Source organism: Ceratotherium simum, unplaced genomic scaffold (assembly GCF_057802395.1).
Source record: "Ceratotherium simum simum isolate JZ-2026a unplaced genomic scaffold, ASM5780239v1 HiC_scaffold_48, whole genome shotgun sequence".
Classification (NCBI taxonomy): domain Eukaryota; kingdom Metazoa; phylum Chordata; class Mammalia; order Perissodactyla; family Rhinocerotidae; genus Ceratotherium; species Ceratotherium simum.
The window spans coordinates 176,062-320,240 of NW_028261264.1; the positions used below are offsets into that span (position 1 = coordinate 176,062).

Here is a 144,179-nt window from a genome sequence, read left to right on the forward strand (position 1 = left end):
AGAAAGGACAGCTATTACCTGAAATGGCTCAAAACTTCACTGTGTAGAGGTGTATGTATTTGCCTTTGTGTGTGTATGTTGGTGGTAAGAGTGGGGTCACGAATTATCAGAAGAAATCTTACTCTACAATAGCTACTGCAGTCCACTGTACATTTACTCAGTAACATTAAATTCCTTGCTTATCCACTGCTCATTTTATTTGCAAACTCCTAGTTTAGGCAGTGATGCTATATGCTATTTATACCACAATAAGAATATTAAAACTAGTGTTAACGTTATTGGTAGATGGGTTAGATATTTTTCCATGTGATGCAATTTGTAGATTCCTTTTTTCAAACATATTTGCACCACTGCCTATCATAGTGCTTAGACTTCTGCTGATAGAAAAATGCAAGTATGTGCAGTGTTTTTAGCACATGGGATTGCAATGCTGATCAATATTATATTGAAAGTGATTGACGTGAGATTGCTTTTCACATACTGAAATGGTCAGGGGCCCTCCAACTAGCAGTATTCAAGTCAGTACATTTTGGCTTATTAAGTCTGCTGACTGCCTACTTATTCTCGTATATTTAAAAACAAAACCCAGGAGTCAGAAGCTTCTTAGTATGTTTGTAATTGTTACACATAAACCTTTGGACTAAACTAGCCACTAGACCCTCTTTATGGAACAGAGGATCAGGAAAAAATCAAGCCATAAGACATTACAGAAGACATGACTTTTAGGCTAAAACTTGGAAAATACAGCTGTTGGTCCTTTGGTTTTTCTATAGTGCCTAGATTTGAGTTTCATGTGTTTTCTTCTTTCTGCTTATGTCAGACTGCCTAACCAACATAGAAATATCATCTTTACTTATTATACTGATGTTTCAGTGTGCCTAATTCTCAAAGACTATGCAGTGTGTGTGATGGATAGATTTAGAAATTCATTGGTCCCATCAGCCTGGGTGAACACTCTTTGGGGCCCTGTCTCCACAGAGAAGGCCCGTGAGTAGTTGCCTTGACAACCCTTGTTCACTGTTTAAAACTCTCCATCTGACTACCTCTCTTCCCTCTCCCCCTTCTCTTTCTCCTCTTCCTCCTCCTTCTCCCCTTCTTCTTCTTCTTTCCACCTCCCCCCACCGCACCCCAGGCTTCAGTGACAGTGGGAAGAAAGAAAAGAGAAGAGATAAAAGATAAACCATATAGCTTTCTGGATTCCATTCTTGATGTAATTGTTTAAAAAAATGTTCTAGTGAAGAACGGGTTTGAGGAAAACTTTAGCTTTCAATGTTTAAGCCTTCGGTTTGCATTAATCTCTAGTAGGAAAGAGCCCTTATAACATTGTGCTGTGTTGTTTTTTTAAATCAGTACCTCAGTATTAAACAACCAGTGAGTAATGTGATCTGCTTGACTCTGAGGAAAGCAAAATTTATCTTTAAATCATAATTTATGGAGGCAAATTTACTCACAATAAAATGTACAAATTTTAAGTGTACAGTTTAATGCAGTTTGACAAATGTGCAAAACCACGTGATCACAATTCCAGTTTTCAAGGCTACTATGCAGCTGGGGAGAGGGCGTGGGAATAGGACAAGTAAAAACTGCCAAGAAGCTCACTCTTTTTAGCAAGATTCTGTCATTTTTCCAGACTAAACACTTCTAAGATTCTGCCAGCCCTTGATTGATTTCCAGCATTCTGAAAAAGTTGTTTTAGATAACTTTTGCTTGTGTTCTCCTTGCTTTCATAGAGGAGCGGGTTTTGAGAGGTCACCATGAAGCCCAGTGCCTGAGGATTACTGTAGATAGTAAACCAATTTGCTGTTTTCCTGTTTAACTTGAGGGGTGACTCAGGGGTCTTGAGGATTTGTGAGCTGGTTTTGCAGAAGAAATAGAATGCCTTTGGGAACGTTGAGATCACTAGATAGCTGGATGGGCACCCTCAGCAGCCATTGAAGCCCAGAAGTCAGACTGCCCAGGGGCTTAGAGGGAGTGACCCCCTTGTTTCTCTGAAGCTTCTCCTGCTGAGCCCCTTAGCTCTATAAAAACCTCCTACTTTCTGTTCTTGGAGAGGCGGATTTGAGTGAACACAGGCTCCTGCCTTCTTATTTTGGCCAATGTGAATAGATCTTTTTCCTTCTCCAAGTACCAATGTCTCTGTGTTTGTCTTGCTGTGCATCGGGCACAGGAGTTTGAGATTAAGAGGTTTGGTATCAATCACTCTACCATTCAGAAAGTTGGGTCCCATCTCCATATAATGTTTTTGAGATTCATTTAAGGTGTGTGAGTAGGTTGTTCATTTTTATTTCTACATAGTAGTCCATTATATGCATGTATCAAAGTTTGTTTATCTATGAATCTGCTAATATACATTTGAGTTTCTTTGTGGATATATGTCCTCTTTTCTCTAGGTTAAATACTTGAAAGTGGATTTATTGGGTCATAAATTTTTAAGAAATTGTAACTTTTTAAGAAAAAGAATGCCAGTTTTCAAAGTAGTTGAATTATTTTACATTCCATCAAGTAGTGTATTATGAGGGTTCCAGTTGCCTCATACTATCACTGTCAATCATTTTAATTCTTACCATTGATGAGATTGTGAAGTAGTATCCCATTTTAGTTAAAATATGCATTTCCTTGACAATTATAGGTACTGAAGTTCTTTTCGTGTGATTATTGGATATTCTTATATCCTCTTTTGTGAAGTGTCTGTTCACATCTTTGATTTTTTAAAATTTAATTGGCCGGCTAAATCAGTGAATTGTGGAGGATCTTTATGTATTCTGAATACAAGTTCTTGTTAGAATTACTTAATGGGAATGTTTTTCCTAGTCTGTGGCTTGCCTTTTCATTATCTTAACATTATTTTTGAAGAGTGCACATTTTGAAACTTGATGACTCAAAAAATATGTATTTATTGTTTCATAATTAATGCCTTTTTGTCCTTCCTAAGAAATCTTTGGTTACCTCAAGATCACGAAGACAGTCTTCTATTTTCTTTTCCCTAGAGGACTTGTAGATTTAGTATTTACATTTAGTTCCATGATCCACATCAAATTAATATTGGAGTATTGGAGTATGATGCGATGTAGGAATTAACGTTAAATTTTGCTATACAGATATTCAATTGTTCCATTGACATTCCCCATTGAAATACCTTTGTACCTTTGTTCAAAAATCCACTGACTATACCTGTGTGGATATATTTCTGGATTCTCTATTTTGTGCCATTAATCTATTTGTTACCCTTAGATCCACACATTGTTTTGAGTACTATAAATTCTTATTAACTCTTGAAATTAGGTAGTGTAGATCATTCAATAATTTTTCTTTTCTCTCAAAATGATGTTGGCTAATCTAAGTCTTTTTTATATGTGTATATATTCTATAATCAGTTTATTGATTTTTGAAAAAATAAGCTTGCTGAAATGTTGACAGGACTGGCATTAAAACTATTGATCAATTTAGGAAGAATTGACAACTTAGTATTGAATTGATAACTAAATAAAAAGCAATGGGATATATTAGAGTATACGAGGCAACCATTTGGTTTAAAACTAATTAGGCCTGTCCTTGTTTTTCTAAAAAGGACTGATGTGGCCTGTTGGGCATGTATTATACATCTGATTTAAACATTTACAATGTCCCAAAGGAAAGAATGATGCCCTTAAAGACAAGGATGTAATTTCCCCCCATATTGGTTTTTCTTTAAAGATAAGCACCTCCTCCCAGAAACTAAGAACTAATTATGGATCTGCTGAGTTCACCTTATGACCACTGACCTGCTGTGCCAGCAAAGAAATCTCATAACTACTGTGAAAGAGATATTCCTGTCATATGTGAAGCATGCTCTTTGTTCCAAGACAGTATATAACCACTCTGTACACCTCACTTCTTTGGAGTTCTACCTTCCTTCATGAAGGTACTCTCCCGGGCTACATGGTCCTTAGGTCTGGCTCATAATGAAGTCATCTCAATTTTTACTTATAGATTAATTATGGATTATTTGCATCAACAGAACATTCCAATCTACAAATGAGATATATCTCTCCATTATTTAGGTCTTCTTTAATTTCTCTCTGCAGTGTTTTGTGATTTTCAGTATGTATCTCTTGCACAGTTTTTATTACATTCATTTCTAAGTAGTTTATGCTTTTGATGTTATTATAAGTGGTATTTTAAATATTTTATTTGCCAGTTGTGGTTGTTTTTTACATAATAATATAAATGATTTATGTGTATTGATCTTTTAATCATGTCACCTTCTGAAATACATTCTTACCTTTTCTTTTGCATCTATATTTTAGTTTATTTTCAGGTGTACAACTTAACGATTCAATATCAGTATCTATTGAGAAATGATCACCACAATAAGTCTAGTTAACATTTCTTTTCGTATTTTAAGAGGAGATTCTATGTAAACTATCATGTGATCTGTAAATAACACAATTTTATTTTTTTGCCAATCTGTATAATTTTATTACATAGATTAGAATTTCCAGTACAATGTTGAATCTACTATAACTTTAAAAAGATAGCCAATTGAATAATCACAAAAATACGAGTAAAAGGGACTGGCCGAGTGGGGCAGCAGTTAAGTGCGCATGCTCCGCTTCGGCAGCCCAGGGTTCGCAGGTTTGGATCCCAGGTGCACACCAACACACTGCTTGTCAAGCCATGCTGTGGCGGCGATCCATATAAAGTAGAGGAAGATGGGCAGGGATGTTAGCCCAGGGCCAATCTTCCTCAGCCAAAGAGGAGGATTGGCGTCGGATGTTAGCTCAGGTCTGATCTTCCTCACACACACAAAAGTGCAAGTAAGAAACTTACAGTGTCAGAAGGATGTTTCCAACTATCTGACTATTGTGACATTTGTGTAGCTAAGTCACTAGGTGTCCTTTTAGCAGACACATGTCAACTGGTAATTGCAATTGAAGCACAATGATATTAACTAAGGAATTCATGTCATCAAGTATAATTTACATAGTCTTCTGAAGGCTTTCTAGGAAAGTGAAACAAGAATGTGTCAAAGTCTTCTTTGAGTTAGTATTATACACTTAGGTAAAGTCTGGATCCTCTAATCTTATTCATTACTGTACAAATAAATGAACATCAACTTCTTATGTACGGACTTCTGATCAAGTGATCCCATATTGAAAAGGATGGGTACTTGCCCTTCCAAGTCTAAAAATGCTAATTCACTACGTTTTGCCTGCCCATTCAGTTACTACAGAGCTAGTCCTGTTTCTTGTTGAAGAACAGTTTTTGTAAATCTTATGATTATACCAATGTTATTATATATTAAAGGATATTAGAAAATACTTAAATGCATACATGCAGAATCACTTTAGGACAAATTTTCTTCAAACTAAAAACCGACATTCTGTTTAAAGAAAGGTCAAATCTTCCACTATTTTTATGTAAAACAAGAAATCTCCATATTAAGGCCTCAGGAAATGAGGGCTCTGCAATCCTAAGATTAGCTCTACAATCTTACAAGAAACTTTTATTTCAAGGGAATATTTAGCAGTAGATTTTATTCTTTAAATTTTATTATTTTATTTGTGCAGGAAATCAGGAGCAAATTGAGATAAAAATTGAAATAAAGAAATCTTTCCACTTCAATTTGAAAAAAAATATTGTAATGCTCAAATCTTCTCAAATGTGGTGAGTTGATAATTGTCTACATTTTGACATTGATATACAGCTTTATCTCATGACTGATTTCTTACAGTGTAACACATCATTTGGAGAACTAATAAAATCAGAGATGCTTCTCTTGGTCAGACTACACTTTGATTTCTTTGATTGTATTGACTTGGAACTATGAGTGCACTGGACAGACTAGTGAAAATATCTCTATATTTCTTTATTCTCTAACAAATGCAGCACCAAACAATGTTCAAATATTCTTTATTCTAATTTCAACCCTCCTCCTAAACTACCAATTTTAAGAATCATCAATTTCATGAATGATCCTGGCTCTCAGACTCATTTTTGCTTCCTAACATGTTGATGAAATTAACTCAATGGGGCAGATTGTTCCAGTATAAATCCATAATGTCCACACTCCAAAGTGTCCTCACCCCTGACCAGCGCTTCTACTTCCTTCCATTGATTATGTCACCCTTTTGCCCTCCACACTCCTTCTGCTCCTCAAATTTTCATTGACTTCATCATCCTTCTCCTCACTCTCATTAGATGACCTAACCTCAGTGTTTATAGAGAAACATTGAAGACTTCTGTTGAGAATCCTCTCATCTTTACTATACCAAAAATACAAAACTTATCTACCCATGTTTCCCTCCTTCCATATTATTAAAGATGATGACTAATTTCTCTATCTGTGCTAAAGATCTCACGCACTTGGTACCAAGCAGCGTACACAGATGTAAGGTAGAAATTTTGGCCTCAAAGGAGAATCTAGGATCTCAAAGCACCAAAATAAAGTTATACTCTTGAGGAAAAAAGACTCTTTTAATTGGATGTTTTAGAATTGTTTTTAAAATAGCCTAGGGAATGTAACCAAGAAATACATTATAAGTCTTCTCCCATCATTTTTACAACATATGGAAGTCAACTTTTACAGGTAGGTCATTTTATACATTTGTTCACTAAAAATATGCTTGTTCTTTTCTGTGAAGATTAATATCCCACCAATGTTGAAAAATTATTTTTATCAATTTTACTTGATTTTTCTATTCATATGTTAATATTTCATGACATCTCTAAAAATTAATTATTATATGCAATCTCTTCTGATGTCTACGTGAAAACTAGATAAAAGTATCCTTAGGGTGCAATTCTGAGGTACAATTTTTCCAGCTGTATCTTATTTTCACAAAGAATTGAGAGATAGTGGCTCCAGGTGGGAGCTAGGGACATATTTAAACATGATCTGTATTTCTCTAGACAAATATTTTCATATGTGTTAGTTGCACATAAAATGGGGACAGAAAAACCTCACATTCTTCTCCAGATACTTGTATTCCTTATTTACTGCACAAATTCTAGCTTCTCAGAAAGGTCTTTCTTTGAATGGCCATCTAAAAGCATCCCAGCCCCCATTTTTCCTCATAGTGTTTGCTTCTAACTGACATGTTATCCATCTTTATCTGTGTGTTTAACATCGGTACCTTTTCCTACAACATATGCTCCACGAGGATGGGGAATTCACTCACTGCTATAAACCCAGAAGCTGCAACAGTAAAAAAAATCAATCTTTGTAGTGTAGGTTAATAAAGGAGTGGGTGAATTTACAAAGCAGAGAGAGCAATTCTTCATTCTGTACCTTCTAAGCCATATGTCAAGAGATAAATTGACTAATTCAATGCCTTCTGAAGGAAATTAAGCCAAGCAATTATGAATTTCAAGTGAAAATGCTGTACTGAATATTTATTTTTGATTTTGCATCTGGAAAATAGGATATCTGATCTGGAGGGATGCTAGAAATCCAACTTGGTTCAGTTTTCCATTTGAATGATGCCAAGGACCTGTTGTTTTTTGTATCTGATTTTAATTCTTGTGCTTTTTTTCCCACAAAATTTGAAAAAAAAATACCAAATATGGAGTTTTCCATTATGACAGGTTTCAATGTGTGATGTATTTGTTGAAAAAAGAGTAACTTCCCAATAGATGAATAGATCAAAGACTAAATGTTGAAATGCATTTACTGGAAAAAATGGAATAAATGCAGAATCTGGATCAGAGAGAATTCTTCACTTTCAGTTTTCAAGAGATAAGAAAATGTCTTCTCAAAACCACACTGTAGTGAGGGAATTCATTCTCTTGGGACTCACAGACAATCCAGTGTTGGAGAAGATCCTGTTTGGAGTGTTTCTGGTGATCTACCTAATCACACTGGCAGGGAATCTGTGCATGATCCTTCTGATCAGGACCAATCCTCACCTCCAAACGCCCATGTATTTCTTCCTTAGCCACCTCTCCTTTGTAGACATTTGTTATTCCTCCAACATTACTCCAAATATGCTGCACAACTTCCTCTCAGACCAGAAGACCATCTCCTATGCTGGATGCTTCACGCAGTGTCTTCTCTTCATTGCCCTGGTGATCACTGGGTTTTATATCCTTGCTTCCATGGCATTGGATCGTTATGTAGCCATTCATAACCTTTACATTACAGCACCAGAATGTCCAGGAACATTTGTATCTCTCTAGTCGTGGTCCCTTATACTTTTGGCTTCCTCAATGGACTCTCTCAGGCACTACTGACTTTTCACTTATCTTTCTGTGGCTCCCTTGAAATCAATCATTTCTACTGTGCTGACCCTCCTCTTATAATGTTAGCCTGCTCTGATACCTATGTCAAGAAGACGGCAATGTTTGTAGTTGCTGGTTTTACTCTCTTAAGCTCCCTCTTCATCATTCTCCTGTCCTACCTTTTCATTATTGCCGCCATTTTGAAGATCCGTTCTGCTGAAGGCAGGCACAAAGCCTTTTCTACTTGTGGTTCCCACCTGACAACAGTCTCCATATTTTATGGAACCCTCTTGTGCATGCACTTAAGGCCCCCATCTGAGAAGTCTATAGAGGAGTCCAAAATAATTGCAGTCTTCTATACTTTTTTGAGCCCAATGCTGAACCCATTGATCTACAGTCTAAGGAACAAGGATGTGATCCATGCCATGCAGCAAACGATTAAGGGAAATTGTTCATGAAATTGCAGTTTAGCCATCTGTTCATTTGAAATGACTAAGTGTCTGTGATAAGATAGTGATTAGCACCTAGAAATGAGTAAGAGAGAGGTCCTAAATGTAATAGATTCCCTCGTTCCAATTTCTTTTTGAGTATCAGCATCATTTAGTCTGTGGAACATTTTCTTAGTTCATACGAAACTTCCCTTTTTGTTAAGCAAAGAGTTGTTAGCAACCATTCCTAGCAACCAGAATATGCTCATATCCAGATTTATAATCCTATTTGAAAAATATATTTTAGAATCAGTTTAAAAGTACTCCATATTTTGTCTAAATAATTGTATGCTTCCTTTTATTTTTTAGTCCTAAGAACCACTGTGGCTTTCAGGAGCCAAACTTAAACTTAGTCTTGGCAATTCTCTTAATCTAATGGTTGATCTCTTTGTAGTCTTTTTTCAAATATTCTATTTATTTATTTCTATTTGTGATTTAATGTTTTCGCTGTGTACGTTTTGGGGTGAAAGTCACCTCAGAATTTCTTTAGAGACAGGATAGAACATAAATCAACATGCATAAAAATAATCATAAGTGACACTCAATTATACTTTGGTTCTCATTTTTATATCACTATTTATTTTAATCCTTGCAACTGAACTAGTGAGAAAACTATGACCTCCATTTATAACATTTGGAGTCTTAGGCACAGAGAAGTTAAATGACTTACCCAAAGTCTCTCAGCCACTAAGTAGCACAAAGGCAAATCCCTCGATTCCATATTCTTTCTCTTTCCAACTCACACTGCAGTGGTTAAACTCCTCAGCACTGCAAATGCAGGACAGAATGCAGGGGATAATAAACCAATGAGGTTAGTGCTGTACACGAAACCATGGTGATTGTGATGAGAGTGATACAGCTGATAATAGCTAATGTGGATGTCTTCTGACATTTCAGGTAAAGATGGTAATTTGTGTGCAATATAATTTGAATTACCCCACTGTTCCATGTAAAGCAGGCAATTTTTATACGTGGTAGACTTATTTAGATAGTATTTTATAGATATATTTTCCAGATTATGAAAGCACACAGGTTCATTTTAAATAACTAGAAAATGCAGACAGAAATGAAGAAGCTACATTTATCAGTGATATGTCCTAAACCAATGGATAATTTCTGTTTATGTTTTTTATATTTCTTCTCAATAATTTTATGGATATATATTAATTAATAAAGCAAAATTGGAATAATTTGCCATATACAAGTATGAACATTGATTTTCACTTGATGGTATAATGTTTGCACTTCATGTGGACTAAATGTTTTTGGTGAACACCATTTTTAATGTAGTATAAAAATTAATTCACTTTGAACTTAATTACAAAAATAATACATATCAATTGTAGAAAAACAAGCTAAAAAATATAGGGAAAGATATAAGGAATGAAAGCAAAATTTGCTTGTAATCTCCTACTTAAAGAGAGCTGCTCTCAACATTTTGGTATATTTTTTTCCACTTGATTTATCTTGCAAACCATTATTCCAGCATATTGATGTACCCTATTTTTAAGATTGAGTCGTATCTCTATGTATGTATCTCTCTGAATGTTCCTAGAGGTGTAATTGCTGAATTAAATACTTTAAATGATTTTGAAGTTCATGCTAATTTTTTCTGTGGTAAATTTTTCTCCAGAAAGCTCCTAACAATTTATACTTATGACAAGTAATATATGAGATTAACCTTTTCACTATACCATTATTAATATTAGAAAATGTTATTTGAGATTTTTTGCTTCTTTGATTTTTCAACTGAAATTCTTAGGAAAGGATTCTGGGTTTTTTTGACAGAAAAATTTTTGAAATGTATTTTTAACAAAGAATATACATCAGTTTGATGATTGCCTTTCATGTTATTTCTGATGACTTCTCACTTGAAGAATATTTACAAGAATGTCTTGAATTATTCTAGAGACATTTTTCTTGTATGATATAATATTGCACATAATTTTTCCTTCACATTTTTAACTCATTCCCTCCCATTATTTGTTAAGGAACCCTTTTTCCCCACCGATTTGCAGTGTTACCTTTATCATACGCTAAGTGAATCCTTTTCTGACCTATTTCCTCTATTCCTTTGACCAATGTATACAAATATTTTAAACCAAATTATTATAATTAAGGTAGTGTGGGAGATCAAGATTTGGCCACCCTGAAATCTCTTTACCTGGGTTGTTTTCTCTGAGGACATTTGACCTCCCCCACTACCTGCCTAAAGAATTTGACATGGTAACTCCTTCCTGGAACAGATCTTCTATCTGATGGCTGTAATATAATGTAAAATAGATGTTACAATAGAAAAGACATCAACAAGCCCATCTTATGTCTCTCTGGCCACATTCTCTGGATGGCCCTGCAAGGAGTTGCCAGACAAACATTTACATTTATAAGGGAAATCTCCATTTGTAAAGGTATCTCCCTCTCTGTATTGGGAAAAGAGGGGATGGCCTCATTTCTAGAGACTTATCAATGTGGAAAGTGAGGCCTTAAATCTGCATAATAACCTTACTCTTGTTTACTGTGCTTTAGTGGTACTGTCCTGTAACTGACACCCCCCCAACATCCTCCTTTGTCATTGGCTGAACATGGTATTTAAGACGAGAATCTCTGCTATTGTGTTGAGAAACGCAGTGTCCCTGCTTTCTCCCATGTATATGTGTTATTAAACTTGGTATTATTTTCTCCTGCTAACCTGTCTAGTTAATTATTTGGCCAGCCATAAGAACCTTAAGGAAAAGGGCAGAGGGAGATTCTCTCTCTCTCCTGACAGTAGATTTAAAATGTGTTTTAATTTCTAGTAGAGAAATTCCATCTTTGTCATTTTTTCCTTTCAAATTTATCTTAGGAGAATGCAAATCAGATGCTTCTAAGCTATCCAATATTTTTAACTCAGAAATTATGAATGTTCAATCTTGAAAGTACATGCACACATTAATAAAGATCAATTATGGCTATACATACAATACACATCCATTGTAAATTATTTTAGAAATATGGAAAATATTTTAGTACTAACAGTATTGTTATAGCTTGGTCCCCAGATCTGACAGGGAGATATATGGCATGGAGGCCATAGAGAGGACTGCTTAGGGAAGAAAGGTTACAGATGAGTTAAGGGTTTTTTTGCCAGAAAGGCAGAGAGGTGCTGGTAAGCCATAAATGAGGAGAAAAGCATTTAACCTTTACACATTAAGGCTGTATATTTGTTAACATTTTTACACAAACACTTATTTTTTCATTATACCATTAATTGTCCATTATGCAACATTATTTTTCAACAAAGATAACTAAATACAGAATCTTATTCTTCACGAGGTTGTCCTTTGCCAGCAACTATCCTCCCAAAGAACTGACATGCCCACACATACTCAACTGTGAGTCATTTCAAACACTGAAAAAAATTTTATATTGATCCAAAGTAAAATAATTATTAAGTTTTTAAATAATTGGAAGAAATATTGCTATGCTTAATTGCAGTGGAGAAATTCACAGTGGAAAAGTTACTCGAATTTGACCATAAAGAGGCATCCAATACTTTGGCAAAGTTTTTGCCCCAGATATGGTAAAGTGTAAACTTATTAAGATATGATAAGTTCACAGAAATCATATGAAGTACTGAAACACTATCATATAGATAAATGTTGAAAGCTATATATGAAAAACTGATAAAAATATAAATATATTAAAATTAATGAGTACTAATGTTAGTAATCAAAAATATGAATTAAGAGACTGCTTTGTGTAGTGTTTCTATTTAAGAGAGTTCAAAAAAGACTGACACTTTCTACACTGATTGTGTTGTAGGGGAGGAAGACAATTCCTCTACTCTCTCTAAGTCCTTCTGGCTGGCCTAAGAATTAAATTGACGTGAGACAGAATAATGGGAGAAAATCAAACAAAGCTTTATAACATGTATATGTAGGAGAAACCTAGGAAAACTGAGCCACTTACCAGAACAGCTGAGGTTGACACCTTAAACAGCATTTTTAGCTAAAGACAAAGAAGAGTGTTGGGCTTAGTCCTTTGGGACTTCAGGAGGGAAGAATGCAATTTACATGGGGTTGGAAGTGCAAAAGGGCCAACTGCAGACAATGTGACCTGAGAGACACATTTTACGTTACATCACAGTTATCTTATGGTATTAGCACCTTCCTGGAACAGGCCCTTCTTTTTTAAATTCTTTTAGGCAGTTGCGGGGGACTTCGAAGTTTGTTTCAGAGTCATTTGTTCTTAAAAATAATCAAGCCACAGAGACACATTATGGGGGGGCCATCTATGACCCCCACAGTGTCAAGAAGAACAATATGATGCAGTTTTTCCGGAAATCAATTTAACGTTATGTTTTAAGGAATCTTAAAAATGTTTGCACACTTTTACTCAGTCCAATTTTAAGAATGTGCTGAAGGCATAATAAGAAATGGAAGGTTTTCATAGTGATGTCTGCTTTATTGTTGAGAAAAAGGAAAGAAGTTATATATTAAACACAGGCAGCCCTCACTTTACACAGTACCAGGTTAACGGAAACCTGTACAGACTGGGAACGTGTCCTTGCTTTGCATGGATCCCAGTTACCACAGTGCAGTGCAGAGTGAGGGCTGCCTGCATTTAATAACCGGTTAGGCGCAGGTGTATGGCAGATAGAGCAGAAGCTGCCTGTAACTAACTAGAACCCCGGAAGGGTGTGTTGGCTGTGATCATGAGGGGATTGGGACTATCGAGTGACAGATTTTTACACTAGAATGTTATACAGACATTAAAACGAAGAAGTTCCCAGTTAAGGAAAGGGCAAATCATTTTATATAGGTTTCATGAAAAAAGAAGTGTACAACAATATATACATTATAATAACCTTGTAAAATACTAAGATGAAGGAAAAGTAAAACTGACTTATTCTTTACATCTATGTACCAATTTTCCATGATAAACAATTATTGCTTTTATAAGCAAGAAACAAACAAAAAACTGCATGTTTTCAATATCATCCAGACTCTAGATATAAAATTAAAGGGTCTTTGCTGATTAATGTTAGAATTTAAATATGAAAGTAGGAGAAAGCAGAGGTTCAAAACCCCTTTTATAACAGTATTGAACTGGATGGTCATCTCGATTTTTCTAATTCAAGTTTCTATTACTTTTCCCCTTAAAAATATCATGTTTCTGAATATTTTGAGTGTCTTCAGTGATAAATAAAGTTATGCTTATGTTTGTTAAGAGTGGGTTATGGGGACAAGTCAACATCAATCTCTATCTACAATGTTTTAATCTGGAAAACAGAATTTTTCTTTCATTCAGAAGTTTTCTTCTCAAGAGACAATTCCTCCAAATAAAGGCTTTTTTCTTCTTCTTTTCAAGCTTAAACATGACCTTCAGGTATTGATCACACTATGACACTGAGAAGAAGTGAAACAAATTAAAGTTGAGTTTCAATAAATTGTATCTGGTGGATCAATGTTTTCTGCATTGATTTATATCTACTACATTCACACATACACACAATATAATGAACACTTTCAATGCATTTGAGGATGTAGAGAAACGTGGGTGCCATTTGCTGGTGGTGACTTTACACATCAGTACATCCAAAAAGTATGAAATATAAAAACATGCAAGAATAAAACTGTAGAAATATATCTTAAAACAATAACTCATCAGAAGCACTAACTTGTATTTATGAACATTTTCCTAAAGAGGGAAAAATATAAAAACTGCCTAAATATTTAAAGAAAGTAGTACTTTGTTCTTTTGAAAATTGGTGTTGCTGACTAAAGTGGACAATATATTGGACAAACATAATTTATTTTATGTTTCATATATATTTCATATTTATTCAATTTACCCCATACACTCAATATCACACTTTGTATTTAACTATCAGGAAATCTTGTCTGTTCTAATTTCTAAATATTATATATTGAATCTTAACACAGCTTGTCAGCATTTCCTCTGCTACCAATCTGGTCTAAGATGAAATCATTTTTTGCCCAAGCTACAATAACAATCATCCTCCTTCCACATTTGAAATCATCTGTTTCAATGCAAGCCAATGATCTTTCATAAGTATAATCACATCATGTTACTGATCTGGTGAAATAGTCCAAGATTTTCCAACACACTTGGGCTAAAATCTAAACTTCTTAAGAAACATCACAGAGCCTACAAGGACTGAGGTGATGCCTTCCTATCTACTTCTCCAAACTCTTTGACCACTTACTCTTCAGTACTTCTTCTGCCATATTGATCTTCCAGCTGTTTCTTTTTTTTTCCCCCCCAAATCCCCAGTAGATAGTTGTATGTCATAGATGCACATCCTTCTAGTTGCTGTACGTGGGACGTGGCCTCAGCATGGTCGGAGAAACGGTGCGTCGGTGCGCACCCGGGATCCGAACCCGGGCCGCCAGCAGCAGAGCGCACGCACTTAACCGCTAAGCCACGGGGCCGGCCCCTACCAGCTGTTTCTTGAACATGATGAGCACATTCCCACCTCAGGGCCTTTGCACATGCTATTCCCTCTGCTTAGAAAGTTCTTCCCTCAGACCTTTGAGTGACTCATTCCATCACTTCATTCAGATCTCTCGTCTAATAACACATCTTCTGAAAGGCATTGCCTGGCCACTAATCTAAGTTACTCCATAACAAATAGCTCTTTAATCATGAACCACGATCTATCTTTCCTTATATCATTTATCACTTCAGAAATGATTATTTATATATGTGACTCTATTTATGTGACATTTCCACTGCTAATGCTGAAATATCTGGGCAGTGGCATATGTCACTAGAGCCCAATGAGAGCTAGAACTGAGAAGAAAGTCCCTGGCCATCTTCTTCCCCAACACACACCTCCACGGTAGTTTTCCCCAGAAGGTTTCAGCCACTCTAGCACCTTCATTGTGAAGCTGGGAAAGAATGAGAAAGAAACTGAGCTACTTTTCTCTTCCTCCCACCTCTGACATCCTGCTGGTTTCTCCCATTGGCTAAACTGAGCTGGAAACTAGTTACCAAAGGAGCTCTATTGACGTGACGCCTGAGGGTGAAATTCCGGGTGGACAGAACAAGGCAGAGAAGAAAAGGCAACAGATCTGGGTGGGGTAGGGCGACAAAGGGAGAATCACCAGACAACTATATTATCCATGTTTCTACACTGTTCCCATAGCTATGTATTATTTTTCCTACTGAAAAATAAAGTGCAAGACTCAGATTAGTAAATAAATAACTAGTCCAAGTTCAACAAAAGCTAATTCATCTTCCAGTGGTTTTCCAAATGCCGAAAGTCTCTCCCTACACCACACACTATTCTATCTTACATATTGTAAACAGGAGAACTTAATATTTCCCCCGAGTCAAAAAATATTAAGACATTCAGGCATAAATTAAAATTAATAATGAATCCCATTGCTTCCTCATTCTCGGGAAATTTGATTCTCTGATGATATTGGGGAGTGGGCAAAAATCATGTTCTCAATAAGTTTATGATTTTTAAAAGAATAAAAAAGATAGTGGTTGTTCACAGTCTGAATGACTTTCTGCTGGAAATAATTAAAGCATGGGGATTTGGTCCCTTTATAACAATTCCATTATAAACTCTTCAGTTCTTCATATCCATGCTCTCGTCGGGAAAACACTCTTCTTTCATAGGTAGGATGAGGTATTGTAAAACATATTTTAGAAATGAAATATGTGCTGAAACATATTCTGATGAATCACTAAATACCCTGAAGGACATTCTACTACTCTCTCAGAGTACAAGTCTTTATGTGTTTACAATGGAGATGAATAGCTTGCCCAAGCCCTACAGCTAGGGTAGAGGATATGGGATTTCCAGCCAGGAAGTGTGGCTGCAGACCCCAGTAACTGTTACACTCTGCTGGCTCTCAGGAACTAACCCTGCTTACTTTCTCATTTCATGAAGAAAAACAAAGTGATATTAAATAAATTTGGTTCCTTCCTAGTTAACAAGGCTACTCTTTATAATTATCAGCATCATATCATGTAATGGTCTGCACCCCCTTCATGGAGAATTGGCCACGTTTAGGTTATAATCTATATAAATTATTTAAAATTAATTCAAAGTGCACTTCATGAAGATGTCTTCTCTAAATTTCTTTTTCCACTTCAAATTGAACCACAACCACATGCCAAGGAGACATCATCCTTGTTAAAGCTAAGGACAAACCTTCTAGACTCTTTGGGTCACTATGTAGTGGCAGCAAACATCTACACTAGAGAGCCTCGGGGTGAGGGTGAATGTCATGTGTGTAAAGCCATGGGTGTCCCCAGAGCCACATCTGTCCACATGCAAATACTTCTCTCTGAAGTTTTCTTGCTCAAATCATGTAGGACGTTGTGTTCTGTTTCTTTAAATGAAGGTTATTACCATAAAGTACTCAGTTCAATTATCTGGAATGTTCATTGCTTGCATTACAAGCATTCAAAAATGAATCGAGGTATTGATTATTTTGGCTCTTAGTTAATGTTTAAAAATAGAGACTTATTAAATATACCATCATCGCACCAAGGAATATTTGCCTATTATGACAATTACTATGACCTTATGAACTTAAAAAAGAAAAATGAAAAATGATTTTGATTCTATTGATTTATGATATTTTTCTTGCATTTTATTACCCTAGTCAATACGTCCAAAGTGCAGAATAGGATAATGCAATGGGAAAGAATGTTGGAGTGGTACATTTATAAAGTACCTTACAAAGTGATCTGTGTCCCTCCTTGGCACTGCAGCTATCAACAAGAGTCCGTATAATATTTACACACCTGGGTATGTGTTATTGAAAGAGAATGTAGATTTTTCCTCAGTGGTTTTCATGGCCACTTTCATCCTGCAAAAATGTTGGGAGATGCACTCCATGATATTTTATGTATTGTCTCAGTGTATAGGTAGTATTGTTATTATTTCAGTATGACCATTTACATGTTTTAAAGAACTTAAATTGATTCATGTTATAGGGTTTTTCTCATTTTGTGCAAGAGTTAAAATGAAGTAGAGTTATTACAAAATTGTTATGGTCTGGGGATATGTTTGTCAATCTTTTTTTCATGATTATCTTCCCCCCACCTGGCAGACTTTTAATACATTATTTTATCACTCCCCCATGAATATTTAATACCACCAATATATGTGTATGTGTATACCTACACACACACACACACACACACATATTATTTGTGTATGCTATATACATCTGTTTTTATACAAACACATTGATTTATTTTTGAGACCCATGAACCAATTTTTGCCTCCTTATATAATTGGCAATAATACAGAAAGCAAAGAAGATCCTTTGAGATGAGTCTTAAAATTTAAGTAAAATTTGGTGATATCAGGGCCACCTGAAATAGACTGGAGTGGGGAAAATGGACAGATGTGGCAAGGAGAGGGAAAGACTGAAAATAATCTTGAGTTTAGAGAGACAGGTAGACAGATCCTAGTTTTACAAGAACATTTGCCATACATCAGTTCCATTTCCCAAAGTCCATTCAGCTCTGAAAAACAGATGAATGTCAATGACAGATGCTTTAGATACCATATCAAAAGGTGTATTGAAAAACAAAGGATTACAAATTCAAAGACAGCAATGTTGAAGGAAATTGTCTAAGGAAATTATAATTGAACAAATATGATAAAGACTTGCAGAAAAAATAAAGGCTTTTCAAATATGAAAAGATTTGCAGAAAAGCATTTAAAAATAGGACTGCCTTTATACAAAGGGTTTCTATATTAATTTAGATATTTAAAACATCAGTCACTTGCTTACCTCTGCCACATGTATTTACAAGTTTGAGAGAAGATGAAGAAGTACCCCCATGATGAGTGTGATGGAGAAATGACAAAAGACAAATGCATTTTTATTTCCTTTACTTTAGACCTCACTTGAAGCCAAGCAAACACAATGTTAAAGAAAAACTGCACAACAGTGACTGAGTTTATTCTCCTGGGACTGACAGATCGAGCTGAGTTGCAGCCTGGCCTCTTTGTGGTTTTCCTAGTCGTCTATCTCATCATAGTGATTGGCAATGTGAGCATGATTTTGTTAATCAGAAGTGACCCAAAACTTCACACTCCAATGTACTTCTTCCTCAGTCACTTCTCCTTTGTAGATCTCTGTTATGCCACCAATGTCACTCCTCAGATGCTGGTTAACTTCTTATCCAAGAGAAAAACCATTTCCTTCATTGGTTGCTTTATACAATTCCACTTTTTCACTGCCCTGGGGATCACAGATTGTTATATGCTCACAGTGATGGCTTATGATGGCTACATGGCCATCTGTAAACCCTTGCTGTATGGTAGCAAAATGTCCAGATGCGTTTGCCTCTCTCTTGGTGCTACTCCTTACACTTATGGCTTTGCAAATGGTCTGGCACAGACCATCCTAACGCTTCTTCTCTCCTTCTGTGGACCCAACAAGATCAACCACTTTTACTGTGCGGACCCTCCTCTTTTGGTCCTTGCCTACTCAGATACTCATGTCAAAGAAACTGCCATGTTTGTGGGGGCTGGTTCCAACTTCACCTTTTCTCTCACCATCATTCTCATCTCCTACATGTTCATTTTCACAGCTATTCTGCGTATGCGCTCTGCTGAGGGGAGACGCAAGGCCTTCTCCACCTGTGGGTCCCATCTGACAGCTGTCACCACCCTTTACGGGACACTGTTCTGCATGTATCTGAGGCCCCCTTCTGAGGCAACTGTAGCACAGGGGAAAATCGTAGCTGTTTTTTGTATCTTTGTGAGTCCTATGTTAAACCCTTTTATCTATAGCTTGCGGAACAAAGATGTTACAACAGCAATCAGGAAAGTGATCCGAAAGAAATTGTTTGCTAAATAAAGTAGACATTTTGGTCACAGGTATGTAATAAGTCTGTATTATCTGACCAATTAATGAGCATTTTAAATTAACCAATCATGTTTTGTCATTGAGTATATTTTTGTCTTATGTAATTCACATGTGGGACTTGCAAGAATGTGTCCAATTATTTGCTAGTGGTTACAGGGTTGTCTCAGTGAATTAAAAATAATACCACAGAGAAGTTCAAGGTCAAGACCAGAAGGCATTGTTATTGCTCTATAAAATCAGTGAAGAATAAATGACTCTACCTGTAGTACTCATACTGGTTAAAGTTATGAAAGACAGAATTACCAAATGATGCTATGACAAATGATCATTTGTTGGATTTTTATAGTGCTTAGTAAATTCTAAACTATTTTCCAGAAACTCATCCACCATAATAAGGGAGTTTTTATTTATTTTCTCTTCATATATATTATATAGCAATGAAGATCTTTGGGCATCTCAGATTATTACTTTAAGATATAAATGTCAAATTTCCTTTAGAAGGATTTTTCTTTTTTTTTTTTTAACTAATATGCATCCTCATTATAAAACTGGTTTTGTGGTTTCACTTGCTAATTTTTTTATTATGGAATATTTCCAACACACAGCCCAAAATAGAAAATTATAATATAAAGACCACCTATGTAAGCACAACTAATCATCATTAAGTTTTCACATGATGCCACTTCTGTTTCAGATATTTCAGAAACTCAGATATTCTCAAATTGACCCCTCCTTGCCTCATTCTGTTTCTCTCCCCATTTCCTGAATTAAACTCTAGTTATGAATTTAATATTTCTTATCCCTATGTAGAGTTTTAGCATTTTCTGGGTGTTTATGTATCCACAGATTGATATAGTATTATTTTGCTTGATTTAAATCCTGATATAAATGAAATCAGTCCATGTTGCCTTCTGCAATTTATTTTACTTTTCACTAAACATTGTTAGATCTATCTATGCTAATTCATTTAGCAGCATTTATCACTGATAATTTTATGGCAATATATAAATATGCCACAATATACTTATTCATTCTACTATTGATGGACACTTACATTTTTCTAGTTTCTGAAAATATGAAAATCCAGCAATACATTTTCTTGTGGAATTCTGAATGTGTAGCAGTTCAAGAGTTCCTCTCACGTAGATACCCAGGATCGTAAATTCTGGGTCATGAGATGTGAACATCTTTAAATTGAGTAGATATCGCCAAATTGTTCCACCAATTTACACTCCTGCCAAGACGGTATGAGAGCACCCTTTACTCCACATTCTTGTCAACACAATGTACTGTCAGACCTTTAAAATGTTTTCAAATCTAATGGGTGCAAAATGGATTCTTGTTTCTTCTTTAAGTTTTTGAATTGTCATGATAAGTGAAGGGAAGTATTTTTAAATGCTTTGATGCCAAATGAAGATTTCTCTTGTTTTCAGTTGCATGTCCATAGTCTTTGTTCACCTTTCAGCTGGTTATTTCCTGCATTTGTAATAGCTCTTTATATATTCTGAGTCAGATACTAATCTTTTAATGATATATCAAATGCAAATATCTTCAACATGTTTGTAGCTTGTATTTCATCCTTGTGAGCGGTATATTTGGTGCTGCAGTTTTTCATTTTAACATAGTTCAAAGCTGCCAATCTTCTCTTTATCATTGTGGTTTGTAGGTCCTGTCTAAAATAATTTTTTCCTATTATACAGATATTCTCCTATCTTTTTTCTCAACGTTCTAAAGTTTTGCTTTTGCATATTTAAGTCTTTATTTTTCCTGGTATAGTAAATGCTGCAAAACAGACTCTAATCCTATCTTTTTTTTTGACGAGGAAGATTCGCCTAGAGTTAATATCTGTTGCCAATCTTCCTCTTTTTTTTACTTGAGGAAGATTAGCCTTAAGCTAACATCTGCACCAGCCTTCCTCTATTTTGTGTGTGGGTCACTGCCACAGCATGGCTGACGTGTGGTGTAGGTCTGCACCTGGGATCCAAACCTGGCAAAGCCAGGCTGCAGAAGCAGAGCTTGCTGAACTCAATCACTGCACCACGGGGCTGCCCCTCTCATCCTACACAAGCTGTGATTCATAACTTAAATACGAACTATGAAAACTTACTCCTTTTCTTTATCAATACATTACATCATTGCTGTAGATGGTCCTCAAAATGCTAAGTAAGATTTGATTCGATTTGGTGATTATTTGTTCAATCATTTGGCGTATGTTTATGGGACCACTGTGACAGTGCTTTTTTAAAGTGTGATTCTGGGAACATCTGCATCAGAATTTTCTGGATAATTGTTGCATATGATGATCCCAGTATCCCACATAAGACTTTATGAAATGAATGTTCTGCGACTTTTATTGAAAAACAAGCTTCCAAAGCAACTGCTTTGTACACTAAAGTTCAAAAGTACTAATTCTCCTAAGCATATTACATCATGAAAAGCTCCGTGGAGACAGACACGAGTAAAACATTCAAGTAATTCATTTTTCATGCTTACACTGTTTTTTCCTTTTCTTTGTAAAATCAGTGTATAAACATATGCTGAGAAGTCACAGTACAATAATGAACTGGACTTTGTCCCTCACCCTGAAGAACTAAAATATGAGTAGAAAGTAGATTCACTATGATGATGTAATGTCCCAGTGAACAAATTAGCAGTATATAGAGTGCGCTGGAAGCAGAAAGCCTAAAGGGATTAATTCCAGCTCACGCACGATGTGAGTGGAGTGAGGCATGCTTCACAAAGGACTGGGCTTTGAACTAGGTTTTATAGGATGTGTAGAGTTCGAGAGGCAAAAAATAGTGCAGGGATATAGGGAATACGTACCACAGTTGTATATGGAAATAGGAAAAGGTATAAGTATAGTTAGCTACAGGTATTCCTATAGGTATAACTGTAGGTGTACAGATAGAATACTTACAGTGGCAACTGAAATCACGGCTTAGTAGAAGTACAAAGTTGGGTTATGATAGTGTTCATTTAATGACATACGAAGGTTTAGAGAAAAGTTGTTTCAGTCGTCAGTAATGTGATTTGTACCTTCATGCTGCTTTCTTTTCATTTGTTTCCAATGCAGGCACCGACTCTCAGAAAATGTCCATCACAAATGAGAGTGCAATAACAGAATTCATTCTCCTGGGGCTCACAGATCGCCCCGAACTCCAGCCTCTCCTCTTTGTGCTGTTTCTGGTTGTGGACTTTGTCACCCTCATAGGAAACCTGGGCATGATGGTGATAATCAGACTCGACTCTCGCCTTCACGTGCCCGTGTACTTCTTCCTCACTAATTTAGCCTTTGTAGATTTGTGCTGTACCTCGAACGCAACCCCGCAGATGTTGACTAATTTCTTACCAGAAAAGAAGACCGTCACCTTCGCTGGCTGCTTTACACAGTGTTACATATTCATTGCACTTCTCCTGACTGAGATTCACATGCTGGCAGCAATGACCTATGACCGCTACTTGGCCGTATGCAACCCTCTGCGCTACGGTGCGAAAATGTCCAGGCGTGTCTCCACCTGCTTAGCCACATTTCCTTACGTCTGTGGCTTCTCAGATGGGCTATTCCAGGCCATCCTGACCTTCCACTTGACCTTCTGTAGATCTGGTGTCATCAACCACATCTGCTGTGCTGATTCGCCACTCAGGAAGCTTTCTTGCTCTGATACTTATGTCAAAGATCAGCCATGCTCATACCAGCTGGCTTCAACCTCTCCAACTCTCTCACCATCATCCTGGTGTCCTATGCCTTCATTATTGCTGCCATCCTCTGGATCAAATCAGCAGAGGGAAGGCACAAGGCATTCTCCACCTGTTGTTCCCAAGTGATGGCTGTTACTCTACCTTATGGAACTCTCTTCTGCATGTATGTAAGACCACCAACAGATAAGACTATCGAAGAATCAAAAATAATAGCTGTCTTCTATACTTTTCTAAGCCCAGTGCCTAATCCATTCACCTACAGTCTGCGGAAAAAAGATGTAAAGCAGGCCTTGAAGAATGTGCTCAGATGAAATATGGTCACTAGGATGGCAATGCCTCCAATTTCCAATAAACCATAACTGTAAATATTTGGCTCAAATGTCTTTGCATTTTCATGACGAGTGTTGGTGTTCTTTCTGGATATGACACAAGTGTCTCAGCTAAAAAGCTCATGTCTGGGAAGAAATGAGCTGCACTTATTAGTCTAGGCCCTTATTCCTCAATGTGTGGTCCATGGACCAGGAGCGAAAGTGTTAACCTTGGAGGTTGTTAGAAACGTAGCATTGCATTCTGTGCCTCAGGTCTACCATACACAGATCTCTGTTTTAACCAAATCCTGGGTGATTTGTAAACACTTTCAATTTTGAGGAGAACTGCTCTAAGTGAAAAGTCCTAGTTAATACTCCCTGAAATGCTGGTGTACTCTTGTTTACAATGGTAAACAGGACAAACATTCTCTCAGCTCAGTTCCTTGAATTTATTCCATTCTTATTACCATCTGTCTTTTGGGGCTAGGAGTCTTTAAGAAACACCCTTCTGCATACCTCTTTGACTTACTAAGTGAAGCCAGAACCTGTGGGTCACAATAGTAGTTTCCTGTTTCTCGTGAATGTGCTTGTGTAATGGCCCCTATGGGAATGGGAAGAGAGACGAATAGAGTGATCTTTCTTTTCCTAGACTTGAGTTTGTGGATCTAGTTTGTGGCCTCTGAGCTATTGGGGCCTACTTCTTCCCTGTGACTTGTAAGCCTTGGTCCACAAACTCAAGTCTAGGCAAAGAATGAATGCTCTCTGCTTTGAAAAATTTAGAATTTACTTGGGATTATCTTTTATCTTCTCATTTTTTAAAATAAAAGTTTGGATTAGTGATTGAGTCTTGCTTCTTTTCTCATATTTCACCAAAACACTGCTTAAGCTGAAACCCACTAAATTTGGTATTTTGTATCGTTCAGTTTTCAATACTTTTTAATATTCCCTGTGACTTTTTAACTTATGGGTTATTTAGAAGAGAGTGCTTAATTACCTTATATTTGGACTTTTAAATGATATATCATTGTTACATATTTGTAACTTAGTTTGTTGTCAGAGAACACAGCCTTATGATTTTAATCTTGAAATTTTATTGACTAGTTATTTTTTTCCAGGTTTGTTGAGATAGAATTGACATATAAAATTGTGTAGGCTTAAGTTGGACAACATGATGATTTCATAAAACTATATATTGTGAAATGATTATCACAATAAGGTTAGTTAGCACTCTATCATCTCACATGATTACAATTTTTTGTTGTTGTCTTAGAGGTGGCCAAATCATTTCAGATCCATTCTCTTAGCACTTACTAGTACAAAAAAACAGTATTTTTAACTATAGTCACCATGCTGTACATTAGATCTTATTCATCTTATAACTGGAAGTTTGTACCCTTTGACTGACATCTCCCCACTTTCCCCATCCCTGCCAACCACCATTCTAGTCTCTGGTTCAACGAGTTCAGTTTTTTTAGATTCCACGTAAAGGGGAGATCATACAGTATTTGTCTTTTTCTTCCTTCCTAAAGAAGGAAAAAAATAAAAACATCCTGATTATTAAAAGAATGTGGCATACTAAATATGTCATATTAACACGGTTATATTATACAATTAAAAAGAAGCCAAATTCAAAGAGCATCAACCAATTCGGAATATTCTTGCAATACTATTTAGTTTTAAAACACTAAAACCAAATTCATGCAGACTTGAGGAACTATTATGTAAAATTATTTATGGGTAGACAGGAACCAAAAGGTAATATGTAAAATTATATAACAATAGCTGTTAGTTACGTAGTAGGGAAAATTATATAAAAATTCTGTAAGAGAAGAATATACTAAATCAGAGGTGAGTATTCTTATTGAGAAAGGATTCTGTTTTGATTGAGGAAACTAATGAAACAAATCATAGAGTAATTAAAATATGTAAATCATTAAGTTCTTTCTTGAAAAAATAAAACACATATGGTTTTATATTCAAGAGAAGTAGACTCAAATATATACCAAAGTGCGGCGAGAAAAATCATTGAAATTAGAGATGTGAGTTTCTTTGAGAAGATAATCAGCTTTCATTAAAGGAAACTATGTAATATATGAAAGTAAATCATTTTCATATTCAAGAAATATATCATAAAGCACTTCCCTTGTTGGTAAGAGTAGCTCGGTGGTGTTCAATATTGATGCCCTAGGAAGTGAAATGAAGAACTTATCTGCTAAGTAATCAAGTGGAAATGAGTTCTTGAGGGAGACTAAAAATATGACTCTGTATTATTATAAACAGCTGACTTCTGCTTTTGTGTTTCTTATCAATCATCATTTCCAAACTACTTTTCCAATCATTGTTTCCATTAGACTTTCATTTGATCCCAAACTATGCATATATAAAAGATATTTTGTTATGCAAGAGAATTGCATTCAGGTACCACCAACAAGGGATATCTTTTTTATTGTTTTTGAGACTCATTATTTTATCATGGGGAGACTGTCAAAATAGAACTTTTCTCCATTGTACTAATGTTTCTCATAAACACTGTTCTCAAAGCCTGTTCCACATCCTTGTTCCTCAGGCTGTAGATAAATGGATTCAGGATGGAACCCACAAAAATACAAACACGCCCACAATTTTTCACTTGTTCAGCAGTCTGTTCATTTGCTGGTCTCATGCACATGCCACCGTAAAACACAATGACAGCTGTCAGGGGAGCTGCAGGTGGAGAAGTCTTTGTGCTGCCCTTCACTAGAATATGTCTTCATAATTGTGAGGAAAGTGAAAATGTAGCAGTTGAGGATGATGAGTAGGGACACTGTGAGTTGAATCTTTGTGGACACAAACAGGGCAGGTTGCTTTATGTAAGTGTCAGAACATGTCAACATTAAGAGGGGTGGGCCAGCACAGTAGAAATGATTGTTGGTATTAGGTCCACAAAAGGACAAGTGAGAGGTCAATATTACCTGCATTGTGCCCACCATGGAACCCCAGAGGGAGGGGAAAGTGAGCAGGTAGATGCAACGTGGCCTTGACATTCTGCTGTTGCAATGCGGGGGATTGCAGATTGCCATGTCCCTGTCATAGGCCAAGCCACTGAGCATGTAATACTCAGCAAGGAACAGACTCGTGAAGACTTGAGAAAGCTTTTACATATTTCATTGACCACTCCTATTTACTACTTAAAACTCTTCATCCAACTAATTCTCCTTCTTCTGCTGCTTCTCTCATTCATTTTCTTTTTATAATTTTATTTATTTATTTTTTCCCCCCAAACCCCCAGTAGATAGTTGTATGTCATAGCTGCACATACTTCTAGTTGCTGTATGTGGGACGCGGCCTCAGCATGGCCGGAGAAGCGGTGCGTCTGTGCACGCCCGGGATCAGAACCCGGGCCGCCAGCAGCGGAGTGTGCGCACTTAACCGCTAAGCCACGGGGCTGGCCCTCTCATTCATTTTCTTATTTTTTTTTTATCCCAGCTTCCTTGATACCAGAAACAAAGAGAAGAGAAGAGATAAGAGATAAACAGATTTCTTTCTGGATTCCATCCTTGATGTAATAGTTAAAAATTTTCCAGGTGAAGAAAGGGTTTGACAAATTAAGCTTCAATGGTTAGCTCTTGTCCTGTTTTAATTTAAGTATGGGAAGAGCCCCGATAATGTTGTGCCTCTGTTGTCGTTTTTATTCGTACCTCAGTATTAATAATCCAGTGAATAATTTGATCTGGTTGACTGTGAGGAAAGCGAAACTTACCTTTAAATCAAATTTATGCAGGTACATTTACTTACAATAAAATATAATAATTTTAGTGCAGTTTGACGAACGTGCTCAGCCATGAAATCATAATTCAAGTTGTCAAGGCTGCTGTGCAGGTAGGGAGAGGGGTGGGGATAGGGAATGTAAAAAGGACACGGGGCGGGCCCGGTGGCACAAGCGGTTAAGTGCGCGTGCTCCGCTGCAGCAGCCAGCGGTTCGCCAGTTCGGATCCGGACGCGCAGCGATGCACCGCTTGGCAAACTATGCTGTGGTGGCATCCCATATAAAGTGGAGGAAGATGGGCGTGGATGTTAGCCCAGGGCCAGTCTTCCTCAGCAAAAAAAAAGAGGAGGATTGGCAGATGTTAGCACAGGGCTGATCTCCTCACCAAAAAAAAAAAAGACACAAAGCTCACTCTTTTTAGCAACATTGTGACATGTTTACTTGAATAAATGGATTAATTTTCCTAGAACTGTTGCAAGCCTTTGGTAAATATCCAGAGTTCTCAAGAGTTGATTTTGACAACTTTTGCCAGTGTTCTCATTGCTTTTTTGGAGAAACAGGTTTTGGGAGGTCATCACTCTGCCCTTCAGGAAGTTAATCTCTCTATATATATGCAATGCTTTTGAGATTCATTTAACTTGTATTAGTAGTTTGTTCATTTTTTGCTGAGTGGTATTCCATTATATGGGTATATCACAATTTGTTTATCTATGCATTTGTCAACATATATCTGAGTTTCTTTGTGGGTATACGTCTTCTTTTCTCTTGTATAAATACATAATGCTTACTGGGCTATAGTTTTATATGGCACTTAACTTTACGAGACATTTTATAAGGAACAACCAGTTTTCCAAAGTCATTAAATTATTTTATACACCATCAAGTGACATATTATGAAATTTACAATTACTTCACGTTGTCATTGTCTATCTTTTTCTTGCTAATCTTTTTAATTCTTGCCATTGATGTGACTGTGAAGTGGTATCCAGTTGTAGTTAAAATTTGCATTTTCTTGGGCCGGCCCCGTGGCTTGGCGGTTAAGTTCGCGCACTGTGCTGCCGGCGGCCCGGGTTCGGATCCCGGGTGCGCACCGACGCACCGCTCCTCTGGCCATGCTGGGGCCGCGTCCCACATATGGCAACTAGAAGGATGTGCAGCTATGACAGACAACTGTCTGCTGGGGCTTTGGGGGAAAAATAAATAAATAAAAAGTCTTTAAAAAAAAAGAATTTGCATTTTCTTGACACTTATGGTTGCTGACATTCTTTTCACATGGTTATTCGCTATTCGCAAACCTTCTTTTATGAACTCTCTGTTCACCTCATAGACCTTTTCTTTTTTTGGTTAGGATGGTTATAATTTGAGCAGTTTATTGTGGAAAATCTTCATGTATTCTGAATACAAGTCCTTGTCAGAATAACTGAATGTGAATATTTTTCCTAGTCTGTGGCTTTCCTCGTCTTTCTGCTCCTCAAATCTCTCACCTGCTGTACCTTCCTACTCCTCACTATCATTAGATAACCTCATTTCAGTGTTTATAGAGAAAAATTTAAGCTTTCTGATTGGGATTCCCTGTTCTTTACTATATTAAAATTGCAAAACTTATCTGCATGTATTTTCCTCCTTCCACAGTATTAAAAAAGTGATGGTTAAATTCTTTACGTGTGCTGAAGATCTCACACACAGTACCAAGCAGTGTCTACCAGAGTTAGGTAGGGTTATTGGCCTCAAAGGAGAATCTAGTTCCCAAAGCATTAAATTAAGGTTATGCCCTTGACGAACAAAGAGTATTTTAATTGGTTTTTAAAATTTATTTAAAAAATACTCTATGGAATATACTTAGCAAATACATTATAAATCTTCCCACTGTGCTTTTACAAAATATGGTAAATCAGCTTTTACAGGTAGGTTATTTTCTACATTTGTTCGCAAAAATATGTTTTGTTGTTTTGTGTGGAGATTAGTATCCTCTAAATGTGGAAAAAATTGCATCTAAAGCATCCTGCCGTCATTTTCTTCATAATCCTTGCTTCTAACTGACATGATGTTATACGTTTTTATCTATGTGTTTAATATCTGTTCCTCCTCCTACAACATGTGCTCCATGAGGACGGGGAATTTGTTCACTGCTGCAACTACAGATCCTAGAACAGAAAAATATCAAATTTTGCAGTGTGCGTGAATAAATGAGTGGGTAAATTTATAAAGCAGAGAGAACAAGTCTTCATTCTGTACCTTCTGAGCCATATATCAAGAGTTAAATTTCACTAAATTCAGTGTCCTCTTTAAGAAATTAAGTCAGACGACTATAGGTTTCAAGAGAAAATGCTGTGCTGAACATTTATCTTCTATTTTATATCTGAAACAATAGGACATCACAGCGCAAGGGACCCTAGAAATCCAGCTTCCTTTGTCCATTTGAATGATGTTGATGATGTGCTGCTTTTCCTGTCTAATTTTCATTTTTTTGGCTTTTTTCCCCAAAACATTTGGAAAAAATATCAAATATGAAGTTCCCCAAGAAGACAGTTATAAATGTATACATATGTATATATAATATGTAATATTATAACACATTATCAATTAATATAAAATACAACTATATGTGAATACATTACATATACATGAGAGAGAGAGTGAATGTGTTTGCGTGTTTGAGATGCATATATATATAGAGAGAGAGAGAACAGAGATAGAGTGTGAAAATATTTACATAGAAATCTTGATGTGTGTGTTGAAAAGAGAAGAGTAATTTCCTCATAGATGAATAGATCAATAAGTAAGTGATAAAATGGATGGAATAAAATAATAAAAGCAGAATCTGGATCAGACAGAATTCCTCACTTTCTTTGTCACTGTCAGTTTTCAAGGGCTAAGAAAATGTCTTCTCAAAACCACACTCTACTGACGGAATTCATTCTCTTGGGACTCACAGAGGATCCAGTGCTAGAAAAGATTCTGTTTGGGGTGTTGCTGGTGATCTACCTAATCACACTGGCAGGGAATCTGTGCATGATCCTGCTGATCAAGACCAATTCCCACCTCCAAACGCCCATGTATTTCTTCCTTAGCCACCTCTCCTTTGTAGACATTTGTTATTCCTCCAACATTACTCCAAATATGCTGCATAATTTCCTCTCAGACCAGAAGACCATCTCCTATGCTGGATGCTTCATGCAGTGTCTTCTCTTCATTGCGCTGGTGATCACTGAGTTATATATCCTTGCTTCCATGGCAGTGGATCGCTATGTTGCCATTCGCAGCCCTTTGCATTACAGCACCAGAATGTCCAGGAACATTTGTATCTCTCTAGTCATGGTCCCTTATACTTTTGGCTTCCTCAGTGGACTCTCTCAGACACTGCTGACTTTTCACTTGTCCTTCTGTGGCTCCCTTGAAATCCATCATTTCTACCGTGCTGACCCTCCTCTTTTAATGTTGGCCTGCTCTGACACCTATGTCAAGAAGACGGCAATGTTTGTAGTCGCTGGTTTTACTCTCTCAAGCTCCCTCTTCATCATTCTCCTGTCCTACCTTTTCATTATTACAGCTGTCTGGAGGATCCGTTCTGCTAAAGGCAGGCACACAGCATTTTCTACCTGTGCTTCCCACCTTACAACAGTCACCATATTTTATGGAACCCTCTGCTGCATGTACTTAAGGCCCCCATCTGAGACGTCTGTAGAGGAGTCCAAAATAATTGCAGTCTTCTATACTTTTTTGAGCCCAATGCTGAACCCATTGATCTACAGTCTAAGGAACAAGGATGTGATCCATGCCATGCAGCAAATGATTAAGGGAAATCTCTTTCATAAAATTGCAGTTTAAGCATGTGTTCATTTGTCATTACTAAGTGTCTGTGATGACATGGTGACTCCCTTCAAAGAACAAACCTACTATTCTATAGTCATGATTTGTTTATCTTCATGAACTGTCAATGACATTAGCTAAATTCTCCGCAAAATTAATACCTTCAAGACAACTTGTTTTAATAAAAACTGTAATATTGAAATTAAACAATATTTTCTTTAGCAGAGAACCTCTAAAAATAAAATGGGCAGTATCCAATAATTCCATATAATACTTTAATATCTTTACTTACTTCAGAATAAATCTTGTAATTAACTCACTCTGATGGAAACGCTGGAAATCCATCTTCTCTGAGTTAGGTGGTCTACAGAGCCATAGTGACGTTCAAAGCAGGGGGATTAGTTTTGCACTTTTTTTTACTTATGAAATTATTTCTTCAAGTGTGGCGTAGAACAATGTCTCTGGTGCCTGACTAATTACTGGAATCACCTCAGGGAAATTTTAAATACATAGATCACACATAGGTTAAAACATTTTGTAAATTCTCCCACAACCCGAATCATACACATCCTAAAAACTTTTTGTCTATTTATAAATACTGGTTATGATTCTCAGTTTTGAAAATAAACTGTCAACACCTGTTTGTGAGTTTCCAGGAATATGGATTGAATTCAAGCACAGTATAGTATAAAGCATTCTAGGTATACTTTTTATGTAGTAGCACTGAGTTAGGTCTAATTTATTAAGAGTTAATACAGTCTGTGAAGTGGCTTCTGCAACCTGAGAGGGCCCTGAAACAGTATATAGATAAGTAGGTGTTTACAAATCTTTTGGGAGGAGAACACTTGATTCTTACTTTGGTTCATAAAACTGTCTGTGACATTATTCTCTAGATAAGTCTGTTCCAGTAGTTCTCAAAATTTCTATTGAGAAAATCTTCAGTAAAGAAGGTTATATAGGGCCGGCCGCGTGGCTTAGCGGTTAAGTGCGCGCGCTCCGCTGCTGGCGGCCTGGGTTCGGATCCCAGGCGCGCACCGATGTACCGCTTCTCCGGCCATGCTGAGGCCGCGTCCCACATACATCAACTAGAAGGATGTGCAGCTATGACATACAACTATCTACTGGGGCTTTGGGGGGGAAAAATAAATAAATAAAATCTTAAAAAAAAAAGATATATTCTAAAAAAAAAAAAGAAGGTTATATAAAGAGATACATAAATCATCTTCATTAATCTATGCACTATTATTCAACTAGATGGCTGCATATTGAGACGTATATTAAAATTTCTTTAAATTGTCTTAAATGTCTGGTATTCTAATATTGTGTGCCTTGATTTTAACTTAGACCGTGATACTAAATGTTCACATGAAATCAACTGCTATATTTACTCTGTGTTCAAATAATTTTCCAGAAAATCACTCAGATGACATGCAGTTTTAGAAAACTGAACTCTATTCTTAAGTCTCAGTTGATTGAATAAGGCTGATTCTATCAAACATGTTCACTATAAATAACCGAAAATACAGACAGTGGTGAGGAAGTAACATTTGTCAGTGATGTGTCCTAAACCAATGGACAGCTTCTGTTTGAATTTTCTTATATTTTTCTTAATAAATTGGTGTGTGTATATATTCTTCTAATTCCTAAAACGAAATTGGAATCATTTGCCATATGCAAGGTTTAACATTGATTTTCACTTGAGAGTATGTTTGTATTTTCATATAGGCTAAATATTTCTAGTGAACATTATTTTCAATGTGGTATAATACACAAAATTAAATCATACTTGAAGTTAATTACAAAAATAATACATAGTTGTAGAGAAGCAAATTGAAAAATACTAAAAGATTTTTAAATTTTGCAATAAAATTTAGTTTCAATTTTGGAATGAAAGTAAAATTTACTTGCAATCTCCTATTAAAAGAGAGTTGTTCTCTGCATTTGGTTAATTTTTTTCCACTTTATCTTGCAAACAATTATTCCATCATGTTGATATATCCTATTGTTGTTATGATAGACTCGTATATTTACTTCCATATCCCTCTTGTTATTTCTCTAGGATAGATTCCTAAATGTGGAATTGCTGACTTAAATGCTTTGAACACTTTTAAAGCCCTTGTTAAATTTTTCTATGGGTAAATTTTTCTTCAGAAAGCATCAACCATTTACATGTATGATTAGTAACGTTTGAAAGTAACCATTTCACTGTACTTATATTAATATTAAGAAATATTATTTAAGATAATTTGCTTCTTTATTGTCTCAACTGAAATTCTTAGGCAAGCTTTCTATTTTAATTTGAACAGAAAAAGAATTGAAATATATGTTTAACAAATGAAATATATACATCAGCTTGATGATTACAGTTCATGTTGTTTCCAATATTCTTCACATGAAGAATATTTACATTTTTATTTGGAAAATTTTTGTCTCTTTTTGTTTTGCTTTGTGGATTTTCTCCATCCTAAAATTAAATAAGCAAGTATCTATATTATGTTATTGATTTTTTGTGGCTATATATTATAGGAATACCTTGAGTTATTCTAGATACAATTTTGTTGTATGTTGTACTATTGTATATAACTTTTTCTCTCACATTTTAACCCATTTCCTTCTATTTATTAAGCAACGCTTTACTTTTCATTAATTTGTGATGTTATCTTCATTGTATACTGAATGAATCCATTTCTATTTTTTCTTTGACCAATCTATATACATATTTTAAACCAAATTCTTATAATTAATGTAGATTTAAAATGTTTCAATTTCTTTTTGTGTGTGAGGAAGATCAGCCCTGAGCTAACATCTGATGCCAATCCTCCTCTTTTTTGCCGAGGAAGATTGACCCTGGGCTAACATCCATGCCCATCTTCCTCTACTTTATATGGGACGCCACCACAGCATGGCTTGACAAGCGGTGCGTCGGTGCGTGCCCGGGATCAGAACCTACAAACTCCGGGCCGACGAAGCTATGCCACCGGGCAGGTCCCCTAAATGTTTCAATTTCTCGTAGAGAAATTCCATCTTTGTTATTTTTGCTTTTCAAATTTACATTAGGAGAATGAAAATCAGGTGCTTTTAGCTACCTGATATTTTTAACCCAGAAATTATGCATACAATAGTTCAATTTAGAAGAATATGCACACATATACAATATCATATGTGGCGACACATACAACACATACCCATAGTAAATTATGTGAAAAATGTGGAAAAATATTTTAGTATTAATTGTATTGTTATAGCTTGGTCCCCAGATCCGATGGGGAGATGTGTGGCACGGAGGCCACAGAGAGGACTGCTTAGGGCTGAAAGGTTACAGGTGAGTTAAGTATTTTTACTAGAAAGGTGGAGAGGTGATGGTGGCCTATAAATGAGGAGAAAAGCATACAACTTTGGCACATTAATGCTGTTTATTTATTAACAGTTGTACACATACATTTATTTTTGCACCATCCCAGTGTCCATGATGCAATATAGTTTCCACAAAGATATCTAAATAGAGAATCTTATCTGTATCTGGATTTGCTTTTTGCCAACAACTATCCCCCAAAAGAACTGTCATGTCCACACATAACTCCTCAACTGTGAGTCATTCAATCACTGAAAACAATCCGCAAAAACAATTTGATCAAAATTCAAATAAATATTAAACATTTCAATAATCAGAAGAAAATGTCTCTGAGCTTAATAGCAGACTGAGAAATTCCCAATAGAAAAGTTACTTCATTTTGACCATAAAATAATTTAAAATAAGCAGCTCTAACAATTTGACAAAGATTTTGTCACACATAAGATAAAGTGATAATAATACTAAGATACAGTAAGTTTATAGAAATCATTTGAAGCATTAAACACCAACATATAAATGCATTTCAAAGGCTATGAACTGAAAATTAATAAAAATACAAAAATGCTAAAATTAATGAATAAATTGTTAGTAATCAAAAATATGAATTGAAATATTATTCTGTCTAGTATCTACATTTAAGAGATTTCAAAAAACTGCACTTTTATACATTGATGTTAGAAAAATAAAATTATACAGTTTCTCTGGAAATTCATCTCTCCTTATGTTTTTAAGAGTCAAAAATGTTTGTACAGTTTTACTCAGGCATTCCAATTTTAAAAACGTGCTGAAGGTATAATAAGAAACTTGGGAGATTTTCCTAAGATTTTTTTTATAATTGAGGAAAGGGAAACAAATGATATATTAACACGAGCAGCCCTCATTTTGCGTGGTGCTGGTAAACTGGACCATCTACAGACTGGAAATGTGTCTTTGCTTTCATGGAACTCAGTTTCCATAGCACTGTGCAAAGTGAGGACTCCTGCATTTAATAACCGGTTAAGCATAGGCAGTATGATGGCTGTAAATAACTAGAACCCCTGGAAGGGTGTGTTGGTTGTGACTCTAAGGAGAGTATGACTATTGCGTGACAAATTTTTTTGCATTTGAATGTTATACACACATTAAAATGAAGAATTTCTCAGTTAAGACACAGGCAAATTATTTTATACTGCTTTTTATGAAAAAGAAACGGTACAACAATATATACACTATGCTAACTTTGTAAAATACTAGGATTAAGGAAAAGTGAAACTTTATATCTGTGTACCAATTCCCCATGACAAACAATTATTGCTTTTATAATCAAGAAACAAACAAACAACAAAGTGCATATTTCCAATATCATCCAGATCCCAGGATATAAAATTAAAAGATCTTTATTTATTAATGTTAGAATTGGAATATGAAAGTAGGAAAAAGTAGGGATTCAAAACCTGTTCTAGGGGCCGGCCTGGTTGTGTAAGCTGTTAAGTGTGCGCACTCGGCTTTGGTGGCGCGGTGTTGGCAGGCTCGGATCCCAGGTGCCCACCGACACACTGCTTGTCAAGCCATGCTGTGGCGGCGTCCAATTAAAGTAGAGGAAGATGGGCACGGATGTTAGCCCAGGGCCAATCTTCCTCAGCAAAAAGAGGAGGATTGGCAACAGATGTTAGCTCAGGGTTGATCTTCCCCACACACAAAAAAATCTGTTCTATAACAGTATTGAATAGGATGATCATCCAGTTTTCTTCTAATTACAACTTCTATTATTTGTCTCCCGAAAATTATTGTGCTTCTGAATAGGTTGAGATGTTCAATGGTAAACAAAGCTGTACTTAATTGTTTGTTAGGAATGAGGCATGGTGTACGTGAATATCTCTATCTACTGCTTTTAAATCTGGAAACCTAATTATTCCTTTACTCAGGAAGTTTCCATCTCAAAAGAAAGTTCCTTCAAATAAAAGCTTTTTTCTTTTTCTTCTCAAACTTAAACATTACCGGGGCCGGCCCCGTGGCTTAGCGGTTAAGTGCGCGCGCTCCGCTGCTGGCGGCCCGGGGTTCAGATCCCGGGCGCGCACCGACACACCGCTTCTCCGGCCACGCTGAGGCCGCGTCCCACATGCAGCAACTAGAAGGATGTGCAGCTGTGACATGCAGCTATCTGCTGGGGCTTTGGGGGGAGAATAAATAAATAAATAAAATCTTTAAAAAAAAAAAAACTTAAACATTACCATCATAGTAGCTAGCATACTATGAAATTGAGAAAAAGTAAAATAAATTAATGTTAAGTTCTAATAAATTATATCTGCTGCATAAATGTTTTCTGTACTGAATTTACATCTACTATATTCACACATACACACACTCAATTGAATGCTTCCAATGCCTTTGAGGATATAGGGAAACTAGGGTACTCTTTTGCTGGCGGTGATTTCACACATTGCTACATGCAAAAATAAAGAAATATAAAAATAAGTAAGAACAAATCTCTGGAAATCTATCTTAATACAATAACTGATCAGAAGTAATGACTTATGTGCATAAAGATTTTCCTAAAGAGGGAAAAATAAACACTCTCCTAAATATTAAGGTAGTGATGTACTAAAATGTTTCACATCAATGTTGTTATATCATGCTCTTAAATAAAGACCAGTTTCAAAGAGTATCAAACAATCTAGAATATGCTTATTCTACTATTTAGTTGTAAAACACTGAAAACAAATTCATTCATAGTAGAATAGTGGTTATTTTAAAACAGTTTGTGAGTAGACACAAAATGAAAGGTAACATATAATATTATAGAAAAAATAATTGTTAATATTGTAGGAACAAAATGATATAAACCTCTTATGTAAGACATGAAAATTCTAAATCAGGAATGGTTATCTCCCATTAATAAAGGTATCAGTTTTGATTAAAGGAAACTAATGAAACAAATCCTTGGGTTATTAAAATGTAAAATATCAGGTTCTTTGTTGAAAAAATTAAACACATGTTTTTATATTCAAGAGAAGTAGACATAAAAATATGCCAAAAATGTATTGAGACCAAACATCCAAAATTAGAGATATGAGATTTTTTGAGAAGATAATCAGCTTTCATTAAAGGAAACTCTGTAATATATTGTACAAAAGTAAGTCATTTTCATATCGAGGAAATATATTGTAAAGCACTTTCTTTGCTGACAAGATGGCTCAGGGATGCTCAACACTGATGACCTAGGAAGTGAAAGGAAGAATTTATCTGCTAAATAACCAAGTGGAAATGAGTTCTTGAATGAGACTGAAAACATGACCCTGCATTATTACAAACAACTGACTTCCACTCTTGTGTTTCCTATCAATCATCATTTCCAATTTCTTTTCCATTCATTTTTTCCATTAGACTCTCAATTGATGCCAAGCTATGCGTACATAAAGAACATCATTCTTATTCCAGAGAAGTGCATTCAGGCACCACCAACAAGGGATACTTTTTGATTGTTTTTGAGATTCTTTTTTTAGTATTCATTGGGAGAGTGTCAAAATGGAACTTTTCTCCATTATACCAAGGTTTCTCATAAACACTCTTCTCAAAGCCTGTTTCACATCCTTGTTCCTCAGGGTGTAGATAAATGGATTCAGCATGGGACTCACAAAAATGCAAAGCATGGCCACAATTTTCCCTTGTTCAACAGACTGCTGATTTGCTGGTCTCAGATACATGTAGAATAGGGACCCATAGAACATAGTGACAGCCGTCAGGTGGGAGCCACAGGTGGAGAAGGCTTTGCGCTGCCCTTCACTGGAATGGATCCTCATAATGGTGATGAAAATGAAAACATAAGAGACGACGATGATGAGTAGGGAACCTGTGAGGTTAATCCCTGCAGACACAAATAGGGATGTTTGCTTTATGTAAGTGTCAGAACATGTCAACATTAAGAGGGGAGGGTCAGCACAGTAGAAATGGTGGATAGTGTTGGGTCCACACAAGGACAAGCGAGAGGTCAATATCACCGGCATTGTGCCCACCATAGAACCCCAGAGGTAGGGGAAAGTGACCAGGCAGATGCAAAGTGGCCTGGACCTTCTGCTGCTGTAATACAGGGGACCGCAGATCGCCATGTACCTGTCATAGGCCATGGCACCAAGCATGTAATATTCAGTAAGGAGCAGAGTCACAAAAACAAAACATTGGATCAGACACCCCACGTAGGAAATAGTTTTCTTCTCAGATAGGAAATGAGCAAGCATCTGAGGAGAGACATTAGTGGAATAAAAAATATCCACTCATGCTAAATGGGTGAGGAAAAAGTACATGGGGGTTTGCAGCCCGGGAGTAATTCTGATTAATAAAATCAATCCAAAGTTCCCTGTCACGGTGACGAGATAAATCAGGAGAAACACCACAAAAAGGATGGGCTGCAGCTCTCGTCGGCTTGTCAGTCCCAGAAGAATGAAGTCAGTTGTCTCAGTGCCATTGCATTGGGGAACTTTTTCTATCTTCATATTCTCTAATAAAAGAAGATAATTGTTCAGGTATAAAGAGAGAAATAAATTGCATGCAATCCAAGAATAGACAAGATAAATGTACCCTAAAACATACTGGTTTTGAAAAGAGAGGTTTAAATAGGTTACTATTTCCCTCAGAGATGGAAGACTGTCAAGAGATGCCTTCAGGTGGCTGGTGGTGCTGATTCAAGTGGACACTGTAGTGGAAAACATATTTTGCAATTCATGCACCATGCTTTGCTGGCTGCTGTGCAACCCCCACCTTAACTTGGCTGGCACACACAGAATTTGTCTTAGCTCACTGGTGTCCCTAAATAGGCTATGGGGTCAGAACCCCTGATCCTCAAACATGGCTACCACTGCCGTGGATCACGGCATAAACTGTTGATCGGGGAACAGGGAGAATGGATGACTCTCTGTAGACTGGTTCCATCACTGTCAGCAGAGGCAAACCTTCTGTAACTGGAGCAGCATATAATTCTTGAGAGCCTATTGTGTGTTTATTCAGGTTCAGTTTCTACCTCATTTCTTACTTTCTGACAGCAGTGAACCTCTCCTGGTCCCTTGGAGTTCTGTCCGTCCCGTCTCCTTTGTTCTAAATCAACACCCGGTATCTGGATTGTTTCTTCACTTAATATGCCCTTTCCTCTTGGTAATCTCTGTTTATTGTACAGTGTCCCAATTTATTTTATATCTCATACATATTTAATATTACTATTTCAATTTATCTCATACCTTTGACTTCACATCCTTAATCTAAACTACCAGGAGGTCTTGTTTTCTCCACCTTCCAAATATTGCACGTTGCATCTTAAAAGAGCTTGTCAGCATTTCCTCTGCTACCAGTCGGATCTAAGACAAAATTATCTCTTGCCAAAGCTACTACAGTGATCTTCCTTCTTCCACACGTGAAATCCTCTATCTCCCAATGCAAGCCAGTGGTCTTTATAAACATAAATGACATCGTGTTACTGACTTGGTGAAATGGTCCAAGATTTTCCATCATACTTGGGCCGAAATCTAAACTTTCTAAGAAACATGGCAGAGCCTAAAGGACTTAGTGATTCCGTCCCATCTACCTCTCCAAACTCTTTGACCACTTTCTCTTCAGTACTTCTTCTCCTGCCACATTAACCTTATAACTGTTTCTTGAACATGCTGAGCATATTCCCACCTGAGGGCCTTTGCACAAACTGTTCCCTCTGCTTAGAATGTTCTTCCCTCAGATCTTTGAGTGACTCATTTCATTACTTCATTTAGATCTCTCTTGTAATGACACCTCCTCTGAAAAGCATTGCCCAGCCATTTGTCTAAGTTAGCTTCATTCCAAATAGCTTGTTAATCATGCACCATGATCTGTTTTTCTCGTATCATTTATCAATTCTAAAATTATTATTTACACAAATAATTTATATTTTCATATTTTTTGTCTGTTGCCTCCATCAGAATTTATACACATGAGAGCAGGAAATTTATTTGTGCCATATCCCCAGACCTTTGGAACTTGGACAGGTGCCTGAATCACAGGCGACACGCAGTATCCATTAGTTGAATAAATAAATCAATGAGGTAGATTTGCCAACTCACATCAGTTGATTTTTCATGGTATGTAGATTTCTTACCTCCTTAATGTTACTAGTGGAGATTGAGTTAGTACAAGACACTCCAGCTGCCATGTAAACAATGTACAGGAGGGAGCACCGTTGGGGGTTCATTTAATAACACAAGCTAGTGAAAATGGTGCCTGACCAAAACCTTGATAACTGACATTTATAACTTGCAGGTTAGACTGTTGGAAACAGGTGGAAATTTACTGGAGACTGAAAAAAATGAGTTACCTTTAATTACTACAGCAAATTTTGCAAGGCCAGGAGGACATAGAAAGTTCACACCTTTCAAAAATAACTGTGTTGCTTTATTAAATCATACATTCACAAATCTAACACAAATCTAAAACACTTAACAGGTTTTCAACTCTGGCTTAACATTAAGTTCAGGTGTGGGAGTTTTAAAAACACTGACATTTGGGTCCCAGGTGAGGCACACACATTGGTACATTTTAACAAGCTTTCTACATCATTTTAATGCACAGCCAGGATGAAGCACTGAATGAGATCATTGGAACAACGTGTTTAAACCAAAGAAAAGAGTTATTATCACATGGTTTTACCCTCTGATCATTTACACCTTCCCCTTATGGTGGATTCTGAGGTATTGCGACAAAGTACCCTTCAGTATAGAACTTCCTGTCATTAATGTACACAAAATTTTTCTCCATTAGTTTGAAGAAGGAAATACCCTAGCCCCTAACTTTAGCTCTTATAGTACTCTGTTGTTTTAGGAAGCTTGAAAAGAGAGAATCTTTCTGAGAATCTCCATGATCTTATCTCAAAGTCTTCTTGCACTCAAGAAATGGAAGGAAAAGGAAGTAAATTTTCTCATTAAGGATCATGTCATTCTATTATTTATTACACATAGTCCAGGGTTTAATTTCTGGGATTCATATGGAGAAACACCAGTTGTGAAAGTAGATTTAGTATAGTTATATTTCAAGTTATAAGCTGAAGTGTGGGAGTGGAGAACAACTTGTGTCTCATCGTTCTCACTAAAATATTCAGAGTTTTAAGAACACTGGTGCAGATCATTTGTGTTGAATGGTGTCTGAGAATGTTTCAGTCCCATCTCACATAGCATAGCCCACAATGCCATGGACTTCCACTAGACGGATACCTTCCAAATTGTTAAGATACCTTCTTCATTCAGTGCTTCTCTCTCATTCCAAGTGGAAAGTGAGTGAGAAAATGAAAGGAATAAGGATATTCCAAAAGAAGATGTTCATTAAATGTATAAGTCAAATAACAGAATTATTGAAAAGAGCTACAATTATGCTTACTGTAGGAAAGAACTAAAGATCTATCTTCAATGCAGGGGAAAGAAACCTAAAAATCTTTAAGCCCTATGCAATCTTTCCTGAGAACTTAGGCCAAATGGGATGGTTAAGTTGAAAGGTCAATAAAATCCATAAAAATGTTGGGAAAAGACACAAACATATTAGAGAAAACTGTATTCCCTTTGAACTAAGCATCGTAAACTTGTTTTGGTCATCCTGGATATAGCAACGCCATCACATTTCAGCACAAAAGTGAACTGGAAAAACCTGAGAGAAGCCCTTCAGTTGAAGAAGGAAAAGTATTCACATTTACTTTTTTTTTTCTTTTCACCTTTAAACTTACACTCATTTAGCAAAATCTCTTTAAACTTTTAATAATAAGTGTGGGAAATTATTCAAAGCATATGGAGTGGGAGTATATTTTCTTGTGTCAATCTCTAAGGCTCTAGAATTGGAGGAGAAATACGAGTAAAAAGGGAAGTATGATGTATGGACTTTCTGAATTCCAACAATTGGCTAAAGCTCACCGTAGAAGCCTACTCTAAATCTTTGCTGTATTGTGAAATGGATCTGTAACTAAGGCCAGGGATGCTATGGCGCAAGGCCTGCCTGACCTCCTAATATATCACAAGTCACCTGCTATCTTTGCCAGAAAGAGTCTGCAATCTGTCTGCCTATGATTTTGTCTTAATGTGGCAGTTCTTAGGGTCACTACTTATTCTATTTTTTGTTCAAAAGAGGAAATAATAAGAAATCAAACAATATTTCTTAGAATTATTGACTTTCAGAACTATCAGACTTACCTGTGGAGGGATAGTGATTTCTTAGCCTCCTCAAAGTTCCCCAAAGTAGAAGGATTTATAGCTGAATGGCTAACTTTGTGAGACTCATCCCTGAAGCATTCATCAAGAAGTCACCTTTGGGACATCATTGCAACTGACGCTGGAGGTGTTTTAATAGTCACATCTTAATGGATGGGATCCTAATTTATGGGTGAATCATTAGATGCACACAGTGTCTGTTGGTAAATGCAAAGACACATAGTAGTGGTTTTGATATAGGGATCAAGTCTAGGGCAGATATAAAGTATTCCATTCTTTATAATGAAAAGATCTTTGCCATGACTCTGCTCATCATATCCTCAGCTGGAATAGTCTTTCCCTCTTCTGAATGCCTGTGGGGGTTTTCTTTGCCTGTCTTGTGGTACTTGACTCCTTTTATAAATCTATTTCTTTTACAGGATGGTAAGTGCTCTTAGGGCAGAATAAGTGTCATTTCATTTGATACCCCCCTGTAGTCATCGGTATAAAATTTTGGATGCCCAGTTAATATTTAGTGAATAAAGAATTCAATGTTATTGAATGAATAACTAAACAGTGATGCTAGGCAGAGGGTTGTGAATTAGTGGTCTTTCATGTAAACAGTAATTTATCTCATTTTCACTAGTAATCTAAGATCACTTCTCATGAATTAAATTCCAAGTGGCAGGGAATCAGTTTTTAGACTCTCATATCTAATTGAAATGTTAGTTTAAATGAAATTATTTTAAATAGATTTATTAGCATGGACTGCTTATACAAAGCTATGTTTAGTTTATGGTTCTTGATGTACATTATCTACCTTAATATTTTCTCTTTGTTTCTTATCTACATTAGTATTTGAAATCAGAGTAAAATCCTAGTACTTTTGGGCCAGGTTCATAGTAACACTATTATTATAAATCACCACAAAGATCATATAGTACTGTTACACCTTTCTTATGATTAAGCCAATCTTCCTCTTCTGAACTCCATCCACCATTAATGCGTGACACACACAAAAAATGTAGATTATGACAGAGAGAGAGTAAAGAGCCCAAAGCCTCAACTTTTGGCCTACTAGTGAGTAGATAGAAAAAAGTAAAAGAAAATTTAAGGCCTTAGGAGATCTCTCTGAGATAGGCTGCCCCAATCTCCTTGCTGTAGGCTTTAGCTCTGAATCAGTTTGTTGGGTAGCCACAGTAAAGTCAACGTAAGCATTTAAGCATTTAATAAAGTTCATCTTACTTAAGCCTTCCCACTTGGACTTGAGTTAATACCCCCACAGTTTCTTTAGTGTCCTTGTGGCGTGGATCATACCCAAATTTCCAAATTTCCAGCATATCCCTAACGTGGAATTATGAAAATAGCTAAAATTTGATGACTGGGACGTGTTGCACCAGTGAAGCTGAGTACTGCACAGCAGACTTCCCAGGCCAATTGTGAATGAATGTGAGGGGCAGACATCAGGGGGTCTGTAGTTCCCACAAGAACCAAAGTGCAGCTGGGTCAGCAGGGAAGATGAGCAGGCTGTGTCCAGCCAAGAGCAAGTAATGACCCCAAGCTTCACTTGTCATGGTGGGCGACAGCAGAGCAAACACTACCATGCAGATCAGAGAGAAGCACAAAGATTATGCATGCAGATCAAAGCCCCCCTTCCCCAGTGATGGGAGGCCTCATTAAGTTATAAAAGGAGAAAAAGGATTACAACGTGAAGGACTGGGCGTTTGCCTAAAGAGAAAGATCAATCAAGAGAGTTATTTAAATTATTGACTGTTCTAAGTCCAAAGCCACTCTTTAAAAGAAAGCCACACGTCACAAATCCGTGTGATATGTAATTATATCTTGACATAAGGACCCAGGCCATAGGCTAATTAAAGGTATTTTGTCATTACATTTTTTTCTGAAAAGACAAAAGAGAAACAAGCACAATATTTATTACCAGTTGCCATGAACATGCAAAGAATAAATAAAAGCATTTGTCAGATGGGCAAAAATCTTGCTAGTTAAAAAAAAATAAAACAAACTTATATGCACTCTTTATTTTTCATTCTGAAAAAATGTCTTTCTGCCTAGTTGGTTAATTGAGATGGGTGAAGATTCTACTATGATAATTATCTCATATTTCATAACACTTAGTCCTAAAGTCATGCTACTGTCAAATCCTTCGTTGAGTATGTTGGTTAGAAGAAATACATTAAAAAATTGTTTTCTCACCTAAAGTGATACATTATGTTCATTATAAAAATTTGAATTTGCTCAACAAATCTATGATAATCGGTCCATTGTTGATGACCCTGCAAATATTTTTATAATCAACTTCAACATTATAAACTCTGTACACATGCCTTTAGTAGCTGAAATTATTTCTGGATTTTCCTCAATTCAGATTGGACGAATAGAATTAGTTGTTTGTATGGACGATTCACTGTAGAAAACATTCTTTGCAATCTTGTTTCCCCGCATCTCTGCTCAGCGGGATGGGGCTCCTGTGGAAGAGCAGAGCACGTACAGAGAATGGAAAAAGCCGCATTTCCACATGTTCTTCACATCAACTGCTTGTAGAGCGAACACATTTGCCACTCTCTCAGTATAACTGCTGTCACTTCTTGAGCATTTACTAGATACCAGCCACCACCGTGCTAAGCATTTTAAATGCATATCTGTATTCACTACCAAGGAAAAACAAAGTTTATGTAACTCATTATATCCTGGTGATAGAGATATTATAATTTATTTCTTACTGATAAAAATCCTCTAGCTTGGAGACATTAAAAATTTTTTTCAAGGACACAGACAGAGAGAGGTTTCAAATCAAATATTATTCTCTTAGATATTTCTGGGCTGGCTCTGAAAACACGCCAAACCATATGGGTTCATTAAGATGTTTAGCGAGTAATTATATTTATGGGTAGCCATGTTTCAGACAGTTTTGAAAATGTATGAATATATAGATTTCTTATGGAGAAGACAGGGGTGGCCACTAAAAGCTATTACAGTTTCATAGTTTCCAGGCAAAAAAGATTGCGTCTGGTACCAGGGTGATAGTGATGGAGGAGACAAAAAGTGGTGAGAGCCTATGAGTTTTTTCCTCACATCATGCACTTCCCATTTACAGCATTTCCCCAAAGTTGAAATGTTTATTAAAGAAAGTAATCAATAAAATTTTGTAAGATTTTAAGACAAATGACCTATCAATACTTTTGTGTGTGTCTGTGTGTGTGTGTGTGTGTGAGGAAGATTGTCCCTGGGCTACAATCCTCCTCTTTTTGCTGAGGAAGATTGGTCCTGGCCTAACATCCATGCCCATCTCCCTCTACTTTACATGGGATGCCGCCACAGCATGGCTTGATGAGCAATGCACCCGTCCGCGCCCAGGATCCAAACCTGCAAACTCAAGGCCGCCGAAGCAGAGTGCGGAAACTTAACCACTATGCCACCGGGCCGGCCCCTATCAATACTTGCAAAGCATCATTGCAAGCTTTTCTCAAGTTCCTCTCTATTGCTGTAATTCCTTTCTCCTTCTCCTCCTCCTTCTTCATGTGGGAAAATTTGACTTGAGTTATCTAAAAAGTCATGGAGATGATATAGTCTATGGGAGGGAGTGGGAATGAGAGCAGGAAATCTAGGAAGACTCAGGGATTTCTGGAATGCATAAGCAGATAAAAGAGGGTGCCAAATGTGATACAAAGGATGGAGGCGGAGGCTTCTAAATGACCTTGGAGGGGAAGGTCTTAGAGGAAACTTTGCATTCTTCTCGCTACGCTCCCCACTTATCTACCTCAGTAGGGTGAATGGAGATTGGTGAGATTATGAAAAGGATCATTGCAGCTGCCTGGTTTTTCAATACAAAGCATCTGCTTCTTCTTTATGGGATTGATACACAGGTGTCAATCAGACACGCTGACTGGTCATGGCTCTGGAAAGGGAAAGAGGGAACAAAAGTTTTCCCACTGCTCTGCTTGTGTAGGTGACTTCAGTTCAGAGGAAAGAAACAGAAAAGTATGTCTAAGCCAGATTTTCAAATCCAAGTTTACCTTTGATAATGCTAGGAATTTAAATATCTGACTCCTGTGTGTAGTCCTCAGTTAATTCAGGATCCAGATGATTCAATAGTCCCTTTAAGCTCCAACAATGGTGAACCCAGAAATATCCCAAAATTTTATCAAAATAAATAATCATTATTACAATAATTATGATTATAGCTATTACTTCCACTGCAACATTTATTTAAAAACTACTATGTGCTGCTCTGGCCTGAGTCAGGAACTTGGAATAAAACAAAATTCTATGCAAACAGTTTAACTGAAGAGAATTTGAGGAAATGACAGAGAATACAAGCGAAGTTAAAGAAATCAGTCAACGCAGTTGAAGCACCTGGAGGCTAATTGCAGAAAGCAATTTCCACCCCTAGTCCTGAAATGGCTGGGCAGTGGCATATGTCACCAGAGCCCAATGAGAGTTAGAACCAGGAAGAAAGTCCCTAGCCACCCCAACACACACCTCTGCAGGAGTTTTCCCTGGAAGGTTGCAGCCACTCTAGCACCTTCATTGTGAAGCTGAGAGAGAATGAGAAGGAAACTGAGCTACTTTGTTCTTTTCCTCCCACTTGTGACATCCTGGTGGTTTCTCCCATTGGTCAAACTCAGCTGAAAACTATACACCAAAGGAGCTCTATTGATGTGACCCCTAAGGGTAAAACTCCAGGTGGACAGAGCAAGGTAGAGAAAAAAGACAATAGGTCTGGCTGGGGTAGGGTGACCAAGGAAGAATCATTAGCACATCCATGTTATCCACATATGTACAATATTCCTGTAGTTATGTATTATTATTCCTATTGAAAAATAGGAATTGAAAATATTTATTGAAAAATAAAGCACGAGACTCGGAATCTGTAAATAACAACTCCAAATTCAACAAAAGTTTATTTATCTTCCAATAGTCCTCTGGACTCCAAAACTTACTCCCTATACCATGCATTATTCTATCTTATATGTTGTAAACATGAGAACTTAATGATTCCCCCAAGTCAAAAAATGTTAAGACATTCAGGCGTAAATTGAAATAAATAATGAATCCCATTGCTGTATCATTCTTCAGAGATTTGAGTCCCTGATGATACCCGGGAGTGGGCAAAAATCATGTTCTCAATGAGTTTAGAATTTTCAATAGAATAAAAAGAGAGTGGTTGCTCATAGTCTGACTTTCTGCTAGAAATAATTAAACCATAGGGATTTGGTCCCTATGTGACAATGACATTACAAGTCTTCAGGTTCTTTATACCCATGTTCTCACTGGGAAATCACTCTTCTTTCACAGGTAGGATTAGGTATTTTTAAAATATATTTTGGAATCTGAAATAAATATTTTAATCAATAAAAATAAAATTATGAGCTGAAACATATTCTGATGAATTAGCAAATATCTTGAATTAAATTCTACTATTCTCTCAGAGTACAAGTATTTACAAATGCACAGTGGAGCAGTACTTATCATGAAAGGGAACTAGACCAAAGAGAACATCATTCCATCAATAATTAGTGATTACCTCCACTTGGGAAAGCACTGTTCTAGGTGTCACTGAAGCTGTAGCTATAGATTAGATAAACTCCTTGTCCCCAAGGAGCTCACACTTTGATGTTGAGTCTTGTTTTAGACTAGACCTGCATTTTTCACCAAATTGTAATAGTAGCTACAACCTATTAAGTGCTCAATACATGTCAGACATATTTTAAAAGTTTTACTGGGATTAACTGCCACACGTGAAGGAAGTTGCTATTAATAACCAAATTTTACGCCTGAGGAAACTCAGGCACAGAGAGATGAATGGCTTGCCCAAGCCCCACAGCTAGGAATTAGAGGATGTGAGATTTCCAGCCAGGAAGTCTGGCTGCAGACCCCAGTAACTGTTACACTCTGCTGACTCGCAGGAACTAACCATGCTTACTCTCTCTCGCTTCATGAAGAAAAATAAGGGAGTGGTATTAAGTAATCTTTCTGGCTCTTTCCCAGTTAACAATGCTACTCTTTATAATTATACGCATCATATCATTTAGTGATCTGTACCCCCTTCATGGAGAACTGGTCACTTCTAGGTTTATAATCTTTATTAATTATTTAAAATTAATTCAAAATGCATTTCGTGAAGATGCCTTCTGGAAATTTCTTTTTCCACTGCCAATTGAACCACAACGATACGCCAAGGAGACGTGACACATGTTAAAGCTAAAGATCAATCTTCTAGACTCTTTGGGTGAATGGGTAGTGGCAGCAAACCTCTACATGAGAGATTCTCAAGGTGAGGTTGAATGTCATGACTGTAAGGCCTCGGGTTTCCCAGAGCTACTTCTGTCCACATGCAAATACTTCTCGCTGAGGTTTCCTTGCTCAAATCGTGTAGGGTGTTGTGTTCTTTTTCTTTAAAGGAAAATTATTACCGTATAATTCTCAGTTAAATTATATGGGATGTTCATTGCTCACATTGCCTCATTTCTCCACAGTAAAAAAATAAGTGCTGATATTAATTATTTCTTGATGACTGTTTCAATAGATACTTATTAAAAATACCATCCCAGCACCAAAGAGAATATGTCTGTTATGACAATGATCTTACAAACATAAAAAAAAGAACACAAAATGATTTTATTGATTTAGGTGACTTGTCTTACATTTTTTTACCCTAGTCGATAAGTCCAAATCTCATGCACGGAATAGGAAAATGCAATAACCAAGGAAGCTGGAGTGATGGATTTACAAAGTGCCTTACAAAGTAACCTGTTTCCATCCTTGGCATTGTAGCTATTGACGACAGTCAGTACAACGTTGTCCTACCTGGGTATGTGTTACTGAAGGAAAATATAGAATTTTCCATGAGGGTCTTTGTGGTCACTTTTATTCTGCCGAAACATTGGGGGATGCACTTCATGATGTCTTATGTACTGTCTCAGTTGTGTGGGTACTGTGATTATGATTTCAGTATGACCTTTTACATGTTTTAAAGAACTTGAATTCATTTTATAGAGTTTTTCTCAATTTTTGCAAGAATTAAAAAGAGGTAGAGTTACAACAAAATCATTATGATCTGGGGATATTTGTCAACCTGGTTTCCGTTATCCTCTCCCGCCACACCAGGGAGCCCTTTAATACATTATTTTTCCCCTAATCGCCCCCAGTCCCAAACAATAACGTTGAATACCATTGATATATGTATGCACATACAGCGGTCTATGTTTGTCCATCTCTCTCTCTCTCTTTCTATATATGGATAGATATATGGATATATAATTTATGTATTGTAAAAATTTCTGTTTTCATACAAAAACACTAAGATTTTCTTTTGTGCCCCGTGAACCAATTTTTTCTCTTCGGGTAATAATATACAAAACAAAGGAGATCCTGAGCTGAGTCCTAAGAGTTAAGGTAAAATTTGTTGATATCATGGCCACCTGAGGTAGATTAGAGTGGGGAAAATGGACACACGTTTCGGGGAGAGGGAAGAGCTTGAAAATGATCTTGAGTTTACAGGGGCGGGTAGACAGATCCTGGTTTTACAAGAATATACGCCATCCGTCAGTTCCACTGCCCTAAGTCCATTCAGCTCAGATTGGTCTCAATGACAGATGCTTTAGATGCCACATCAAAAGGTAGACTGAAAAACAAAAGATTACAATCTCAGAGGAAAACAACGTTTAAGGAAAGTGTTTGAGGAAATTATAATTGAATAAATATGATAAAGATGTGCAGAAAACATAAAGGCTTTTCAAATATGAAAACATTTGCAGAAAAGCATTTAAAAATATGACTGTCTTTACATAAAGGAACTCTATGTTAATTTAGATATTTAAAACATCAATCACATGCTTACTTATGTAACATGTATTTGCAAGTTTGAGAGAAGGGGAAGAAGTATTAGCTGACATGTTGAGGGTCATGGAGAAACGACAAAAGACAAATGCATTTTTATTTCCATTACTTTAGACCTCACTTGAAGCCAAGCAAACACAATGTTAAAGAAAAACTACACAATAGTGACTGAGTTTGTTCTCCTGGGACTGACAGATCGCGCTGAGTTGCAGCCTGGCCTCTTTGTGGTTTTCCTAGTCATCTATCTCATCACAGTCATCGGCAATGTGAGCATGATTTTGTTAATCAGAAGTGACCCAAAACTTCACACTCCAATGTACTTCTTCCTCAGTCACTTCTCCTTCGTAGATCTCTGTTATGCCACCAGTGTCACTCCTCAGATGCTGGTTAATTTTTTATCCAAAAGAAAAACCATTTCCTTCATTGGTTGCTTTATACAATTCCACTTTTTCATTGCCCTGGGGATCACAGATTGTTATATGCTCACAGTGATGGCTTATGATCGCTACATGGCCATCTGTAAACCCTTGCTGTATGGTAGCAAAATGTCCAGATGCGTTTGCCTCTCTCTTGTTGCTACTCCTTACACTTATGGCTTTGCAAATGGTCTGGCACAGACCATCCTGATGCTTCTTCTCTCCTTCTGTGGACCCAATGAAATCAACCACTTTTACTGTGCGGACCCTCCTCTCCTAGTCCTTGCCTGCTCAGATACTCATGTCAAAGAAACTGCCATGTTTGTAGTGGCTGGCTCCAACCTTACCTGTTCTCTCACCATCATCCTCATGTCCTACATGTTCATTTTCACAGCTATTCTGCATATGCGCTCTGCTGAGGGGAGACGCAAGGCCTGCTCCACCTATGGGTCCCATCTGACGGCTGTCATCATCTTTTACGGGACATTGTTCTGCATGTATCTGAGGCCCCCTTCTGAGGCATCTGTGGAACACGGGAAAATCGTAGCTGTTTTTTATATCTTTGTGAGTCCTATGTTAAACCCTTTTATCTATAGCTTGTGGAACAAAGATGTTAAAACAGCAATCATGAAAGTGATCCAAAAGACATTGTTTGCTAAATAAAGTAGGCGTTTTGTTCACAGATATGTAATAAACCTATATTATTTGACCAATTAATGAGCATTTTAAATTAACAAATCACTTTATTTTATGGAGTATTTTTGTCTTTTATAATTTGCATATGAGTCTTGGAAGAATGTGTCAAATTATTTACTAGTGTTTACAGCACCATCTCTTAGAATTAAAACAAAAATGCTGCATAGAAAGTGAAAGACCAGAAAGCATCATTATTGCCCTAAAGTCAATAAAGACCAGATGATCCATCCATAATACCCATACTGGTTAAAATGTGTAAAAGTCAGAATCACCAAATGATGCTATGACCAATATCATCCATTATATTTTTATAGTACTTAATGACTTCCAAATGATTTTCAATAAACTTGTCAACCATGTCAGGTGAATTCTTTTCCTTTTATGCAAACTGTATAGCAATGAAAAATCTATTGGTATCTCAGATTACTACTCTAAGAAATGTCTTTAGAATTCATAGGCTTTTCATGGAATGGCAAATTTCCTTTAGAAGATCTTTTTTTTTAACGATATGCATCCCCATCATAAAACTGGTTTTGTGGTTTCACCTGTTAATCTTTTATTATGGAGTGTTTCCAACATACAGCTAAAAATACAAACTTAAAGATCACTTATGTAAGCATAACTAATCATTATTAAGTTTTCACACAACACCAAGTCTGTTTCTGACATTTCAGATACGCAGATATTCTCAAATTGAGTCCTCCCTGCCTGATTCTGTTCATTTCTCCATTTCCTGCATTGAAGTCTCACATGAATTTTATGTTATTTATCCCTATGCAGAGTTTTACTGGTGTTTATGTATCCACAGAATTATATAACATTATTTTGCTAGATTTAAATCTTGATATAAATGAAATCACTCTACGTGTCCTTCTGCAATTTATTGTATTTTTCACTAAATATTGTTTGATTTATCCATGCTGATTCGTGTAGCAGCATTTTTCACTGATGTCTTCTATGCTGATATATAAATGTGCCACAATAGATCTTATCCACTCTGCTATTGATGGATGAATACATTTTTCCTTTTTCTTGATAATATGAAAATCCAGCAATACACTCTCTTGCAAACTTTTGAATATGTACCAGTTCAAGATTTCTTCTCGAATATATACCTAGGATGGTAAATTCTGGGTCATAAGCTATGAACATCTTTAAATTTAGTTGATATTGCTAAATCCCTCTACCAATTTGTTCTCCCGCCAACGGAGTGTGCGAGTGTCCTTGACTCTACAATCTTGTCAGCGTAGTATATTGTCAGACATTTAAAATGTTTTCCAATCTGTTGGGTGCAAAATGGATTCTTATTTCTTGTTGAAGTTTTTGGATCATCATTACAAATGAAGTGAAGTATTTTTAAATGCTTTGATGCTATTTGAAGATTCCTCTTTTTTTGTTCGGTTGTATGTCCATATTCATTGTCCACTTTTCAACTGAGTTATTTTATCTTTATTTCCTACATTTGTAATAGATCCTTATATATTCTGTACTAGGTACTAATATTTTAATGATATATGAAATGCATATGTCTTCAATCTGTTTGTAGCTTGTATTTCATTTTTGTGCATGATGTATTTATTTGGTGGTTGGTGCAGAAGTTTTTCATTTTAATGTAGTTCAAATTTATTAATCTTCTCTTTATCATTCTGCATTGTATGCCTCCTCTAAACAATTCTTTCCTATTATAAAGATATTGTCTTATATTTTCTTTCAGTACTTTGTTTTGCTTTTGCATATTTTCTTTATTTTTCTTGGTATTATAAATGTTGCAAAACAGACTAATCCTACTTTTTAATGAAAATAATCAATTTTTCATGGTTTGAATTCTCTCTACCTTTCTCATTAAATTTTTAGTATAAATTCTGTCATCTACCAAGTTTTCATCTGGAGTGAAAGAGAGTCAACAATTAGAGGTGTATTCTTATTTGGTTGGGATTGTCACCAATGTCACATTTTAATGACAGGATTTTAAGGTGCATGTAAGATTAAGACTGGTGGCTAGTACTTGTGAAGTCTCAATTTTATGATGCAATCTTTGCCATCATTATTTCCTTGACCTTTTCCCTCCCCTCACCTTTACCTCGACACAAACACATACACACACACACAACCACCACCACTAACATCAACAACAAGGGTGCATGGATGACATAGGATGGATAAAGCGATGCTGCGGCTTAGCAGACTAAAAGAAGATGGAGATTATAACAGTGATCTGAAGACAACTGTCTTTTAGGTTCAGCAGTTTATCTGCAGGCTTGAACTGCACGTTAGATCATTTTCTCCTTGGAGAGGGAATAAGCTGTTTAAGCCCTTACCCCAGAAAAGCAGCACTCCTCTTGTAGCCAGAGATTTGAGCGCTGTTTCCTGACAAAAGTCAGAGACACACCTGATCCCTTATTTCTCCCACCTGTTTCATTAGAATCTTCAGCGATTATGGTCTAGTCATGTAAAACAATACACAATTTTCCTTATTACCAAAATTGCATGATCATTTTAGTAGAAAATCAGGTAAACAAAGAGAGACAAAAATGAAAACTGAGTCAACTGTAAGTTCATCTTTCAAAGATATTCCCTATTAATATTTTGGTGCTTTGTCTTCCAGCCAATTTTCCTCTTATGTATATAAACATAAAAATTTCATTTCACAACGTTGGTATCCTATAATAGCTAAACTTAGTTTTTGCTCCAAAATAGACTCTGATTTGATTTTTAATGACTCGATTACTTAATTGAAATTTATTATAATATCTTTAACCAGCATCCTATCAATAGACACTTAAGAGTTTGGAAATTTTTCAATATTATAAATCAGCTTACATGGAAGTTCTTCTTTGGTTCATCATGAATTGGACAAGGTCCCATTGTTCTCAGACATCAGTGGGGAAGGACAAGTCGGACCTGATTCCAATCACCTTGTGACGGCCTTTTCCCCAGTTAAGGACTCTTGAATCACAAATATCTCCGTGATTTCCAGCCTAATAGTTAGGGCTCTGCATACCATTATCTCTGTCTCCTCAAACAGCCCAACAGCTTCACCAGCTCCTGTGGCCCCAGAAAAACCACAGTGACACCAGGGACCTCTGCTACAGCAACCAGTTTTTCTGGAAACCACTCCAACCTGGAAGGAAGAGAATAAATCCCCCTTTTTCTGCCTCTGTTTTATGTTTCCTGTGTGACATGAGCTCTGCCATTTATACTTGTATGACTTTCCAGGGCTGCTGTAACAAAATAGCACAAAGTGGGTGACTTAAAACAAAGGAAATTCATTCTCTCCCAGTTCTGAAGCCTAGAAATCTGATATCAAAGTATCAGCAGGCCCTTCCTTGACTCCCCCAGCTTGCGGTGGTGGCCGCTAATCATCCGTGTTCATTGGCTGCAGCTGAATCAGTCCAATCTCTGCCTCTGTCATCAAATGCTGTTTCCTCTCCAACCAGTCATATTGGATTAGAGTCCACACTAAGGACCTCATCTTAACTTGATCACATCTGCAAAGACCCTATTTCCAAATAAGGTCACATTCATAGGTTCCGGGGATTAGAACATCAACATATCTTTTGGGAGACACAATTCAACCCATAGCAATAGCCTTGCTCCAAGTCAGGAGAGGAGGGTTTGAGTGTGGGAGGCCATAAATTTATGAGGTGCTTGCAAAACCTAGAACCCCCTGCCTCAGCCAGAGTCTCGTGTGTGTGTGTGGTGGTGCATCTTGCAATTCCCAAGTCAGTAGCTATGTAAGCCTTTCATTTTTTTATCTTAATATATTTGATTTAACCCAACATCTCCAAAGAATTATTATCTCAACATGTAGTCAATATGTAATTATCATTGAGGTATTATACATTCATATTTTTATATAAAATCCTTGAAACCCATAGTGTATTTTACATTTACAGCGCATCTCAATTTAGACTAGCCACATTTCAAATTCTCAATGGTGACATGTAGCTAGAGGCTACCAGATAGGAAAATATGATTTAAAAAAATAGATTTTATTTCAAATAACGGTTTACAGTTATAGGTTTACAGAAAAATTAAGTGGAAATTATAGAGTTCCTATATATCCCCTCATCCCTCCCAGCATAGTTTTCCTATTATTAACATCTCATTAGTAATCTATATAACTTATATAACATTATTACTATAACACTATTAACTACAAATTACTAACTTTAGTGTGGTACATTTGTTATAATTCCTGAACCAGTCCAGATACATTATAATTAATGAAAGTCCATAGTTGGAATTAGGGTCACTCTTTGTGTTGTACATTCTATGGGTTTTGACAAATGCGTAGTAATATGTATCCGCCATTACAGAATCATATAGAACTATGGTTTCACTGCCCTAAAATCCCCTTTGCTCCAGGGCCATAGAGGTGTGTGTGACCTTTGTCATAGTCATAGATGTTTGGCATGATGGCGAATACAGGGGTTCCTTCCAGCTAGTATCCTCTGCTTTAGGGTGAGGAAAGGGAGGAAATTCTCACAACAGCATTAATAATGGAGGAAACCAATGTTGAGGGTGCAGAAGTGGATCATCACAACATATTGATCCCGGAATTAGCATGGTTAAAAGAACTGAGGAAAAGGAAAGGAGGTCAATTTTTAGAAAATCAAAAATGCAACTTTATTTCTGCATTGATCTTGAGTTACTGATTTGGAATCTTATAAATTCAGCATGACTTTTGCTTCCCCAGGCAGGGCCTCATGGGCTTGTGGTGTTTCTGCACTCATGATTGGTGTGCAGCCCTGCATGGGTCACACATAGAATGTCCTGTGGCTGCCCTGGGCCCTGGGTGTGTGAGGCTGTCCCTCCCTATCTTGCACTTTGGAGGCTGTGATGCTAGAATGTTCTTGTCTGAGCCCTGAGTGACATGGGCCCTTTCTGACACTTGCACCTTACACCTGACATTGCCTCCTCTGATGCAGTTCATTTGCATCACTGCAAATGATGTTCATGCAAATGACTTGTTGACTCAGGATTGGGACCCAATCTGGCCAAGAGCAGATGGTCCCTGGAACCTTGTTATCAATGGACATGGATGAAATCATAGTGCTTAGGGCTGCCAAATAAAGGAAATGTGCATACCTCACTAAGACTCTATACACTCGTCCTTGGAGATTACATCCAGTGAGAGATGCATAAACACAGTCTCCTCCTTTCTTCCTTTTCAGGCACCTGAGAATGGCATTAAAGTAGACATGATTTCATGTCTCCCCATACCACACAGCCTTACCTGTGGAAATTTGTACAGTTCCAGCAGTGTTCCAATCTGGGCAGAAATTGCACATGTTGTTTCAGTAAGGACTGCTAGAAACTTGCTCTCTCTCCTACAGGTGTAATTTGGGTTGTCTTTGCCCAGCCCTGAGACCCAAATGAGGGAACCCTCCAGTGCCTTCTGTTCATTGTGCAGGACATTATAGAGATCAACTCCCAGAGATACGTTGGGTAAAAGATTGGGGTTTCTGTTGATTTCCTCAATGGCAAAAACCAAGGCCAGAACATACTGATAGTTCTTGTACTGAAACCTGCTGAGAGGGATGGGGCTACTTAGGGAAAAGACTCAAACCACAATTATCTTCAAATCCAATGCAACCACTTAATGAAGGAAGAATGCCCAGCCAACTCACTCCATCTGTGGCAACAGCTCTCCTGAAGCCCTAGAATTTATAGCTAAATCAAGTAACATCACCTGGGCTCTGGAACATCCTTACTGAATTCCACACACATGGAGAAAAGTGATTAAGTTTATGAGAAAAGTTTAATGAATGGAAAAGCAGATCACATTCAGAGTGCGTTTTGTAAATGCTTCTTTGGTTCAGGATCCAAAATGCTTGTTCATTTGAACACATCACCAAATGCTTCAGAGAACAGCAATAATATCAACATGCGATTGGAGATAGCCCTGGGGAGGAAGAGTAATTACAGCTAACGGCTCTGGGACAAGCAGAGAAGCACTGTGTCTGTGGGTTGAGAATGGTGCAGCAGAAGGCTGGCAATCAAACTGCCTAAACTTCGGCCCCATGAAACTCGTGTATCTGCCACTGTCAACAACCAGGCAGCTAGGAAGAGCTTCAGAGCTCCCATGAAGAAGGAATCACCGTAAGGCAGGAACATCTGGGAGAAGTTTGAATGAGTTAAAACGGAAAACACTTAGGAGTCTAAGAGACACAGCCTTGCAAAGTTTACAAATTGAAAATGCGATTACCAAAACTGACTCAAATAGAAAATAAAGAGAGAATATTATACAAATGTTGCCATGTGGTGTCAAGAGAACATCTGAGAAAAAAATTTCCAAATATCCACCAGGCCTGGAAGAATTTACATGGGGCGTTGCCTGCACGCCAACTTGGCCAGGAACAAGGTCTCCTGAGCTGGTGTGAATGGAGAGCAGAGGGCGAAAAGAAAAGCATTCAGCCTCTCGTCCTGCAATGAGAACAAGCTCTCCCTCCACCATCCAGGTGCCTGAAGCTGCGGGGACACATGAGTTGAGCTTGACTTCTGCCCCCAGGAGATTCACCCCAGACCTTCCCTGACAACACACGTGTTATTATAAATAACATGTCAATACATTTGAACATTTAGATGAAATTCACAAATTGCCAGGAAAATGAAAGTTACCAAAACTGTCTCAAGAAGAAATGAGAAATCTGAATAGTCCCATATCTAAAGAAGAAACTGAATCCATAGTTTAAAACATTCCCACATTTCATCGTGGCTAACACCTCTGCTGGCAAATTCCACCAAACATTCAGGAGAGAAATAATACACATTGAGTCTAGCTCTTCCAGAGAACAGGAAAAATGGGAAAAACTTTTTGATTCATTTTGTGAGAATAGCTTAACTTTGCTACAAAAATCTTACAAGGTCATTACAGGAAAGGAAATTTACAAGCCTCTTTTTTTCTGGAACTAAACTCATGTATTCCTAAAAAAAATTAACCTTCCAAATCCAGCTATATTTTTGAAGGAGGCCACATCATGACCAAATTTGCTTTATGCATTGCCATTCAGTGTGCTACTTCCTGAAAAAGGAGAAATCATAATCTGGGTAACTGCGGTTATTATCTATTATATACATCATGTATAATCTACTATAAATAGAACTGGTCATGTTCTGTTTGTTGGCCTGGGTGTTGTTAATACATGTGTACACTTTTTGATAACTTATCAATCTTTACACTTGGATTTGTGCTCTATTCTGATTGTATGTCATATTTCAACAAATATGTTTATTAAAAAGAGAAAATGAAAGCACAACAACGAATGAAAAACATAACAGTTATCCAATTGAGAAGTGCCCAGAGGACTAACCAGAAAGTTTGGGGAAAACAAACCGAAACAGACCTAACAAGTTAAAAAGCAGAGATATTTAGAGTCAATACAAACCGGAAATTTACCTTATTGAAGGTGAAATTGTAGAGATATACACATGTGCATGTGAGTATTCTATCATGTATACATACATGTATATGATATACATAGGTACATGCATTATATATATGTATGAGTGTTTGTGGACACACATGCACATATGCTTCTCTCTATATATAACTTATAGGGTGTATATATATGTGTGTGTGTGTGTATCTATACATATACATACGGCTGCTCTGGAGAGGGAGGGAGGGACAGATGTTTACTGACCACCTACAAGGTTTCTCAAACTTAATTTTTCCAACATTTGAAATGTCATTTTTTTAAACTTAATGTATGTTTCAATAATACATTTGTATTTTAATGTGTTATACCAGTATAATCTCAGCATTTTTAATTTGTTCATTAATGGCAGAATTCTCCAGCTTGTATGCATTCTCTTGATGCTGTGATGTAATAGGCTGGGCGCTGACAGCCTCCCTTTTGTATTCCAGAGGTTGTGTGAAACCTCAAGTTTGTGGTCTCTCTCTGGCCTGTGGATTTGGACCAAGTTTCTGCACGTGCTCACTAGCTGTCCTCCAAAATTCACTCTAACCACCACTGTTGGGAGCATACACAAGGAAGAAGCCCTAGGGTGGAGGTGTGTGTATGTGAGGCACGCAGAGCACTGGGGGTGCCTAAGGGCCAGCTGGGGAGATCCATGGGTGAGGCATACCCCACAAGTCATGGGAGACTTCTTGATGGAGTGCTCAGTGCAGTTACAGGATCCACATCCTTTAAAGCCCTCTAAGAGTACCTATCTGCCAATGCCTCCAAACTCTTCAACCCATCCAGACTCATATTTTTGTGCTCCAACAGAGGGCTGGAACTTCTCTTCTTGAAACCTGGACTTCCACAAAGGCCCTCTCCTCTGTGTGTCATGATCTAAGACAGTGTTTTCAGGGGTTTCCATGCAGCAGCTGAAAGGAGCTTGAGCTGGTTCACGGGCCACTGCAGGGTCCAGAGCTGGGACCGAGGTCTGTCTGCCTATTACCAGATGCATGGGTGGGTGAGACTCCCTCTGTGTCCCTTGCCATATGGTGCTGGATCCCACTTCTCCCACAAAGGCACTTTTGTCTATGGATGGATGCCAAAGCATTGTTAGTGCAGGAGTAGAAAAACAGGAGGTGTCTTATTCCACCATGATGCTGATATCACTCTCCTTCTTTGAATTACAGAGATTCAAATTTGACTCAGTTTTTCAGGAGCCTGCTATTTGCCTACAATTCTCTACAACCTCAGACCCTCCCAGACCCACTCTATGAAGGACATAGAAATAATGTTCTCAGATCTACTTACAAGGGCCAGGCAAATAAAAGCCAACAAATTGGTTCTGGTTACTCTGCTGGGAACAGAGGGCAGTGGACGTCTCATACATTCTGGTTTGGAAGCAAGACTACTTGTTCTCTGTGGATGAATAAACAACAAGAAAAGAGAGCCTGTGGTAGGTAAATACATGATTGATTCATCTGAAAAGCTCATCTCCTCACCTTCACCTTGAAGGTTAGTGTAGGGCGAGAGCACGGGTAGTTTCCACTGTTCACCTTCTCACTTAATATTCAGAACAGAGAATCAGTTTTATTTTGGGTGGCAATTCAACAAACTAAAAGATAAAATTCCTAACCCCTCTTGCAGATAAGAGTGACCAGACCAAATTCAGGCCAATGATGTGTGACAAGAAGTATGGAGTGGGGGTTTGTGGAGGCTGCACAGATGGAACTGACATAGATGGGAGGTTCAGCATTAGACACATGTGACACCAATCCACAGGTGTTGTAGGTATTATCTCATATACACCTGACGATGTTCCTAGAAAGCTGTTTTTAGCACCATCCCCATTGTGCAGGTTGGGAGACTGGGGAGATCTTGAGAGGCACAGTGGCTTTTCCAGGACACAGAACTGGTAGGATAAAAGAGGTGTGACTTCAGCTCTGTCTCCTCAAAGCTGGCCACTGGTTCCACTCCCAAGGAGCTGTGGGGAGGGTGGTGATGGATATTTGTGTACAGTGATGGAGATGACATGGGCAAGGAGGGAGAGCAGCCAACAGCCTAGCGGGGGCTTTGGGTGGGTCTGATTGAAGGAAGGGGCCAAGTAATAGAACCTTGAAGAAGTGACCTCACTTCCTTGGTGACAGCCCCCAACAGAACTTAGAACTCTGGTTACCAGGCACCCACATTGTAACCACAGCCTCCTGTCCAGTTCATTTGAGTGGAGACACTCGACACAGCAGGATGTTCTCGTGTTGTCCCGTGACTTTCCGAGGCTCTGGCCCCCGGAAAGCCAAGAATGAGAGCATGTTAAGTCGCTTTAGACATTGGCTCAGCCCTCACCTCGAATGTCTGTGGCCTTTTGGCAGGAGGAACCATCAGGTAACAGCATAGCCCAGGGCAGGCCACTCTAGGTCAGGCCACAACTGTGATCCCAAATGGACAGCCCCACACCCCTTGACCCTCATTGTGTGTGTGTGTGTGTGTGTGTGTGTGTGTGTGTGTATGTATGTGGGAGGTGGAGTTAGAGAAGGTTGTATGAGGAGGAACCACCCTGAGCAGGAGCAGGTAGCTAAATGGTGGAGATCTGGTTGTGTGTCATGTTCATACTGAAGATCTTGGCTGCAGGAGAGGATGGTGAGTGCTGGGGACCAAGCTCTTCTACCCACATGTGAATCCCAGGCCATCGAGGTGTCATCACATTCCTTCCCTGATGGAGACTATGCAGATGCCCCTCTGTGCCTGAACTGTGGTGGGGTTTCCCTCTGTGGCAAAGTCCAGGCAGGCCCCTGATGCCTCCTGGCCTGACTTCTGGGCACTGTCACTGCAGAGCTGCACCCAAGTGATGGTTGAGGAGCTGGTAGATGGTTTCCAGTTCGCCATCTCCCTGGAGAGGACACAGGTGCACCAGTCCATCAATGAAGAGGGCTGGTCTGAGGTGAGTGTGGGTGCAGAGGGTCTTCATACCCAGGACTCTGAGATGACCAAGGCACTACTAGAATGCAGACTCAAATCTGAGTCTCCCCTGGAACCCCCCAGGGTTTTCTCATTAGAGTGCTCCACAGTCCCACTCCCAAAGGAATCTGGACCTCCACTCCTTCCCACCAGCTACACAGGAGGGTAGAAAGTCACCTCAATCCTCCCGCTGGTTCACCATGATGTCATTGAGTGTATGTACCTCCTCCTCTCCCTCAGTGTGAGGATGAGTCCACCGTGAATTTCAATGAGGCCTGCAGGATGCGGGCCCTCCAGACAGGCATGATGGAGAAGCTGACAGAGTCCATCGCACCAGCTTTCCTGAGGAGGAACATCTCTAGCTTCACCACCTTCATGGTCAACTACTCGGCCTTAGACACATCCCACCAGGTCCTGGACCAGCTGTTTACTAGGTGAGTGGCCACTCCCTCCTCAGCACAGTGGTGACTCTGCCCCCTGCCAGCTGTGTGTCCTGGGAGTGTCACCAAATCTCTCTGAGCCTCAGTTTGCTCCTCTGAAAAGTAGGGTGGGAGAGGATAAATTTCATGGGGATCTTGTAGGAACTAATGGGATCAGCCATGGCGGGTGCTTACCTGGTGCCTGGCTCTGCAGAGAGGGCTGTGGACGTGCTGTGGTTGTTCATGGAGTCTGCCTCACCCATCTCTGAGATGCGGCCTTTCTGAGTTTGGAAAAGCACATGGAAACCACCCTGTCAAGGAGTTGGAGATTCCATCCAGCTGGTCCTGGTCCTTTTCCTTGGGGTAGCCAGTCAAGGATCTCTGGGGCAGCAGAGAGGCCCTAGGCCCACTCAGGTGTCTGGGATGGTTCTGGGTGGACTACATTCATTCAACCATGTAGATTAAGCACCTACTGCATGCAGGACATTTGGAGACAGTAAACTCAGTGAATGAAGGAGACACAATGCGTGGCCTCAATTTCCGTCTGAGAGTCAGACATTGACATTCGACATCATTCGCAGGTCTTGTCATCCACCGTCCATCCCAAGGGATGCCCTCATAGCCTCCTTTACATCTGGAGGCATCTCCCCTTATTCCAGCCAGGAGGTCAGAGCGCAGGACCACCTAAAAAAGTGAGTGGTCTTTGGGTCCAGAAGGACGGCCTCCTGTCTCTAAAGAACAAGCTCTGTGGGGAGAGATGGAGGCTGTGGATGAGGGGAGCCTGTCAGAAGCCGCATCTCACGCATCTTTTGATTCCCATGGGAAGGCAGAGGTCCGGTGGCTTCCACTCCAGGAGGACAGGAGTCAAAGAGCTATGGATGGGTGCCAGGACCCCTGGGAACCAGAGGGGTGGCTGGGCTGAGTTCTCCCCTAGAAACCCATTCCCACCACAGACCCATTTTAATCTGCCATCCCTTCTCCACATCTACCTCTTCTGACCACCGCCTCCAGGCCCAGAACAGGAGGTGTGTGAGCAACCTGGTCACAAATCTGTCTCAGTGCTCAATCCAGTTGCACAAGTGCATGGAGGGCTGGGGTGGGCTGTGTCCCAGACCTTCAGGAGAAGAGTGTCAGTGGGAAGAGAGTCACAACAGACTCTGTGTCAACCTGCTGGATAAGCAGGCCTGCCACTGCCAGGACAGCCTCACAGGGGTCAGGGCTGCCATGTGGCTCTCACCTGGATGGAGAGGGGCAGGCATAGGGCCCAGTCCCAAGCCAGGGTGCCTTGGGTGAGAAGCGTGGAGGGAAAGGCCAGGCCTCTGACTCTGTTGCCCAATTGCCTCCCCCAGTGCCATCTCTTCTCTGGTGGGAACCTGCCTGGACCCAGGGCAGGATTTCTGGGAGCTCCTGCACTATCCCTGCTTCAGCATGAAGCTGGCCTCTCTGCATCTCAGCTTGCCTGGCTCGGGGCTGCAGGGCCACGCCTACCTTCTCCAGGTCCAGCTGGAGCATCCACGGCCCATTGAGGCAGAGCTGGAAGGTGAGGCGACTGCAGTCTGGGATGACAATTTGCAGAGTGTTCAGAGGCTTGGTTCACTTCAAGGCAGTGGGGTCTTTCCTGGCTTTGACAGGCACAGGGGAAGTCAGCTACTTGAGTGACACTGTTTCTTTCTCCTGCTGCAGTACCATCTCCAGAGCTCCCTCCAGCTCCAGCACCAGAGCAAGGGCCAGCTCCCTGGCTAGATCCAGCTCCAGCTCTAGTTCCACCACCTGTGCTAGAGCTGGAGCCAGTGTCACCTCCATCAGTCCCTCCAGGGCCAGAGCCACCACCAACATCAGCTCCAGCCCCAGTGCCAGCTCCTGAGCTGGAGCCAGCTGGACCATTGGCTCCAGGGAGAATCCTCCCTCCACCTGGAGAGATAACAGCAGAGCCAGATCCAGCCCCAGAGCCCGCCTGCCCCTGGGACGTGACCACCAAGAACCTGCTGAGGGAGGAGAAGCCTGACTTCTTGGAGTTCCCTCCCCGGCTGGTGGCAGAGCAGTTGACACTGATGGATGTGGTGAGCAGCGGGGCTCTCAGGGCAGGTGGGGCCGGCCTTCCCTGTGCCATCAGCTGCCCCAGACCTGCCATTTCCTGATCCAGAATCCCATGATCTCGGTCCAACCTCTTGCTTCCCCACTTACCCTCATGTGACCTGAGCAGCCTTCTTAACTCCCAAGCCTTTGCTGTCCTCATGTGGACAGTAGGGGTGGACACTGAGAGCAGCTGCCATGCAGAGTGGCTGTGCAGGTGGATGAGGGGGAGCAGAGAGGAAGTTGGGCAGAGTCTGCGCTTTGGTGGGGGAGGCGAGCACACTGAAGCGCTGTCTCGTCCTTGGGTAGTTCACTCATTTGCCCAGGAGGCCTCAACAGCCTCAGCACTAATTAGGCACCTCATGTGTACATGACTACAAGGCAGACAAACAAAGCCCCTGGTTGTTGCTGCCTTGGGGGAATGTGCATCTGAAAGAGGAGTCAGACCCCAGGATGGTCAGAATGGGTGGAAGATGCCCCTAGAGATGGTCAAGCAGGAGCCGAGTTCTGGTGCTTGGAGGAAGTGAGACTGGGCGGCGAGCAAATGCCACTTCCCTGCGCCACAGTATGGGTTCCTGGGTCATCCTGTGCTGGGTGCCCTCAGGGGACACAGGCAACACCCAGGGACTCCCACAAGCCTCAGGCCGCATTCTCAGCTTCCTGAGCTCCAGCTCTCACCACTGACCCAGCCTGGGACTGGGGGCTGCAGATGCTGAGCTGGGCTGTGGCAGGGCTGGGTGACACTCCCTGTCCTCCCCAGGAGCTCTTCAAGACAGTGAGGCCCCACGAATTCCTGGACTCCATCTGGTCCCAGGGTGACAACAGGGGCATTGAGCACGTGGGACCCACCATCCATGCCACCATGACCCACTTTAACAGAGTGGTCGAATGTATCATCACCACCTGCATTGGGGACCCGAGCATGACGGCCCAGGACAGGGCCAGGGTGGTGGAGCTCTGGATCCAGGTGGCCAAGGTAAGATGTGGGAGGCCCTGGGAGCCCCTCTCTGGAGTCAGGGGAACTGCCCCTTCTCCTTTCTCAGCTCTCACGTTTGAAGTCCGTGGTCTGAGCCTTTGCACAAACCTTAGGCCCCTCCTGCCAGGCCTCGATGACCTGACTCCTGGTCCCAGTGGTAGGAAGCTCACCCCTTCCTGGGCTCCTTTCTTGGCTTGAGCTAAAATCCTCCTCCCTGGAAGTATTCCTCATCAGGTTCCAGCTGTGCCTTTCCCGGGTTCCCTGAGCCGCTGTCTCATCCAGGACAGGAGACGTCAATGAGGCGACAGAAGCCAGAGGAAGCAGGGCTCCAGCTCCCCCTCACAGCTCATTCTCTTCCCTTCCCCAGGAATGCCAAGGCCTGAGGAACCTTTCCTCTCTCCATGCGATCTTCTGGGCTCTGGAGGGCCCCTCCATTCAACGTTTAAAAGAGACGTGGAGACAGGTGTCCAGGTGGGTAGGCCTCTCTCCATGCGAGCACCACCTGGGTGGACCAGACACCCCCCACAGGGCTGGCATTGCCCTTCAGTCAGTTGGGACCTCCTGGGAGACAGCAAACCCTGGGGATAGGGTCTGACCTGGTTGGCAGGCTTGAAGTCTTTCTGAAAACTTAGGCCAGTGGTTCTGCTTCAGGAATCAGTTTCCCTAAGTGACAGATCATGGCTTGAACCAAATTGAAGATTTTCAAGTGTTTGCAGCAACAGAACTCTCTGTCCACGTGAAATTAAGACTGTTTAAAACACATCTGCTGAGAAAATAAGAGAATGGAGGCCCCAGGTGACAATAGGAGAGCCCCTCCCCAGTCCCAGACACCTCAGGGCTCAGACGACACAGTGAAAATGCTCATCCAGGCTGTCTGGATCTTCTGGGTTTTCAAACAAAAGGGATTTACCCTCAAACCACTCCACAGTGTTTCTTTCCTTTTTTCCCTCCTCAGGAAGAACTGTCAAATAGTTAAAAAGATCTTCCAAACATGCCACCGGGAGAGCAGGAAGCTTCTCAAGGAGGTGAGTGGAGGCTGGAGATCTGGAAGGACGGGAGGTGAGGTGGGGAGGGACCAGGCAGGATGTGCTTTGGTAAGTTTTTCACTTAAGGTTCCCTGAGAAATAACGGTCTGTCTTGTCCAGCTGGACAGGAAGCGGGGGGTGTGAGCTGCAGGGGCAGGTGGGGACTGTTTGGGGCAGGAGGCCTTGGTCACGGGATACAGTGGTGTCGCCTGGACTGTTCCAAGAGGTGAGGAGCTGGCAGAATGAGCAGGTGTCTGGCTTCCATGCGGACCCATCAGCTGGCCCTCATCATCCTCCAGGCTGGCGGGTGGATGGAGTGGGTGGGGGTTCCTTTCTTCCTAAAGCAGCCCAGTCTGTCCTCAGGAAGCCAGGCCCCAGCTGCTCCTTCTGTCTTCATTGCACCTCACAGGGGAGGGCATTCTGCCTGTCCCAGGGATGGGCACTGTGAGGTCACACAGGCCTTGTGGACACAGGGGCTGAACAGCCTTGGGCCAAATGGTGGATCTGGGACAGAACTGTGTGCTCTCTGGGACTGTGCACTCTAGCCCGACAGTGGTCACTACTGACAAACCAGTGAGTCTCCCCTGGGGCGTTGTCGACAAGGATACGCCTCAGATGGCAATGAGAATTATCAGGGAACCTACAGATTCTTAATGGACCTTCCTGACAGATTCTTAATGGCCTCCATCGAGGCCCTGGCAGGAGGGGCCTAAGGATTGTACAAAGGCTCAGACCACAGACTTCAAACATGAGAGCTGAGAAAGGAGAAGGGACATTAGAAGTTTCCAAGTGAAAAACGATGCAAATGTCACCATTACACAGTGCCGTGGTCAACTCCTACACTGTCACTCAGATGTGGCACACGGGGGTCCCCTTCCTGAGTGAGTGAAGGAGGAGTTCTGTGCAGAACAATCCTGAGGGGATCCTAGGGAGCTGAGGACTTTGGCATCGCCTCAGGGCCAGCCTGGTGTCAGAGAATCCCAGGGGGCTAGAAAACACAGAAGCCACTTGCATGGGACCCCGAGACACCTTGTGCCTCTCCATCCATGGCTCAGGTTGACTGAGGGCCTCAACACACCCCGAGAGTCCAGAGGACAGGACATTGGTCCGAGGTGTGTCTGGAGGAGGAGTGAAGGCCGGGGGCCAGGGCCTCTGGCTGGGAAGGGGAGCGGTCTCCTCTGTGGGCCCCTGAGCAAGTCACTGCCCCTCTGTGGGCCTTGGTCTCCTCATCTGGGAAATGGAGGGAGATGATCTGTGGTGCAGGCCTCACAGGGGTGATGAGGTACAAGGGGGAGAGGAATGTGCAGGGGCTTTGTGCTCCTCCTCCTCGAGGGGGGAGGGGACAGCACTGGTGACAGTCAGATGATACTGAGTCCTCAGGGGACCCTGGGAGGCATGGGGAGTCCTCCTCACACTTTCCTGATGAGGAGAGAAGCTTAGGGGCCTGGGCAGGCCTGAGGGCACAGAGAAGGGAGTGTTGGAGCTGGGAGTGATCTAGAATCAGGGCACCCTGGAATGGGAGCAGCCATAGACACCAGATGTCCAGGGTCCAAGATCAGGGGCCTGGGAGACATGGGGAAGGGAACATGGCCTCCCTGAGCCTGTCCTTGACCCTGCAGGAGGTGATATCTGTGAGGGCCACCCTGCAGATGGACCCCCAGGGAGCCCAGGAGAGACAGCAGCAGCAGGTGAGGTGGCCTGAGGGGGAGGGTCTAGGTGTCAGAGGAGGGGTCACTCACCTCATGGCTGGAGGCCTCCCTAAGAGAGGGGTCCCTCCTCCTCCAGCCCAGCTCCAGGAGCCCAAGAGCCTGAAAGGCCTGCCCTGGAAGTGACCAGGAGGAGGCCTGGAAGGGCTGGGCCCAGGATGGGTTAGGGAGGGGAGGGGCAGGGACCACATACCCTGGGATTTGCCAAAAGCCGCCCCTGGGAGGTGACTGGGGATGTTGGGTGGTCCTGGAGGGGGCAACTGGGGGGAGGCCGCTGAGGGTCCTAGGCTGTTCTCTGTGGGAGTCTGTGGTGGGCAGGAGGCTGGGGTGAAGGGATTTGGGGGAGGGTCCATGGGGGCACCTGAGAGGTGGGACTCATCTCACCACTTCCACCCTGATTTCACAGGGTGTCGTCCCCTTCCTGGGCATGTTCCTCTATCACCTGAAGCTGCTGGACATTGGGATGGAGGATGATCTGGAAGTGAGTGAGCCTGGAGGTGGGGCCAGGGAGCAGGATCCTGAGGTTTGGGAGGCGAGAGCCCTGCACTGGGACCTGAGTTCTCAGTACCTGGCAAACCTCCTCTCATGAGAGCCCCATGGCCACACCTGGGAGTTGGGGAGTCAGGCCCATCTTAGCAATGCGTGAATAGACGCTCCGTATAAGCCCCCCACCAGTCTACCTGGGCTGGTGAAGCTCATAGCTGCCTGCCTGCAGAGCTGCAGGAGGCTGTGTCTGAGATGGATTCAGCCTCCCCCTCAGGCCCTGCCCCTGGGGGAGTGCCATCAGCCCCTGCAAGTGAGGAAGCACTTCTGTGTTCCAGCTGTCCCTTCCTCCCTGAGGCCTCAGTCTCCCCGTCTGTCATCAGAGAGGGTGTGCTACATAAGGTCTCTGGCCTCAGCTCCCCTGTCCCTCCTGCCCTGGAGCCCAGAGCCTGGCCCAGTGTCAAGTTCTCTTTGTGGAAGGTCTGCCCTCTGCTGGGCCCTGACATTCCTGCAGCCTGAGAAGGGGTGGGATGGGGGTTGGTTCTGGGCTTAGGGGGCTGTTTCTGATGGACATTGGCTGTCTCCCTTCCAGGGAAATCGGCTCAACTTCCAGAAATGGTGTGAGGTGAGCAGCTATGGGGAGGATGGGGATGTGGAAATCAGAGACCTCCCCTGGCAAGACTTTCTCTGGCCTCATCCCTTGGGTCTTACATTTATTGGGAGAGTCAGATCCACAAAGCTGGGCATCCCATCACGTTGGCGGGTGCGGGAGGGGCTGGCATCAAGGACACCTTCCTGGATGAGGAACTCATTCAAGCCAACTGTGAGGACAGGCAAGTCCTGAATGGAGTGGGAAGGAAGGAGGGTTCCCGAGTGAGCACAGACCCCAGACCAGATCCTCACTCCGCACAAGTCCCTGGCAGCGTTCCCCACCCAAGCCCTGTCTGCATCCTCTCCTTTCTCCCAGAAATTCACACTCATCCGGAGGATCCAGCTGCTCCAGCAGGCTGCAAATCAGTATGACCTGGAGCCCGACGAGCGATTTGGGGCCTGGTTCCAGGCCATGGAGCCCATCAGTGTCCATGAGAGGTGAGGGGGACAGGAGTTGGGTGAGGGCAGGGCAGACTCTCTCTGATGGCCAGCTCCAGAGCCTGTGGCCTGGCTCGCTGATCAGCCACAGAACTCGTAGCGTGGTGACCCATGGGGCACCAGGACTCAGCTGCTGGCAGGCTCTGGGAGGGGCACCTGAGGTGTGGCTCCTGGTAGCTCACAGGTCCACTCTGTCCTGTAGCTACTGGGTCTCCTGCCAGCTGGAGCCCGCACACCAGAAGGCGAGCAAAATGCGGCTCTTCAGGAGAAAGAGGAACCGGACATCCTCCAGTTCAGGGCCGAGTGAGTGTTGGGACCAACAGCGACTGAATCCAAGGGGCTCAGTACAGCTTCGGGCTAAGCATGGGACTGGATCCCAGCTCCACTGCTGGGCAGGCCTGGGACAGGCCGCTCCCCTCTCCTCTCTGGGATTTAGTTGCATCCTCTGAAATGGGTGATGCTAAATGATGCCTCCCGCATCAGGGACAAACGGGGTGCTGTTGATGGACTGAGCACTCGGCACAGAGTTTGGCTCAGAGTGCAGGGGTGCAGGGAGGTGTGCCATGAATCTCAGGGAGGGACCCCAAAATAGTCTGTTTCTTCTCTTCAGCCACCACGCCCTTGGCGATGAGCCGTCACACTCTGGAGACCACAAGGGCAGCTCCTCCTGACCAGCAGTGACACTGGCGCCCTCATGGTGCACCAGGCCAGCTCTTCCCACCCTGAGTGAACGAGGACATCCTAAGACTTTCCCTGGTTTCCCCTAAAGCCCCAGAGGGAGGGCACCACCCCTTCCAACTCCCTGACATCTCCACCCCTGCGACCGTTAACCCACTGGGGAGGAGTGATATTATTTCTTTAATAGTAAATGGTAGGTTTGACTCTTACGTTATATCCTGTTTCTGTCACAGCCTGGGTGTTGTGGTGTGGTTCTTTCACTTCTTCTGCTCATGTAAAAGAGACACAGAATCTTATTTTCCTCCTTGAATTAAGAACTTGTGTATGGTCACAGCTTATTGTATGTGGGAGAAGGGAGGAGGGCCAGCCTCCTCCCTGGCTACTGAATGACACCCTCAAGTCCCCCTTCCTCAGAGGACAGGTGCATTTCTGTGTGGTTCACCTGGGCCAGGAGCAGAGACAGCCCCTCAGATCTCCCTGGATGTCGAGGTTGGAGGGACTTTCCCAGGCAGAGCAATAACCACTGAAATGTGGATGTCTTTCAAATAGCACTTACCAGGACCATGTCCTTCCCCAGGACAGTGGCTGTCTTTCTACAGCTTATCAGGAAGAAGGAATGTTTTTTGCTTCTCTTGTTGATGTTTCTTTGATCAGATATTGGAAATTGCCGTTTTCTAACCAGTCTCTGGATGTGCATCAACACTAAATGAGGAAAAATGTAAAAAGATAAAAGGTTGCACATGGAACAGACAAGGCCAGAGGAACACCATGTGCAGATGGACTAAGGGCCAACAGGACATCCCCATCAGGCCGCCTCTAGTCCTCCCTGTTCACCCTTCGCCTAGATTGGAAACCTGGGATCCTGGCCCATGCCCTAGGAAGTCCTTTTCCCACTTGTTTCATATCCAGAGGGAAAGATTCATGATGCAGCTTTTAAAGCTACAACAGGACTTTGTTCCATAAACCTCACTGCTCCCTGTGAACTAGGATTTCCAGCATCCCCGCACTTCCTTGTATGATTCTTTTTGGGCAGAAATTCCCTAGAAGGCCCCCAGCCTCTCTGTCAGGTACATCGTGGCCATTCCTCCCTGGCTGGGCCTGATGGATCAGTGGTGAGCTCTGGTTTGCCAGGACAATAGACCTTAATCCTGTCCACTGAATGACCCACACCGTCCCTTGCTGCCCTGGGTGACACCTGGGCCCATGTGTTTCTGAGGTCCATGGTCTCAGACAATCACTAGTTTACACACTCAGTCGTGTTGTTACTGACTTGTCCCAAAGTGGCAGCTGGGCCTGAGCGAATAGAGGACTTAGTCCCTGGGACTGCTGTGTTCTTTTCCCCAGTCTGTGCTGAGGATATGTGGATTTGTGTTACAGGGATGTGAAACTTTCCTGTTGGGAGTTTTGAAAGATGAGGCAGGAGAGGGTCAGGTATAGAAGTGGGTCCAGCAGGGGAATGCCACCAATCTTAGACACCACAGACACAAGAGACACCACCTTACCAATTAAAATACTGAAATGCTCCCCACGTGGGTGGTGAACAGACACTGCTCAGAGCTCATGCTGAGAATCCACCCGACGAGGTGGAGCTAAAGTCTTAGTACCTGGCATTTTGAACATCATGCCCTGGAAACACCCTGTAAGACAAGGGCCATTGTCCTGAATTCGTTGGTACTTCTTCCCCCTCCTTTCTGAAGGCTGCAGGTGTCACCCACGAATGCCTTTTCAGTTCAGCCTGAAGCAGAGTAGAAATCCTGCTTCCCACAGCCCAGGTCCTTCCTTTCAGGACACTGCCATCCAGGAAAGAAAGAATTCACACATCGGCGTAGACACACAAACACACACACTCATATGCCACCCAAATCCCAAGATGCATGAACCAACAGGAGATTAAAAGTGACTTCAGAATCAGATCAACCAATTGCAAAAGAAGGGTTTCATGAAGATCCTGACTCAAAGAAAATGTAAAACCAGGAAATAACCTTGACAAAACTGGGAGACTTGGGATACTGACTAGACAGTTGATTATCCAAATGACATTTTTATTTTTGTGTGTGATAATATTATTGTGTTTGTGTTCCAAAAATCCCTCATCGGTAAGAGAAACGGAAATATTTACAGCTGAAATGATGTGCTCTCGGCCATCTCTTCTGGTTAATTCTTGGGGACTTGGTGTGAGGATACACAAAGCCAGAAGGTATATGAGTTGACAATCTTTGAAGCAAGTAACAGGTTCACAGAGATTGATTTTTCTCTATTCTGAGATTTAGAGATTTTTGAAAACCTTCAGAACACAATTTTGATAAATGTAGTATACTTGCTGTTCATATTACAATGTTACAAATTAAAACATCACAAATTTAAAGCAATGCTTCTCCTTCCTGACCTAAGGAAGCTCTCTCTCAGTCTGGCTTCTGTGAATGACCTGATGATCCCACCAGTTATCCTTATCACGTGTTTGTTGAGTAATTCCTTTGTGCTCTGTGTTGTGTGCAAGGCGAACACATTTCCACGACTCTGGATCTAATGTGGGAAGGAAGGCAATGAGCCTGCTGCAAGGTTCTCTTAAGTGGAAAATAATGCCCCCAGGGGGTATGCTCATTTTTAATATTCCAAAATCAATGCTACACAAGTTTGCCAGGTAACAGATAAGAGATACTTAATTCATGATATTGAAATCACCTATGTCTGAATTACCATGTGACAATGAAGAGAAGATTGATGGATTTTATGTTATAATTAGATGCACAATCATAGTGCTGGCCCCTGGCCAGGTGGTTAAGTTTGGCATGTTCTGCTTTGGTGTCCCAGGTTCAGTTACCAGGCACGGACCTACAATACTCATTAGCAGCCATGCCGTGATGGTGACCCACATACAAAGTAGAGGAAGATTGGCAACAAATGTTAGCTCACGATGACTCTTCCTCAGCAAAAAAAAAAAAAAAAAAAGCAAAATCACAATAAAATTTATGGAATCGGATTTAATATAAATTATCAGACAAATCTTGTTCAATTAGGTATCATCTCTTCATTGAGTGTAAGTTCTAGAAAATACAAATGTAACTTCAAAACACTAATTCCTCAGCTTCAATTCTCCTATCAATTTTAATATAAAAAGGAGAAAACTCATGGTAAATAAAAATTGAGGTTTACCATGAAAGGTCAAGATCATGATGGCCGTTACAAAGAGATGCTGTGAGAGTCAAGCCTGTCTCATGGGGAATTTCTCATCGGCACCACTCTCCTTTTCTTTAGAACTGATGTTGGCTTCCTCACTGTGTTTTCAGGATGCCTTTCTTGGCTCCTTGCTCTCTCTGCCTCCCTGGCAATCTCGTCTGTCCTCAAGGCCACCGTCAGTCTGTCCCATGCTTTTCTTCACTTTCTGTGTCTGTCCACTGATATCTCTAGAAGATGCCTGTTGCCTGCAGAGGGGCTGTGAGTGGCCCAGACCCATTCCTGGACTCATCTCTGCGCAATATGGACAGTGGCCCGGGTGGGCTCAGGGCTGGTGTGCAGATCCCTCGGCCCCAGCATGGTCCAGAGATTCACATGGACCAGCCTGTGCGACTGTTTCAAAGGTATTTGCGCCTCCAAAGAACGTAAGAGTTCTCCTTCACTGCTGCAGGCCTGGAGTCCCTGCAGTCTCCTGTATCCACAGACTTGCTGCGGCTTCTCCAAGGTCTCCTCCCACTGACTGCATCTGACCTCACCGCCAGGATGGGCAGTTAGTCCAGTAACTGGCCTCTGGAATATACAGCTGCTTAGGCTTCAGGGTGCGTAGAACTTCAGTTTTCTGATTGGGTTTAGTTTCATGGTCTTACTGTTTCCACTATGAAGTCGGGGCATGTTTTTTGAGCTTTCTCTTTCAAAACAAAATAAAATCTGAAATTTGAACAAAATGGATGATGAAGACTACCATCCATGGAGATCGTTCTCAGCTCACATAGATATTCCACCCTCCTTCTCTCCCTGGACACATGCATCTCAAATCGCACTGTGCATCACAATCGTTGGAGGGTTTTTAAAACTCAGAGTGCTGGACCTCAACCCAAGTAGGTCTAGGGAAGGAATGGAGAATTTTCATTTCTAAGAGGTGATGTTGATGCTGCTGGTACAGGGACCACACATGGAGAACAGGATTCAGTGACACCATCAAGCTGAGGTGAGACAAGGACAGAAATAGCCAGGTCATTATCCAGTGTCAAATCCAGACCAACTTCCCTCCGCCATCTTGCTTCAGGACGTTCCTCTCCTCCTCTCTCTGTCATGGTCAAATACACACATGCCGGTGCTCCACAGCCCACTGTTATTGGGACACAGAGTTCCAAGAACTCCATAGATCCTTTTAGTGCCTCATCTCTAATGAAATTATTCACTATTCCATTCTTAGTCATTCACTTCCACACCCTGATCCTATCTTCACCCAAAATTCTCCTGCTCACAAATCAGTAATTCACAAACACCATATTCCCACCACAAATTTCCACATTTCCAGTTTTTACACAAATAAATCCACTCTAAATAATCATTCTTCAATAAACTAGATTACTCCAGTAGGAATATCTTCACAAGCCACTCTTTTTTTTCTTCTCATACTCCTTTCTAGTAATCTCAGATTCACAGTGCATCATTTCAGTCATCCAATGACCATACTCCAAGATTCCTTATTGCCATCATATCCACCCTGCATACTTCAGATGATTTCAAATACCTGCCATGCCATGTTGACACTTGCACTGAACAGAGAATGCACCAGAAACCTGTGGATCCCAACAGAGAATCAACAGCAACCAATGGACTTATATGCATGCTCTAATGCTTCCTGAATGCCCTGCTCAATTCTTTCCATTTCTTGAGTTCCATAAATCTCTATATTCCGACATCCTCCATATTTCACAGATAAATTGTAAACCACCAGACAAGAACTATTTCACTCTCTAGTCATCAGATCTACAAATATTCCTCATAAGGAATTCATTTATCACACCTTTTCTGTTGTTATATCCAAAGAAATTGATTTTTTGGCTGAAACCACTCTGATTTTTATCTTATCCTTCCATTTCAATGACATTATGCCCTCAATATTTGTTGTGCTTTCCATAACTTCCCTACTGGAATCATCCTTCAAGTTTCAAATATGCACAAATCTCTACCATCTACAAACCAATCTCTCAGCCAGCATTCCTAATAGTCCTGACCCTCCACCCCCCTCCCCTCCTCCTCCTGCCAGGCATACATTGTGAAAAGTTCACATATATCCCAATGCCTATGTTTCCACAGTGCCCACCCAATCCCATCCCCATTCTGTGGATGCTTCTCTTGCTAACCTCACAAGCCGTGTCTCTTTCTAATCAACTGGGGACTTTTCATGATTTGTCTTACATGCTCTGCAGTAGCAGGTGACATTGCGGACTGCAATGTCCTTTTAAAAGCCGATTTGTCCTTGGGATCCACCACCCTACACTGTCCTGTTCTTGCCTGTCTAAGCTTCCTGAGCAACATCCTTGCTTCCCTTTATGACCACCCCACAATGATGGATGATTCCCGGAAGTGAGCCCTGCTCTGACACCTGTTCCCCATTTGCACCCTCCTTCTGGGGCAACCCCATACATTTCCCTGGCTTCAAATACCACTAATGAGCCAAACATGTCCAAATAATCAACAGAGACCTAACTCTGACCCCCAGACCCATTTATCTACCTGCCAACTCACCACATCAGTGATGACTCAACTCACAATGACCAGGTCCCAACTTCAACAAATCACATCCTCAAATAATTTGCTTCTCTCTCAGTGTCCCCAAACTCACTTATTTGTGGTAATAAGCTGTCTACCCCTGGGTGTCACTCTGCACAGCCTGCCACCCCAAACTCACCAATCAATGAACCATCCATGCACCCTTCTGAAGCTACCTACAGGTTATCCACTTCTAATTTATTTCTAATCACCTTTCAGATCTCATACAAAGTATCATTTCCACACAGGGAAGTCTCCTGCTCTAGTAAACTAAATTACAAAACCCCATTTTAACTCTTTGTTGATTTTGTTTCTATTTTAGTTATATGTGCATTATTATCTATTTCTTTCAAGATTTAATTCTTTCTCACTAAATTAGATATTCCATGATGACAAGACTAATATGGATTTTCCAACCTTTCCCACTATAGTGTTCACATATGGCTTTGTACACAAAAAGAGCTCACATATGTTATGTGTACAATATATATTTTATATTTATATACATATAAAATTCAAACACTAAAACATTTCTTCATGAAATATTTTAAATCCATCCACGTAACTACTCTTTTTTTATTTTTTCCGAGAAAGATCAGCCCTGAGCTATCATCCATGCTAATCCTCCTCTTTTTGCTGAGGAAGACCGGCTCTGAGCTGACATCTATTGCCACTCCTCCTCGTTTTTTGCCTCAAAGCCCCAGCAGATAGTTGTATGTCATAGTTGCATATCCTTCTAGTTGCTGTATGTGGAACACAGCCTCAGCATGGCCAGAAAAGCGGTACATTGGTGCACACCCAGGATCCGAACCCCAGCCACCAGCAGCAGAGTGCCAGCACTTAACCGCTAAGCCACGGGGCCAGCACCTCGACTTAACTACTCTTGTGCAAAGATACCACATTTAGAGTGGTACACTGCAATAAATTAGCAATTGTAGCTTAAGATTCCAAATCCTTTCTGCTCGTAATCTAATCATGAGATTCTAGTCACAATGATCGGTTTAAAATGCAAAAGTGATTAGTTCCTCTTAGTTTTAAAACCTCTATTTCTATCTTCACCACATATTTCTTCTGTTGTCTTATCATAATTATTAGCACTACTCTTTTCATTCCCTGATATGTTCCAGTTTGGAGGGAAAACTATTTGGTCATTCTATTTTTAGAGCACTTACTACATGCAAAGCTCTGGTAGAAAACCTGTGATCTACAAAATAACTAAACAGACTGACTGTGCCTGCTTGATTTAGTCTTAGTGGGAGGAAATAGATAATAAATGGCAAAGGATGTATAACATGCCATGTAGAAATCACTGCTGTGATGAACAATAAGGCAGAGAGTGAAAGTTTGAGCTTGAGCACATTTTCAAATTACTTGCGTTTGTGTGTGTGTGTGTGTGTGTGTGTGTGTGTGAACGTGCTCATGCCTGCTGCCTGGATGGGATGAGTTGCTTCCTCTTGGGGATTGGGGGAGCCTCCTATGCCTTGAGACAGTTCCTCCATGTTCACTTAATATGCACTTTGTTATCCATGTCTATCAGTCAGGATTCTCTAGAGAAATAGAACCATAGAATATATATAAACATATAGAAGTGGAGATTTATTGTAGGAATTGGCTCACAAGGTTATGGAGGTTGAGAAGTCCCACAATCTGCCATCTGCAAGCTGGAGAACAAGAAAAACCAGTGATATAATTCAGTCAAAGTCTGAAGGCCTGACAACCAGGACCTCTGATGTCCAAGTGCAGGAAAGGAAGGACATCCCAAGTCAGGAAGAGACAGTGGATTCAGCCTTTCTTTGCTTTTTGTTCTATTGAGCCCTCAACAGATCAGATGATGCCCACCCACACTAGTGATGGTGGGTTTGTTTATGTAGACTATGGAGTCAAATGCTAATCTCTTCCAGAAACATCCTCACAAGCACACCCAGAAATAATGCTTCACAGTCTATCTGGGCACCCCTGAGTCTAGTCAAGTTGACACCTAAAATTAACCATCACATCATGGCTCTATCCAACCAAGACCTACAGAGATATCACAACATGACCTATGTCATTTAAATTTTCCAGAAGACATGTTAAAGAAAGTAAATACAAACAGATGAAACTGGATTTTATAACATTTTTATTTAACCCAAGAAATCTAAATATTATCATTTCAAAATGTAGTCCACATCAGTACAAAGAACAAGATACTCAGGTTTTCCACCCAGTCTGTCTTACTGGTGAATTTTAATGAATACTGTCTCCTCATATATCTTAATATGATCCAATTTATAATTTTCTCCTATCTATTTGAGTTTTATTGTATCAAAAGTAAATCATTTTCTCCTTATTGTCAAACTGCTCTGCTAGCTCTTTTTAAAAAAAATTCAAATTATATATTGTGTTTATGTTAGAACTGAAATTAAGAATTTAAGGAATTAAGAAGGAATTGATTCCACCAAAGGCTGGTTTACTAAAATGGAAGACAGTGCAAGAGCAAATCTCCCAAGAAAATCATAGGGTCAATGACATTGGAAAATTCAGGGTAGAATTAGAAGACACATGGGGTGTGATTAAAAGGGGAGTTGAGAGAACGTGGGGAGGAATTGATATCAGTAGTGAAAATACACAAGCATGTTCCAAGTTGATGCAAGACATCAATCCACAGATTCAATTAATTCAACATTGCCTAAGCAGAGTGACTACACAGGAAATATTAATGAACTAAACTATGGTCTAAATGCCAAAGTTAATATAAAGGGTTTTAGGGATTAGAGGCCAAATAAGCAAGAAAAAGGCAAATTGGTGATTTCTAACCATAAAGAAAATAAGATAGACATCAACAGAGCAGCATTTTTAAAATGCTAAACGAAATCTCACGTCAAACCAGAATTCTACATCCAGCAGCAATAGTGCCCCAAATAAAGAAGTTCTAGAAAAACTTAAAGTGAAACTTTTCATTGTTAGTAGCCTTGAATTAGATAAAATACTGGAGTGAGTTATCACACCGAAAGGAATATAATCCCAGGTTGAAAACCAGGAATGCAGAAAGGACTGAAGAGGAAAGGAAAGGATAATTTATAAATAAATATAAATGAATTTTATTTTGTGAAGTAATTCTAGAAATCTCTCATGGAGTTTAAAATATATGTAGTATAAAATGCATAAAAACAGTAATACAAATGTCAGGAAGCTTAAAAACAGAATTGAAACTGTTGAAGGTATTAGCATTTGGGGGAGGTGGTAAAAGTAATTATTTGTATTAGACTGTATTAAGGATTCAGGATTTAACCATTAGTGCAATTAAACAAAGACTTCTATATGATTTCAAGTAATAAGTTTATAGAGGAAATAATGGAATAATAAAAGAGTTAAATCAACATCAGTGAAGTAAAGAGAGTAAAGGAACATTAATTATTTAGGTTAAAGGGAAGGGAAAGAGTAAGATGGTTGAAATAATTAAAAGTTTACTAGTAATTACATGAGACGTAAATGCACAAAATACTAATTTCTTTTTAATGGCTGTGTGATATATTCTAGAGACGTGTTAATAAATATTTTGGACATTCTTTTCTTCTTAAACGTTTACACAGTCTCTATTTTTTCCTATTGAAACATAAGTTGTATGGACATTTTTGTACATATAAACTTCCACTCCTATTTTTACAGAAGGTATCCATAGTGTAAGAAAAAGGAAATATTAAAATGTTAATAGAAACTGCAAATACCACCTCCCCACACAATTGTAGTAAATTTTTTCGTCTACCAACAGTATCTGACAGTGTCAATTACCCAACATTTTTGTGTTTAGGTATAAAGCTTTAGGAATCTCTCAAATCCCATTGATAAGAGACAGGGTGTCTCCTCTGGATTATCCACTGATTGAATTATCCACTCCCTTCCTCCATAAAAGGGGAATCAGAGGCAGAACTCACTGCATTTTCCAGCAATCCACGGGCTGTCTGCACATCAGGAGTGGGGTCAGCAGGACAACTCTGCAGCCATGGAGGAACCTGCATCGGCCTGTTTTCCAAGCCAGCCTATTCTGGTGAGTGTGGAATCCATATGGACGGCAAGAGTGTCCATTTGTACACTTGGTCCTTCTGTGAATCCTCTTTAAGTGAGAAGACAGTAGCTCTTAAAACAAGAAGATACCTTATTGAAAGTTGTTTCCTAGGTGTTAATATTTGTTACATAATGTTCAAGGTATTGTGCTTTTCTGTATAGGGAGCTTTCTTGGGATAACAGGCCAGACATTTGTTTTGTTTTCTTTTTAACCATCAACATCATTTGGAAGTGGAAGTAGTAGTCAGCCCTGCACCATTCACACTGTTCCCATCTCTGGAAAATTTTTTACCCACAATGTGATTAGTCTTTTTAAAAAAATATTCAGTTCTGTGCCCAATATCACCTCATCAGTTAGTCCTTGCCTAATCTCTTCATGACCAATAATTGTAGATGGGCTGGCCCCTGGCGTAGTGGTTAAGTGCACAAGCTCCACTGCTGGTGGCCCAGGGTTCGGATCCCGGGCGTGCACCAAGGCACCACTTGTAAGGCCACACTGTGGCGGCGTCCCATATAAATTTGAGGAAGATGGGCACAGATGATAGCACAGGGCAAGTCTTCCTCAGCACCAAAAAAAAAAAACAAGAAGAGGAGGATTGGCATGGATGTTAGCTCAGGGCTGATCTTCCTCACAAAATAAATAAATAAATAAAATGATTGTAGGTAATTTCTTTCCCCCTTTATCCCTCCTTACTGTTCTTCCTCCATCCCTCCGTCTCTCTATCTCTGTGTAGGCCTTACTGATTATCACTGGATCTAATTACACCTAACACTATATTAGACATTCATTAGTCTCTTTATTAACTCATTCCCCTCACCAAGATTAAAATAAACAGGGGAAGTGACTTTTTTAAGTTAAATTCTGGATCATGGGTTTTAGTACATAACTTGGCTTATAATAGGTGCTCTATAAATGGGAGTATCAAAGAGTTTCCCCTCCAAACTGGGATATGTTGGAGAATGAAAGGGATGGTATTAATGATTATGGCAGGACAACAGGGATGAAGCGAGATTTATGACATCACTTTTAAAAAGTATCTGAGGGGCCGGCCCAGTGGCGCAAGCGATTAAGTGAGCGCGCTCTGCTGAGGCGGCCCAGGGTTGGCCAGTTCGGATCCCGGGCTTGCACCAATGCACCGCTTCTCAAGCCATGCTGTGGCGGCATCTCATATAAAGGAGAGGAAGATGAGCATGGATGTTAGCCCAGGGCCAGTCTTCCTCAGCAAAAAAAGAGAGAGGATTGGCAGATGTTAGCTCAGGGCTGATCTTCCTCACACACACACACACACAAAAGAGTATCTGAAGACAGAAATGAGAGATTGTAAAGGAAAGGTGCACTGATTAGGTTTACATTTCAAATAGATTATAGTGGCTAGAGACTTATAATGGATTCCAGACAGAAAGGATTTGCAATATTAGTGATAACTTATTGCAGTATACCACAAAATAGATTATATCCTTGTATAACTGCAGTCGAGTGAATTTGTTTGAAAATTTTAGAAAGTATTTTTTGGAGTTTGAATAATTTCTTTCAATAAATATATTGAGCACCTTCTAAAGGCAAAGCAATGAGTGAAAACGGCAGTGTAAAACATTACAGTCCACATTAGTCTTCACTTCATGGAATAGACAATTTAGTGAGAAAAACACTATGAGAGAAATAGATGATAATACACATACAATTAAAAATTTTAAAAATTATCAGGGAAAATGTGACATTAATTTTGGTGGCTGGATCAGGAAAGGTCACTCTGTGGAAATGGCATTTTGTAGGAGATCTGAAAGGTGCTCAAGAATTATTCAAAAGTGGAGAATCTTTAGATGGATTCAGGAGGGTGGACGGATGGTTCATTGATATATGAGTGTGGGGTGGCAGGGTGTCCAGAATGACACTCAGGTGTAGACAGGATATCAGTACCAACAAGTGAGATTAGGGGACCCTGAGATATGGGTGATTATTTGGAGAACTGGTTGGTTCATCTTGGGACCTGCTCACTGTGAGCTGAGTCATCGAGTTATCACTGATGTGGTGAGTGGGCAGATGGGTATTTGGGTCTCAGGGTTGAAGCCAGATCTGTGCTGAGTCTATGTGCATTTCTGGTTCATTAATGGTATTTGAAGCCAGGAAAATGGATGAGATGGCCTAGAAGAGGGCGTGGATGTGGAACAAATTTGAGAGCAGGATTGACTTCTAAGAAGCTTCAATTGTGTTAAGTCAGATGGTGGAGCCTAGATTAACAGAGAGGAGTAGGAGGAGAGAGGAAGATTCATGGGAGGAAAAATGGTTATTTACAGTGGATAGAACTGTGTGGTGGGAATATGGCATGTGTGAGTTATTTATTTATGAACAGGAGAATATTTGAGTCAAGATAGGATGTGGGTGTGCAAGTGATGTAAGTATCTATGGGTTGAGAGGTACGTGATTTCATTAAAGATGAGGCACTAAATTACTATGCTCTGGGCACACAACCATCTAGTTTTCATAGTCCTTTCTGTCCATGACTCATATCAGCTGGATGTCCTGGGGACTAGTTCTCAGTGTGTGGTGCCTGTGCCAGCAGCATCAGCAGCATCTTGGGACACTTTGAAGTGCAAATTCTTGGCCCTTCCCAGGCCTATTTGGGTTGAGGTCCAGCAATCTGTGTTTTAACAACCCTCCAGATGATTGTGATGCACAGGGCAGTTTGAGAGATATTTCTCCAGGATACAAGAGGGTGGAAGATCCAAATGAGGTGAGAACATTCTCCATGGCTGGCAGTCTGCATCCCCCATTTTATTCAAATTTCACATTTCATTTTGTTTTCAAAGGGAAAGCTCAAAAGTAATACGATGCCCCAGACGTCAGAGAAGAAAAGACAGGTCCATTTAGCCAAGACCAGGTGGAGACATCATGAAAAGTTTGCACTTCCTACAAGACTCACCAGCTGCAGTTTTAAGAGACCAGTTACAAGGATGACTTCCCATCCTGCCAATGAGGTCAGGTACAGTCAACGGGAGGAGACGTTACAGAAGCCCCAGCAAGTCTGTGCACACAGGAGACTGCAGGGTATCAAGGCCTGCAGAAGTGAAGGAGAAATTTTAAGTACTTTTGCTATCACAAATACCTTAAATATAATTGCACCAGGTGGTCCAGGTGAATCCCTGGGCTGTGCTGGTGCTGGGTCTCTAGACCCCAGCCTCAAGCCCACTGCCACACAGTCTTCAGACTTGGGAGAGATGATCCCAGGAATGGGTCTGAGTCTTGCCCGGCCACTCTATAGACAGCCTGAAACTTATGGAAACATCCACAGACAGAGTCAGAAAGTGAACAAAGCAAGGGACAGACTGGCTGATGCACTGAGGGCAGACAGGTTTGCCAGGGAGGCAGAGAGAGCAAGGAGCCAAGAACGATGTTCTGAGACCTGATGGAAAATAGGAGAAGGTCCTGCTGAAGAAGCCAAGAAGTGTGGCCTTGGGGAAGTGGTTCCCCATGAACAGCCCCAAGTTTCACTCACCTCATTTAATATCAACCCCGCTGCTTGCTCTGGACTGTGATGCTTGTCATTATAATTGTACTTTATTAAGCTCTTTTGAGAGACATAAATGTGAAGAGTAGACAGTTTTGTGGGTGAGAGATCGTGTTTCATGTGACAGGAAAGATATCTTTACTCGTCCTGGTATACTGCAATTTCTGCTTACCATGATTCTTATTCACTTTTATATTAAAGGTAATTATCCCTAAGGGATCATTTAGTGTTTTCAGTTATATTTTTTAAGAATACTTGTACTCAGGAAAAGATGATACCTATTGTAAAGAGCTTTAACGTTGTTTAATGTTAAATTAATTTGATTCCATAAAAGTCTTACTTTACTAAGCTTGCTTTTATATCTCATTCTAACATAAGTTGTATCCTTCTTTTTGCCAACTCAAATACAAGACATTTTCCTATAATTTAATTAGCCCTTAGACTACCTGTTACAGCCTTATCTGTTACCTAAAATTACCTCGGTGATTTTTTAAAATAGAGTTCACCTTAGATTTTAACAAGGAAAATGTTGTTTGGGAGCATTTTGCACTGACAGAATCTTGGCAGCAGGCTTGCTGTCTTCACCTTGACACTAGGTCCTGAGTCAACGAAACTTGTCCACCAGCTCACAGAGTAGGGCACACCATAATTATTCAATAAACATGTGATGAACAATATTTGGTGGAAAAAAGGGTCAAGTTACAGAATTGAGATGGTAGGACTCTTTAACTGGGTCAGGAGGGAAAAGGACTGATGTGGTTTTGGAAGGATCTGGAATTTTCTGGACTTTCTTGAAGAACTTTGATAGAGCAGTCTTAGCAGTCATGGGGAAGAAAGCCTATTTCAGAGGGTCAAAGAGTGATTGAGAAACAGAAGGGCAGAGAGGGAGTGGAGGCGGACAGCTGCGCCTTGTGCCTCCGGACAACGGTCTCTGGATTTAACACAGTGATGACTCCCTTCCAGAGCCCACAGTTTTGGTGTGGGGCTGAATCCTCCCTAGGACTGGGGTGTTCTGATTCCTCAGTGTGAGCTAATCTGCATATACCAAACCCCAATGTTCTGGGAATGGGGTGTCAAATGGCCCTCTCTTGTCCAACAGGATCCAGGGACAGGACAATTTATGGAACAGGAGGTGGAGCTGGGTATACACAAGGTTCTTACCTGCCACACCCGGAGTTCTGGGTAGTGAGGTCACAGTGTAGAAGCCGCTGACAAGGTCTGATGCCACCTGGGAGGAGAGCAGAGTAGGGATTGGCACGGGGGACAGTCAGGACAAGACCTGCCCCCTCATTTGTATGCTGCATCTCTGCACTTGGTCACAATAAACTCCTCAATTCTTGTTACCATGTGCTGATTTCTTCCCTCTTGAGATCTTTTCTTCCTGTATTCTGTTAAATTATTTCAAGTTACTTTAGTTGGGTTTTCTCTCCCATACCTTTAAATTATTCCTGACGAATTCTTAGATGTAGACCATGATTTCAATGAATTACATTGAAAAATGAAGGTGTTCACATGTGATAACTGCAGACCTGAGAAACTTAAATGATGGCATCGGGCATGGTCCACGATCTTCAGGACATCCATATGATAAGCCAGGTGATAATCAGAATTTTTAAGACAAGGTACTATTAGGTTTTTATGGTTTGAGTGAGAACAAATGGGATTCCTACAATTGATTCACAGTTTATCAACAGCAGAGAATCCTCCCTCACCTCCTCTAGCTCCTGGTGGTACCTGCTTCCCTGTCTTGTGGCAGCAGATCTCCAATCTCTGCCTACGTCTTTCATGTGATCTTCTTCCCTCCATGTCTCTGGGTCCTCTCCTCTTCTTATAAGGACACTAGTCATTGAATTGAGGGCCCACCCTAAATCCAGGTTGAATTCATCTGCGGATCTTTAATCACATCTGTAAAGACCCTGTTTCCAAATAAGGTCACATTCTAAGGTTCCGGGTGAGCTTGAATCTTTGGGAGACGTTATTCAACCGACTACATCCTCTACCCTCAAGTTGAGGTTGGGAGCTGGCTCAGGCAGATATGAATAGTAACAATATCGGTGAAGTTGTTTTCACCAACAATATTGGAGGAGTTGTTTGCCTCAAAAGTACCTGATTCAATGTAATAAACTTAAAAATCATAATTGTTTTTGAAATCGTGATGGTGATTCTTAAATTCATATGAAAGAGAAATTTTACAAAACAAAAGAATTTTTGAGAACCAACCACCAAAAAAAATAAACATGAAGGAGAAAAAGGACAAAGGTGACATATCAAAAGATTTCCCTAGTTCTGTTAACAAAAAAGGCAAACTAATGTAATCACAGAACCAGTCTCTCCACTGAAGCAACCGTTCGGTTGGACAAAACTGACAGAATCGAGTGTTTCAGAACTCGGAAATATAATAAAAACATTACAGCATCCAGAGGAGTGATTAATGAAGGAAAATGTGGCTGAATTTGGGTAAGAAAGCACTGTGGTGTTTTTGGTTAATGCCTACCCACTGCCATTCCCTGGTACAGCGGAGGATGTGAAGATGGGAGCCAAGATTCCTTGTATGGCTTCCTCATGCCAGGAGACAAACACTAACCTGCTTCTTAAAATAGGGTGATTCTGTGACTGGGTGGTAGTGATCTGTCTTTTGGGTCTCTGAGGGAACAGCACAGAAGTTGACAGGTATTTCTCCCCGTCAGGCTTGATGGACTCCAAGTGGTGTCATTGTCTGAGGAAAGATTTAAAGGTCTATGCTACTGGTAGATGCCCAGGCAAGGGATGATGGCCAGGATAGGGGAGAGACATAAAAATCTGGAAAGGAGGGATCTGAGGAGGAAGTTTTTTGGGGATGAAAGCTTAGAAGGACCACTGCTTATACCAGGGAAGCAGGAGTGCAATGTGCACGCCCAGGACTGGACATGTGCTCAGAAAAGACCTGAGAAGACCTTGGCCTGCACCTCTGGCAGATTTGTGGGCTCCATGCAGGTAGGGGGTGAAGTCTAAGGAAGAGCTACAGGGGACCAGCGGCAAAGACTGGAGAGATTTTAACTTATTTTTTTTTTTAATGTGTTCTTTTGGATCCTTGCATTTAAAGAAATCTCTGTCAGGTCACTTGCTCATTGTTAAGATAACTGAAAAGAGATTTCAGTGACCAAACACATCAAAGAACAGAGTCTTTGCAAAGATAGTTTGAAAAGTCACCAAATAAAAGGATGATTGCAGCTCATAAAAAGCCACAACAGCAAAACCTGGAGAGGGAGGAGAATCTGATTGTCACAATGACCACATTGTAATACGGAAAATGTCCAGTTATCACTACAAAATTACAAATGATGTGAAGCTACAGGAAAGTATAGCCAGTTCATATGAAATAAAACAGAAATTGAAAGAAATTTTTCCTGAGGAGGCCCAAGCATTGGACCTATGAGACAAGGACTTTAAAACAACTCTCTTATATATGCTCAAAGGGCTAATGGAAAGTAGGGAAAAAGAACCAAGGAAAATAAAGAGAATGATGTCTCAATTCACAGAGAATATCAATAAAGAGATAGAAATTGTAAAAAGAACCAAGTAGAAATCATTGAGTATTACCCTTGCACTTCCTACTCCCGCCTCCAACCTTAAACAACCATAAATTTAGTTCCTGTCTGTACAGATTTGCCCATATTTGACATTTCATGTAAATGGAATCATATAATAAGTGGTCTTCCTTGACTAGATGCTTTCACTTAGCAGAAGGTCTTCAAGGTGCATCCATTGTGTAGCACGTGTCCTTCATATCTTTATGGCTGAAGAACATACAATGTACAGAAATATGGATCACCTTGTGTTTATACATTCATCAGATGATGGATATTTGGGTTGCTCTGGTCCACCTTTTGCTTGTCCCACTCTCACCTTCAGTGCCCAACATCATTGTCTCCCATCACCCTTCTTATTCACCTCCATCCAATCAGCTCAGCTCTGCTTAGGCACCAGGTCTTCTCAATGTAAACACTGGGGGGAGATAACACCAGCTTCCCAATTTAAAAGCAGAAAATGCCAGATACGTCCATCTGCAACCTCTCCACTGCAGCCAGATTTAAAAGCAGAAAATGCCAGATACGTCCATCTGCAACCTCCCCACTGCAGCCAGGGCAACAGTTCTGTGGATCTGACGCATGCACGCAGACTCTGACCCAGGAGGTAGGACCTACGCTCTGACGATGGATTTGGACAACAGAAAAGGCCACATATTATATTATCCCATTTATAAGAAATATCCAGAGTAGGTAAATCTGTGGATACAGACAGCAGATTGGTGCCTGCCAGGGGCTGAGAGAGAGGTAATGGGGATTGGCTGCTTAATGAGTATGGGGTCTCCTTTGAGGTGATGGAAAAGTTTTGTAACTAGATAGAGGGGAAGACCCAGTGAGAGATGCCCATCAGCTCTCCCCATCTCACAATGACTCCTGAGGACACCTCCCTGGAATGTGTCACGCCCTGAATAGCCCACCAGCACCTTCACCAGAGCAGTGACAAGCTAATTGTGAATGTACTAAATGCCATGGAATTGTACACTTTAAAATCCAACCTCCAACTCCTGGCATGTGTGATCTCTGAAATTTCTGCACCATATTCAGTTTCCAGTGGCTTTTCTCTCCTAAGTCTCCTAGATCCGTCCCCTGCACATGCACAAGTGAGGTGTTATTCAAGTTCCTGAGGGGGGATTTTTAGGCAGATTTTGGGGGCTTCTTTTTGTGAATCTTTATTTTCCACTAGAATATCCCTCAGAGATATTTCAGGATCAGGTTTGTATTTCCTGTAGTGTAGCCCTGGAATCGTCTATTCCTCCAGAGATCCCTGGTTCCTTCCTTTTTCTTTAGAATAGTATCTTCAAAACCAATTTCTGGGTGGTTGATAGGTATTCTCATTATTACTGGAGTGTCGTTCTTCTAGGCCTTCTGAGCTGACATCTTTCTTTGACTGTGATACACTGGCTCTCATCATCAACAATATATTTACTTCGTTCTTCAGATTCAATATTTGCATAAACTAGTTTCAGAATTGCTAACCCATGCCCTTCTGAGAAACATCTTTTATGAACTAGAGTACAGGATTTCTGGTCAGTTCTTTTGATCCAGGCTTACAGGATCTGGTAAAACACAGTTTTCCAAAGTAAATTTGGTTTCCTTTTCATAGCCTTCTTTGTGGCTGTGTTATTCATTTGCAAAACATTTAGATTCATTTGTTATAGATTGTTTTCCATTTTATGTTCCCTTCACTAACTGGTGGGTTAATGTTTTTAACCTACAGTAATATCCACTCTGGGTTGTACAGTTCTGTGGGTCTTGGCAAATGCATAGAGTTGTGTATCCATCAACATAGTCCTGATCGAACATGATACACACACGAACAATCTTGATAGGACAATTCCATCACTCCCAAATTCCTTTGTGCTGCTCCTTTGTAGTCATCCGCTCTCTTACTCTTTGCTCCTGGAAACCAGTCATTTGTTGTCCTTCCCTACAGTTTTGCCTTTCTCCAAATGGCGTACAATGGAATCTATAATAAATGGCTTTTTGTCTCTAGCTTCTTTCACTTAGGAAAATGAATCTGATTTAAATTGAGGCATATGTTACTCATAGCACAACGCATAGATCTTAGGTGTAGAACTCAATGCATCTTGACAATTGCATACAACTATGTAACCTATGTAACGCCTTTCAAGATATAGAACTTTCTCTTCACTCCATAAAGTTCCTCCATGTGCCTTCTTGGTCAATCCTTGCTCCTTCCTCACCGCTTCTCCACAATCTGAGCTTAGATGCAACCACTGTTCTGATTATTTTTCCTATCACAGATTTTTTTTTGTCTGTTCTCGGAATTCATACAAATAGAATCATACAATATTTACTTTTTTGTGTGTGCGGCTTATTTTGCTCAGTATACTTCTACAATGGATTTTAATTAATTCACAATAAAAGATGAAACATATAATGTTTCCTATATACTGGGAGACTCATAAATGCTTTACATATATTAGCTGATTGATTCCTTAATACAAGTCTGTGAAGTAGTCAATCTCATTGTTCTCATTATACAGATGAAGAAACTTTGGCATAAAAAGTTTGTTACTTGCTTGAGGTAACCATCTCTAAAGGAGAGAACTGAGATTGGGTATAAGAAGAGATTGAACTGTGATAAGTTATAAACGGAGACAACAGTTGATCCCAAGGGGAGCTCTGGAGCAGTGGTGGGCCTGCAGGTGTGTCTCAAATTGAGGCAAAGGAATTGGGCCTTTGTATTACCCCCCCCACGACATGAACCAGTCATTAGAAGTGGGCTGCCATTGGGATTGGTCATAACCTTAGGTGTGGCACTTTCCTTTGGTCCGAGGATATTCCCAGATTGGTTGGCAGGATGAGCCCTTAGATGACTTTCTGCAGCTACGAGAGGAAGTCACTTAGTCATGAAAGAAGATTCTAGAAAATATACCACTGCCTCCGTTATGGTCCACCACTTATGCCACTCAGATGCACTTGCTTCTTAAAGTCAGTGCACTAGGATTCTGGTTGGGCATGTTGACTGGGGAAACTTACAAGAGGAAGATCACTGGGACAAATTACAGACAGCTCTTGACTGCACCTTTTCTTGGTGCTGCAATTGATACTTACCATCCCACTTCTCCTACTGTCCCATTTAGATTCCCTTCACCCTTGACAAACACCTCTGGTGGTCTGGGTGGCTTACCGGGTGGAGGATCCAGTTCCTAATCCCTGACTCATCTGAACACCTGGTCACCACGCCCTTCACAGGATACAGCTGTTACATTTAATTATCAAAATAATTGGGGGAAAGAATATCAAAGGCATCCCACCGGATTACCTGAATGCCAAATGTCTTCTTTGCCCTCACTGTATAACAGAAGGCCCATATCCTCTGGATGAATTACTTGTGCCAGAGGCCATAGTGACTTCTTTCATTCTGTTGGCCTCATAAGCAGTAGTAAAGTTCAATGGGACCCTGACTTTGTCTCCTGGTAGAAGTGTCCACCTCTGGGAACCAGGACCTGTTGGTTAATTATTGTTTGCAATTCTTCCCAAGAACCCCATAACCCATCTTACATTAAAAACACTTGCAATGGCAACTATTTTAGACTACACATGGGAGTATCGATGCTTGGATTGCACCTAGGACAGTACAGTAGATGTTGGGAGTCCTGGGCAGAGGTATGAACTTTCCACACAGGTGATTGACAAGAGTAGATTCTCAGGCAAAAAAGGGCTGCAGAGTTCAGAATATCTTCCATTTGCCCCAATAGATCCACTTCTCTATCTTGACGCACCCAGGAAAGTTAGTGAAGATGAACTACGTCAGCGGGCTTTCTTACCTTATGGCTTTTGGCTGGGTTTGGTCAATGGGGAGCTTAGATATGAAATCAGAAGGATGAAGGAGAGTGACATCTGGTCCTGGCGATTTCTTGCAGGAGAACCTGGGGCTGGATGCTACCCCTGACCTCCTCTCAGCTCCTGGAATGCAATTTCCTCCTCTCTTGTTTCTAGAATTTGATAATTTTTCATTGTCCTTACCCCTTCAGGCTTAGGGGTGTTAATAGAGCCCTGCACTTACATCTTACTGGGTACCAACGACCTTTTGTGGTCTTCTTACACCCTGTCCGCAACTCCGAGAAGCCCCTTTATGAAAACTCTACTTGAATTATCCTAGTCTCAGTGTGTCCTCTGTTTCCTGCTGAGATTCCAACTGATATGCCAACTCATTGATAGCAGAAGGAAAAGACCTAATAGTGAACCATAAAACCCAACAAGATCAGGACCCACGAAGTCTCTGACCACATCACCTTCTACCACTCCCTCACTGTCCCCAACATGATCTACTCCAATCACACTGGCCTCTGTGTTGTGGAGCTTTGCATGACAAGACTGCTTTAGCCACACAAATTCCTATGACTCACTGTCCCAACTCGTTAAAGTCACTGTTCAAGTGCCCCTTAACTAAGACTTTTTCCCTTCCTATTCTATGTAAAACAGCAAGAACTCAATCCCTCTTAACTGTCTTAAAATGCTTTCATTTTCTGCATAAAACTTATAGTACCATGTTTTCTTGATTTTTCTGTAATCTGTCTTTCCCCTATTAGAACTTAAGTGCTCCAATAGCAAAAGTGTAGTTTCATTCATTGCTACAGACACCAGTGTCTCCAACAGTGCTTGGCATATAGAATGTGCTCAACAAAGAGGCTGGTGGTTAAGGGTGTCGACTGTCTGGGCTCAAATCCAGGCTCTACCATTTTCTAGCCAGAGAGCTCAGGCAAGTGACATGCCAGTTTTCTCATATCTAAAGTGGGGAAGATACTAGTACACACGTTAGGTTTATATTTAGTACTCCATAAGTTAATATTCATAAGGCATTTAGAAGAGTGCCTGGTCTATCAGAAGAAATGTTTGATCATTTATTAACGTATTGGGATACTTTGCTATGAAAAAATAAGGCTCCTTCATAAAAAAGAACAATTCACAAGAAAAGACCTAATCCTGTATGTACTTATTTACCTTATACCCAAATATATAAAGGAAAAATGACAGAATACCAAAAAAGAATTTGTTGATCTATAACCGTAGTATAAGACATCATTTCACCTCTATCACTAAATAAGTTTGAGAAAAAAATCTGAATGTGATACTATATCCCGAAACAAAATTAGCTTGAGTTACTGGGCGTGTACTCTATAACCAACCGTAAGAGAATACACATTGCTTTCAAAGAAACGTGGGGCATTTATAAAACGCTACTCTGATTCCTAGCGCCTTGGAGGTGAGCGCTGAGCCAATATACATTGCAAATAGAAATTACAGAATAAAGATCATTAGAGACGTGTCATACAATGACAACGGCTGGATCAACAACATTTACTACTGTGCAATAGAATTAAATCTAATGAGAGATGTGCAAGGCCTGTCCAAATCAAAGTACAAATTACTACTGATAAATTAAAGAAAATATAAATAAATGGAGAGAAATACCAACTTCACGCATCGGTAGGATCACTTATTTAACGACATCAATTCTCTCCCATTGATCTATAGATTCCAAATAATCTCAATCAAAATCTTGGCAGGATGATAGGTAGAAATTGATAATCTGATGATAAAATTTATAAAGAAATGAAGAGGATCAAGAATTTCCAAGGTGTTCTTAAGGAAGAAGTAATCTGGAGGGTACACACTGCCAGATATCAAGACTTACCATAAAGCTACAGTAATTAACACTGCATGGCATTGTGATACAAAAGATGGAACTGAACATAGAGTCCATACATAGGCATGCTGACATATGGAACTCTGATTTATGTCAAAGACAGCACTGCAGAGAAGTAGACAGAGGACAGTCCCTTTATCAGTAGTGCTCCACTAATTGGATATTTGTATCAAAAAGTGAAGCAAACCACCAGAAGCTAAGAAAATGGAGAAGGCAGAGTCACTCCCTCTCACGGCCCTCAAAAGGAGCAAACATTTTCAAAACCTTGATCCTGGACTTCTAGCCTCCATAACTGTGAGACAATAAATTTCTGTTGTTTAAGCCAAAAAAAAAAAAAATTGAAGCTGAACTCCTACTTCGCAATGTACATAAAAAATCAATTCACAGTGGATTTTCGATCTAAAAGTAGAAGGTAAAACAACAAAACTTTAGAATATAGCAAATATATTCATTGTTTGAGGCAGAATTAAAAAACTCTTAAATGGAGCAAACACAAGATCCATGAAAAAAAGTATCAAGCATTTAAAGGTGAATAAAACAAAGAGGCTACAGTACAGGAGATCAGGAGAGAGATACACACGAGGCAGGATCAATATGCAGAACCTAGAAAAAGGAAAACACTTCTTCTAAGCAGTGTCCTAAGGATAGAGCAGTCAGCCGGGTCAAACGACACTGCATGGTGAAGTAAAATAAGGGTAAAAAATGACCACTGAATTGAACCTCATAGAAGCTGCTGACAAGAACAGATTGAGTGACATACTTTGACAGACCTGACTGAAGTGAGTTGAAAAGAATGGGAATTGAGGAAGAGGAATATTTGAATACTAAAAACCCTTGCAAATGTTTGCCTTGAAGATTAGCAGAGAAATGGCAAAAGAGCTATTGAGAGAGACTTTCTGTTTAGGAGAGACAGACTTTAAATGGAAGATACTGGAACACGTAGTAATTAAGTGCTGGAGTCTTGGCACAGGACATAGGTCTAAGGAATAGGTTAGGTGTAAATATATGTGAATTTAGACTTTATCCCGTGCCAAACTGTTATGAACTGGATAATGGATATCAATTTCCTGAGCTGTGCATGAGACCAGTTCTTCAGACAATGGTCAAATAGACCTAAGGGTGAGGTTGGCGATATAGGCTGTAAAGTACCCTTGAGGGTAACCCAAGGCATGGTCAATGACCTCCTCCTTGGGTATCACAGGAATGATGCTGGGCTGTTTTTGCGGATTGCAATACCAGCTCTTTCTGATGCTGTGTTCTGATGGATGCAACACCTCTCAGTCAATTGCAAGAAACAGAATGTTTGCCTGGGAAAGAAAAAATCCAATCTCAGGATGGGGTAGTTCCCAGGGCCCTGCTGACCCCCAGCCCTGATGAAATCTCTGGCATCTGCAGTGCAAGATGTTGCCCAAACAGATTTTTCACCTTTGTCTTTACCAGGGCACAGCGTGTCAGGTGCAGACCCCAGGGCAGGGAGGACCCCAGAGCTCCTTACTGAGAACAGTGAGCAGTTAGGCCTGGACTGGGGGAGTGACAGCAAGAGGAGACCAGAAGCAACTCTGATCCACAGTCACATTGGGGGAAGATCTGAGCCAATATATATTGCTTCTGACAATGCCCTAGTTCTGATCGATAACAATTCTTCTTTCCATGGTCTTGAATGGCAGAGCACTTTTAGACATGTGTACCCTGCACAGGAGTAAAATGAGTCAGCTGGGATGTTCTTTCTGCTTCTTCTGCCCCTCCTTGGGAAATTTCCACATTCCATGTGTATGATGAGTTATTCTGACGGCTTTGATTACATAAGGCCCAGTGTCTACAAGGAAGGGGACTTGGTGGTCAGTGGGTTTTCTCCCTTCTATACATTGACCCAGGATTCAGAAATGCAACAGAAATTTCTTTGTGATTCGTCCAAGCAAAGATGTCACCTTTTACGTATAAGTTCGTGTGTTGGTGTAAATCCCTCTGACAGTTATGAAAGTTGAATATAAAAGCTGTGTTGAGATTCTCCAATAAACAATGAATCATCAGCTCCTTTCTTTTCCTTTAATAATTATTTGTGGCTTCCTTTCTTTTTCCCTTCTGGAATATTTTCCTTCCAAACAGAAGACAGAAATAAGCATCTTTTATTTTCTCCTGCCTTGGAATAATCTCCATTAGTGATTATTTTCTGAAAGCCTAAAGGATGCAAGTTGCAGGCAAAAAACACCAAGATCCCACTGTGGGGATCCACATGCCATCCTGCTCCTGACCCACGATGTGGGAGGGGAGAGAATCCTTGGGCAAACCATACCTTGGCTAGAAGTTAGTGCTAAGAGCAAGTCTCATCAAAGTATATAGATTATTCAAAAAAGAACTTTTTATTGAGATGACATTTATTTTTCTTCAAAATGCATTTACTAAGTATCCTTTATGGTCTAAAGTAATTTGGAGTATTCTCTGAAAAAGATGTGTTTTTTTCAAGTTTCATTCAGATGTAATTGACATTCATCACTGTATAAATTTAAGGTGTACAGCATGATGGTTTGACATATATTTGGTAAAATGATTACCACAATAAGTTTAGTTAGCATCTATCATCTCATATAAATATAATAAACAGAAAAAGCAAAAAACAAAAGAAAGTAATATGTTTTTCCTTGTGATGAGAACTCAGGATTTACTCTGTTAACAACTTTCATATGTATCATACAGCGATGTTAATTATAGCCATGTTGTACATTAGATCCCTAGTACTTATTCAAAGATCAAGTGTTTAAAAAATATATATATATACACACACACATATATATATAATGGAATTTTCTAGATGTCTTTTTATTAATTGCTAGCCTAATGATACTGTGGTCAGAGAATGCACTGTGTATAATTTCAATGTTCAAAGGCTTACTTGTATTGTCCCATTGTATTGTCAATACAAAGGCCCATTGTATTGTCAAATGTATGTATATTCTTTGGTGTTCAAAATAGACCAGCATTATTTACTGTTTTATGTAACTATCTGTTAAGCTTGTTTTCCATAACTTTGCATATTTTTTGTCTCTAATTTGACCATTTCTAAGAGGTTGTGTTAAACCTCCAAATCTGGTTGTTCATGTATGTACTTATGCACATGAGTCTATAAATAGTACCTTTTTTTCAGTTTGGGGGGATACATATATTCACTGTAAGTACTTGATCTTCTCTTCTTTTCACCACATATGGTCACCACCTTTGATATTTTACATTCCTTTTGCTTTGAAGTCTGATTTTATCAGACATTAACAAGGATACCCATGCTTTCTTATACCCAAGGATAACCATACATTCCTTTTGCTTTGAAGTCTGATTTTATCAGATATTAACAAGGATACCCATATTCATATTTAAATGGAATAACATTTCTATCTACTTTAATCTCTTCTATGTTTTGCTTCAAGTATTGGAAAGCATGTAGTTATGTCCTGTGGTATGTGTAACGTGCCCCCAAAGGTGACCAAGTCCTAATCCTTCGAATCTGTGAATCTGTTACCTCACATAGAAAGGAGACTTGGCAAATGTGAAGAATCAAGGATCTTGAGAAGAGGAGATAATCCTGAATTATGTGGATGGGTGCAAAATAATCACAAACGTCCTTACAAGTGAAAGGATAAGTCAAGAAAGTCAGAGTCAGAGAAGGAGTTATGACAACGAAAACAGGGATTGAAGTGATACGAGGCTATTACCTAAGAAAGTGGGCAGCCTCTAGAAGCTAGAATGTGCAAGGAAATGGACTCTTCCCTAGAGCCTCCAGAAGGAATGCAGTCCTGCTGACACCTTGATTTTAGCCAGTGAGACTCATTTTATATTTCTTACCTCCCAAAGTACAAGATTATAGATTTGTGTTGTTTTAAGCCTCTAAATCTGTGGTAGATTCTCAGAGTAACAATAGGAAATGAATACAAGTCCTCTTTTAATCCAATCAGAGTGTCTCTGGGTGACTCAGAATTACAGTATCCCAACATTTTGCTTTGTAAAGCTGTATTCACCAATGAAAATAATATTTTAATAGTAGAGCGACAAAAGCCTATGCTCTACTCTGCAATCTTCTGGAATTGCGTGTTGTACCTTATCAATTAAATTGTTTGAAAATTAAAGTTGGACTGAACTTAGATGTGCAAGAGAGGAATCAACACAAAGGTAATCTGTAAAGCTCACTGCCTATGATGGTTTTATAATCTGTAAATAAACAGATGAAAAGCTGCAAGTTTACCTTGCTCCTTGAACTCTGAATTGTTTTTACTCTTTTAGAAATTTATGCCTCTTTACAGAGGCATAAATTGCCTTTCTCTTTATTTTCTCCCTAAGACTATCTCCTTATTTATTATGGTGCAATTTCCCTGCTTCTGGTGGTATGCGTTTTCTAGCTCTGTGAGGCAGGCAGTTTTAGAAAGGTATATTGCAAAAGTTTTGATGACACCATTCTATATTCGACTTGCCCTTCGTCCAAGCTTTTCTTATGCACTTCCCTGTCCTACCTTGTTTCTTTGTATGGAACATGATCTTTTGCTTCATCTCATTTTACCGGCACTTGGCCATGACCAGACTCATGTTGCTGTCACTGCATGAAGTAGTGCTTGACTTGTAAACAAATATGTAAATTGGTCCTTTCCCCTTAAGCCCCCTTCCAACTAACTCATTTTAGGACATTGGTCTATCACTTTTGAGTGCAGAGCGGTAGTGCTGGATCTTCCAGGGCTTTGGGAACACCATGTGCATGTGCTTTGGATTCCAAAGTCATGAAGAGACAGTAATTGCTCTGGAATGAACAAGTTGCTTGAGTCAAAATGCCATGCTTTTCCTCCTTTTTTTCCCACAGGAGTTACTCCTGAAGTGCATGACTTTATCTTATTTCTAATACTATGGCCTTGGTACAGGTTGAACTACAAAAACTATCGTTATGTCCTGGTCTTTGTTTTGCCTTCAAGGAGATCAACAGGAGCCCCCAGCTGCTCCCCAACCTGTCTCTGGGTTTCCATGTCTACAATTCCTTCCACAGTGATGTCAGCACCTTGGAGAGCACCATGAAGTGGTCTGGTCATTGGGTGGGGGCCAGAAGATCCCTAATGACACCTGCCAGGCACAAATCAAGGTTGTGGCTGTCACTGCAGGAACCACACCAGCATTCTCTGCCCAGATTGGGACAATGCTGGAGCTCTACAAATACCACAGGTATGAGCATGGTGGGGGGATGGATCTGGAGAGACTGAAGTTTTCCTCCTTGGTGAAATTCTGTGGCCACTCAAGTGGAAAAGAAGAAAGTGGGTTTGCATAGCTCCCTAATAGGAAAATACCTACCACAGATAGTTCTTGTTATGGTGGATTCATTATTTTGGTGTGTGAAGCTGAGACGGGATGAAGTAGCCAGAGGCTAGCATCATTGGCTAAAGCAGACTGCCGTAGCTTCTGGAAATGTGGTTGCCCAAATTCTCTCAAAGGAGTGGAAGCTGGATATTCTGAAATAACCACACCTTAGTTATTTATCTTCTAGTTAGTAAAATTTTATATGTAAACATGTACTGAAAACCATTTTACTTGGTCAAAAGACCTGAACAGACATTTCTCCAAAGAAGATATACAGATGGCCAACAGACACATGAAAAGATGTTCAAAATCATTAACTATCAGGGAAATGCAAATCAAAACTACAATGAGATATCACCTCATGCCAGTCAGAATGGCTATAATTAACAAGACAGGAAACAACATGTGTTGGAGAGGATGTGGAGAGAAGGGAACTCTCATACACTGCTGGTGGGAGTGCAAACTGGTGCAGCCACTATGGAAAACAGTATGGAGATTCCTCAAAAAATTAAGGATAGAACTACCATATGATCCAGCTATTCCACTGCTGGGTATTTATCCAAAGAACTTGAAAACACCAATATGTAAAGATACATGCACCCCTGTGTTCATTGCAGCTTTATTCACAATAGCCAAGACTTGGAAGCAACCTAAGGGCCCATCAAGGAATGAATGGATAAAGACGATATGGTATATATGCACAATGGAATACTACTCAGCCATAAGAAACGATGAAATCCAGGCATGTGTGACAACATGGATAGACATTGAGGGTATTATGCAAAGTGAAATAAGACAGAAGGAGAAGGTCAAATACATATGATCTCACTCATTAAGTAGTAGATAATAACAACAACAAACAAATACATAAAGACAGAGATTGGATTGGTGGTTACCAGAGGGGAAGGGGGAAGGGAGAAGGGCAAAAGGGATAATTCGGCACAGGTGTGTGGTGAAGGGTTGTAATTAGTATTTGGGTGGCGAACATGATGTAATCTATGCAAAAATAAAAGTATAATGATGTACACCTGAAATTTATGCCATGTTCTAAAGCAATGTTACTGCAATAAACAAAAAAATTTAAAAAAATTAAAAAAAAATTAAAAAAAATTTTAGACTCTTCAAATGCTTTACAAATAGTCACAAATTTAATTCTAATAAAGGCAACAAAAAGGTACCATTATTATGGGAATTTTTAGAGATATAGAAACTAAGATGGATAGAGGTTATGTAACCTTCTCAAGATCGTTAAGCTAGTCATATTAAAGTCAGCATTTGAACTCAAGCAGTCTGGCTTCAAAGCCAAGCTTCCCCTCAATCACTTCTACCATCAGATAATATTGCTTCATATTCACAGTGTTATTGTCAAGAATATAAGTTTAGCTACCTGATCATATGAATTTTGCTGAAATTCTGTTTATTTTGCTTCCAGAGAACTCAATACAGAACTTTTTTTCTCTTTTGATTCAGATAACCTATGGAGATATTGATCCTGTACTGAAAGGTAAGGACTAGTTCTCCTCCCTATCAGATGGCTTCCAAGGACATATCTTTAGTCTTCAGAAGGGTCTCGTTGTTGATACATTTTGGCTGGACCTGGGTGGGAAATTTAGTGTCAGTTGATATAAAAAGTGAGCAGTTCCTCTGGGAACTTAGAAGAGAGATGACTAGGAACGGTGCCTGCCTGTGACTAAGATACCTGTGAGCAAGAGGACGTACACTTCAAAAGATTGGACCATCATGGCCAGAATCATAGGCTCATCAACCAATATGTTAACCATGTATGGTGACACAAGTATATTAATAAGTGTGAGCATTGCAGGAAACCATTATTTAACCACTCAGAAGGTGGGGATCACTACACCACAGTGGGATGCTTCTTTTATTCCACTTCACCCCTTTTTCGATACCTACCATGGGAGTCTTTCCTTTGCTCACCAGAACTTTGAGATATCTGGATTTAAACACTCTCTATGGACAGTTAGCCCCTCTAAATACCAAGAAGACTTTTTCTTTACCAAATTATGGCTTGAAATTTTTAACTGTTCATTTGTAGGAATTGAATGTGGAAAATTTTGGAGTGTCCGCTCAATGCCTCCCTGGATTCTCTGCCAAAGGACAAATTAGACACGACCATGTCTGGATCCAGCTACTACATCTATGATGCTGTGGATGTGGCGGCCTGAGCCCTCCATGAAATGCTTTTTATAAATGCAGAAGTGGTGTCCATAATGGATGCAGGCCAGCTCATGTTTCTCACTTAGCAGGTAAAATTTCTTCCCTTAAATATGATTCCCATTATTGTATTTTAGGATACGAGAGTTATTTCATTTGGGTATAGAATTGTAACTGTGACATTGTGACAGATCAGCAGTGACTTGAGCATAATGAATTGCTGTTGTTTTCTACAGGTTGCAAGTAAATCTCTAATGATTGAAGGGGCTAATTAGCAACAGTGTCAACTCTTTTAACTAGAAATAATCAATTAAAAACTTTCACTGTGAGAGGTAAGTTTTTAAGATAAGACTTAATGACAATTCATCCAAGGGAATTTAAAAATTCAGCCATTTTCAAAATCTAGTTCTGGCCCTATCCTGTGATATCTTAAATGCCACTGGGGAAAGGACAATTTATTTGAACATTCCTGCATTTTTCTAGAAAGGCTACCGATAGCTAAATAAATATTTCTTCATTGAAATTTAAAATGACTTTTGGAAGCAAGGAGATTGATCCCCGTTTTACAGATGAGAACCCCAATACTTTGAAATATATTTTAATTTCCCCAAGACCTTTTCAATTCTACTTAGATGAACCTAGACTTTTATAAATCCAAAACCTATGAATAATGGGTCTTGAAACTCTTGCTCTCAGGTACAAGGAAGTGAATGTGATATCAGATCTAAATACACACATTTATTGTGAATATATATTTATTTATGTATATATATATAACCTTATATATATTTATGCATTATATAAATATTAGTTATACATTTATATATAAATTATATCAATTATTGTATGAATATTCTTTACTAGGAGATTTCATCTTTTCTCTCTCATTTAATAAAATATTTTGTTCAAAGTTAGTAAGAAGCAGGCTGTCTTTCTTTGTCTCTTCTTGAGTTCAAGGAAACTCCCTAGCACCCCTAAAGCAAACCTCATTGCTCAAGGTGCAGCTCAGGTTTAGCCCTACAGCACTCCCTGGACATGGAATCTTCAGGAATGGTTTAAACAAATCACCATGTGCTCTCTAAGGGCAGACAGGAATGCCTTCTTACTTAAGTATGCAAAATAGTAAACACTCCCCAAATTGAACTTATTGAGAGGATTACTGATATAGAGGGGTGTTATGAGAGGTTCGGGGATTCGATTGGAGATGGAAAAGAAACTTTCCACTCCAAACAAATGGACTGAAGCTATATTTATTATGTAGAGGATAGTAAAGGCGATAGTCCGCAAACAGATCCGAATAGGTCAAACAATAAGAGAGAAAAAACACCAGCTCGACTGGAAAGGGAAAACATCCACATCGGCTGAGATAGCAGCAGATCCGAATAGGTCATATAATAAGAGGGAAAAACATCAGATCGATCAGAAAGGGAAACACCAGGTCGACTGAAGGGAAACGACACAAATCAACCGGAAAGAGAAACACCAGGTTGACCGAAAAGAGAACACATCAAATCAGTTACTTCACAATAAATCAATTACTCACAACATCCACGCCCCACTGCCGGGAGAGTCCTGTCAATCGACACGGCTGGGCAAGGATCACACGTCCTGGGCAAGGCGTCCCTTCCACAGGTGGAAGTCTCACCGGGTCTCAGTCTCCAGCAGTTTATATAAGCAGTTACAGAGTTTACAGAGCAAGCATCTAGTGTTCCCATGCACAAATGGTTATCAGTGGCGTACGTGCATTGAGCCCCTTGGCTAATGTCCCAGCCCAGTAATTGTGTACGTGCATTGTTCTCTTTGGTTATTGTCTTAGCCCGGCACAGATGGCCAGTCCATTCCATGCTACGACGCTCCAAGAGCCTTGAAATGTTACAACTTGCAACTCTCTCCGTGGGACAAGGGCCAGTTCCTGCCACACAGAAAGCAGCTTTCATATTTCTTTTTGTGCTGGTGGCTGCAGGTCAATGGAGTGGCCAAACATGGCTGTACTCATGTCAAGAAAAAGGGAAAAAGTCTAATTGCTGGGCAACTCAGTAGCCCCACCCATTCGTATATGAGTTTTCTTTCCTCAATTTCCATCCTCATTTCATTTCCCAATTATGTCTCCCTTTCAGCTCCACCCATTCCTAAAAAACACCCAATTTAAAAACAGCACTGGAGTTCATGTGTCACTGGATGAGAAAAGAAACTCTGTGTCACAGCATGAAATTCTGAACTATATGATTTCCCAAAGGTCTTGGACTTCAGGTGAAAGTAAGGGAGTTTGTTCCCCAGGATCCAGGTGGTCAAGGTTTCATCATACATGAGGAGCTGATAGACTGGGCCGTGGGATTCAAAAAGATTGCAGAAAACTCAATCTTGGATTAATTCTTCATCTACATCACAAGATAGAGACCGTATATGAAAATAATGGTGAAATTATTTAACTCATAACAAAATTCTCATTTATTGATATAATTTTTCTTACTGTCCAAGAGATATTGAAAGGACACTTTTTAAAAAAAATAATTTTATTTATTTATTTATTTTCCCCCACAAAGCCGCAGTAGATAGTAGTATGTCATAGCTGCACATCCTTCTAGTTGCTGTACGTGGGACACGGCCTCAGCATCTGCAGAGAAGCGGTGCATCTGTGCTCGCCAGGGATCCAAACCCGGGCCGCCAGCAGCGGAGCACGCACACTTAACCACTAAGCCATGGGTCCAGCCTGAAAGCAAACTTTTTATTAAGGAGATAATCCCGAATTTTGAAATGCCTTATATGCTACAGCAGGACAGTGAGGCTACCAATTTAGTATGATGAGCTGATAAAAAATTGATGATTTAAATTCCCATTTTAGCTGAAAAACTGTCAATCTCATTTCTTGCAAATTTATTGCTCTGCATGCATTGTGCCTCGAAGACATAAGAGATGATGATGATGACCTAGACTTCTGATGACTTGTAGATACAATTCAAATTGTCATTTGCCATTTGCTTTTCTTCCAGAAAAGAAATTTTATTCTCTTTAACAAGAATCGACATTGATGATTTTAAATATTTCAATATTTTATTAATATTCCTTATATTTCCATCTCTTCATCCCACCTTTATACATTCTTGTAGAAAAATTCGCCATCAGAAAAAAAGATTCTCTTTGCTCTTCCAGGAACTACATTTTTCTTCTTCGTCTTCCCGTTAAAACTCAGTCTTGTAAGCCATCCCTCAAGATGCTATATTATATCATTCAAGCCTGTCCCTGTGTTTTTGGTGTATAATCGACCTGACATTTAATATATTACTAAATAAATTCAATAATTACAATTTTTACTATTCAAACAATTCTCATGTAAATGCATTGTATGAATTAAAATATTATTTATTATTAAGGTAAAATCTGCTTATAGTTCAAAATGTAATCCAGGAATACCATATTCAGAATCACATTTGGCAATAACAAATATGATTCATGATCAGATGCCCCATTTGCTTAAAACAAACAAGTGTCCTAGTCATTGAGATGGAAATTGTTTTAAGCAGTATATATCTTCATGTTGGGAACTCTTTTCTGCAGATTGACCTTGATTTTACTTTGCTTTCCTCGGGTGCATCAATCATGTCAAATCTTATAGGTGATCTTTAAGATAATTTTTGAGATAATTTAAACAATATTATCAATTATTCAATATTATTACATAATAAAATATTATCCAATTACATAGTATTGTTCAGTATTATCAATAATTCTCTTCTTTCAAACTCCCCTCTATGGGTGTAAGGTGTTCTGTCAGCCAGGATTCAGGAAAATCCCTCAGGAAGAGAGCTACCTGCTGCTTTAACTGTGTATTGTGCCCAGAGAGAGAAATATCTGATCAGACAGGTGTGAACTGGCAAAATTTCACAATCACTTTCTCTCACCTCTTCTTTGTCTCCAAATAAAAGGTAAAGGATCTGGGATTAACCAATTGCATCACATTTCTTCATTATTTTCTATTATATCCTTCACTCATTCAATACATTCATTTAGGAAATCAATACATCATTTCCATGTTGGGAGTTACCTTGATCTGGCTTCATTATACTCACATTATTAGGTTCTGCTGAAGCAGCTCTTCTCAAGGGAATACAACCCTTAAACCACATGTTGTGTTAGGCAAACACTTAGAGATTCCGTAGCACCATATACTCATCTTGATCCAGAATAATACACATGGAATTATCATCGAAACAAGTGTGGGTGTCTTTAGCACATGCCTCCTATTCATATCTTTACACCCAAGGTGACGAGCACTATGCCTTACACATAGCAGGTGTGCAAAAACCGGAACTAAAGATTCAATAAATGAATGGACATATTATATTATTATTACTCTAGTAGAAGACATAAACAATGAACTGAGCATGCAAATTTGATAAGATAAAGGCCCTGCTTTCCAAGAAATCATAGTGAGGTACATGTGAAAAAAGAATAGCAGGGCAATTTGAAAAGTGCCAAAATAAAGGTAGTTAGAGGTTAGCAGAGTCAACAAGAGTAGATAGTCTTACTTGGATGAATCAGATAATTCTTCATGGAAAGCCGATGTTTTGTTGAGTATTTAAAAATATGTGGGGGATTTGTCAGTTCAAAATGAAGAGGGATTCTTGGCAATGGATGTTTGAACAATAAAAGTTATGCAAGATGGATAAGTTCTGGAGACCTACCATCCAACATGGGCCTATAGTTAACAATATTGTATTGTAGACTTAAAAACTTTCTAGGAGGGTAGATTTATGTTAAGTGTTCCTACCTCAAAAGAAAAAAAGTATTTTCAAAAAGGAAGTTAAATTAAAAAAATAAAGAGGACAGGAGGAAACATTTGGGGGTGATGAATAGGTTAAGGACTTGAGTAGTGATGGTTTCACAGGTGTATATTATCTCCAAACACATTAAGTTGTATACATTAAATATGTACAGCTTTTTGTATGTCAGTCATACCTCAATAAAGTGTTTTTAAAATGGTTTTATGTGGTATATTCAGAAATATGCAATAAGACTAGTATGGCTGGAATGAGATGATAAAAGACTGATCATGGATGATGAAGGAATAGGTAAATAATGAAAAAAAAAAGTCTATCATATTTAAAGTACAATATTCCAGTCTTAACAAACAAAAAAGCAAACAATTCATACGTACAAATTACCAAAGCTCTCTCTTTACATTGCTAAATTTTCTGTCCAGTAAAATAATGCATGCAATAACATATTACAGAAATAAAAAATGGGCTGGGGGAGAGAGCATGTTTACAAATTATGTTTGTTGTTAGAATGCATCTGGCTATAAATTAAAAAGAAAACAAACTAAATGTGTCTTTTAAAACATATTTATTATATCCCATAAAAAACCAGAGTAATTTACTATGATGATTCTTTGTGCCAGAAAAAATGAAAGCACAGTTCTTGCATTATAAAGATGAAGAAGGAAATATGTTTCATTCCATTTGTTATTTACTTGATGAATGTTGTCATAAATATCACTTTTTACAAAAAAAAAAAACAAAGTGAAACAAAAAAAAAAAGGCCAGAGATAGAATGACTCCAGGATTAGAGAATTCAGCAGCTCAAAACTCTAATCAAGCACAGATGATATTCTCATATTTTGTTCTATCATCTTGGGTTCTCTGCTTTGTCTACAGGTTGCGCTCCTTATGCTCTCAAAGGCTGAGCTGTTTAAAGTATTAGACCATAGCAAGCGAACAGAAAGATAAAAAGAGTGGGCATCTAGTCCCCCTGACTTTGTAAGAGTCACTCAAAAACACATCCTCGAAGTGGGGTCAACTATAATTGATTTAGAGCTGTCAACCTCCCCTCAATCACACAGCCTCATGGAAGAAGTTGAATGTCAAGCACAACTGAGCTGCTGGTAGGAAGGGGACAGATGGGTCATGAATAGGCAACCAGTGGAATCTGCTTCCATGTTTACTTACATAACGCAAAAGATATTTTAAATTAGAATGCAAAAATATCTAATCAATTAGTGGGATCTAAAATAATGTATCAGACCGGCCCTGTGGTGTAGTGTTTAAAATTCAGCGTGCTCCACTTTGGTGGCCTGGGTTCATAGGTTCAAATCCAAGGCATAGACCTACACCACATGTCAGCCATACTGTGGTGGCAACTCACATACAAAATAGGGGACGACTGGCACAGATGTTAGCTCAGGGCTAATCCTCCTCAATCAAAAAATAAATAAATAAATAATGAAAATAATGTATCAATAGTAATGATTTTCCTACATATCAATAGTAAAGTGTTTGATAATGCAGTATTTATATTTCATTTCTCACTCTCAAAAACACAAAAATGTAATGCACAAAGTACATTAGTTAGAATGTGTTCAGCTGAACGTGATAGAGAACCTCATAGTGGCCCTAAATCATGACATTTATTATTTATGTTACAAGAATTTCAAAAATAGACAGATGCAAATGTTTTTTTTTTCTATCAACCTTTTGATAATACAGACTCAGGCTCCATATAACTTTTGCTTCAATATGCTTAGTGTGTTGGATTTTATTTTTACAAGTGTCTGCCACTGCTCATCATCCACAGGGGAAAGAAAGAGGAAGAGTCAGCTATAGCATCCTATTTGATGCAGGTTTTATTTACTGCAAGAAAAAGACCATACAGTGAGATTGTCATTGATTTAGGCTCATGGTTCATAACCCACAAGTGAGGTGGAGCACACTCTGGCAAAAATTAGCTTAGATCTGTCACAATCGGCTTAGTTCACTCAAAATTGTGGTTATAATAACTAGGTAAAATGGAGGAAGGGTACTAAGTAGGTAGTTACTGTATGTTATGCAAAGCATGGTTTTAATTTTGGCTAAAAATGTGTTTGAGAAATGCAAAAGAAAATGAATAAATTTAGCGCCATTAAATTTCCCAAATGGAATGTCTGAATATTACAAAAGTCTGTATCCTTTCCTAAATAATTTTTAGCTTTAACGCAATTCAAACCACTTTATCAAAGGAATTTACTTGAAAGTTAAGAATTTTACTACCTTTTTTACGAAACAAAAATCAAGTTAGAAAAATCGAGAAACAGGATTTATATAGAAAAGTGATTCAAAAAGAAAAGCTGTAATTACGGTAATTGCATTGTTCTAATATCATTTGTAGAAATAGGGACGAGAAAAGAATGCCCACTTTCAACAATAAGAATAGGTGCTTCCTGCTCCAAGGTCAGAGTTGAGTAGTTGTGGCAGAGACCCTATGGCCCACAAAGCCTAAAATATTTGCTCTCTGTCCCTTTACCGTAGAAGTTTGCAAAATACAAATTCATAGCCCAGGGTGCAGCCCTTGAATGATGGCTGATGGGCATGGCTGCATATGCACTGCAGCTGCCTCACCCTCAGCTGAGAAAACTTGGTCCCATGTGTTCTTCTTGGCTCACAGAGCTCCCCAGTGCGATTGAGCTCTAGGTGAGCACAGTGGTAAAGCACTTGATGTCCTTGATGCCCTGCCTTTCTTTCCCTGCCTCACTTTCCCAGTACCTCACTCTTATGTTGCAAAATCTCCACCACCTAAAATATTCGCCCTTAATCCCTCAAGTTTATGGGGACATCCAACTAAAACAAGACCCAAACTTGGAACTTTTGGAGATGGATTATATTATCACTTACTTGAAGCTAAAAGAATTCTGACATAGGAGGGACTGTTTAATGTGAATATTATTAACGTAAGTCTATGCAACTTTGTGTCTCACAACCAAATAAGGTGTGGGCTGTGGGCCCTATGGTGCCAATGAGACTGTTTTTTTGGTCTTAGGATTATGGAGGAGTGGCTGACTGAAACACCAAGACTTTCCTTTCCTTTTCAAATAGAGATCAATGTATAGGGCGTCCAGGAAGCCAGTATGCAAACAATGAGAGAAATCGCTGCCTGCTGAAAGTTGTGACATTTCTGGCATTTGAAGATTCTTTAGGGAAGACTGTGGCTTGCACAGCTCCTTGCTTCTCTGTTGTCACAGCAGTGGTCCCTGGGGTCTTTGTGAAGCACTTAGACACTCCCGTAATCAAGGCCAACAATTGGACTCTCAGCTACATCCTGCTCATCTCCCTCACCCTCTGCTCCCTCTGCTCCTTACCCTTCATCGGCCGACCCAATGCAACTACCCACATTATTCAACAAATCACATTTAGAGTTGTTTTTACTGTGGCTCTTTCCACTGTCTTGGCCAAAACTGTTACTGTGGTTGTGGCATTCAAGGTCACTGCACCAGGGAGAAGGATGTGGCAGTGGTTGGTGTCAGGTGCACCTAACTTCATCATACTCATCTGCTCCTTTATCCAGATGAGTCTCTGTGGGATCTGCCTGGGAACCTCTCCTCCCTTCATTGACACAGATGCACACTCTGAACATGACCACATCTTCATCGTGTGCAACAAGGGCTCAGTCACTGCCTTCTACTGTGTCCTGGGACACCTGGGCTCCTTGGCCCTGGGCAGCTTCGCTGTTGCTTTCCTGGTCCAGAACCTGCTTGACATATTTAATGATGCCAACTTCCTGACGTTCAGCATGCTGGTGTTCTGCAGTGTCTGGGTCGCCTTCCTCCCCATCTGCCACAGCACCAAGGTCAAGGTCATGCCGGCCGTGGGGAGCCTCTCCATCTTTGCCCCCAGGGTGGGGCTATTAGACTGCATCTTTGCCCCCAAGTGCTGCATTATCTTCCTAAGGCCAGAGAGAAACACATCAAGAGTGTTAAGGCATACAAATGGTTTAGGCGAAAATAATCAATATTTATTTTTTTACCAGAATTTGCATACACCTGAAAAATAAACTACCAAATTTTTGCAAGCAGACTTTAAGTGCCAACTAAATTTACCTTACATCTCCAATTAATTTATTGCTTTACATTTCTTTTGGCTTTGTGCAATGATCCTCGGGCATTCAAATGCACAAATACACAAAGATGGATGTTACCTCAGATTAATTTTCCTCTAAATCATCTGTGGTAGCTTGCAAAAATGGCCACACATCAGCACTCTGCCTCCATCTGTGTGTTTTGTTAGCACCATCCCACTTTGACTCTGTGTGGACTTGGCCTTGTAACTTGCTTTGGTCAATTGGACACTAGTAAATGACATAAGCAAAGGCTTGAAAAACACCTTCTCATTGGTACTTCTCTTTCTCTGGCTGCGCTTGGGAAACCTGTGACCATCAATATGTAAGTGACATACTGCACATTTCTATCACTCCAGGTGACTTCAAGTCAACAATCAGATATGTGAGTAAGGCCATCGTAGACCATCCAATCCCAGCTGAACCATTAATAGGCCCAGATCAAAGATCTGCCCAGCTAACTCACAGAATCTTGAGAAAAATAAGTCATTCTTCCTTTAAGCCACCAAATTTTAGGATGGTTATGCTGCAAAAGCTAACTGATACATGATACTGTTAGTGAAATTTGTCCTTTCATTATAGGTTTAATTACCACAGATTTCTATTTCTTTATCCAATATTGTAGACTAAAATATTCCTCTCAAGATTCAGTTTCTAAAAGAAAATCTGACACCATATCATCGCCCGTTGTACATTCCTCATCCCTCTTTTCAACAACACATCTTTAAGAATATATATTAAGAATAACTTTACTAATTTTATGATCATGGATATTCTCCTGTATTGTCATCCACCACTGTTATGCACTGAGCATTTCTACTTTTAATTTTAGCCTTATAATCCATTTGGAGTGATTTCCCTGTGAATAATGTTAGTCGATGGTCCAATGTTTTATTTTGCAAAGGGATATCTTATTGTCTATAAAACAATTACTGCTTCATTTCAAAAGTTGATTTTAAATACAGTGAATCTGAATGATGCTTGGAAAATGGATATTCTTTTCATTCATGATTGTAGTATATCTCTCCATTTCTTCAGAGCTTCTAGGTCCTTTGGTGTATCTTTATAATCTTCTTCATTTATCTCACATAACTTTTCAATTGTATAACTACATATGGCTTCCTGTTGCATAAATCTAATTATTTTAAATATTTCATTTCTCCTATGACTAGAATAATTACTTATAGGTTTAAACTAGTTCTGGCTCATATAAACGTATTTTTCATATGGTTAGCTATTATCTTTTCACACTAGCTAACTTATTTAAAAATTCTAAATTGTATAAGTTATTTCTCACTAAAATAATAGATTTTTCTCTTCTTCTCTAATATTGTTTACCTTATTCTATCTATTCTCATTTTTAAATTACTGGGCTCTCTGGTGCCACATTGAATCACAATAATGTTTGCCAGGAGCATTTTCCTCTTCTGAAGTGTAGAATAAACACCAGATAAATTCTTTGTCAAGGCAAAGCAGTCATCTAAAAGAGAGAAAACAAAAACGTGAAGAAGAAAACAAAAACAAAAACCATTTCTACCTGGAAGTCAACAGACTTCCCTCTCTTGGCTATTTAGTGCTAGACATGTTTTGACAATGTACCCACTGAGAACTAGTGGATCTCACTCTAGTTCCAGGAATTAATCTTGGTCAAATAGTTTAACCTCTTTAGACTTTCTTCATCTGTATTATGGAGAGCTTGAAAAGTGTTTTTGAGTTTTAAAGTCCTATGATTCCAAGGTGCCCTTTACCCAGACGCACTTGACAAAGACCAGAGTGAATTTTCAGTTATCTACTTCTCCATCAACATTGTTATCCACATCATCACTTAGGGAGGAAGATTGCCCCTGAAATAACATCTGAGCCAATTCTCCTCTAATTTTTGCCTGTGGGATGCACCACTCCTCAAGAATGGCTTGAGGAGTGGTGCATTAAGTGTCTGGTGGTGCATAGGCCTGTGCCGGGGATCCGAACGAGTGAACCCCAGGCCACCAAAGCAGAACATGGGAACTCAACCACTACGCCACTTGGCAAGCCCCACAATACTATTTTTGTCTGAGGAAATGGATGTATGGAAACACTTAACTATGGTTTGTAAATAGATATTTCATATGGAATTTTTCATATGAAATTTTCCATATTACATATGGAAATAGAAATTTCATATGGAATTTTGTCTGCAAGAATGCAAAGAGAGGATTGCAATATGTCTTTGTACGTAAATATCTAGATGGAAACTTAACATGGCTGCACCAAGGAAGGACATGACAACGTGATACATCTAGAACTAATACATCTACACATACGAAGGACAAAAGAACCCACTATGTATTCGATCGGGATACATAGCATTAGGCTAGACTTGTTCAAAGACATTGAAACCCTGACTCCAAATTCTCACTTCCTCCACCCTACAAGGGATCCAGCTTTGGGTCATTCCGGAGACCCAAAAGTCCCAGGTCCAGCCGTTGCCCAACCTGGAGGGGCTCCACAAAGTCCCTTGACTTGTCACCATGAGGTTAAGGGTAAGAATGTGCTAGAGTTCAGACAAGGGGACTAGGTAGGGTGACCATGGATCTCAAACGTTAGCAGTTGTCCTAGCATCTTTCAGATGCACTAGATGCTGGACTTCCTGCTGGTTCAGAGTCAGGACGTCAATGGAGCACTTGCGGCTGCACCAGAAGTGAACTAAGACGTGCACTGGAAGTGGACCGAGATCAGCACCAGAAGGTGAACACAGGCTTGCAAGCGGGAAGTGGAACATGGCTCCCAACAGTGTGAGTTTTGTGCCAAGTAGTAACATCTTAATGTAGAATGTGTGTGTGCCAGCAGTTGGCAGGAAACTGGAGTGATGGGCTTGATATAAGGACTTTGTGGAGGGGATCTTTAAGGCCTGGGGACCACTAAGCTGTAGTTTGAATGGGTCTGAGTGCCCAATCCTGGTATGGTAAGGTGAGAGGTGAGACTAGCCCTTGTGAAGTTTTATTTGGTTGATTAAGTCAAACTCTGTCCTGAGATGGACTTGTAGGCGGACTTGGGGCTAAAACAGGTTCTTACAGATTGTCAGGGGCCCACACTCACCAATCCTATTCGACATAGTACTGGAAGTTCTAGCCAGAGCAATCAGGGAAGAAAAAGAAAATAAAAGACATCTGAATATGAAAAGTAAAATTAAAATGGTCTCAATTTGCAGATGATGTCATGACGTTTTTTCCCAAAAAAGTAAGAACTAATCAATGAATTCAGTAAAAGATACAAAATCAACATAAAAATCAGTAGCATTTCTGTTCACTATACATGTTTCTGTACATGTTTCTACCTTTTGTGGGGACCAACTCAAAAAATTAACAGTAGCCTTGTCTCAAGTCAGAGGAGGTGGGTTTCAGTGTGGGAAGCCATAAGTTTATGTGGTGGTTGCAAAACCTGGAAGCCCTTGCCTCAGCCAGAGTCTCATGTCTGTGTGTATTGGATGCATTTTGCAATTCCCAACTCAGTAGTCATGTAACTTTAATATTTTTATCTTAAGAATATATTTTACTTAACCCAGTATGTCAAGAAGTATTATGATCTCAATATATGATCAGTATAAACGTTATTATTGAGATCTTCTCTATTCACTTTTTTCATACAAAGTTTTTTTTAAATCCATGCATATTTTACACTCATAACATATCTCAATTTGGACTAACCATACTTTAAATGCTCAATAATGACATATGGCCAGTGGCTACCAGATTGGCTAACAAAATAATTAATAGATATTATGTTTTTGGAGCTGTTTTAGATTTATGGAAAAATTGAGATGAGAGTACAGAGTCCCCATATACTCCCTCCTCCCTGCACACACGCATGGTTTCCATTATTATTAACATCTTGCATTAGTGTGGTATATTAGCTATAATTCAGGAACCAATATCGATACATTATAATTAACTAAGAACCATAGTTTATATTAGGGTTCACTCTTTGTCTCGTGCATTCTGTGGGTTTTGGGAAATGTATCTTGTGCCTTATATTACAGTATCATAGAGAATAATCATTTTCCTGCCATAAGGTGCACTGTGCTCCAGGGCCAGATAGATGTATAGATGTGGCCCTTGTCATTGATGTTTGGGGTGATGGGAACATAGGGTTTTCCAGCTTGTATCCTCCACTTTACGATGAAAAATAAAGGAATTTCCCACATAGTCCCATGTTCTCACAACAGCATAAATAGTGGAGGAAACTAATGCTGAAGGTGTGGAAGTGGATCATCACAACATATTGATCCCTGGGATTAACAAGTTTAAAAGAACTGAGGAAGAGGAAAGGAGGAAGATTTTTAAGAATCAAAAATGTAGCTTTATTTCTGCATTGATCTTGAGCTATGGATTTGGAATTTTCTGAATTCAGCCTGACTATTGCTTCCCCAGGCAAGAACTCATGTGCTTATGGTGTTTCTGCACTCATGATTGGTGTGAAGCCCTGTATGCGTCCCACATGGAATGTCCTGTGGCTGCCCTGGGCCCTGGGTGTATGAAGCTGTCCCTCCCTATCTTGGACTTTGGAGGGAGAGATGCTGGAATGTTCTTGGCTGAGCCCTGACTGACATGGATACTTTCTGAACCTTTCACCTTACACTTGATATCACATCCTCTGATGCAGTTATTTTGCAGCATCACAAATGGCATTCATGTGGATGGCTTGTTGACAAAGGCTTGTGACCCCATCTGCCCAAGAGGAGGTGGTCCCTGGAGCCTTGCTATCCAGGGACGCGGGTGAAATCATAGTGCCTAAGGCTGGAGAGGATGTTCCTCAAACATGTTTTCCAACTGGTGCTTTTCACCTGGACACAGGACCTCAGATGCAGAGACCCGGGGCAGAGAGGGGTCTGGATCTCACCAGGGGAGAGGAAGAGACTGCTGAAAGGCATCGGGGGGCATTAGAACTGCTTTTCCCGTCCACAAAAACAACATAAATACATTTGTGCTTTTGTGTGTGTGTTACTATAGGTGACATGTGTCGATATCTTCTTAGGCTGCATGTTCCACCTCTGCTTCTGCTGCCTCACATCTCACGCAGAAGCAGAGCTTTGCAGAGGCTTCTAAGAAGTTCCTTTTGATTTTCTTCTTCCTGTTGCTACAGTTTCCTCTATTTGTGTGTCCTTTGGCTTATCCTGACTGCTTTTTGAGAATGGAACCCAGTGCATACAAGGATGGAGATGTGGTTATTGGTGGGTTTTCCCCCTTTATACTTATTTCTTACACAGAGGGATCAAGAAGCCTAGCAAGGATGTCACTTTGCAGAGGTAAGTGAGCCTTTATTTATATTCTGCTTGATTATTATGATGAATGATACCTATGGGATCCATGGATGGATAGACCAAGGCGCTCTGCATCACCTGTCCTGTCTTTCCCCGGCATCCCCAACTTCCCAGAACTGTCCATTATTATCTCTGTCTCCTCCCACTGACTTTGTTGTTTTCTTCATAGGAGAGAACAGTGTTTTTATATTTTCCAGTTTTCTTCCTTTTACTGTCCGATTTTTAGGGCGATGCTTATGAGACAGCACTCTCCACCAACATACTCCACCATCTCTGCCCTTCCTCCCACCTCAGCTGCTGCTGCAGAGTGTTCTACCTTCAGATCTGTTGGGGGGAGAATCCCAGCCTGTACAGAGGAGCCCCTGGGTGGGAGTGATCCTGTGTGCCTGCCCCTCACCCGTCTGTAGTTGTGACTTATTGTCTTTGTTTTAAGCAAGGGCTCGAGAGCCCTTTTTATTGGTGTTAGTTATTTTTACAAAAGCATGTTAAGGAAGTGTCCTCCAAAAAGAATGCGTTTTAGAGAAGTGGATCCTGAATTTTATCAAATGCTTTATATACTTCATGAGCATATTGTGTTTTTTTCCTGGCAGAAAGGTGAGGACATTAAAAGTGAGGATATTAAAAAATTATCTAATTTTCTAATAGTCTGTTTAAGATGATTCCTTGCTCTCATTTTCTTTTTGGTGCTGGTAACAGGCTCACGTTAACTTCATAATTAATAGAGATATACCTTCTGATTCTATATTCTGGAAGAGTTTCCCGGTAGAGTAAACATCTATTCTTAAGTTTTAGAAACAATTCATCTGTAAACACATCTAACCCACCATATATTTGGAATTTTCTTTCCTAAAAACTCTCTTGAAACCATAAAGAACATTTGTATAATTTTCTATTTGAGCCAGTTTGAGTAATTCCAGTTTCATTTAAAAAGCAGCTTTATCACTGAGATCCCAAAAGGCATCTCCATGTGCAGAAGCACAACATTCTCTCTGACTTCGCTCCTGGTCCCATTTTCTCACCTAATGTTGTTGATGTTTGTCTTCCCCAAATAGTTTTTCTTTATCAGACTTGTGTGAATGATGCCTATTTTATTGAGCTTCCCAAAGAATCAGAGTGACTGATTACTTTTCCTCTGGACTTATTTTATATTTGTTTTATACTCTTAATTCTGCTTCAGTCTCTTTTTCTAAATTATTTTTTTATGTTATCTTTCTCCGTTCTCCTTGTTTTGAGTTGAGAGTTTAATTCACTCGCTTTCATTTTTATTTACTATTCAAGATATTTAATGCTCAGATATTTTCTCTCAGAACAGTTTTTTTCTCTTCTTCCTTTCTCTCTCCTCTCTCTCCAGGGCTCCTTGCTACTCCTTTCTAATCATTGGTTTGATTTACTGTTTGACCAAAGAGTTATTCTTGAGAGTGATTAGTGGCTTATAAATTGGCTGATTTGTTTAAGATATGTTGGCAGTTAATGAGCATTTTTGTGTGCAAGTTGGTTAAGGAACTGGACTTCAAATCTGCCTGCTCCTCTGATGAGCTACTGAGTCAGAATTTCTGTGGTCAGCCATGTATCTCTCTTCTGGCGGCTTCAGGAATTGATTACTATGTAGAAATGGCTTGCTGGATGAGCATAGGACCTAATGTTATAATAATATGCTTTCTTTGCTTTGGAGTAGGAAGCTTGAGATTTATATGCAGGCACATGTGTGTGTGTATGCTCCAAACATATTTAATGATAAATCAAGATTAACAATATATAGGATTCCTATATTGACTGTTTTTGGACAAAGACTGAGAAGTTAGTTGAATACTCTTACTATGGTTGTAGTTAGGTTCACTTTACTTCATATTTTTAAAATCTTTTTTTAATATATGATTGAACATATACTTTTTGACTGCTAACCACCTTTTAATCCCTAAATATTTGGCCTTCAGATATGTGTACCATTATACACATTCATATATAAAAGTTTCATATTAGTTGTTGCTTTAATTTGTGAGCACGTGTATGGAATATCACCGACAATGCCCTTTCTTTCAGCATCTATGTTCAGTGTTAGTTTCCTGTGTTTTCGTGGAATGTAGAGTAACATTCAATATTGAAAAAGTGATTTAAGTAACTTCAGTATAGTATAACTGATATATGTAGCATTATCTCTGTGGTTCTATTTTTAAATTTCGTACTTTGCTTTTGTTCTTTTTTCCTAGTTTTGCTCCATTTAAAGTAATTTTCCTTATTAAACTTTTCTCCACCATGTTGGATATATACATCTTTTTCACAATCTATTTTAAAATTTTATTTATTTATTTATTTATTTTTTGCTGAGGAAAATTGGCCCTGGGCTAACATCCATGCCCATCTTCCTCTACTTTCTATGGGACACCGCCACAGCATGGCTTGATGAGCGGTACATAGGTCCGCACCTGGGATCCGAACCCACAAACCCCAGGCCACCAAAGCAGAGCGTGCAAACTTAACCACTACGCCACCAGGCTGGCCCCTATTTTACAATATTTTTAATTTGAGAAATAAGAAGAACCAGAATCTGAAGTCTTGCCTCACTGACTCCTCCATGTCAGATGAAAAATTAATTAGTATTTTACTTTTCTTTTCTTTTTCTCCAAATTCAGTGTCTATAGGTATAGATTAAGCTCTTGGTTTAAGATGGTTTTAAATTTTATGCACATTCTTTAAAGTAGTTTGTATTTTGCATTTTTAAAAAATCACATTAACACAAAGTACTTAGACAATTGTTTTACTTTTTCAGTGTTTACTTCTTGGGTATGGTGCTTTTTTTTGAAACTCGTCATCCTCAAAGTTGATTATGGATCTGAATTATCTGGAGGGCTTGTTAAAACACAGAAGGTTTGCTGGACCCCACCCCAGACATTCTGATTCAGTAGGTCTCAGGTGGGGCTGGAGGACTAGCATATCCACATTGTGATTGGAAGCTCCCCTGCCTAATATTCCTTATTTTTTTTTCATTTCACAGGCAGTAAAATCCGTGTCTCAGTGTGAGGGCTGTCCCTACTCAATCTTTTGATTCTTCACAGGTGTTATGCCACAATAATCTTCTTGTACTCCTAACTCCACCTCAGCATTTGGAGAGCCCAACTGACACACAACACACACAAACGTTCTTCATTTTTCCTCAGAAAGGAGTGCTTTATTTTCAGAAATGTCACACAATCTGCAAAAAGTTTAATGTGGATGCTGTTCTCTGCTCTTCAGACATTGCAACTTGTTTCTGCAACACCTGCACCATTCTTCCTTGTTCTCAGTATTTAATGCTCTAACATTGGGAATACATGGGGCTTCTGGACATTCTGGACACTCTCCCTTCTTCAAGTTTAATTGATCATATCACATCTGAACTAAGTTGAACTAAAGTTGGCCATATCATGGCTTGTCACAAGACCATCAGGTATATGTGTAGTGTGTGTGCACCTCACAGAAACAGAATTTTCCTGGAGTGTGCCTCTCAATGATACTTCTCCTAAAATGTGATTAAATATGTTCTAAATAGAGGTTCTCAGTTTCAGTTAAATGTACCTAATCCATACATACATTACTGGTCTGTAAAATTTTCTATGTCATAAACTTATTTTGTTGAATAGCATGTAAATTATTTCTATGCCCCCAAGCTCACACGTTTGATTTTAAAATTTATTTTCCTTTCAACTTAAAGAAAGAAGTTTTATTAAAAGAAAGAAATCCAAAGGAGTATCCAAAAGAATGAAATACTAGGAATGTGGAGGACTAGGTAGCTCGAAGGGGTTTCCCTCCACATAACAATATCTTCCATCACATATAATGTTATTGCATTCTAGAGTTCACATGAAGTAAGCCAAATCTCAAAGGAAAGAAGAAGGAAATTGTAAGCACTAGACAAATTTGGATTCACCCAGTGGTCAAAGGCCATTACGATCCTCTAATGAAAGGATTTGTCTTTGAGTCACCAGTGACTTGAGGGAATGAATCTGGGAGTCACAGATTAGTTGTGAGTCACACAAAAAAGTCACTTATCTTGGTGTCACCTCACATGACTGTGAGCAGAAACCAGTGACATTCTTCTCTGTAGGAAAGAATCTAAACTAAAGCCTTACATTCTGTACACATTAAAATCAGACAAAAATGAGCTCATAATCAAAGTTCACCAAACAAATAAGTAATACATGCCATTGTCGCTGAGTCATCAAAACATGAGCAAATTAAAAATAAAACAATAGATTTAAATACTAAAACCTCCACTATTAGATTTACCAACTTCAAGATATAAAATAACTGTGTATAAAAAATGGAACAACAAAAAATGGAATAACAAAATCAAACAGGAGACTCTAGAAATGATCTGACATATTTGTCAAAGGGCCTTATAGAACTTTAAGAGATGAAAAATAAATAAATGTTGAGTTTTAGAACTCCATAGATGAGTTCTACAACAGAAGAAAGAATAGAAAACTAAATTTGAATTCTGAAGGAAACAGAATGCAGCAAAGAAAGACAAGGAACTAGAAAACATGAAAGATAAGGTAGATATGGAGATGATGAGAGAGAGTAAAGAAAAAAGAGAAATAAAATATTGTACAACAAAAACAAGTGAGTCATGTGGGTAAAACTGAAAGTTAAAGGGTCTATAAATTTCTCAGGAGATGAGGAACTATATCCACTTCAGGCAATGTGGGCTGGTGGTAAAATAGATGTAGAGAATATAACTCTCGCCCAAATAGAGGAGATACAATAGAATATGGAAAACAAGTATAATTCAATAAAATTTAATGGGAAATAACATAATAAAACTTGTGGAAAAAATAGAAGGAAAACATATAGATAGTGGGAGCAAAACAAGGATATAAAGAATCACAACAAATGTAAATGGAATAAATTCTCCAGTTAAATACAGACTGTTAAATTTGATGGGACAATGACAAATGTAGCTGTATCTTGTTTACCAGACGTGAAAACTAAAAATATGGAAAACTAGAAATTCAAAATATAATAGAAGATATAAAGATATGCTAGGAAAATACCAATCAAAAATCAACCCAGCGTAGCTATAATAATATGAGATAAAACAGATGAGGGAAAAAGCATCATTAGGAATTAAGTGGTTAATTCCCAATGGTATATAAGTTCAACTGATCATGAAGATGTAGTCGTTGTTATACTACACACGATGTCATGTGAAGATAATATAGCCTCAAATAAGAAAGGAAGGAGGAGAAGGAAGAGGAGAAGAAGGAGAAGGCGGAGAAGACAAGAACAAAAATAACTAGGAGGATGGGGAAGTATAGGAGAAGGAGGCAGAGGAAGAGGAGGGGTAGAAATAATATATCATCATAGTGAAGAATTTCAACTTTCCTCTGAGACAAACAAATAACATATATCTATTAATAGAGTATTTGAAAAACAAATTAGCAAGTTTGATTTAGTCGATACACATGGAACCCTATAACCAACAAGTGAAGAACACCTATTCTTCACAAGCACATGGGGAGCGTTAACAAGCAGTGAGCATGAACTAGGGTACTAATCAATCCTCAAATAATAGAACACTTGAAATAAGTACAAGTGACTGCCCTATTGTATTCCTGACTGTATTACATATCCCAGGCACTAGAAATGCAAAGAATTTTCTTTGGCTTAGGAGTTATTTTTGTGTAGAAAGTCTGTAGAAAAGATGAAGACAATATGGACTATCAGGAATAGGTACCATTAAAGATGTTAATGATTAATTTTAATTTTATATTTTTAAAATAAGACATGGATGAGAAGTTTTTTAAACTTTACAGTGCTGTGTCTCTTAGATTCCTAAGTGTTTCTAGTCCTTTCAGTCCTTCTTGATTCTTTCAATTATTCCTGCCTGTTGATGATTCCTCCTTCATTGGATCTCTGAAGTTCACCTTAGTTTCCTGGTTTTTGATGGTGGCAGATGCACAGGTTTGAGGGGGCAGAGGCTTAGGCAATTTGATTGACAGCCTTCCGTTGCACCATTTTCAACCTGCACATGTCATGCGTCTATGCTTGTCACATAGCCTTCAGTTGCAATTATTCTTCCTCCCCAGGGCTATCTCCAATCTCATGCTAATATTGTTGCTCTTCTATGAAGGATTTAATGGTGTGCTCATATAAACAAGCATTTTGGCTCCTCAACCAAAGAGCCATTTACCAATCTACTCTGAATGTGATCTGTTTTTCCATTCATTGTACTTTCTTTTGTGTACTTAACCAATTTCCTTCATGAGTGTGGAATTCAGTAAGGACCTTCCACAGCTGGAGTCATGTTATTTTCTTTAGTTATAAATTCTAAGGCTTCAGGAGAGCCATCTGTTACCACAGACATTTGAGTCATTAATGAAGTCATTGTATTGCATTTGAAGGAAATCATTTTGAGTATTTTCCCTAAGGATCCCTATCCCTCTATGCAGGTTTCAGTACACGAACTACCAGTATGTTCTGGCCTTGGTTTTTGCCATTGAGGAAATCAACAGGAACCCTCATATTTTGCCAAATATGTCTCTGGGATTTGATCTCTATAATGCCCTGCCCAGTGAACGGAGGACATTGGAGAGTTCCCTGATTTGGCTCTCAGGGTTGGGCAAGGACATCCCTAATTACGACTGCAGGAGAGAGAGCAAGTCTCTAGCGGTCCTTACAGGAACCACATGGGCAATTTCTGCCCAGATTGGAACACTGCTGGAACTGTACAAATTTCCACAGGTAAGTCTGGGTGGGATGGGGAGAGATGAAACCATGTCTCCTTTGGTGCCATTCTCAGGTGCCTAAAAAGGAAGAGAGGAGGAGACTGGGTTTGTGCATCTCTCAAAGAATATGATCTCAAAGGGTAAGTGTACAGGACCTTGGTGATGTATGACATTTCCTTTCTTTGGATTAGACAGAAGGTTGAGGGGGAAGGAAACAAAGCAGTTTCCTGGAACTCTGACTGATCTTATTTTCTAGAAAGCTTTCAGGGAGTGGAAAATGATTAGAAAATGAAATGAGCAATTGTCCCCTTCTGCTACTTCCAGGTGTTGCTGAACACCCTTCAGGACTGAGAGTGTGGTTTTTGCCAATCCTCCTCCTCATATTGCTTCCAACTGTCTTTTCCTTTTAGCTTACCTATGGTCTTTTTGATCTTACCCTGAATGATGATTAGCAGTTTCCATCTCTCTATCAGATGGCCCCCAGGGACACATCTCTAGCCATTGGCATGGTCTCTTTGCTGCTTCATTTCAGTTGGACCTGGGTGGGGCTGGTCATCTCAGAAGACAAGAAAGGTGTTGAGTTTCTCTCAGACTTGAGAGGAGAGAGGGACAGGAATGGAATCTGTGCAGCTTTTGTGGAAATGATCCCTGTCACGGAAAGATCATATTCCTCAAGGACATGGCCATACAATTTGCAATTAAAGGAAACAGAAGGGAATGTGGTTATCATTTATGGTGATGCCAACTCTTTCATAAGCTTGAGATTTTCTACTTGGGAGTATTTAGTGATATGGAAAGTCTGGGTCACGACATCACAGTGGGATTTTATCCACAGTGAGAGAGATTTCATCCTTGACCCATTCCATGGGACTCTCATTTTTTCACACCACCGTAGTGAGGTCCCTGGCTTTGAAAATTTTCTCCAGACAGTTAACCCTTCCAAATATCCAGAAGACATTTACCTCACTAAGTTGTGGTTCCCCTTTATTCCTTGCACGGTTTCTGAGTCTGACTGTAAAACACTGGAGAATTGTCCACCCAATGCCTCCTTGGGATGGTTGCCTTGGCAGATTTTTGACACAACCATGACTGAATGGAGTTACAATGTGTACAATGCTGTGGCCTGGAGCCTTCACGAGATGCTTCTTCAACGTGCAGAAATGCAGCCAACGGGAAGTGGGGAAGATCTGGTGATTTTCACATGGCAGGTAAAGTCTCTTCTGCATAACAGCATGTACACTCGTAAAAGTGACGTTCTTATGGGGTTCCACAGGTGTTCAAACCAAGCAGTTAGGATTCTTTCTCCAAGAAAAGCACAAGAGTTTCTGTACTTGTTTCACTCCCTAGGAGGTAAATCTAGTCTTGGGTTGTAAGTCATCAACAAGAAGGTTCTAGTGGCAAGGAGGAAGTGGGCTATGAGTCAATATCAATGCTTTGTGTTACAAAGGATCCGAACATCCTGGTTGCCTAATGTTTCAATAGGGAATAGCCAGTCTTCTCACATGAAGCTCCTCAATGACAAGAAGAAGAGAACTTGCCCTTTCTGTGCCTATCTGGTGCTGAACATCATAGTGAATACTTGACAGAAATGATCTCATTGAATTCTGCATCCACTTTAGGTATTGGTAACATCATTTTGCATATTGATGGTCTGGGAAAATTCAGAGAGTGCATGAGGGTGGCTAGATTGGACTTTGTACTTGAGATTTGTCTGAATCCTATCACCACTGATCATCTTGATATTCTTGTCTATAGGCATTTTCTATTGAAACTAACTGATATTTTAGAAACATTATGATATTTTAGTTCTCCATATGATTTCATTTGCTTTACTTCATTGGATACTTGTAATAAAGTTACATTATGAAGCAAGGATTACAGACAATGAAAGGCTGTCCCCAATTCAGGGTTTTTCTCTTTAGCACCGGGGCCCACTTCACCACAAGATGATGTCTCTCTTTTAGCTCCACTTCTTTCTGAGGAACATAGAATTTAACAATCCTGCTGGTGACTCAGTGAATTTGGCAGATGAAGGAAAATCAGATTCAGAGTACAGCATTCTCAACTTTTGGAATTTTCCAGAAGGGCTTAGACTTAAGGTGAAAGTAGGAGAATATTCCCCACATGCTCCACATGGTCAAGAATTGTCTTTATCTGAGGAGCTGATTGAGTGGGCCACAGGAATTACTGAGGTGGGTTGAACCCAATCAATATTACTTACACCACACATGAATAACCAAAATCTTTTGGGGGTTTTGTGCCCCCTCAGAGCTTCATAAAGGGCCACATATGGGAATTTAACAATTCACTTCCAACTGAAGTAATTTTTTCTTTTACCAATAATCCAAGATGGAAGCAACACCTTCATAAGCAAAAAGATTGCAAGTTGCTGAAGGTTCAGAAGGTGGTTAGTAATTTTTAGGAATAAAATTTTTTTAAAAATTAAGTTATGTACATGTTTTTTAGAGATAATGTTATTGCACACTTATTACACTACAGTATAGTGTAAACATAACTTCTTATGCACTAGGAAATCAAAAAATTGTTGTGACTCACTTTATTGCAATATTTGATTTGCTGCGGTGCTCTGGAACCAAACCCACAATATGTCTGAGGTTTACCAGTGTTTTATATCATAGAATAAGCATGGCATCCAGCTAATGAATTGGATTTAGACATTTCAAGATTAAGGTTGTTAAAGGCCCACTACTCTAAAACACTCTAGTTAGGGGAAAATTAGGTAAAAGTCACAGCTGTTACCAAGTGTTATCTGATTTTCTCCAGACTCCACACTCTGTATGCAGTGAGAGTTGCAGTCTGGGATTCAGGAAGAGCCCTCAGGAGAGCAAGGCTTCCTGTTGTTTTGATTGCATTCCCTGCCCAGAGAATGAGATTTCCAATGAGACAGGTGAGTATATGTCTTGCAGCGACATTCTCCACTTCTCTCTTTTTTTTTGAAGGGAAACATTTGTCCTGACTAACTAACATCTGTTGCCAATCTTCCTTTTTTTTTATTATCCCCAAAACCCTAGTACATAGTTGTATATCCTAGTTGTAAATCATTCTAGTTCTTCTATGTGAGCCACCACCACAGAATCGCAATTCACAGAGAGATGATGTGGTTCCATGACGAGGAAACCAACCTGGGCCACTGAAGCAGTGAGCACTGAACTTTCACCACTAGGCCATCAGGGCTGGCTCTCCACCTCTCTTTTGTATGCACCATTCTCCCAAAGAAACGGAAAAGCTCTGGATGAGGACTGCAGGGTCAAAATGTTTCCTTCCTCCATTTAGTAATTTAACTTTTATAGCCAAAAAAGCCAACTTTTTTTATCATTTCCACCCAAAATGACACACTCTCTCTCTACCTTGAACTAGCTTGCTTGACTCATTTTAGCATCATTGCAGGCATTATCATCTCAAGGAAACCCTTTTTGACTACTCCACAGTAACCTAACTTAAATCTCTCTCATGGAATCTAACACATGGTATTGTAAGTCCTTACTTTTCTTCTTCTTTAAAGCTACATTTAGATCACATTGAACAAATCCTTATTTTTCCAGTGTCTGGTGCTGTTCTTGGCACAGAGCAGGAGCCCTAAAAGGTTGTGTTTGATTTAAGAAGTAAGTATTTCCATGGTATGCAACGTGCTTACGGTACAGCTTCCTTCAAGGAGTACATACATCTTGGTCTCTGATCTCCTCGAGTTCACAGGTGAGTAGGGGAGACAACAGGCAGTGATGAGAATTCAAGGTGCTGACATAGGCCTACAATATAGGTACGCAGAGACCCATGGGATGAAATAAGTGATAGTATACATGTTTGTGGGGAGGGAAGTGTCATGGACTTCTTCATAGAGGCAGTAGCATTAGTATTATATCAGACTAATGAAGGGGGAATAAATTCTTGGTAGAATTCTTAGAAATGGCAAAAAAATGGCAAATTAGCCCTGCATTTAATATACTAGGGAGCGGAGAGAAGGTTCCACATGACTAGAACACAGACGATGTGGGTTTGGGAGTTGGGTCATGAAGTAGAAGAGGGACAGAACACCAACACTGAAGGTTTTTCACATCATCATTAACATCTTCGTTTTACTCATATTTTATGATAGGAAATGGTGCAATGCTGGAATCCCCTCAATGGTGGCATTTTCTGATTTTATTTTTGTGATTGATATGAAGCTTAATTTCACATCTTTTGTATGATTTCAATATTTTTGAAATGTACTGAGATTGATGAAATAGTCTGGCATGTAGTCAGTTTGGATAAAGCTTCCATGTGCAGTTTGGCACATGGTAATTTTGGGTATATGTTCCATATGCACATCTAAAGAACACTAAGTCCACTAACGTCAATTCCTACATGCTTGGAGATTAATAAATACATTTGTAAACAACCCATGATTAATGAGTAAACTACGATGGAAATTAGAATGTATTTCCAATTAAAAATACTATTCATCAAAGCTTTTGGGGTGGAATTAAAACTATCCTTAGAGAGAAATGTATAATCCTAGGTTATATATATTTATATATTATTGTGTATAATATAGAAAAGTTGAATTTCTAGGTTCTAAGCATTCATCACAAGCTAGAAAAAGAGCAGAAAATTAAACACAAAGAAAATAGAAGACACAAAATGATAAATATTAGAGGAAGTCTTCACAAAATAAAAGACAAACATCGAAAGGATAAATACAACTAAATTGGATTCTAATAAATGACAAATATACTCAATAAAATCCTAATAATAATGTTCAAAAAAAGAGAAAAATTGCAACAAATGAATACCAAGGCTTAAAAGGGAATGAATTAGGGTCACTCTTTGTGTTGTACATTCTATGGGTTTTGACAAATGCATAGTAATATGTATCCGCCATTACAGAATCATATAGAACTATGGTTTCACTCCCCTAAAATCCCCTTTGCTCCAGGGCCATAGAGGTGTGTGTGACCTTTGTCATAGTCATAGATGTTTGGCGTGATGGTGAATACAGGGGTTCCTTCCAGCTAGTATCCTCTGCTTTAGGGTGAGGAAAGGGAGGAATTTCTCACAACACCATTAATAATAGAGGAAACCAATGTTGAGGGTGCAGAAGTGGATCATCACAACATACTGATCCCGGAATGAGCATGGTTAAAAGAACTGAGGAAAAGGAAAGGAGGTCAATTTTTAGAAAATCAAAAATGCAACTTTATTTCTGCAGTGATCTTGAGTTACTGATTTGGAATCTTATAAATTCAGCATGACTTTTGCTTCCCCAGGCAGGGCCTCATGGGCTTGTGGTGTTTCTGCACTCATGATTGGTGTGCAGCCCTGCATGGGTCACACACAGAATGTCCTGTGGCTGCCCTGGGCCCTGGGTGTGTGGGGCTGTCCCTCCTTATCTTGCACTTTGGAGGCTGTGATGCTGGAATGTTCTTGTCTGAGCCCTGAGTGACATGGGCCCTTTCTGACACTTGCACCTTACACCTGACATTGCCTCCTCTGATGCAGTTCATTTGCATCACTGCAAATGATGTTCATGCAAATGACTTGTTGACTCAGGCTTGGGACCCAATCTGGCCAAGAGCAGATGGTCCCTGGAACCTTGTTATCAATGGACACGGATGAAATCATAGTGCTTAGGGCTGCCAAATAAAGGAAATGTGCATACCTCACTAAGACTCTATACCCTCATCCTTGGAGATTACATCCTGTGAGAGATGCATAAACACAGTCTCCTCCTTTCTTCCTTTTCAGGCACCTGAGAATGGCATTAAAGTAGACATGATTTCATGTCTCGCCATCCCACACAGGCTTACCTGTGGAAATTTGTACAGTTCCAGCAGTGTTCCAATCTGGGCAGAAATTGCACATGTTGTTTCAGTAAGGACTGCTAGAGACTTGCTCTCTCTCCTACAGGTGTAATTTGGGTTGTCTTTGCCCAGCCTTGAGACTCAAATGAGGGAACTCTCCAGTGCCTTCTGTTCATTGTGCAGGACATTATACAGATCAACTCCCAGAGATATGTTGGGTAAAAGATGGGGGTTTCTGTTGATTTCCTCAATGGCAAAAACCAAGGCCAGAACATACTGAAAGTTCTTGTACTGAAACCTGCTGAGAGGGATGGGGCTCCTTAGGGAACAGACTCAAACCACAATTATCTTCAAATCCAATGCAACCACTTAATGAAGGAAGAATGCCCAGCCAACTCACTCCATCTGTGGCAACAGCGCTCCTGAAGCCTTAGAATTTATAGCTAAATCAAGTAACATCACCTGGGCTCTGGAACATCCTTACTGAATTCCACACACATGGAGAAAAGTGATTAAGTTTATGAGAAAAGTTTAATGAATGGAAAAGCAGATCACATTCAGAGTGCGTTTTGTAAATGCTTCTTTGGTTCAGGATCCAAAATGCTTGTTCATTTGAACACATCATCAAATGCTTCAGAGAACAGCAATAATATCAACATGAGATTGGAGGTAGCCCTGGGGAGGAAGAGTCATTACACCTGAAGCCTCTGGGACAAGCAGAGAAGCATGGCGTCTGTGGGTTGAGAATGGTGCAGCAGAAGGCTGGCAATCAAACTGCCTAACCTTCGGCCCCATCAAACCTGTGTATCTGCCACCATCAACAACCAGGCAGCTAGGATGAGCTTCAGAGCTCCCATGAAGGAGGAATCACCATAAAGCAGGAACATCCGGGAGAAGTTTGAAGGAGTTAAAACTGAAAACACTTAGGAGTCTAAGAGACACAGCCTTGTACAGTGTAAAAATTGAAAATGTGATTACCAAAACTGACTCAAATACAACATAAAGAGAGAATATTATACAAATGTGGCCATGTGGTTTCAAGAGAACATTTGAGAAAAAAATTCCAAATATCCACCAGGCCTGGAAGAATTTACATGGGGCATTGCCCGCACGCCAACTTGCCCAGGAACAAGGTCTCCTGAGCTGGTGTGAATGGAGAGCAGAGGGCGAAAAGAAAAGCATTCAGCCTCTCGTCCTGCAATGAGAACAAGCTCTCCCTCCAGCATCCAGGTGCCTGAAGCTTAGGGGACACATGAGCTGAGCTTGACTTCTGCCCCCAGGAGAGTCACCCCAGACCTTCCCTGACAACACACGTGTCATTATAAATAACATGTCAATACATTTGAAAATTAGATGAAATTCACAAATTGCCAGGAAAATGAAAGTTACCAAAACTGTCTCAAGAAGAAATGAGAAATCTGAACAGTCCCATATCTAAAGAAGAAACTGAATCCATAGTTTAAAACATTCCCACATTTCATCGTGGCCAACACCTCTGCTGGCAAATTCCACCAAACATTCAGGAGAGAAATAATACACATTGACTCTAGCTCTTCCACAGAACAGGAAAAGTGGGAAAAACTTTTTGATTCATTTTATGAGAATAGCTTAACGTTGCTACAAAAATCTTACAAGGTCATTACAGGAAAGGAAATTTACAAGCCTCTTTTTTTCTGGAACTAAACTCATGTATTCCTAAAAAAAATTAACCTTCCAAATCCAGCTATATTTTTGAAGGAGGCCACATCATGACCAAATTTGCTTTATGCATTGCCATTCAGTGTGCTACTTCCTGAAAAAGGAGAAATCATAATCTGGGTAACTGCGGTTATTATCTATTATATACATCATGTATAATCTACTGTAAATAGAACTGGTCATGTTCTGTTTGTTGGCCTGGGTGTTGTTAACACATGTGTACACTTTTTGATAACTTATCAATCTTTACACACATGCACACACACATACACACACCACACACACATCACACACAAACACACCCCACATACATACACACACCACACACAAATACACACACATACACTCACCAAACTCTGTTCTTGCTCAAGGGACCAGGCAGAGCCTGCAGCATATTCGGTCCTTCTCTTCAGCATCACCGTCTTTTTCTCTGGAGGGTGGGTAATTTGGGGAACAGCCAAAAGAATGTAGATGGGAAAAAAACAGAGGTGTGAAACAGTGTACGTAGTGTGGCGGAGGACAGATACCCTGGGTGACCTCCTTTGGGGCTCGTCTGTGTAATCCCCTCTCGTTGGCTGTAGGTGGGCCCTGTGCCTCGCTTCTCACCAACAGAATGTGGCAGAGGGGATGGGGTCTCTCCTATGATGGGGTTACGGCATTCATGAAAGGTGACGGGGGTCACTCCCTTGGTTACATCCCCTTACAGAAGCCTCCATCTTAGCAGACAGCAGCGAGAGGCCCTCCCTCACTGGCTTTGAGGAATAAGCTACCTGCCGGGAGAGGGTCTGTAGGGGACACTGGTGAGAACTGCAGGGGCCTCTAGCAGCTGCAAGCAGCCCCGCTGACACCAGCAAGAAGAGCCGGACCTCAGTCCTACAACCGCAAAGCACTGAGCTAGCCTGGAAGAGGACCCCGGGCTCCGATAGGACCCCAGCCCTGCGGACACCTTGATGGCGGCCTATAGGACCTGGGTAGAGGGCCAGCTGAGCCACTGACTCCCGACCCACAGAAGCTGTGAGATCGTGCACACGTGTTGTCTCTGCTAACTTTGTGGTGATTCGTTACACACTTATAGAAAGCTAACTCAAGTATATTGCCATTTTATACAAGGAGGGACTGATATTCGCATTTCCCTCTATATGCATTACAAAACCCTGGGAGATACACAAGAAACTAGTAATGGTGGTTTCCTACTGTGTGTGGCGGAGGATGGCGGGGGCGGGGCAAGGGGAGGACTGTTCTCTATACCTGTTTACTCGTCTGTTTTCAAAAAATGTAAATGTCAAAACCTATTCAAAAAGCGAATGAACTGACGGAGATTGTGGCAGCTAACCGTTACTGAGGCGCTGTTTTAGGCACCGTATGTGAAATACCTCCTTTAACCCTCACCACGCCCCTGTGAGGCGGGGGCTGTTATCACCTGCATTCGACAGACAGGGAAACTGAGGCCGGCACAGGTACATAGGGAGCGCGCCGAGGCTGACAGCGTCCCCGCAGAGCCGGGATGGCCAGCCAGCTGGGCCCCAGGCCTGCGCCCGCCTCCTCTGCTTGGCCCCTGTCGGCCGGGTCTCCCAGGGCAGCAAAGACTCGGAGGATGCGTGAGAGCCGGCTGCCAATGCAGGAAGAGCAGAAACAGCTCCCAGCGCTGGGGGTGTGGGGCGGGGGGTGTTCACGGGCAAGGCCCTGGGTGCCGGGTAACCCTAGCCGGGCCCTACAGACTCCAGGCTTCACAGCCTGCGGTTAACCTTCAACAATCAGACCACGAGGAGGCTCCTTCACATTCTGGATGCTTCCCTGCCCTGCCCTTTATAATTTACATCTCCAAGCCTTAGCAAACTCAACTGTCTCCTTCACTCATTCCTGAATCTCCGTTGTTAAAAATTCCAATGGAAAAATCTCCTTTGATTTAAAAAAAAATTGTTCTTTAAAAAGGACTTTACACTTCTAACCTTGTTATTTTACCTATATGGGTTAGATTTCGTCAGCAGTTTCTCTGAGTTTCTATATTTCACTGTGTTATTTTTGGAGGTCCATATGCAAGAACTGTTTCGTAGGCACCATTTCTGATCTCAGTGTGTTTTTCTTTGGTTAATGAAAACCACAGTTTATAAATCAGGCATATAAAGATGGCATTTCCTCAGCTTCCGGGATGACACAATGATGAATTCAGCCGCACGTGTCTTCCTGGATTTTTGTCTTTTATTTCTTTGTCTGAATTTCCCTGGCGGGGGGAGAGCCCAAAGAATTTCTTTAGGAGATAAGGAGACCTGTTTCTGCTAGTTTTATTTTCCTGCCTGGACGCATCTACAGAGTATTTCCACTGTTTTACCATGTCTACTCACTGTGAAGCATCCTTCTTACACCGCCCCCCCATCTATGTGGTTTTAATTATATTCCTCTTCTCTCTCTCTTCCTCTCCCTCCCTCCCCCACAGTGGAGTGTCTTGAGTCGTGATGAAAAGGGCAGCAGAGCAGAGAGATCGAGTCTGGAGACACCAAAATTTCACTCCTGGCTTTGCCATTCTCTCATGAGCTGTGTCTCCTTGGGTAGTTACTAAACCTCTCTGGTGCTCGAGTTCCTCGTCGTCAATGGGATCATCTCTGCATCTGTGTAGTGTTGCTGGGACAGAGGAAATCTTTACAGAAGGTGGTCACTATCACGACTGTTGTGAATAATCCTTAGTCAGCACTTGGCACATGCAGACTAGACGTTGGGCAAGCCTCCTCCACTGGATGGCCGGTGTGTCCAGTGGGTCACTGGGAGACATTCTACATGACAAAGTGGGTTATGGCCAGGCGCAGACCAGCCCTGAGAGACTCTAGTGGACCTGGATAGCTTGGACTCCTTTCCTTATTGGGATCTGTGCGTCTGCCAGTGGCTAGGATCCGCTGAGGAAAATCACAGGTGTTCACATTGCTACAAGCTTCAGGTAATGGCTAGTGTGAAGGTCTAAGGGTTGCAAAGAAAATATTGTGGGTCACCGCACATCTTGATTATGCATTGAAGATGCAGTGGAGATTTCAGAGCTAGACAAGAAACTTTACCTGCATGACGTATAAGTGCACATATAAATCCCCCCACGTGCTCACTTGTGTAAATCTGTGTGTGCCTTTGTGCAAAGGTACTGGGAACAAGTCCATAAGTGCGCTAATCCAAGCTCTTGGCTGGGTGGTGGCTTCGTGCATTTGTGCATTTGTAGATTGGGTGGCCCACCTGGGTCACAGGGATTCCCTTGGTGGTGACCCTGACACACAGGATGGTCCCCAGGCCCCATGAATGTGTTGTGTGACCTGCCTCCACAGCAGATTGGTCCATGGGGTGACTGGCAATTCACCCCAAGTACCTCCCTTTGCTCAGGATCTATGGGAATTAACCATGTGCAGTGACCGGTCACCATCGTCCCTTCCCTCCCTAAGTCCTGGGTGGACACAGGAAGGTGGGGACCTGCCACCGATGCAAGTGACCTGTGTGTGACCTGGGTCTTAAAAGGCAGGCATGGGTTGGTTGGCTGGGCAGGAGGAGAAGGGAAGAGGAATGAGCGTTTTGGGATGGTAGGGAGAAGGCACGGACACCTGGCGAATTAGGGAGGAGGGGAGAATTGGTTGTTAGGGAGCCAGGAGGTTGGATAGGTGCTTAACACCAGACTCAGGGCCCCTCACCCACGGCATCTAACATCTCCCACGTGGCCAGCAGCATCTCATCCAGTGGCCGTCCGAGGACCTTTGCATCCTGAGCAACTGATCAGCTCAAGTGGACCACAGGAAGGTCTGAATCCAGAGGCCCTGCACACCACCTGCCTCTCGGTGCATCCAGAATGTTGGGGCCAGCTCGCTTGCTCCCTGCATTTTATGCCGAACGAGGCGTGTGGCCGTCCTTTGCTCTCCCTTCACTTCTCTCTCGGGCAACTGGCAAAGCAGCAGCCCTGGTGGTGTCTTTATCCTCCCAGAAGCTGAGAGAACTAATGTGTGCTATGTACTTCAGTGGATGATCTTTATAAAACCTATAACTGTTATTTAAAAACTAATTTCACTTCCTTTTAAACCTGGCAAAGACACTGGTCTTTTTCTTCTTCCCCCAAAGTCACTGGTCTTAATTCAAGGACTCAGGCCTCTGTGGTGTGAGGTGGTGGATGGGTCGCAGGGAGAGAAAGGGGAGATAAAGTGCCATTTAGACGTACTGAGACCCACAGGGAGACATAGGGGCGAGAACCTCTGGGGGATTTTAGGTCTAGTTTCAGGTTAAGGAAACGTTTCTGATGTTACTCTTAAACCCTTCAAACAGAGCCCCCCGCCGGACCAGTGTAGCACAGTGGGGTGCACAGGCCCCAGAGTTCTCTGAGACTTGCTCTGGAAGCCCCCAAAGCCCCTCAATCCAGTGAATGCTCCCTGGGACTCTTCTACTGCTTCCTACACGGGGGTTGCCCAGGGAGGAGTCTGGGTCACAGCCAGGTGTGTAAAGTGGTCTGGACTTGTAGAATCTCCAAATCCTGGACTCGGAAGGCAGTCTCTTGCCTGCTTGAAAACCAGCCCCGTAGCATGGCCGTATATGCTTGTGAGACCTGGAACCGCACTGGTCCCTCCCCACGTCCTCTGATGCTCTGAGCGCACTTCTCCCCCAGAACACAGCGAGCGTCTGTCCCACAATGGCTGTCACCACCCTCAGGATGCCGGCCACCTCTCCCTCTGTCTCCAGCCCCGTCCCCTCCCACCCCACGCTCCACCATCCCAAATATCTTTCCTTGCCCAACTCCCACTCTCAGCTTCACTTCGGGGCCTCTTCGGTCCTTTTGCTCAGAACTTCTCTTCCTGTCTTCTCATATTTCAAATCTCAATTTAAATGCCACTCCCCTGGAGAGACCCTCTCTGATCCCTGGATGATATTGAGGTCTGGGCCAGGGGCTGCAGACACAGGGCAAGAGGCACCGTGCCTGAGGTCCACAGCCTGGTGTGGCCGACTGACCCGCAAGAGAGCAACGACAGGGCAGCGGGAGAAGCCCTGAGAGGGAGGCATAGATGTGCCCGAGCGCCAAGAAGGATGGGCGTCCCCTCCCTGAGAGGCCACGAAGGTGGCCCGAGAAGATGGACATGGAGTTGGTATGGAAGAATGCCCCCGAGTTGATCAAACAGGAAAGAAAGATGGAGAATATCAGAGGCAGAGCGTGCGGGATGAATAAAGACAATGAGGAGGATGTTTCCAGAGATCTCTCAGTTTAGGGGCCAATCTCAGGGAGCGTGGTGGAGAGCCGGGGGAGGGGGGATGACAGAGAGGCTGGGCAGGTCCTACAGGACCTTGGATTCCACACCAGTCATTCACTCAACAAATAGCTACGGAGAGCCTATGGTCCTCACAGGGCCCCTGCCAGACCCCTGACCCGGGGGTCGGGGGGGGCTTCCATTCCCAAGGGTGTGAACGAATCCTGGGCCTTGGGCGGTGCTGGTCTCTGGGGCTTCAACAGAGTGATGCATGGTGGGAGGGGAGACAGGCCGGCTTGACTGGGGGCTGGGGAGACCTCCCTGAGGAGGCTCGAGGAGGGAGCCTGGCCAGCCCCTGGAAATCTGGAGGCGGTCCCATTAGAAGGGAGATGGACTGCATGGGGTGGGAGAGGAGTCAGGCCGCCTGGCTGGGGCTTTGCCCTCAACAACCAGGTCGAGGGCGGACTGTGGAGGGGCAGTCTGGGGAGAGGGAGCGAGGCTGTGATGTGAACCTGAGATGCCCACTGGGGAGTCCAGGGGAAGTGACAAGGGGGTTGACGGCTGCACGTGGAGCTCAGGGACTGTTCAGGGCAGTTCAAGGTGAGGTCACATGGGGGCCAGTCCAGCAGAGAGGAGAGGCTCAGACCAGGCAGGAGGGCCAGGGAGCAGCGGGGACAGGGAGTCTGGGAGCTGGAAGCCAGGGGAGGAATAACGGGGACCATGGACATGGTGGCCCTGGAACATCCTCTTCAATTGCCTTCTGTGACATCACAGTTCCTGGACCTTCCCCAACATCAACTTTCCCACAGTACGTTCCTGGGCAGGAAGCTTTTTTTAGCTGAGGGGGGGCGGGCACAAGAAGACACGAGGGAACAGCGATAATGATTAATTCTATCTGCACCCAACACTTGCACATCTATTGTCCTGTACGACAAGCTCCAGAGGGAGATAGTGCAAATATGCTTGTCACACCCATTTTACAGATGAAGAAACCAAGTCATAGAGAAGTCGAGGGACTTTCCGAAAGTCACACAGCAGGTGTTGGTGGAGGCAGGACTGGAACACAGAGAAAAGGGTCTCCCGAGTCCAGATCCGTCTCCCTGGGACACCCCCCCGCCGAGTTCCCGCAGGAAAGCAGAGGAGCCAGAAATCGGTGAAAGGGACACAGAGCCCTCCCCACAGCAGGCCGTTGTTGATGAGCCCGTGGTCTCCATCGGCTGGTGCTCTGAGCAGCGCCACGTGGAGCAAACCGGCTGCCATTCCGGCTGCTCACTTGGCAGCCCAAGCGCAGAGCACAGTGCCGTTGTCTCGGGTGCCAGTCGACGGGCGACACTAGGGCTTGCAAACTGAGCACCTTGTGAAGCATTTTATTGGGTCTGAAACACGCTGATGTCCTGTGTAGAGGAGACTCTGAACACAGGTGACTTGGGAGGAAGACGCTGGCACGGCGGAACATTCTCCCTGGGGGTAGAACAGTGTTTTCTCGTGATGCCTTTTCCCATTTATAGTCTCTCCCTTATCCTAACCTGCAGGAATCCTCTAAGCTATTTTCCCCCTTGCAATTGACCCCTGCCCTGCACACCCAGAAGCTAGTTCTTTCCGGGTGAACAGAGAAGAATGGCACCTAATTAAGACTAGATGTGCTTTCGCCGGTCTTTGAAACTTATTTCCCTCTGCAAGTTAATAATCTCCATCGATCACGCTTTCAGGGCAAAGAGTTCACTCTGGGAGACGGTGGCGGTGTGGATTGTACCTGATTTACCTTACATGGCTTTGAACTTTAAAAACGTCCCCCTTTAACTGTGGAGTTGAAATAGCTCAGAATTCTTATAATGATTGTAATTACAGGGGCTGTTTAGTTAGTACCGGTACGTACTAGACACTTCACATCCATTCTCTCAGCTTCCCAGAGAACCTCTGCAAGCCGGGAATTATTATCCCCACTGAGAAAGAGAGACAGAGACAGAGAGACAGAGACAGAAAGATAGACAGACAGATATTAGGGATGTATATCTCAGAGAGGTTAGACAACTTACTTAAGGCCACACAGCTGGTCAGATTTGACCTAGGATTTGACCCCGGCCTGCCTGCCCTCCCTTCCTTCATTCCCCAGTGAGGCTCTGATTCAAGGAGATCAGATCCAGGAAGGGCCTTGATCTCGTCCCCCACCCCACTGGCTTTGCAGGTGAAGACACCCACCCTCCAAGGGGAGATGAGGACAGCGGTGGGGTTCTTAGAAGGGGGAGGTTGGTCCATTTCCCCCTGGTGCTGTGCAGGATGCGGGAGGGGATGGGGCTGTCTGTGCTTGCTGGGGGGGGGCAGGGAGGAGGAAGGGTGATGGCCAGTTGGGGACAGGCTAGACCCAGGCAGCCCGAGACCTACGCTCAGGGGCGGCAGGGAAAAGGAGTGTGCCTGGCAGGGGACACACTGCTGTCAGGCCCGGATCAGCAGACAGAGGAGGCCGGCCAGGAACAACAGCTGGCATCCCAACAGCTTCTGCCAACACAAGACGCCCCTTCTGGCCACCTGCTTGTCCCACTTGCCTTGATGTCACAGGTGTTTACAGCTCTTGCAGCACCCGTTGTGGATTCAGTTCCTGGGTCTGCTGGCCTTCCCACATCTCTGTGTTCTACAACTAAGTCACCCTTCAGTTGGCAATTGTAGAATAGAAGCCACAGCCATCAGGTGGGCAGGGAGGAGGGTGTGGGAGAGAAGCCTATGCAAAGGCCCAGTGGTGAGTGTGAGCATAAGCTTGCGGAATATGAGGGATTGCTGGTGTTCAATACGGCTGGAGTCACCTATGAGGCTGGGAGAGGAAGGCGCCAGTTCACGGAAGCTCTCCATCCTGGGGCTGATGAGTTTGAGCTGGGGAGGGACATGTTCAAATTTGCTGCTGAGTGGTGAATGAGCTGAAAGGAGGCAAGGCTGGGGGCCGCAAGGCCAAAGGAGTTATCCAGGTGAGAAGCACTCCAGGTAGCAGCAGACACGTGAAGACCCATTTTGCAGTGGGACCTGGGAATCAATTGTCTGTGGGGGTGAGAGCCAGCTCAGGGACGGCCCGGGGCCTCTGACCAGTTTGGGTGGTGGCCATTCACCCTGACCTCAAATGCAGGCGGAGGAGGGGGCTTTGGAGAAGGGGGGGATTCTGTTTCAGACACATTTGGTTTGCTTCTGCTGGGGGGACATCCCCACAGCCTGATACTTGGGAAGTTCAGGCGAGGGAGGTCTTTGCCGTAGACAGAGGTTTGGGAACAGATGGTCATTTCCCTTCCCCAAATTCAGACAAAATCCTAGCAGCCAAGCACGACAGCCCTGAAAGCAATATAAAAATATTAAGTGTAATGAATTTATCAACATATTGTAAACATTTATTTACAAGTATTTATATTTAATATATTATATTGTGTATTATATATTAATACATATTATAAATATATAAATATTAAATAATATTAAAATCTTAACATTTAGGACACTATTTAAAGAAACTCCTAGACATGCTTTGGCTCTTTTGCCCTGAGTCTCGAGCTGGCGCTCCTCTGCCTGATCCCACAGCGTCTGCTGAACTAAAGAACTAGGTAAGCACCAGAAGCGACTTTGAGACAACCCCAGGGACTCCCAGCACACTGCCTGTCCCACGGCCATGGTCAACCCTCAAAAAAGGCTCGTTGAGTGAATGGTTGGATACATACATTCTCATTCCTGCACCGTATCTTAGCTGAGCAGAATGTAGACATCTTTTATTGGAATTTGAGGGGTGGGGAGCACCTGGTTGGAAGCTGGCTGTTCAGTGGGACAGGTTCCCTGATTCTGTCTGGGTCTAACTGGGATATATGGTTTGCAGGAACCCGCATGTCAGGAAATAGAAGTTTACGAAAAGTAGTGGTAAGAACAGATGTAAGGGGGCTGGCCTGGTGGCTTAGCGGTTAAGTGCGCGCTTCGCTGCTGGCGGCCGGGGTTCGGATCCTGGGCGCGCACCGACGCACCGCTTCTCTGGCCATGCTGAGGCCACGTCCCACATACAGCAACTAGAAGGATGTGCAACTATGACATACAGCTGTCTACTGGGGCTTTGGGGGGGAAAAAAAAGGAGGAGGATTGGCAATAGACATTAGCTCAGGGCTGGTCTTCCTCAGCAAAAAGAGGAGGATTAGCAGGGATGTTAGCTCAGGGCTGATCTTCCTCACACACACAAAAAAAAGAAGAACAGACGTAGGGCAAGAGCACAAATTTATTATAATCTTTAACTGAATAAAGATTTAGAATGTAATGCAAACGAGTTGGTTTTAGTGGATAAATAGCTAACAGGGTATAACTAAGATATGCATTGATTAAATTTTTTAAATTGACAGTTGTCTCATCAAAACCTTTTTTTTTTAAGAAGAAAGCTTTTTGTTATAAATAAGATGGTGTGAAATCAGGAAGCACAGAAAGAACCATCAAGCAATTCCCCAGAGAAGCCTCCAAGAAGTGTGGCTACAGAAGGGCTCTCCCTTAGTTGTTATCCTTTTCATAAATGACGGGAAAAGGAGGCACACGGTGAAACATCTGAGTTCCTAAGTGTTGCTGCCTCCTTTTTTAATGACTGGCCCCATTGAGAGGGAGAGAGTCAGGCAGTCCCCTGAGAACGGTGGGCCGGAAGGAGCATGGCAGTCGAGCCCCATGTCCCGAGCATCACCTCATGCCTTGAGGGGAAATAACTCCACTGTGCTGATAAAATGACGGCTCTGAGGTCTCAGTTATGATTCAATAAAGGGCGTCAGGAACAATGGCATATGGAATGATGGAATTCTAGAACTGGAAGGACCATACTGATGGTTGGATCTGATCCCTGCTGAATAGATGAGGAAACTGCATCCTGGAGAGGTTAAGTGAGTGGCCCAAGGTCATTGTGTACTAAAGAATTTGACCTTGTCCAGAGAGCGGTCCAGCTTCTGTCCTGGGCTCCTGGGAGATTACCTCTAAATCCTAGGAATTCCCGGGAATGAGAGGAGTGTCTTCATTATCCCCGGGGTTTCCATTAGACCACACCTGGCAGTTTATGCTAATGAGGCAACTCACGGGGGACGCCTAAGACCACATGGCATCGGCCCAACGGCCGGGCAGGGGGTGCTGGAGACTGAGTTCGATCAATCGGTCATGGCTGTGTAATGAAGCCCACGTGATTTGTAATGTAATAAAAACTCTCAGCACCGAAGCTTGGTTGAGCTTCCCGGGTTGGCAGCACTCCATGTGCATTGTCACACATCGATGCTGGGAGGGTAATACGTCCTGGGGACAATGGAAGCTTTGAGTTTGGAACTTTCCTGGACTCTGCCCCATGAGCCTCTTCCTTTGGCTGGTTTCAATCCGTATCCTTTCCCTGTGTGAACCATAACCATGTGTATAACAGCTTCCAGTGAGTTCTGTGAGGCCTTCTGGTGAATTATCAAAACTGAGGGTGGTTTGGGGAACCCCTGAACTTGCAGCTGGTGTCAGAGGTGAGGGTGGTCTTATGTGGTTGACCCTGACTCCTTGGGGTTGGGGTCGGCGGTCTTGGGCAGACGTGGCTAACTCCGGGCAGTCATACTGGGTGTGGACTGAGCCGCGACCCACTCGGGAGGCAGAAGGGCCCTTTAGGTGATGACAGGTCAGTGGTGAGAAGGACTGGGCAGGGGTGGAGAGCCTTGCGTTAGCGCTTGGGCAGAGTTAGAGGATAAGAAAACAGGAACCTGAGCCAGGAAATGTTTCTACACTTTCCGTATCTGCAATAGAGAGGGCAGCAGGTCAGCTCCCCATTGGAATTCCAGGGAGGGGCCACCTTGGGATGGAAGGGTCTCTTCCATTTGCAAAGGCAGAGGCCGGTGATCGAGAGGTGAGGGGCTGCTGGAGTGACCCTGAAAACCAGGGAGAGCCCACACAGCCTGGGTCTCTCCCGACCCCAGATCTGGGGGTCCTCTTGTGGATTAGTTTCCTATGGCTGCTGTAATAAAGTATCAAAAACAGTGGCTTAAACAACACGAATGTATTCCCTTACAGTTCCGGAGGTCAAGTCTGAAATCAGTCTCTCTGGGCAGAGACGAGGGTTGACAGGGCTGGTTCCTTTGGGGGCTCTGGGGAGAATCTGTCTCTTTGTCTTTTTCAGCTTCTAGTGGCTGCCTGTATCCCTTGTGGCCCCTTCCTCCATCTTCAAACTGCATTACTCCCATCTCTGCCTCCATCATCACATCCCTTCCTCTCTGCCTCCATCTTATAAAGACCCTCACCATGAAATTGGGCCCAGCTGGATAATCCAGGATCATCTTTGCATCTCAAGGTCCTTGACTTAATCACATCTGCAGAGTGCCTTTTGCATGTGAGGTCACATTCACAGATTCCAGGGATTAGGACGTGGAGATCTTTGAGACCATTATTCTGTCTACCCCATCTCAGCCCTGGCTCACGCCTCCCACACTTGCTCTCACTCACCCTGTTCATCCTTCTAAACTCAGCTCAGCCACGTGCCACGGGAAGCCCCCCCATATCTCTGAGACTAGACTCTGGCCGCCTCTCTTCCTGCTCAGGTCCAGGCTGCTGGACCCTCCCGTTTCCCCCGCACACACCTCCACCACTTACTGCCCTCCACTACAAGCACTGGGTTCCTTTCTGGTTTCAGAGCACCAGCTCCTCAGAGTAGTGACCCTCATCTCACACAGTGGATGTCCCATAGCGGGAACAAATCGCCGTTGGAAAAGGTGTTGTCAGCAAATAAAGGCAAATCCTGCTTCTTCTAGTGGGGAGGATACATTTCAAATGCAGTGCCTTAGAAGCGGGGTGATGTGAATAGAATTAGACTGAGGGACTCTGACTGGACTTCAGCCTGATGGGCCACAGAGGCGGCCCAGGCTGATGGCAGTCAGCATCTGAGAGCCGTCTAGCTCACCCAGGTCTCAGCGCAGGGTGGCCCCCAGGGTGTATGGGGCCTCAGGCGAATATTTTTGCAGGGCCCCTGTCTATAGAAACAATGTCATTAAAAGATGCATTACAAAATCCACGGGCGGATGAGAGGTATAGTGGTTTATCCATGAAGATTTAGAATAATGGGTAGAGAGGAGTTGCTGACCTATTTATTAATTGCCAGTTGGTGCCCACGAAGATTCTGGGCAGTGTCTGATACGCTCTTTTCCTGTACAGGTCCAGGAAAATTGATTTTGGAGAATCAATTGAGAGTCATCACAAAATGTTCCCCAAGTACTTGGGTCCACTAGGACCCCACTCTCATCTCAATGCCACTGACATTCATCATCATCCACAATCTAGCATTGAGAGCCAGAGAATCCTGCCCTACAGTCAGCCTCCCAGCTAAGCCAGGACTCCCCTCTGCGGAGCCCTGAAGGAAAGCTTACGAACTATCTCCCTGGTCTCATCTAGGGCCAGCTTCATGGGTGTGAGACCTGGGCAGCTACAAATGTCCAGTGCTCAGCCAAGCCTCGTGCTTGGTTTAACGCTCTGCTGTTGCTGCCTTGAAATTCTTAATCATTTTTGAACAGGGGCCTGCATTTTCATTCTGCACTAAGCCCTACATATCATGTAGCTGGTTCTGGCCCAGCCTCAACTCCTTACCTCCAGCAAAGACGCCTAGAAATGTACTTCACAGTTTCTTGGACACTTGACATAATTTTAGTTAATATTTCCTTGTATTTTCTGGCCTAAGCATTCATTGGCATTATTGCTGCCCCTGGGAATAAAGTTTCTGGCAACAAAGAATGTCCTTGTAAGACGTTCTTTTTATTAAGAGAGGCAATATTGTCAATGAAGATTCAAACACGGGCACGGTGTGAATTAGGGAGTGATTATTCCCATTGAGAAGAGGCTCTCGTTTTTAAAGAATGATTCCCTGGGGAATTCCTTTAAATAGTCAGCTTTCCTAATGCATTTTTAATGTGCTTCAACTTATTAAAAATTATTTACACGCCATCTTTGCAGGTCTTTTCGTTTCACCATCGTGCGCTGAGCTCCTGCTCTGTGCTGCCCCGGAAGTGAGCGCCTGGAAGGATCGCAGCCGGGGAACTGCAGTCCCTCCCGGAGGAGCTCCCCCCGGCAAGGGGTCGCCTGCCCAGAGAATTGGGCAGCGGGGATATGAGCCCAGAGAAGTGTCAGAACTGCCCAGGGAGTGTGGGACATTGCCCCAAAGCAGAGGAGATGCAGACGGGATGTGACAGGATGGCCTGGGGCCTGCCAGGTGGGAGGCGGCGGGAAAGGGAACTCCAGGGAAAGGGAAGCTTGTCTGGTGCCAGGGTGCGAAAGTGAGTGGGGACTCCCAGAGGAGGCCAGGCGGCTTGTTGGGGGGAGGGTTGTGTGAGGAGAGGCTTGTCAGGGGCAGAGAGAAAGATCTTTTGTGCTAGTCTGGGGTGAGGCCACAGGCAGTGGGGACCAAGGGAGATCGCCCCAGAGCCTGTTCTAGGAAGACAACTTGGCTGCAGTAGGAAGACGGATCAGAGCCCTACAAGCCTGGCATTGTGGGCAAATAATGATCAGGGTGGCACCTGTTGGAGGCCTAGGTGCTGGGCCTCAGGGAAGGGACAGATTCAGAAGCATCTCTGAGGCGGTACCAGATGGGGGTCTGAGGCGTGGAACTAGGGGGTGATGTGGGGGGAGTTGAGAACAACCAACCACTTCCAACTCAGGAGAAAGCTGGAGGAAAGGGTGAGCCTGGGCACACAGGCACGTTATCGAGACCTGGTGGGGACATGGGGGTCCAGGAGAGACGCCCAGCCCGTGCAGGTTGGCTTCATGGTGTTTATTCTGCTGGAAGTTTCTAACCAGGGGGAGGGGAGAGAAGGCAGGTAAGGAGAGAAGAGTTAAATGTGGAGCCCAGTGAGCCTGGCAGGAGGGAGATTGCGGAAGCAGGGGGAAGGTGGGAGGGGTGGGGGTGTAGGGGGACAGTTGCAACCTCAAGGATGGTAGAGAGTTAGACATGAGCAGGGGCAAGGAGGTCACTTAAGACCGGGAAGACCACAAGCAGAGACTAGAAGGAAGAAGGGTTGTGGCTGGCCCCGTGGCTTAGCGGTTAAGTGCGTGTGCTCGGCTACTGGCAGCCCGGGTTTGGATCCCGGGCGCGCACCGACGCACTGCTTGTCCAGCCATGCTGAGGCCGCGTCCCACATACAGCAACTAGAAGGATGTGCAACTATGACATACAACTATCTACTGGGGCTTTGGAGAGAGAAAGGGGAAAAAAAAAAAATGAGGAGGATTGGTAATAGATGTTAGCTCAGGGCCGGTCTTCCTCAGCAAAAAAAGATGATTGGCATCGGATGTTAGCTTAGGGCTGATCTTCCTCCCCCCCCCAAAAAAAAAGAAAAGAGGAGAAGAGAAGACCTTTTAGGAGAAGCTTCTGCAGGTCATGCCTGCCCCAGTGCTCCCTGCACAGGTGCACACCTGACAGGCTCCACTCCGACTCTTCTATAATTGGGGAGTTCAAGCTGCTGGTCCAGGTGTTGTCTCAACGCTCAGTGGAGCTTCCGGGGCCCCGTGGCTGGGTGTGTCATAGCCCATATGCCCCCGTCAGCTGGGCCCCTGGCCGTATCACTCACATAGGAGTCCACTGTGTTGTAGACAGGCCAGGCAGCAGAAATTTCTTTTAGCCCCGACGACCCTCCCCTGTGAAGGCATCACCACCCAGCCCATCATCACCCAGATAAGGAGGCATCACCATCCTCATGTCCAAGGCCAGAGAGCTGGGTCACTTCTCTATAGTCACTCTTCCCACCACTCTGCACTCCCACCATCACCAGTAGAATGCTGTCACCTGTCAATAGAAAGCTGTCACCTGCCAATGGAATGCTGTCATCTGCCAATGGAACACTGTCACCTACCAATGGAATGCTGTCATCCACTAATGGAATACTGTCACCCACCAATGGAACACTGTCACCTGCCAATGGAATGCTGTCACCTGCTAATGGAACTCTGTCCTGAGACAATGGAATGCTGTCACCCCCCCCAATGGGACACTGTCACCGTAGAACTAACACAAAGGAAAAAGAGGCTATTCTTGGATGTACTGGCCTTGACGCTCCATAGGACATCCAAACAGAGACACCAAGTTGCCAGCGGGGTATCTGGTGACTGGAGGGCTGTTGGCCTGTGGCGGGTAGTTGAAGGCTTGGCTATGGATGGGATCCCCTAGGGAGAGTGCAGCGGAAGGAGGAAAGGGGGCTCTGGTCTGGAAGAACCTT

General features: G+C 41.1%; 9 protein-coding genes, 1 long non-coding RNA gene and 3 pseudogenes across 14 annotated transcripts; 10 read left to right on the forward strand and 3 right to left on the reverse strand.

Annotated features, from left to right (window-relative positions):
- The first annotated feature begins 7,294 nt into the window (after positions 1 to 7,294).
- On the forward strand, positions 7,295 to 9,060 carry LOC147911189 (olfactory receptor 5M10-like). Its single transcript, XM_087428445.1, is given in 2 exon segments — positions 7,295 to 8,104; positions 8,107 to 9,060. Coding segments are annotated over 2 exon segments (930 nt in total). The 5' UTR covers positions 7,295 to 7,725; the 3' UTR covers positions 8,658 to 9,060.
- Positions 9,061 to 18,586: 9,526 nt separating this feature from the next.
- Positions 18,587 to 19,531, forward strand: LOC101396874 (olfactory receptor 5M5-like). The gene has a single exon (XM_087428448.1). The coding sequence runs from the start codon at positions 18,593 to 18,595 to the stop codon at positions 19,529 to 19,531; it is 939 nt and encodes a 312-aa protein (XP_087284574.1). The 5' UTR covers positions 18,587 to 18,592.
- A 2,944-nt stretch (positions 19,532 to 22,475) lies between these two features.
- Positions 22,476 to 23,605, forward strand: LOC101406621 (olfactory receptor 5M11-like; annotated as a pseudogene).
- A 2,386-nt stretch (positions 23,606 to 25,991) lies between these two features.
- LOC147911190 (olfactory receptor 5M5-like) lies at positions 25,992 to 27,719 on the reverse strand (annotated as a pseudogene).
- A 599-nt stretch (positions 27,720 to 28,318) lies between these two features.
- LOC147911191 (olfactory receptor 5M1-like) lies at positions 28,319 to 32,238 on the forward strand. Its single transcript, XM_087428453.1, has one exon. It carries the CDS (start codon positions 30,173 to 30,175, stop codon positions 31,118 to 31,120), a length of 948 nt encoding a protein of 315 aa, XP_087284579.1. The 5' UTR covers positions 28,319 to 30,172; the 3' UTR covers positions 31,121 to 32,238.
- A 5,292-nt stretch (positions 32,239 to 37,530) lies between these two features.
- LOC147911192 (olfactory receptor 5M5-like) lies at positions 37,531 to 38,923 on the reverse strand. The gene is given in 1 exon segment (XM_087428449.1): positions 37,531 to 38,923. A coding segment is annotated over 1 exon segment (984 nt). The 3' UTR covers positions 37,531 to 37,939.
- Positions 38,924 to 44,221: 5,298 nt separating this feature from the next.
- Positions 44,222 to 53,302, forward strand: LOC147911193 (olfactory receptor 5M5-like). Its single transcript, XM_087428437.1, has 2 exons — positions 44,222 to 49,448; positions 50,591 to 53,302. Exon 2 carries the CDS (start codon positions 50,617 to 50,619, stop codon positions 51,553 to 51,555), a length of 939 nt encoding a protein of 312 aa, XP_087284563.1. The 5' UTR covers positions 44,222 to 49,448; positions 50,591 to 50,616; the 3' UTR covers positions 51,556 to 53,302.
- Positions 53,303 to 54,634: 1,332 nt separating this feature from the next.
- On the reverse strand, positions 54,635 to 60,445 carry LOC147911194 (uncharacterized). Its single transcript, XR_015551445.1, has 3 exons — positions 60,306 to 60,445; positions 56,680 to 60,083; positions 54,635 to 54,709 (listed from the first exon to the last, which is right to left on the reverse strand). It is a non-coding gene; the product is annotated as an uncharacterized LOC147911194 (long non-coding RNA).
- Positions 58,952 to 66,050, forward strand: LOC147911195 (ral guanine nucleotide dissociation stimulator-like). 4 transcript variants are annotated; one of them, XM_087428434.1, is made up of 9 exons: positions 58,952 to 59,030; positions 60,185 to 60,450; positions 61,825 to 61,932; positions 62,190 to 62,383; positions 62,950 to 63,060; positions 63,718 to 63,908; positions 64,052 to 64,428; positions 65,202 to 65,417; positions 65,785 to 66,050. In XM_087428434.1, the coding sequence occupies exons 3-9, from the start codon at positions 61,840 to 61,842 to the stop codon at positions 66,010 to 66,012; spliced, it is 1,410 nt and encodes a 469-aa protein (XP_087284560.1). In that variant the 5' UTR covers positions 58,952 to 59,030; positions 60,185 to 60,450; positions 61,825 to 61,839; the 3' UTR covers positions 66,013 to 66,050. The 4 variants fall into 4 exon arrangements, with proteins under 4 accessions (XP_087284560.1, XP_087284561.1, XP_087284559.1 ...); XM_087428435.1 differs by lacking the exons at positions 58,952 to 59,030; positions 60,185 to 60,450 and adding an exon at positions 60,523 to 60,785; XM_087428433.1 differs by lacking the exons at positions 58,952 to 59,030; positions 60,185 to 60,450 and having other exon boundaries at positions 61,482 to 61,932.
- A 6-nt stretch (positions 66,051 to 66,056) lies between these two features.
- Positions 66,057 to 70,751, forward strand: LOC147911196 (ral guanine nucleotide dissociation stimulator-like). 2 transcript variants are annotated; one of them, XM_087428438.1, is made up of 7 exons: positions 66,057 to 66,442; positions 68,062 to 68,130; positions 68,555 to 68,629; positions 69,224 to 69,256; positions 69,599 to 69,720; positions 69,923 to 70,023; positions 70,331 to 70,751. In XM_087428438.1, the coding sequence occupies exons 1-7, from the start codon at positions 66,200 to 66,202 to the stop codon at positions 70,399 to 70,401; spliced, it is 714 nt and encodes a 237-aa protein (XP_087284564.1). In that variant the 5' UTR covers positions 66,057 to 66,199; the 3' UTR covers positions 70,402 to 70,751. The 2 variants fall into 2 exon arrangements, with proteins under 2 accessions (XP_087284564.1, XP_087284565.1); XM_087428439.1 differs by lacking the exon at positions 69,224 to 69,256 and having other exon boundaries at positions 66,058 to 66,442.
- Positions 70,752 to 80,031: 9,280 nt separating this feature from the next.
- Positions 80,032 to 83,621, forward strand: LOC147911197 (methyl-CpG-binding domain protein 3-like 2B). The gene is made up of 2 exons (XM_087428450.1): positions 80,032 to 80,161; positions 82,987 to 83,621. The coding sequence occupies exons 1-2, from the start codon at positions 80,117 to 80,119 to the stop codon at positions 83,581 to 83,583; spliced, it is 642 nt and encodes a 213-aa protein (XP_087284576.1). The 5' UTR covers positions 80,032 to 80,116; the 3' UTR covers positions 83,584 to 83,621.
- Positions 83,622 to 104,173: 20,552 nt separating this feature from the next.
- Positions 104,174 to 109,225, forward strand: LOC147911198 (vomeronasal type-2 receptor 116-like). The gene is made up of 3 exons (XM_087428444.1): positions 104,174 to 104,285; positions 107,151 to 107,154; positions 108,269 to 109,225. The coding sequence occupies exons 1-3, from the start codon at positions 104,174 to 104,176 to the stop codon at positions 109,221 to 109,223; spliced, it is 1,071 nt and encodes a 356-aa protein (XP_087284570.1). The 3' UTR covers positions 109,224 to 109,225.
- An 8,761-nt stretch (positions 109,226 to 117,986) lies between these two features.
- LOC147911199 (vomeronasal type-2 receptor 116-like) lies at positions 117,987 to 129,553 on the forward strand (annotated as a pseudogene).
- The last annotated feature ends 14,626 nt before the right edge of the window (positions 129,554 to 144,179 follow it).

Coding starts and splice junctions, on each gene's coding strand:
- LOC101396874 (XM_087428448.1), top strand. CDS start 18,593: ATGTTAAAGAAAAACTGCACAACAGTGACTGAGTTTATTCTCCTGGGA.
- LOC147911191 (XM_087428453.1), top strand. CDS start 30,173: ATGTCTTCTCAAAACCACACTCTACTGACGGAATTCATTCTCTTGGGA.
- LOC147911193 (XM_087428437.1), top strand. CDS start 50,617: ATGTTAAAGAAAAACTACACAATAGTGACTGAGTTTGTTCTCCTGGGA.
- LOC147911195 (XM_087428434.1), top strand. CDS start 61,840: ATGGTTGAGGAGCTGGTAGATGGTTTCCAGTTCGCCATCTCCCTGGAG. Junction 63,909..64,051: donor CATTGAGGCAGAGCTGGAAG/GTGAGGCGACTG, acceptor CTCCTGCTGCAG/TACCATCTCCAGAGCTCCCT. Junction 64,429..65,201: donor AGTTGACACTGATGGATGTG/GTGAGCAGCGGG, acceptor TGTCCTCCCCAG/GAGCTCTTCAAGACAGTGAG.
- LOC147911196 (XM_087428438.1), top strand. CDS start 66,200: ATGGAGGCCCCAGGTGACAATAGGAGAGCCCCTCCCCAGTCCCAGACA. Junction 69,257..69,598: donor ACTTCCAGAAATGGTGTGAG/GTGAGCAGCTAT, acceptor CCTTTCTCCCAG/AAATTCACACTCATCCGGAG. Junction 69,721..69,922: donor CCCATCAGTGTCCATGAGAG/GTGAGGGGGACA, acceptor TCTGTCCTGTAG/CTACTGGGTCTCCTGCCAGC.
- LOC147911197 (XM_087428450.1), top strand. CDS start 80,117: ATGGAGGAACCTGCATCGGCCTGTTTTCCAAGCCAGCCTATTCTG. Junction 80,162..82,986: donor TTCCAAGCCAGCCTATTCTG/GTGAGTGTGGAA, acceptor TTGTTTTCAAAG/GGAAAGCTCAAAAGTAATAC.
- LOC147911198 (XM_087428444.1), top strand. CDS start 104,174: ATGGGTGTAAGGTGTTCTGTCAGCCAGGATTCAGGAAAATCCCTCAGG.